General features: G+C 36.6%; 1 long non-coding RNA gene across 2 annotated transcripts; it reads left to right on the top strand.

Moving 5' to 3' along the window:
* The first annotated feature begins 9,321 nt into the window (after window positions 1-9,321).
* On the top strand, window positions 9,322-12,992 carry LOC114655126 (uncharacterized). 2 transcript variants are annotated; one of them, XR_007935420.1, is made up of 4 exons: window positions 9,322-9,605; window positions 10,814-10,962; window positions 11,678-11,847; window positions 12,275-12,992. It is a non-coding gene; the product is annotated as an uncharacterized LOC114655126 (long non-coding RNA). The 2 variants fall into 2 exon arrangements; XR_007935419.1 differs by having other exon boundaries at window positions 9,335-9,605; window positions 11,678-12,992.
* The last annotated feature ends 131,187 nt before the right edge of the window (window positions 12,993-144,179 follow it).

The following is a 144,179-nucleotide window of genomic DNA, read 5'->3' on the forward strand; positions in this document are numbered from 1 at the left end:
ATGAAATAATACAAATTAAAAATGAATTACTTTTCTTTTTGGTATTTGCTGTATACTTACTTTTATTTTGAATGGTAAAGGTTAAGAATATAGTTAATAAGGAAAACACAGTTTGTAACCAGAACATTCTTCATAACCAAAAAGTCATTTGTAAGGGGTGCAAGCAGAATTCCTAGTCAGGGTCACCCTAAGGTTAAAGCTAAGAAATCCTTGTTGGAAACACAGAAAACTCTTAAGGGGGAGAGAGATAAAAAAAAAAAAAGGCAAACAGAGCAGAAGCCCCTGGTTGACTCAAAAAAGCACTCAAAGTTTCCTGTCTTGTTCCTTAATCAAAGCAATGCATATCTTTGCTGTCCTAGGTTTCTCTTGTGTTCAAACTGTGTTGTGGATACTATACATTTCTAAACCTGCTTCACATCTTCAAGCTTTTGTATATTTTCTATGCTTGGGTGTGTTTGTCTTCCTCTGATCTCTAGGGTTTTTCCAGTTTATTTTTCTTTACCAGTTTTCCTTTAATACGCTATTCCTGTGAATCCCCTTGTGGTAAAGCTACCACATTGGAGGGACATCAAACTCACGAGAGGACCAGAACCTCTGGAAGAAATTCCCACAACAAAGCAAGAAAAAATGCCCACAGCCGAAGTACAGACATGGATTTTTTAATTGAAGTCTCTCAAGCATTTTCCATGGACAACATAAGAATTAGAGGAAATGAAAGGTTGTTCTAGCGGTTTATAAGAGCACAACACTGTCATAATTGCCTCCTGAAACCACTGAGGAGTATGAATGGTAATGTACCTCTGCTAGAATTCATGCTCCTACATTTTATATTGAAGTTTGTGGTGACCCAGAGAGAAAAATATTTTTTACACAGTTAAGAATATGCAGTAATACTATATGTAGAACAGAGTCAATATACTGTACTGTACATACATGCATCACCAGTAGAAAAAGGCCAGTAGACAATATGTTGCAGTGTTCCTGCTGATAGTGTAATCTCTTTCTGTCCTGTTCCTTTTCATGAATGGAATGAAGGTGCCCTATTTACTGTATATTGTATAATGATAATAAACTCCATTTAAGATAAAAACATATATGGCTTAAATGAATGGTTTGTCATAATTAATGTGTTAATAACTGAATATAACAAAAAAAAAATAAAAAAATGTGAAAAATAACTGAATACAATTGTAGCTGCTAAAACATATAAGGTGTCATCAGGCACGGGTAAGACGCGTGTCAAAAGAATTCTCAGAGTCCAAGAGTTTGTTTTTAAAGATGTTTAGTGAAAGGTAAAAGTAAATAGTCCACACAAGAATAAAAGAAAAAATTGTTACACACATAGAATAAAAGGCAAAAAAAAGGAAAAAATTAATCTTCTATAAACTTAGGTTTTCTTGAAAGACTTTAGTATTTTTATACTTAAAGGTTCTTAATTTCTTCTTTCCTACTTAAAGGTTCTTATTTTCTTCTTTCCTACTTAAAGGTTCTTATTTTCTTAAAGGCTCTTAAGCCGGTTGGCACATAGGCAAGTGCCTAGGCATGATAACGTGCGGTCACGGTTAAGAACCGTATGCCTCTACACCTTATACAAGGCAACTCACTGTAGAATAGTGTTTACTCCAAGCTATTAGAAATGGCAAGAACATACCAAAACGATTCTATTCACAGGGGTTATAGGAACCTTCCATAGATTATGCATTATCATCTAATAAACATTCATGAATCTTATAGAACAAGGAAAATGGCTCTTACAACAATAATATTGTCCATCTTGAGAGACAGGTCCTGTTTCTCTAAAATTATAAATGAATGTTGGTAATCCAAGAGTTTTATTCTCAACTCTTCTAAACCCAGCTCACTCAGTGGAATGCCTCCTAAAAACTACTAGCTTGAAAGGCTTTTGCAATATTTTTTAAAAACAAAATAAATGATATTAGAAATAATATAGTACATCCCCCATAGTTAATCCAATCGAATCCAAGCATTCTGTCTTAAACGAGTTAAATTCCTTCACTGGAACAGACCTACTCAAACTACGTAGAATAATTTCTCTACTGAAACCTTCCACCTGCACCCTTGACGCAATGCCAACAGACTTTTCAAAGAAGTCTCCAATGTCCTTATTGATAGTGTACTTAACATAGTGAAGTCATCATTATATACAGGTGTCTTCCCTGACTGTCTTAAGACTTCAGCTGTTAAACCCCTGCTCAAGAAAAATAATCTAAACTCCTGTGTTTTTGATAACTTTAGATCAATTTCTAACCTAAAGCAGCAATTAAGCAGCTATATGATTACTTACATTCAACATTCTATTCTTGATAAGTTTCAGTCAGGTTTTAGAACAAATGAGAGTACAGAAACTGCACTGATTAAAGTAGTAAAATGATTTGCAGGTTAATCCAGACAGAGGCAGCATCATCTGTTCTTGTTCTGTGAGACTTGAGTGCTGCATTTGACACCATAGACCACAGTATTGTGATAAATCGCCTTAGACATTGGGTGGTGCCTCTCTGGCAGTGTCTTAAATTGGTTTCAGTAACAGGTAGAAAATTCTTTGTTAGTTGGGGTGGTTGTATTTTGAAGAGTCATGATATTGTATATGGTTGTACCTCAAGGGACTATTCTGGGTCTGCTGCTTTTTTCAAACTACATGCTCCCATTAGGTCAGATTATCTCAAAGCACAAGGTGAGTTACCAGAGCTATGCACCTGTCACACAGCTTTATTCATCAATAGCGCCTAATGGCCCTAACGCTCTTGGCTCTCTGATCCAATGAGGGGAGATCTGCTTATAATTCCAAGAGCCAAACTTAAAAGATGTGGTGAGGCGGCCTTTTGCTATTATGCACCCAAAATCTAGAATACTTTACTGATAAAATTCAGCAGGCTAGTACTGTGGATCGTTTTAAGAAACTGCTAAAAACCCATTATTTTAATATGTATTTTTCATGGCTACATTTTAGTTGTATTCCTAATAGACTGTATGGACATAGAATTATCATATTCTACAGGGCTCCGCAATCTGTACTAATCTCTGTTATTCTCTGTTGTTTTTGACAGATTTGATGGCAGGCATCTCAGCTGTCCACAAGACCAACATCATCAACTACTGGGCTGAGCAGTCTTTTTAGCCTTGGAACTCTTGGAGATTTTCATTTTTTTCCCAAGCCTAAGTGGAGTTTATTTTGTTGTTTTCTGTCCTCCCGGCCATTAGATCTTACCTTTTGCCTTTGTTACTTATTCTTTAATATTATTGCCTAATCTTATTTGTTTATCATTTCATATAACTGTCTTTCTGTTGCCTTGTAAAGCACTTTGCGCTACGTTACCTGTATAAAAATGTGTTATATAAATAAATGTTGTTTTTGTTGTTAGTTTCAAGTAAAGAAATCATTATAGAATGAATTCAGGGTTATGCCTACATTTCCTAAAAGTTTTAGCTGAAAAAATGTTTTTGTCTTTTACTGTTTTACATATTTTAAGAACATATTTTACAATTAATTACAATCGGTATTTAACATATTGCATTATTTGTTTTTCTAGCTTTGTTTTTAAGTTATATTTTTCATTTTTTATCATATAGGTCCAACTTTGGTGTTCCTTATTTAAAACAAATCAATACACTGTATTTTCAGCTGCATTTTAGTCCATTATTTGACAATTAATTTTTTGAAGTTTTTCTTTTGTACTTCATAGTATTTATGTTCAGTTCATTGATGTTTGTATTACTTTGTTTTATTATTTTTTGTGATTATTATTTTGTTGCCTGTGTCCAGTCTGCATTTTAAAGAGTTTTATAATTCTTTACCTAATTTTTCATTATGCATGTTAGTAAATTTGTTTCATTGTTATGAGTGTTTTTCACTTGGTGGTGAATTTGTTTAGACAGATGTAGAGCCCAATGGACAGACCTGGACAACTCAAACATGTAGTAATGGGAATCATTAGAATATACCTCTGTATAGCCAAAGTGCTTTACATTAAAACATACAATAAACACAAAATAAATAGAATAAAATACAATAAAACACAATACAACCAGCTGTAAATTGAAACACATAAATAGCTAAGAGGAGGGAACCATCAGTTCAGTGAAGGTTGCGGAAAGCTAGAGAAAAGAAATGTGCCTTCAAACTAATTTTAAGCAGTTCAATTGAAGGTAAATCCTTAATGTAATAAGGTAAAGAATTCCACAGATGAAGTGCAGCAGCTGCAAAAGTCCTGTCCCCCTTAGTTTTGCACTTGGTATGATGGATGACAAAAACAATTAACTGATATATCTAAGCTCTCTGCATGGCTGGTGTATGACACGCAATTCAGACACATAGGCAGGAGCATACTCATGTAGTGATTTAAAAACCGACAGCAAAATTTTAAAATCAATTCTAAAGCTAACTGGCACCCAGTGAAACTGGCTACAATTGGAGATACAGAGGCAAACTTTTTTGCCCCAACCAAAAAACGAGCAGTAGCCTTCTGAACCAGCTGCAACCTGCTTATCAGCGATTTACTGATACCAAAATATAATAAGTTACAGTAATCAACCCAAGAAAAGATAAAAACATGAGTAGCTTTCTCAAGATCCCTAGGAAATAAAAAAGGGTTAACCTTGGCTAAAATATGAAGCTGGGAAGAGCAACTCTTGACTACAGAATTAATCGGTTTCTCGAAAGAGAGGTTACTGACAAAAATAACCCCAAGATTCCAAAGTTGAGGTTTGCATTAGTCCAAGAAAGAGCCAAGATGTTCAAAAACAATTTGAGCTTTGCTTCCAGGACCAACTATCAGCACTTCCATTTTATTTTGATTTAAATCGAGAAAAAAACCGATTCATTGCAGAATTGCATACAGGAATATACACCTACATGTCATCAGCAAAACAGTGAAAGAAACATTAAACTTCATAAAAATAGCTCCTATAGGATGAAGATATACAGTGATCCCTCGCTATATCGCGCTTCGCCTTTCGCGGCTTCACTCTATCGCGGATTTTATATGTAAGCATATTTAAATATATATCGCTGATTTTTTGCTGGTTCGCGGATTTCTGAGGACAATGGGTCTTTTAATTTCTGGTACATGCTTCCTCAGTTGGTTTGCCCAGTTGATTTCATACAAGGGACGCTATTGGCAGATGGCTGAGAAGCTACCCAACTTACTTTTGTTTCTCTCTCTCTCTCTCTCTTGCGCTGACTTTCTCTGATCCTGACGTAGGGGGTGTGAGCAGGGGGGCTGTTCGCACACCTAGACGATACGGACGCTCGTCTAAAAATGCTGAAAGAGTTGCTACCTTCTGTGTGCAGCTGCTTCGTGAAGCGACATGCTGTACGGTGCTTCACATACTTAAAAGCTCAAAGGGCACGTATTGATTTTTGACTGTTTGTTTTCCTCTGTCTCTGTCTCTCTCCCTCTCTCCCTGCTCCTGACGGAGGGGGGTGTGAGCTGCCGCCTTCAACAGCTTTGTACCGGCGGTGTTTCACATACTTAAAAGCAAAACAGCCCTATTGATTTGTTTGGTTTTCTCTCACTTTCTGACATTCAGTGCTCCTGACGCCCACTCCTTTGAAAAGGAAGGTATGTTTGCATCTTTTAATTGTGAGACAGAACTGTCATCTCTGTCTTGTCATGGAGCACAGTTTAAACTTTTGAAAAAGAGACAAATGTTTGTTTGCAGTGTTTGAATAACGTTCCTGTCTCTCTACAACCTCCTGTGTTTCTGCGCAAATCTGTGACCCAAGCATGACAATAAAAAAATAACCATATAAACATATGGTTTCTACTTTGCGGATTTTCTTATTTCGCGGGTGGCTCTGGAACGCAACCCCTGCGATGGAGGTGGGATTACTGTATATATAAAATAAAATAGAAACCAAAATTGATCCCTGAGGAACACCACATTTAACAGGAGCAGCAGGCGAAAAGAGGAACTGGAAGTTGCTGAAAAGTGTCCACAAGTAAGATATGACCTGAACCAGTTAAAAGCAGGCCCTTTAAGCTCCAATAGATGCTCAAGCTGTAACAGCAAGTTCTCATGATAAGTAGTGTCTAAACCGGCAGAAAGTCTAGGAGGACAAGGATTGCTGCCTCAACACCATGATAATGCCTAAATCCAAATTGGTAGATCTAAAATAAATTATTGGAGTTAAGATAATCGATCAATTGATCATAAATAATTCTTTCTAATATTTTAGGTGAAAATGGCAATTGTGGAATCGGGAGAAAATTAACTAACACTACAGGATCTAACTCTTTTTAAGACCTGGGGGGTATTTATTGTACGTAGATTAGTCGTTTAGCCGGATGTAATTGTTGACGATTTGGGCTGATCCTGGATCTGTCGGTTTTTTGAAACTCTTGCTGGAAGTGTTGTCATAGCAACACATCCTAATCCTCAAACCTGCTCGGAGCAGGTTTGTTCCACGTAAACAAGGATTAGTTTACACACGTAATCAGTAACGGTGCGTGGAAGTCATCCAGTCATGGCTTCGCCGTTCATGAATGAGCGACCAATTGATATTGGTGCGCAAATTATACGAAGAGAATTTCATATAGAGAGGGGTTTGAGCGATCAGCAAGGTCCTTTATTGCTCCTGGAGGAAATTCTTTTCGAAAGATACCGCTTTAGCCGAGGGGGAATATTGTACCTCAAAGATTTATTAGTACCTTATATTCGAAGTCAAACTAGGCGAAGTCTAGCTCTCACAACCACACAGACAGTATGCATTGCTTGAGGTTTTTTACAAGCGTCACTTTTTTATATACTGTAGGCGATGCGGAAAATCTAACTAAAAATGCAGTTTGCCAGGCAATTCGTAAAGTCTGTTTGGCTCTGAAATATTTCCTTCGGGTTTTCATAGTGTTTCCTAGACACCTGCGTGTGCAGACAATAAAAGAGGCGTTTCATGCCATTGCAGGTAGGTAATACACAGGCTAAACACCCACAGTTCCATGAAGAATCTCAATCAGCCTAACATTCTCATTACCAGGATTTCCAAATGTGATTGGGGCACATGGGACTGATCAGAGTGGAGTTTGATCAAACATTATTTGGAAAATGTACCTCTCCTCCTGATGAATAATCAGACACAGTGTCTTCATCAAATATTTGACCTTCGTCAATATCTCGTTGGTCAGACACAGGTTCAAGGGATATGACATTCCCTCCAACTGACCCAACAAAAAAGAGGGCTATATGGAACATAACTATGGCACACATGGAGGACAAATATATGCAATGACCATCCTTTACCTGAAATGAAGTGACCACTGCATCCTGCCACTGGTTCTGAGGAGGAGCTTCCCCCTGGAATGCCCTCAGAAACAGGGTGATGGGCATTTTGCTGGAGAGCCAACTCTTCTGCAGGGGTTAGGTCTGGACCGCGTGGACCTCCACCTGTTTTTTGCTTGTCTGCCTTCTTATTAGCTTTAAAATTAATGTTTTTTATATTATATATGACTATGTCAACAATTCTTTAAATAGTTATATACCAATATTTACCAGTTTGAAGTATTTTCTTGTACTTCACTTTAACCTGTTCCCATGTTCTCCTTGTGCTCACGTTTGATCTGGAATTATGACATATTAAATAATAATTAATCTGACACATAGGAAATGAAACGCTGCATTCAAGTAAGTACAATGCACACTACTTAGCGTTTAATTTGTCGGCCACTTTTTGCCAGCCGTCTTTTCTGGTCTGTGCTGCTTTTGCAGTGTTACCCCTTGAGCATATTAAATCTTGAAATTCTTCATGTCCTTCGAATAAAAGGTCTTGCGCCGCGTGTGTGAAAAATGAATGCGCCCGTTCTTTCGTCATTTTGCTGCAGCCTATCAAAGACTTGCTGATCATGTTTTCTAGACTCAATATATATGGGCTTTTCACTCAGCGCGGGCGCGTTCATTCATCTCGTGTGATTAGATCCAGCTAGACTAATCTAATACATGGCTGAGTTTGAAAAACCGACCTATCCCGGATGAGTGTCACCGGCATTAACTCATCCAAGATGAGGCAACTGATCTCGGATGATTTAAGCGACGTACGAAAAATACCCCCAAGGTTGCACAATCACATGTTTACAAAACGAGGGCACGACCCCCTCACTAATAGAATCATTTATATCATTCAACAATACTAGGCCCAGAACATCAAGTGCCTCCAGTAAAAGATGTGATGGAAAAACATCATAGGACAAAAAGTAGGTCTAAGCATGTCGATGGTACTGTTCAGCTGTGAAAGTGAAACAATATCAAAGGAATCCAAAACAATGCCATGATCAACAACAGGAAGTACATAGCCAGTTGGAACAATGCCAGAGCAGGTAGTATCAATGATGTGGACAAAGAATGAATGAAACTGCTCACATGAACTGAACAATACTATTTAACCCCTTTTCTGAATGGGGGTGAATACCTGCATTATTTGCCTTAAATAAGACCCTGGGTTTCCTAGAATGAGGGCATTAACAAATCAGAGAAGTAATAATGTTTATATATCTTAACTGCCTCCTGGAAGTTAAACAGAGAAATCCTAAAAATCTGTGCAAATACAGTCAATTGGTCTTTTTTTCGCTGACATTCAGCAATCCTACAGGCTTGGCTGAACTGTCAGATGTCCCCACACTCCATTAACCAAACAAAAGATAGATAGATACATAACTCCCTGCCAGCTCCAGCCAATCACAGATTAAGTCACTACCAGCGCCAGCCAATCACAGATCTCTTTGAATCAATGCCTGAGCTGGATAATCACAGATCACTTCAACTACCTTATGCAAATGAGGACCTTTTCTGAATTATATTTATGACACATTTTTTTCTGCTGTCTTTTCTTTATTTCCTTCTTCTTCATTCAACCACCTTTCCTAGCTTTCCAGTCTTTCTGTTGTTTTTTTTCACCATTAGTGCCACCGACCTGGACAAGTATCACTCATGAGAAGCATCTTTCCACGAGTTTCCCCCCCACCTAGTCTGATCACATCTACCCAACCTTGCCTCTCAGAGTTTATTGAGCTGCAGTTTTGTATATGGCCTTGTTCTTGTCAGTTTGATAGACTTCCTCATCTGAGGTTGTCTGTTGAATGTTAAACAGATGTTTGAGAAAAGTGGTCCAGAATGAGGGGATTCACCCCCTAGACTCAGGCCTGATCCTGGTAATCCCTCTCGCTACCTGATCTGCGTGCACATGTGCACAAATACAACCAAAGCCGCGTGCGTGCCGAACATTACTATTACGACCCTGCCCGATCTGCATTTTTCTACTTCGCGACACAAGTCCCCATCCGATTTGTCCCGCACACGCGCTCTCTGCTTAATTAAAATTCATTTCACGATGCTGCCCGATTTGTTCTGCGCATGTCAAATGTTTTACGACACACGTCACTCGTCAGGTTTGAATTGTACTTGCGAGTCATTTTTGTGTTGACGTTTATTTTCCGTCTGTAAGTGGACTTCTTACTGGAAAAGATGGCAACCTTTGAATTTTGTAACGTCTTGGAAGAATATTTGTCGCCTGAAAATTTTAACTCCATTCGAATGAAGAGGGAGCGAAATGAAATGCGACATATGTCTGTGAACTTTATAATTGATACGTATAGCTTTTTGTAAGTACATCGTATTGATGAAAAAGACAATAAGGATTTTCATTTTTAGCTTCAATACGACATTCGTAATCTTGTGGTTTAAATGTGAAAGCCGCAGCATTTTCCGTATTTGGGTTAATGTATGCATTTCATTTATTTCATAACACCCTATTAGCATTTGGTGGTGCGTTTCTTTTAACATTCGTTTGCATTTTTCATCTTAAAGAGTGAACAGCATGCTAATAATTAAGCAAAACAATGTAATCGAGGTGTTGAATTAGGAATAGAATTAGGAGAGCATGTCTGACACTCAACCAGTGTAAAGTGTGCCTTCCAAAGCCATCAGTACTTTTTATTATGTTGATATCAGATTACATCAATACAATAGTTTTTCCATAGTAAAGTTAACAAACATATAATGATGAAGGCTAAATTACATACAAGAGTAGCAACAGCTAAGTTATTACAAGAAAGCGAGATGCAGATAATAGCATTACACATTGTTAATGAAGCAGCTCAGAATCTTACACGTTTGAATTATTTTAGTGTGTTTTCCGTTTTTTAAAGCTATTTCTAGCATATTAATGTCCATACAGAAAGATGTAACAGAGGGTCTAACATTCTGAATTTTACACTTATGAATAGGAAATTTACAAAGTAAGGAAACCACAGTTACTGCATTTTTTAACATTTAGTCTTCAAAATTGTATACAGAAGAAAAAACAATACTTAAACAGTGAGATATTGGCTTGTCATTCAAGACAGTAATAGAAGTAAATCTTTATAAAACATTTTAGAATAGGAGCAGAAGTAAAAGAAATGTGAGAGGGGATGTGTCTTCATTTGTACATAAACTACATTTTGGCAATATATTAATGTCATGCTTGTGAATTAATTTGTTAGTTGGGTACTATTTATTCATAATTTTGAAATGGATTTATTTAACCTTATTTAATAGAAAAAATTCTATGGCAGAAAACAAGCAATTTTAAAATTTATATCCAAAGCCATCAGAGAAGTGTGGTGTGCATCTGATGTGGCACGATGACAGGCTTGGCACCTGCTGTTGTCATTAGCTTATTATTTAAGCTGTTGGTTTAGCAGGAATACACACACATACATTTAACTGAACATAATGGAGAAGGCTTGCTCCTTAGAAATAACATTTCTTATTGCTGCAGTTAGAAAAACAATGCCCCTTTTTTGTATTTTTTTTCTTGACCCTACAGGATGCCCGGTGGTAACCAGCCTTCCAAGTGGCTGAACAGATGCCAGTGTTCCCAAATTCTGAGACACAACTGGATGTCCTTTTCTTCTGCTTTTAAGATTTCCAATTCAAGATGATGTGCAGTTCATTTTAGATTTGCTGTTTCTACAGGTAAGACTACTGAGGCTTTCAGTTTCAGAAGTAATTTATGCACAATTCCTGCAAAGCCTCCCCATATTTATTACTTGATCTGTAATATTTTGCTGCCTTGAATACTGTACTGCATGTCTGCTCACTCTATCCAGTAACTAACACTGGCTTTTTAATTTTAGACAGGAAAGCCTCAGAGTGTGAATCCTCACAAACACAGAGACTGAGGAGCATCAGTACCAGCAGTCACTAAACAGGGATATAGTTCCGTTTTGCAAAATATAATTATTTTCTTAAGTTACCGTGCTTTGTTGTTGGATTTTGAAAGAACCAAGACTTAATTTAAAATAAAAAAAAACTAAGGCAGGAGAGAAAAACAAAGATGTTTTTATGTAAGTACCGACACCTGAGCACGTCACATTAGAAGTTCAGATATACAGAGATTGTAACACAATGTCTACTGTATCCGTAATGTAAAAGAAAAAAAAGGATGCTACATATAATGAAAATTAAGTTGGGGTTCTTTCAAAATCCAACAAAAAAACACAGTAACTATTATTATTAGTTGGACTTTACACTAAGCAGAACTTTATCTATTGTGATGGTTTACTTTGGTAATAATTGATGTACAGGTGAACCAAGGAAGGATGCAGAACAAGAAGTAAGAGTACACTTTATTAATGTTTGTACTCCAGGAGTGAACATCGTGTATCTACTATGTTTATGTTTTTAACAGTTACAGTGAAGTAGAAGAGTCTGGCTGTGTTATGGGGCAGCAGTTAAAGAAGAAGGAAGGAGAGATGTGTGCCCTGTTGAAGTAGTGGCTGGTCCTCCTGCCCGCACTTCTGGAATCCTCCATCTCAACCTCTGTTCTGATCTGCTGTGCCTTTGCCAAGTGATCACGAGGTATTGGACTATTTTGGGTTTTTTTTCTTCTGGAAACTGTCTCAGTCTCATTACACTGGCTGCCTGTCTCACATAGAATTGATTTCAAGGTTCTATTAAATATATAGAAGGCTTTGAGTATTTCAGATCCTGCCAGTATTTTGGAGTGTCTGCTCCCAACATTTCTTTTCTCAAACATTGCTTTGCTTTTTATTCCAAGATCAACCATAAAAACCGGCAGCTTTCTGTACTCATGTAACAAAATCTGCAATACTTTCCCAATAGAGAAGTGCCAGGCTACAAATGTTGATCATTTCAAAATTTCAAATTTGGCTTTTTCTTAATTACTTGCATTGGTTGTAATAGATTAGAAATGGTACTGTGTACAGTTTGTCAGATCTGCACTGGGCAGTAACTTCTGCTGTGTTTCTCTGTTGTCTTTCTCCAGTTTATTGCAGTGGTGCCCACCTGTGTCTCCACTGTCTGTTACATCAACTCAAACTGCCTGTGCTGCCGGAGAGAAGAAAAGTTCACAAGACGTCCTGAAATGGAATTGTGATCGGACTGAGACGGCCACAATTATGTATGCTGGGAAGCGCAGAGGGGGCTGTGTAGACTATGGCTTGGGACCCCCAGAGGTTTATTATCTCTGGCAACCTTGAAAGCTGCAAGTTTGTCTTTGTCCCCAGCCATTTGACCAGGCAATGTATTTATTACAAAGGACAAGGACCCATCCATTTGCTTCTTATTTACTTTTATAATGTCTTCAATTTTCTTTGTAACTGTATATTTTTGTGGCACAATTTGAGCTACACTTGTAAGCAAAGGTGATATAGAAATATTATTAGTGAACAAATGTTAAGGGACAGATCAGGAAAAATGCCAGTTTAAATAGAACACATTTTTATGGAATATTGCTGGATAATAACTCTGACTCTGAGTAGTATCTTGTTCATAAAGCTAAAGTAGCATTTTTCCTTTTTTGACAAATTTAATTATTCACTTTTATTGTGTTCAAAGCCTTGGCTAACATTTTTTTTAATACCAAGGTAAAAATCTGTAAATATGTTTGTGTTCCCTTTCCCTAATAGTTTTTAACACCTCCCCTTGTTGGCCATTTTCATTGTATTTGTGTTCTAGTTAAATGCGTTTATCATTTATACATCTTTATGATTATTGAATTTTCTACTTGTATACACTCGTATATACAAATATACACTGTATATTTGTGTGTGTGTAGTTTTTTTTTTTTTTGACAAACATTGTTCGATGATATTTCACTTGTTATTTTTAAACATACCATTTATTTATTCAATAAAAAATGTATGAAAAAGTCTACTGTATTTCCTTTTTTAAAGTTATAAAAATGAACTGGCTCTGCGTCAATATGGGTGAATAAAGCCATTCACAGGAGATGAATCTGCACACAAACTACAGTGTGTTATGTTGATTAAACGTGTAAGAAAGAATGTCAATGCCCTCTGTCCACATGGTGTTCATCATAAACTAAACTATTTCATGCTGTTTAAGTTCTGCTAAGTTACTGCAGAATATTTTATTTTACAGCTGTTAAATTCAGTTCAGTTTTATTGTCTTAATAGGTAAGTTTGGTTTCTCAAGGGGGTTTTATAGAGACACCCTGAAACAATATTAAAAACATCGCTAAGAACAAACTTATTACAAATATGAACTACAGCAGCAAGCACTTACTGTAAAAAAATTGAAGTGATAACAGCTCACTCACTTAACACTAGAATTACCAGAGCCTACGAAAAAACTCGTATATCCGGCCCACCTTAAATCGCTTCTTAAATCCATTCACACCTCTCCGCCAGCATCCTTTGTCCTCTAAATGTGCTGATAAAAGACAAGCTGCCAGCAGCCGGCTATTCCATCCCCCCACCGACTTAGAACGTGAGCGAAGTTTTCCCAGCTCACGCCTTGATTGATTATGTGGGAGTGAAGTGGAGTTTTACAGTGGAAATAAGAGATCATTATTCTAAAGTAATCTGTGTAAACACATTGTTGAAACAGAAACTTTGTCATATTTTAGTAATAAATGTTACAAAATGTAGTAGGCATAAACTATAGAATGTGTAAAGCCCGAGTTCCAAAGATCAAATAAACACTTTCACAAAAGCTTCAAGGACAATACAACAGCCTCCGTGGCATAGCGCATTAAGATTTGCCTCTTAGAGCACAACAGCTCTGCTGCCTCTCAGACCTGAGTTCGATTCCCCGCTAGGGATAAAATGTTGCTTTTTTTTTTTTCTTTTTAACCTCAAACGGACATAAAATTTATAAATTGGTATGCACTGTCAGTTAATGAGATCGTTATATTTTCATGTGGGATGCTCCTTTTAAAATATTTTTTTAACAATTGAGACTGCAATTAACAGGAACAACTGTCCTTATAACTGTTATTTTTAAGATCCATAACACACAGACAGACGAGCACTGCATAATAGGGAGACACACAGGCAGAGATATATAAATAAACAGGGAAGGCACATGTACTGAAAGAAGAAAAAAGAGCAACGTGCGTTGTTCCTGTAGCACTGAATGAGCTCACCCGCTCTAACATCACCCCTCCCCCCCGATCTTACTTAGAGAGTCAGAAGGGGGGGAGGGGTGATGTTAGAGCGGGTGAGCTCATTCAGTGCTCATTGTTGTGCTCTAAGAGGCAAATCTTAACGCGCTACACCACGGAGGCTGTTGTATTGTCCTTGAAGCTTTTGTGAAAGTGTTTATTTGATCTTTGGAACTCGGGCTTTACACATTCTATAGTTTATGCCTACTACATTTTGTAACATTTATTACTAAAATATGACAAAGTTTCTGTTTCAACAATGTGTTTACACAGATTACTTTAGAATAATGATCTCTTATTTCCACTGTAAAACTCCACTTCACTCCCACATAATCAATCAAGGCGTGAGCTGGGAAAACTTCGCTCACGTTCTAAGTCGGTGGGGGGATGGAATAGCCGGCTGCTGGCAGCTTGTCTTTTATCAGCACATTTAGAGGACAAAGGATGCTGGCGGAGAGGTGTGAACGGATTTAAGAAGCGATTTAAGGTGGGCCGGATATACGAGTTTTTTCGTAGGCTCTGGTAATTCTAGTGTTAAGTGTGTGGATGTAATATTAAACTTCTTTGTAAGATTAATAGCCATTGGAATAAATGAGGATTTGAACTGGTGGCTTTATACTCTTGATTTCTTCAGCATCTGACCTGATTACAACTGAGAACGAATTAAAGAATCTGAACAAGTGGACAGTCACAGTTAACTCTAAGGGGGGCAGTCAGCACAAAGCAATGCAACACAGTGTTAATTCTTTTTTGTTGAAAAGGGGCTATTTATTTCTATAAAACTGGTTGGCAACATTAGGTTTTGTAAACCTGATGCCTTAAGAAAAATGGCAATTTTATTAATAATAATTGATATCTAAAGATATTTTTAAACAAACACAATTTGTCCATAGGAGGAAATTGCAACAATAGAACAAAACGGAAAGGGGACTTCATATAATTTATTACGTGTACATACTTATATATACACACACACGTACACACACAGTACCTGCCATATAATACAAGGAATACACAACATGTGTTTCGCCCTAATTGGGGCTCATCAGGTGTGCACAGCTATGCTTCCCCTTACGGTGATCGAACCTTGGATGTCAATGTTATGCCACAAAAGCTGCTTCATTTATTTTGCAGGATGAATATTTTCATTATGGTAAACTAATGTGGAACTAAAATGAATATACCGTAATGTCAAGTTGTAAATTGGCATGCACAGTTCAGATCGAGCCGTGCCGTAAAGCGCATGCGGTGTGTGTCACTACCTGGTTCCTGTTGCCGGCCTGATCTGCGTGCGCGTGCGTGCGTATTGAAAGGCTACGTCATCACACACTTTACAGTGCTGCCCAATCTGTTTAACGCATGCGTGAACACTTTACGGCATGCTAGGCTTTCAATACGCCTGCGCGCGCAAGTCGGGTAGGCACGCAGATCGGGTAGCGACAATCCCCACGCCCCATTAACCACAGTAAAGATAGATAGATGCAGAAATCCCTGCCAGTGCCAGCCAATCACAGATCACTTTAAATCCTTGCCAGCTCCAGCCAATCGTAGATTAAGCCACTACCAGCGCCAGCCAATCACAGATCTCTTTGAATCAATGCCTGAGATGGCCAATCACAGATCACTTCAACTACCTTATACAAACGAGGACCAATTGTGAATTTTTATGACACATTTTTTTCTGCTGTCTTTTCTTTTGTTTCCTTCTTCTTCTTTTAACCACTTTTCCTGGCTTTCCAGTCTTCCTTCTGTTTTTTTTCACCATAAGTGCCACCGACCTGGATAAGTATCATTTGTGAGAAGCGTCTTTCCACGAGTTACCCCACCCTAGTCCGGTCACATCTATCCAACCTTGCTTCTTAGTGTTTATTGAGTTGCAGTGTGTATATGGCCTTGTTTCTGTCAGTTTGCTGTTTGATAGACTTTCTCATCTGAGATTGTCTGCTGAATGTTAAACAGATGTTTGGGAAAAGTGGTTTAGAATAAGGGGTTTCTGGAAAACATGGTTTTGAAATCAGATATAATAGAAGAATTTATAAGTGAAGAATAGCATGGAACACAGCATGTAGAAGCAACATCAAAAGTAATGTTCACATGCATCATAAGATAAAAATTATAATAGGAACATCACATATATCAATATTATTAACTGATCAAGAGAATGAATTGGTGCATTAATATGCTTGAAAAAACAAACTGTGTCTAATAATGATAAAATGTCATTAACCAAAGGTTTTGATTGACAGAAAACGTGTATGTTAAAATCAGCAACAATAATACTTTATTATAGGAGAGCATAATATTAGCCAAGACATCAGAGAATTTAGAAACAAATGTGTCATTAAATACAAGAGGCCTATAAACCACAACACACAACAAAAAAGAAGGGCTGTACATTTTGAAAAGTTGGTTTTTGAAGCTACTAAATCGGCCCCTTGTAAGTCTCAGACATAAAAACGAAGTTTTAAAAACATCGGCAAGCCCCCACAACACCCCCCCCCCCCCCATGACAGGACAGCAGAGAAACAGTTAAAAAATAAGTAACTTCGTGGTATGAAGTCAGTAAAACAACAACAGTAATAATTAACAATACAGGTCTCGATGATGAAAAAGAAGTCTAGTTTCTTTGAGGTAATAAAGCCTTGCAGGATAACAGTTTTATTAGACACTGACCTCATATTTAGGAGAGCAACCTTGGTAAACATAGAAAAGCTTGCTGTGGGGTGAGCTTGGGTGAGGCTGTGAAGATTAGCACCTTGAAATGGGGAAATTAAATCCAGTTTCCAGTGCCCGAAGGTCAAGGGATGTGGCCTGTAGAGGAGAAGATGGTGCTTATTATGGTGCCTATTGTGCTTCTTTTATTTTAACATTTTTAAAAGGGGTGTGTAAACTACTTAATATTTTCCTAAACATGAATTGTAAATTTACATTAAATATCTCCTACTAAAAACTTTGATTTGTTTTGTTTCAATGGTGATTTAACACTATCCATTGATATCCCCTGTTACTCCTTTTATATGTTGCTGTACAGAAGATACTTTAAACTGTGTTGGTGCTAGGCCTTTTGTGCCTAATCTGAATGAAGCTGAACAGTTGCATGATGGGGAAGTTGCTTGAAGCAGGAATCTAGAGTTTTTAATTTTTTTCTTATCTGTGAATCTCAAAATATTAACCTTGAGCTTTTGATAATGATGTCTGAAACATTTTCTGTGTTTTTTGAGAACCTGATAAAAGTTAACACACCTTGTTAATGGAGAAGGTAACCAGTATACCAAGTGTTTGTGTATTTGCTCATTTTTGGGCAAGAAAGAATGGGAGCTGATGCTTTATTATTTTTTAAAGAGGACACTTTTACAGGGAGCCCCTTTACACCTGCTTTTAAAAACTTCCAAAGTGTTCTTTCCCTCTCTCACTATATCTTCATTGTTCTTGAGAACATATAATCTGCAAGTATATCTATAAGTAAAGAAGCCATCTAAGAATGGAACGATCATGAGCATGTTGTTACTGCTACTTGTAGAGAAGGAATAATATCTTGCATTTTCTGCATGCACTAACGCTTATCTAGCATAAGATATTCATTTTAAATCAGTACTACTACTTTGTTTCCTTTACTCTCCTTAGCCAACTGAAAATCTTTCAGTTTCATCATTAGCCGACAACTTCAGGCTGAGACAAAAAAAAATATTGGTAATACAGAGATGTAACAGTACAGACATAACAAAGCAAAAGTTATGTCTTCATAGTAGAATTTAATAAGAATTTAAGGAAATGATGCATGAACAAATATTTAGAAAGGTTTTATTTATATGTTCAGGCATACAATTCCCTCTGGTCAGTGAAAACAGGGTCATGGTAAGTAAGTGAAGAGAAATGGATATATTTAACTGGAGTTCCTTTTCAAACTGTGAAATGTCAGTATTATACTTGGAGTGAATGAAGACTTAACACACCATGTTGTATGATTTATTGTATTGCTATTTGCATGCTGTTAATGCTTTTGGAGCAAAAAATAACATTTTTAACTAAAAGCTTAAAAGCCTTGACATTCTTTATGTAACTGCCATCCTTTAAGGATATAAGAAGGTGCTGTTGTAAAGCCCTCTGTTGGTGGCAAACTGAGTTGGAGTAAAGAATGAAAGTAAAGACAGCCTCAGGTAGTGACACAGCCTGCTGACAAAGGTCCCTAGGGTTAAAAAAACATGGGGTACATCATGGAACGTGGTAAGAGGGTACAGGTAACAGATACATAGCTGGTTTTGACATTTCTTCCAATCCCCCTTGGGAAAAGAACCCAAGATGTTAGTTGGCACTGTTTTTTTATTTTATCTGTAAAATTGAAATAGACAAAAAATGTAGAAATTAAATAAAAGAAAGGTCACAAAATTCCTTCACAATATATAGACTTGTTTAAGCAATTTTCATGAGTGCTGTTAAAGTTAGCAATTTGAATATTTAAGATTCAATTAACAATTTTTGAAGAAGTTAATAACATAAGAGTATAGTATAAACCATATGTGACTAATGTCTAAATCAAGTAAATGTAATATTTTTACTGGATTTTTGTAATGTAATTATAAACACTACCAAAACAGACACTGCTATATTTAATTTTGACCACAATGTTATGATTTATGTTTACAAGTTAAAGCAGCCAGAGCATGAACACGCCAGCAGTTGAAAACCACTTTATCTAAACAAGATGAAGTTATATAATTACACCTCCAGCAATACAGATTGAGTCTTAAATGATTATTTTTCATTTTTGTTTTTTATGTATAATTGCCCTGCAAGCTTTTTATCCAGCTGTATACGAGTGATGAAACTGTTATTACAAACTAGTGTCAAAAATTCCTATTATGGAAAAAAAAGATACTTACAATAAAATTAATTTGTTGATACAACACAGCAATTGTACAATTTTTTAAAAAATTTCTGTAAGTCTTAAATTATTTTTTTAAACAATTTAAAAAGAGAGCAATCTTTTAAAAGTGATCAATGAAAAAACAGGTATGGAATTGAATTAATTGGTAGAATTAAATCTATTTTTGTGATAATGTTCACTCATGTATATCAGTTAAACAGAAAAGTATAACAATAAATGAATGCTCCAATATATAAAAAAACTTGCTTTTGCCACCCAAACACCCCCAATTAGCACAAAAGTGAACATTCAGAGACCACATAGAATGTACAAAACGAAAGCATAGTATGTTCATCAGGTAGCACAGAAATTCCAGCTTAGACACTGTCTGTGTATAGTCTGAATGAACTCCCCGAGTCTGTATTGAAATGTTTTATGGGTTCTCCATTTTCTCCCTGCATTTGCAAAGTGTGCATGCTAGACATAACCCTAACTAAACATGAGTGAGTGTGTCCTGTTATTGACTGGCTCTCCATCCATGCTTACTTTCTGGCCTTGAACTGGATTAATGAATGGATGAAAAATTGTCATTTTAATGACTGCAATGTGTAAGAGACTGATTAGACAAAAATTTAAGAGAAGATTTAATGTTCTTTAAGAGGAGGAGGTATTTGATCTGCGCATTTCAGTTTAAAGAAACATGTATCTACTACATACTAAGTTTCTGGACTAGGAAACAGTGAGCAGATCTGACTGAACTCAAAAATGTAGTTAGAGGGCTCATCTGAAGTACAGCTCATTTTAACCAAATTATTTTGTACTCATGTTGTGTTTTGAACTTTCAGATAAAGGCAGCGCTTGTGCAACCTTGGATGGAGTATTAAGCAATAGCCTGTCAAAGAAATAAGCCAAAACAAAATAAAATAAACATTTCTTTGATTTATAATTGAAAATGCCACCTTTGAGGAATGGAGAGGTGTGCCTGTACTACAGGAGCATCTCTTGTGTCTGAACCTGACAATGGCAACCCCCTTAATAGTAAGATTTCCAGACTCTCCCAGTTTTCTTGAATTTATGTTAATGTCATTTTACCAAATTTGGCTACATGAAAAGTAGAGAATCTTGAACATTCTTCCTGCACTAATTCTCATCTAGAATACTATACTCAATTTAAATCAATATTACTGCTTTGTTTCCTTTATATTCTTCATAGCTGTCTGAAAATCTTTTAGTTTCACCTTAGCAGACAACTTCGGTCAGAAATTTGTAAACTCACAGATCTATCTGTACAAGCAAAACAAAGCAAAATAAAATGTCTACATAGCAGAATTTAATAAGCATGTAAGAAAATGATGTTTGAGCAGATATTTACAATTTTTATTTATATGTTCGGACACGCAATTCTCTCTTATCTGTGAATCCAGGGTCATAGCAAATAAGTGAATTTAACTGTCATGTTACAGATACAGTAGTTAAAATAATGGGACAAAGAATAAAAAATATAAGGTATATTAATGACTGACCGAATAATCTGAAATAATCTGTAAACATTATCAGAAGTAACCTGAGTTCACATGGCAGGTGTTGTTATTTTTGGGTTTTTAAATGTGCCAAATCTATTTTTGCATATGTAAGGAAATACTTGGGCAGGATAGTGGTTATGGATCTCAGTAGAAGGCATTTTCAAAGTAGTACAAGTCTTAAGGGTACAGTGAACTGGTAGAACCTAGGGGGCACTTAAATGAGATGGCTCCTAGACTTTAGTATGGAAGAGCAAGAGTTACAGTAACAGCACGATAACACCAGGATATAAATAGACATTTTGCTTGGATTTGTTTTTAGTTAATGAATGGAAATGCCTACTGACTGATTAAATGGAAACAAAAACCGGTATAGGCAAGCAATGTAGAGCACCATTGTTTTCTTTGTAATTAGCGGGTTTGTTAATTCATCCCTTGTGTTTTTGTCTATTAAACGTTATTTTTAAAATATCTGAACCCATTTTACTTTTTTTATAGGTCAAAGTGCCCTCTAAAAGGTTCTGTGTTGCAATATCAAGTTATTTTATGCTAACGATAAAAATAATTCACTCTTAGTAATTAGTGCTTAATGAAATCAAGGTCCGGTTCACATTTCCAAAGACTGACGTGTATCAATTGATGATAAGGTTTCTGTTGCTGGCAAATGGACTGAATTTAATACCTGCAAACCAGTGCTCCAGATTATTCAGATGCAAAAAGGAAGCTAGGTAGGGTTTCTGCCAGGAAGAAATGAAAAACACTGAGTTCAGCCAAAGGCTCCAATTGCATTCATTTCAAGGATTTGTTTTCATTAAACATTTTAATCCAAACAACCATTAAGCAAGACTGAGTGTTGTGTACCTTTCCTTTAATAACATTAACTCATCTATATAATCATCCTAAAATGTTACAAATTTTAACAAAATCTTTTATGTTTCACTAGCATTACAAACAATTAAATCAGGGTAAATGTAAAATACATGCAAACAATGTCTTCTCTTCACCTATAATTTTCATATTTTGTTGTTATTTAGCATTCCATGGAAGGATTTGCAGTAGATGTGTAGTGAAGTATATATTTTTTCAGTTTAAATTCAAGGTGAATCAAAAATTGCATGATTTTCTAAATGAAAATGATGCATTATATTAAAGGCAGAGCATGAAGATATTTTAAAAGTAGCATTTTTCTTAGTTATTTAAAAACAGAACAGGCAGAATAAGAATGATAGCTTCTGAAATGACAATTTGTTGTACATTTTATCCAAATACAAATTATCTGGGGCATTTCACTATAGGATATTTCACAAAGCAATATGAGTACAGTGTGTTTTTAATACACAAAGGCACAGGCACAGAAGAGGGGAACACAAAGAAAATAAGTAAAGAATGAAAATTCTTTTGGCTTTCAAGCCTATTGTTTGACTTACTGTCCAGGCAGGTGTTACGTCAGAATGTGGATTATACTAGAAGTGCTTGATGTGTGATGTCAAAAACATCTGGAAATGTGCGTTTACTAATAGCCTTTTTCTTTTCACCCTTGGCCTGGATGAAGATGCCTGCTTCTGCACTGCAAGCTAGTGAAAAACTGAAGCCACCAGAAGTCACTGTTTAATTCCAGACCGGTTCCTAAAGAGCATGGAACTCCACAAATTTATAATGGATGAAAAGCTTGAGGGTAAAGGCATCACAGGATGAGGATGAGTTTTCTTTCCTTTTATTTTTGCTGGCATTAAATAGGGTACTGGCTGTTCCCTAACGCTTTATTCTCTTCCTCTTATTCTTTCTTACATTATAACAAATAGCTAGATATTTCTGTAATAAGCTGCAAAGAAAAGTTAAGTTACTTCAGCATCAACATAAAGTAGTGCAGGACAGTAATAAAATTGTAACCTATTATTATTATTATTTTTTTTTTTTACTTGATGTACTTTGTTAATCCGTAAGAGGAAATTGTCTTATCACATTGACAACATTGTGCACAAGACTGGAAACAGCCTTGAACAGAGTTCCAATCTGTTGAAGAGGCCACTCTTATACACACTAAAATTTACAGAGGGATCCAATTGGGCCTTACAAAAATAATATTGTAATAATATAAGAAATAGTGTATCTGTGCCAGTGTGTCTATTATAATTTCCCACAATGAATACAGGTAAAAAATAGTCCCAGTAGCGTCTTGGTACACCATGGTGGTAGAAGTCAGTATCTAAATATGCTCCAGGACAACACATTGGGGAAGCATAAGCTTGTCTTCATTGATTTCAGAGACAGATGTATATTGCAGTTGGCATATGACATCTCCCAAGCTGATGTTACTTCTTAGTAGACCACTGTATGGGTCATAATCCATTGATTCATCTACTTTCCATACTTACTTATATCAGTGACATAGTGAATAAAAGCTAAATCCATCAGAAACCGGTGCAAGGCAGGAATCACCCTTTGTATGGCTGACAATTTACAGCAGGGAACACTTGTGCTCAAAATTATAGGTTGAGTTTAGCCAGCACATGTTTGAGATGTTGTCAGAAAACTCACATAATCAACAAAAAAATACTTCTATAACCTTAACAAGAGTGCGCAAATTGCTCTATTAAAGTTCCTTGCACATATTCACGTATTCTTAGAATCTCCTCTGGCTCCGGATCTCTATTTTGCTATGTGGCCAGATCCCTCTCTAGGATTGTTTCTTTCCCTATTCTTCTGTGCCCTCAGGTTCTCCTCTTCGTAAGACCATTCTTCTCTTTCCTCAACTTCTCTTTCTATCTCCCAGCAAAAGCTTTTAATGACTGCTAAGTTTCTTTTACTCTCTTGCGGGAAATGTATTACTCTTGTCTCTCTTGCACTCTGGAAGTCTTCATTTTACAATCATACTCTACTTGAACTTTCTGGATTTTTGATCAATCAGCTCTATCATCTTAAACTGGCTTCATGCTGCTCATTTAGTCAGGAAAGAGTCAGAGGTTGCTTCATAGAGCAGTTTCTTTTTCCTTTTATTTCGGTTTTTTTAGGTGTGTTCACATTTGATGCATGAAGCACCTATTGCGAAAGCCCATATCTGTCTGTCTGTCTGTTCGTTTGCCTACATGAAACAACTCAGCTGCCCTGTAGACCAATGTTGTTGAGATGTGGTTTAGTTATTATTCAAAGAAATGTGTTCAATTTTCGAACAAATCACCCTGTACAAAGTTTCAAAATATTAGTTTCCCATCGAAAAGCATTGGTGAATTTGCAGACTCATCCACCTTAAAATGGAAAAACGCTCTGTGCAACTTCAACTAGGAATTAGTTTACTGTTTCAATTATACAATGAGAGAAGTTGCTTGACCTTGTATATTTTGTATATTTCAGTCTTTTACTCATCTGACACTTGGAAACCCAATGCAGGTCAGTTAGACACCGGGCAAAGTGCACACACAAACATCTAACACAGCGGCACGCCTCTCCTGCTGCTTTACTAACAGAGTACAAAAAAGTCACTTCACTGGAAATAAATGGAAGTGAAAGCAATTATGTAAGCGCATATAACACTGAAATGATGGAACAATATTTTCTGCAGATTATTATTGTAAAGAACCAACATTATCAACATGCAGCTAAATAGCGTTTGAGCTAATTTATAACACAAGGGTGTGGCTGCCATAACAAGCATAAACATAGGATGGGTTTAAACATGGACAGTGGCGTTGGGAGGTTGGAAGCTTCAGTGGTTTAAGTCCCTGGTCTCTGGCGCCCATCCCCTGATCTTTCAGTCCCAGATATACACGACCAAATGTAGCAAGTTCCGGATCTTCTTGCCCTTTATTTATTATTAGTATAACTGTTACACAATAAATCAGTTCCTTTTCAAGTTCTTATTTATTTATATAAAAGCTACTACTCTATTTGGTTATACTTTCAGAAATGTTGTTTAAGAAAATTGAACAACAATTAGTCACAGACTCTCCACAACTAAGACAAATCAATCGATTCCCAATGCTTGAATTGGACTCTGCTGTGTATGAAAGCTATTGAGCCACCAAAAGTGTATTTTTGCTCTCTTTTTACCTCCATTGTATAATGCCATTAAAAAGCCTGTATTTATTGTAGTCTACTAATGCATGCAATTGCACTATATTATTGCTATTACTTTTGAATATGACTCATTGTTACAAAATTATTTCCTAAACAAAAATGACAGAAATGACTCTTGGATGAAGTTAATAAAAAATGTGAAATGCTCCAACTTTCATATCAGTTACAGTTAGGTCCATAAATATTTGGACAGAGACAACTTTTTTCTAATTTTGGTTCTGTACATTACCACAATGAATTTTAAATGAAACAACTCAGATGCAGTTGAAGTGCAAACTTTCAGCTTTAATTCAGTGGGGTGAACAAAATGATTGCATAAAAATGTGAGGCAACTAAAGCATTTTTTAACACAATCCCTTCATTTCAGGGGCTCAAAAGTAATTGGACAAATTAAATAACTGGAAATAAAATGGCCATTTCTAATACTTGGTTGAAAACCCTTTGCTGGCAATGACGGCCTGAAGTCTTGAACTCGTGGACATCACCAGATGCTGGGTTTCCTCCTTTTTAATGCTCTGCTAGGCCTTTACTGCAGCGGCTTTCAGTTGCTGTTTGTTTGTGGGCCTTTCTGTCTGACGTTTAGTCTTCAACAAGTGAAATGCATGCTCAATTGGGTTAAGATCAGGTGACTGACTTGGCCATTCAAGAATTTTCCACTTCTTTGCTTTAATAAACTCCTGGGTTGCTTTGGCTGTATGTTTTGGGTCATTGTCCATCTGTATCACGAAACGCCGCCCAATCAATTTGACTGCATTTAGCTGGATTTGAGCAGACAGTATGTCTCTGAACACCTTAGAATTCATTCGGCTGCTTCTGTCCTGTGTCACATCATCAATAAACACTAGTGTCCCAGTGCCACTGGCAGCCGTGCACGCCCAAGCCATCACACTGCCTCCACTGTGTTTTACAGATGATGTGGTATGCTTTGGATAATGAGATGTTCCCCCCTTCTCCATTCTTTTTTCTTGCCATCATTCTGGTAGAGGTTGATCTTGGTTTCATCTGTCCAAAGAATGTTTTTCCAGAACTGTGCTGGCTTTTTAGATGTTCTTTAGCAAAGTCCAATTCAGCCTTTCTTTTCTTGAGGCTTATGAGTGGATTGCACCTTGCAGTGCACCCTCTGTATTTACTTTCATGCAGTGTTCTCTTTATGGTAGACTTGGATATCGATACGCCTACCCCCTGGAGAGTGTTGTTCACTTGGTTGGCTGTTGTGAAGGGGTTTCTCTTCACCATGGAAATGATTCTGCAATCATCCACCACTGTTGTCTTCCGTGGACATCCAGGTCTTTTTGCGTTGCTGAGTTCACCAGTGCTTGCTTTCTTTCTCAGGATGTACCAAACTGTAGATTTTGCCACTCGTGATATTGTAGCAATTTCTCAGGTGGGTTTTTTTCTGTTTTCACAGCTTAAGGATGGCTTCTTTCACCTGCATGGAGAGCTCCTTTGACCGCATGTTGTCTGTTCACAGCAAAATCTTCCACATGCAATCACCACACCTTAAATGAACTCCAGGCCTTTTATCTGCTTAACGACATAATGACATAACGACGGACTTGCCCACACCTGCCCATGAAATAGCCTTTGAGTCAATTGTCCAATTACTTTTGAGCCCCTGATATGAAGGGATTGTGTTAAAAAAAATGCTTTAGTTGCCTCACATTTTTATGCAATCGTTTTGTTCACCCCACTGAATTAAAGCTGAAAGTCTGCACTTCAGCTGCATCTGAGTTGTTTCATTTAAAATTCATTGTGGTAATGTACAGAACCAAAATTAGAAAAAAGTTGTCTCTGTCCAAATATTTATGGACCTAACTGTAACTTAGTCACTGAACACACCTGAATGTTGCACCATGTGCACATTGTCTACCTTATTTTTCCTTTGCCATGTGCTCTAATGGGTGGGGTGTGTATGTGCTGGTTTACCATCAACTTTTCTTTTTTTATTTAATACAGTTAGTATTCTCAGGTGAGATGGGTGGGTAAATGGGCATCGGCATGGGTGTGTTTTTGGTTTTGTTCGTTCATTACAAGATCAGTTATTGTTAGATTCCTTTTATTGTACCTTTTCATATTTTCTGTTCAAATTTGATCACAGACAGTGGCTAGGCTGAAATTCAAATTTGGTTTCATGGAGATACAAGTCAAGAGCATTAACTGCTGCAATGCAGTGATGTTGATGACTCATAACCATTTATTTTATTTTTTATTGTCCCAGAATCTGTCACAAATGTATCTTAGGTTGCCAACACAGGAATCTCTAGGGATAGTTTCTGTCAGACAGGCGTTGTTCATATTATCAATCCAACTTAGCCAAACCTTAAATGGACAGGACAAAAGCAAGTTAAGAATTTGTAGTAGAAGTCAAGAAGCTGGAGAAATTGTGAAAAGCTTTTGTGCAATTTAAGCAGTTAATAATGAGATTTTTGAAATTGTTACTTGTAACAGCAACTTTTAAAAAAAGCCTAATTTGTCTATTATTGCTCACATCTGTTCCATTTGCTTAACAGCCAAAAAACACATCTTTGAACTAAGAAAATAAAATCAAAAGCAGATTTATAGGGCTCATCAGTGTATTGAGCAGTGCTGGTGTCTCATGGATCCAGCATTCTCTGTTTGAATTCTGAGTTTACCCATTCTATCATGTATGCATAGGTTTTTCTGTCATTATCTAGTTTTCCACCCATTGTACCTGAAGAAAAAAATCATGCAGACAATGACTGGGTGCGGGACTCAAATACAGCAGTGAGGCAGTATTGTTAACCAGTGTGAACCAATGCTGCCCCTCAAATCAATTAGACAACACACCATCATGTACGTGTTGCTCTTCGGCATGTCATAGCTTGACACTTCTGCCTCAGTTTCAACAAATGTCATGGTCTGGTTCTGACCTTAGGATGGAAATTGACGTTGATGCTGTCCATAATAATGGCATGCATTATTCAAATGTATAGGTGTTACTGTTAAATGCCTTAAGTATGATATCTTGGGGTCTGTGTCTTCTTTAATTGAAAGAGATATTTTATTTTTGTTCTATGCAGGCTCCAGACAGAATTGTCCAAGAGAGAGAAAAATACAGATTCAGCATAGAGCTTTACTTATTCTTCCCTTGTATGCCCTGTTATTATGAAATAGAAAGGTGCATTTTGAAAATCCTGAGATAAGATCAAATATCACATGTCAAGAGTCTTCAGAGTCTACTTTAATAATTCTAATTCTAGCAAGTAGTACTCAGAATTAGTATAATTTACATGCACAAAATTTACTTTTTACAACTAAGACTTTATTAGAGACTTTTGTAGCCTGTAATTGTATGCTGAGGGCATTATCTGTGCACACAAATGATAGGCAATCTGTAAATGACTAAAAAGAGTAGCAATTTCCTACAGCTGAATATGTCTTGGCATTGTAACCCCTCACTTTCATTATGAGTAATGTCCAAGATTATTGGTAATGTCTGTATTATCTAGAAAAAATATACTATTATCAATAAAATGGGAGTAATCATGGTCATGCAGCAGATATTGTTTAATATCAATGGAGCCGAGTATACATCAAAAATAAAAGGAGACTTTTCTCATTAAACTTGAATATGAAAATTGTAAAAACAATAAAAAATATTTGATTATGAGTAGACATGCTATTTATATAAATACCTTTCAGAGAAGAGGTAAAATATTTCAGTATAATTGCTTACATTTTGTTAAATCTTTCTCCTTTTGAAATGTTAAATCATCAAATATTTAAGGTTAAAAGAAAGGGGCATAAAAGTGTTGAAAAATATCTCTGACGCAGTGGTTAGCACCGCTGTCTCATAGTTCCAACAAATTCAGCAGTGTTTAGTGCTTGTGACAAATTTATGACAAATGTCTGTGTTAGTTGCTCCCCTAATTTTTCAGGTTTCTTCTCATTTCCCAATGTCTCCCGAATTATATGTTAAATTCGTTAAATTTAAACTACACCTCTAAAGACCAAATGTGTGTTTGCCCTGCCATCCATCACCTGATGCCCTACACAGGGTTGGTTCCTGTCTTGTAAGTTGTGCTGCTGGGAGAGGTTCAGCTCCTCATAACCCTAAAATTGGAATAAGCAGACTGAATAAATTGAAGGATATACGTTTCTGTCAGTGTAATAGAATGAAGTAGTAAACTGCAGACAAACCACAATGTACTCATGGTGTATAAAATACTGAGATTTTCTTTACCACTGAGATTTTTCTTAATTTTATCTCAGATTATATGTTTCGAAACTTTTTACATGGTTTATTATTGGTGTTTTAAACTGTCAGTATTTTTTATATTAACTTTTTTTACTATTATGTTGACTGTATAGGAGGATGACCAGAAAGTGCTAGAGGTAATAGAAACATCACTGTCATTTAACACTATCCATCCATCCATCCATTTTCCAACCCGCTGAATCCGAACATAGGGTCACGGGGGTCTGCTGGAGCCAATCCCAGCCAACACAGGGCACAAGGCAGGAACCAATCCTGGGCAGGGTGCCAACGCACCGCAGTCATTTAACACTATTCATAGTGAAATAAATTGTGATGGACAAATTGGAGGGCTTTTCTGTCTAGAAAAATAAATGACAAAATACAGAAACCATATAATATTACTCAATCATTAAATTTTGTAAGATGTCATTTTAAAATAATGAATCATGAACTCGAATAAAAAAAGCTCAGTGAAGCTCACATTTCAGCTCACTGAAGTCACATACAGTCTTTCTGCAGAGACCCATTTAAATAATAAAGCTCAACCTATGTTAGAATATGTGGGTTGGCCTGGTTTTTCACTCTGTGGTAGAGAAAAGCCAAGAAAAATGACACCTTATATTGGCTAACTAAAAAGATTACAATATGCAAGCTTTCGAGGCAACTCAGGCCCCTTCTTCAGGCAAGATGTAATCATGCCAGAGGTAAGATGTAACCACTCTATGGTAAGAATTCATGAGAAGAGAGAAGTTTGATGCATAAAGCAATTCCTTTTGTATCTGTGAAGGCAATATGTGATTCTAAAGGATGCTTTATCATAGTGATGGGGAAAACTGAAGAAAACAATTTGGGTAAGATATTGGTGCTTAAGTGGGGATCTAATGACTTTATAATCAGTGCTCTCTCTTTAATTCTAACCTTAGCTCTCAGGAACCTATGCTGCTTTACACAAGTCTTCCCTAAATCCAAGTACGAATCTAAAATCTGTGTTTAGATAATTGCACATTTTATCAAGAATCACAACCACTCTTACCCATTAAGGTTTCTACACTTATATTTGAGACAATGCTTTTTTTTTACTTCCTAATATACAAAGTATAGTGAAAGTATAGGAATTGTGAAAAAATTTGACCTCGAAATATTGTTGAATCTTGAATTTTAGACTTTCCTGGGTCAGAAAATACCATATACAGAGAAAGTATAGAAATCGTGAAAAAACTTTGACTTCAATATTTTGATGAATCTTGACGTTTTAGACCTTCCTGAGTCCGAAAATACCATTTTTAAAATTATGTCTGTCTGTGTGTCTGAGTGTAAACACGATAACTCGAAAACACTTTGACCTTGGTCAATGAGATTTTGTACACCTGCTTTATATCAAAAATAAGGAATCCTATCAACTTTTGGGCCACCTCTGGTAACTGGAAATGGTACTTTAACAGAATAATTTTGCAAATGTTCAAGTAAACTATGGTTTTAATTAAAAATAGATGATTCAAATTTTGTATAGACATTTATAATGATAAAAACAGATATGAAATTTGAGAACAATTACTCAACCGGAAGTAGTATTTTATTTAAACAACATGTAAATATAAATGTGTACACTACACTATATTAAAACTATATTCAATATTACACATATTCTTTTGATAACTTTTATTAATTTTAATGTTTATATCATCAGTTTAACAATAACATGTAATCATTGAACATGCCATGTAAATATAAAGATGTAATCGAAACAATAAATGTGTTCCTGGCAATACATTTAAATTTATATATTTTTTTTATTTCCGCTGCCATTATCATAATTAAATGTAGCTAAATGCAGTTTTACCTATAGCAATTTATTGCAACAAATATTATATAATACTAACACTTTTTCTATGTTTTTAGGTGACTATAACTCTTTTACTTTGCATGTAATCTAGGTAATGCATATGTAATCATGAAAAAAATCCACCACCATTTTCAACCTCCCTAAGTGCAAAAATATTATTTTAAAATAAAGTTTGATTATAAATATGAGATAAATGATTGTGTATCAATATTATCAATTAGTTACGATGAGAAACAAAGAGATTTGATTTTTGAGAAATATTGCACAACTGGAAGTGGTTCTGATGACCTTTTCCTCTATCTCAGTATACAAGAAAGTTAAGGGGAGCACATTCCTGATTTTTTTTTTTTCTAATAATTTGCTGCTCCTGTCCTACATAATATGGCTAAATGTATGGGAACAACCCTCCAAATTATGAGTACAAGTGTTTAAGTCATGACCATTTTTAGCAGGTATGGAAAATCAAGCATATAGCCATACAATCTCCATTGACAAACATTGAAGAGCCTGGTAATTTTACACATGACACTGTCATCAGATGCCACCTTTGCCACAGGTCAATATATGAAATCTCTCCTGGTCAACTGTAAGTGTTATTATCATGAAGTGGAAGCATCTAGAAGCAACAACATCTTAGCCAGATAGTGGTAGACAATGCAAACTCACTGAGTGGGGCATCTGAATGCTGATGCCCATAGTGTGCATAAATCACCTATCCTCTTTTAAATCACTCACAACAGAGTTTCAAGCTGCCTTTGGAGAAATATCAGCACAAGAATTGTGTGTCAGAACCTTCATGAAATTACTTTCTTGGACAAACTGCTAAATACAAGCGTAAGATCACTTTGTGAAATGCCAGGCATTGGCTGGAGTGGTGTAAAGCCCACCACTATTAGATGTGGCAGTGGAAATTAGTTCTCTGAAATGATGATTCATGCTTCACTGCTGAGCAGTCTGATGGATAAATCAGAGATTGGCAGATGCAAGTAGATCATTACCTTCCAGAATACATGGTGCCTATTGCAAAGTTGGTGGTGGAGAGATGATGGTCTTTGACTGTTTTTCAGGGTATGTGCAAGGCCCCTTGGTCCCAGTGAATGGTACACTTAATGCTACAACATACAAAGACATTTTAGACAATCATGCGCTTCCAAATTTGTGGAAACAATTTGGTAAAGGCATTTTTCTGTCCCATCATGATTGCACATCTGTGCACAAAGCCAAATCCATAAAGACATGGTTTGATGCGTTTGGTGGAGAGGAACTCAAATGGCCTGCAAAGAGCCTCAGCACTATTGAACACCTATAGGATGAATTTGAATGCTGATTTTCAGCCAGGCCTTCTCATCCAACATCAGTACCTGACCTCACAAATGCTCTTTTGGCAGAATGAGCACAAATTCTCGCAGACACATTCCAAAATATTGTGGAAAGATACAAAAAAAGCCACATTTGCACCTGGGGAGGAAACTACATTTTATGATGAAGGCAATTATGTAAGCGGAAATGTGTCCACCGTGGATTGCCAGGTTTTCTATAAAAACATATCAGTTAGTGGAAATAATTTAATAGAAAGTAATTCAATATTCCTGGGGCAAGCTGCAAACATTGACTTTGTTGAATATTCCTGGGGCAGATCCAAATATCCAGAAAGACTTAAACAATGCATGTGTCGTAGTAATTTAACAAATTTAGCATGAGATTGTTATGATAGTGACAATGTGAGGAGCTAATATCTTCTCAAAAGTAGGTATAATGTTGTCCATCTCAGTTCTCATATTTGCACTGTGGTAACAAGTTAGTGGCCAACCACTAACCCATAACATTTGGCTCACCACTCTTCTCAGAAGCAGTTTCTTATCAGCCTGAGCTAAAGAGGATTCCTGGCCTTGGCTGAGCAGATAAGTGTTTCCTCGTGATGTCATCTGAGCTCTCTCTTTCACTCTGCCCCCAACTTACCCCATGGCTTCATCACCTCCAAAGTGGGCCATATAAAAATGAATGAGGTAAACCTAAATAAACATCATCTCCAAACAGTTTGCTGTAACACAGTATTCTGAGTAAATAGTTACAACAAGACACACATACTGTAAGTATAAGTATACTGTCAAGAGATGGGGTAATCTAATAGATGAGCAAAATTCATTTTAAGGGCATTACAAATAGCACAGATAATAGAAAGCCTATCTCTTCTAAGCTTTTACATCTAGTGACAAGCAGCCTTGACTAAATTGATTCCTGCATCATGATTAGGCAGCAAGGTCAGACAGTAGTTCACACTATTGATTGACAGCTCCAGTGCATTGCCTTCAAATCTGGCTCAGGCATCATCTTTGTGGAGTCTACCCATTATCCCTACATCTGTGTAAATGTTCTCTGAGGTCTTTTTAGTATCTGGCCATAGTTTTAAAAAGTTGTAATTTTTTTATATAATGTGGTTTATTGATTTTTAGGGAAAGCATTACAATAAGTACACATTAGTAAGATATATAGTACTGCATCTTATACAGAACAAACTAGATATCTTCCATACCTGTCCAGTGAGAGCAGAGAGAACATAACTCAATATTAGGTTATCACTCAAAGGAAAGACACCTCAGTAGACCATCATTTTATATTAAGTGCATGAGGGGCCTTGTGAGTAATTGGCATACGTCAGCTTGTGGTAGAAATCAACATCTTACTTAAAAGAAAGAATCTTATCCTCTAATAATACAAGTCTAATAAAACCTTTTAATTAGTAATCAGGCAGCAGATAAGACTGTCAATCTGCATCATTTATTATTTTTCAGCTAACATTTGAACAGGGAGCATTCTTTCACAGCATGATTATGATGGTCCAATATTAAAGGCATAGGTCTATTTTATAAGCAACTGAATTTATGACAGGTTCTGAGGCTAGGGATTTGCACTGGCAATCGGAAGTTTGCCAGTTCGAATCCCGTAAACGCCAAAAGTGGGTATGACATTAATCTGCATCCAGCCCTGCATATAGGTCCTCCAACCTGCAGGGAAAAACCTGGGGGTTGGTGGTAGTATTGGCACTCCAGCCACCATAAAAAAAACCTCATGTTCCATCTGAACTAGTGTGGTGCTGAGGTGTCACCTGTTGCATGGCTGCGGTCGGGTCCTAATCTGGAATTCTGAGTTGGTTTGTCATGTGGTGGGTGCGGCAATGCACTGTATCAGCGCGTGCTCCAAACCTCTGAATTACATAATAGTGTCAATCAATGCACATATTTGGTTCGTTGGTTTACACCCAAATGATCTATATAAAACACAAGTCTATTTTACAATACACCTGTTATTCTTATACCCTTTGGCTTGCGTCTCCACCCTTGAAATTTCTGTGTATATAACAACTGTCCAATTTTGTTGAATGCAGGTCATGTGATCTCTTAGTCATCTTTCAGTACATTTTGCATATTACATTTTGTCTCAGTTGTTCACTTGACCTTTATCTGGTTTTGTGATATGCCCGAACAGGTCTCTGACATTTATTAACCCTTTATGCTATTTCTTTAAGATGAATGCTATGTTACCCTAAAATTATTCTTCCACAAGTTATACTATGCTTTTGAATAAAGACTATGAACTTCTGCAAATATTTATTTTCCTAGAGATTCTTTTAAATGTGTGAGTTTTTGCTTTCCTTTCATCTGTTGCCAACTTGTTCCATTAAAGCTAATGTTTAGAATTTACGCATCTCAGTATTACTAATAATTTAAATAGATGTCTAGTTTTGTACACAATATGGTTGTGAAGTTTGCGGATGATACAACTGTGGTGGGTCTCATATCAGACAATGATGAGACTCACTACAGAGAGGAGATACAACACCTAGCACTATGGTGCTCAGCCAACAACCTCATCTTGAACACCAGCAAGATCAAAGAGGTCATAGTGGTCTATAGGAGGTCCAGAAGAAGAGAACATGCTCCTATATTCATACATGAGGAGGCTGTAATGTGTGTGGACAATATCAAGTTTTTGGGTATCCACATCACATCGGATCTGACCTGGTCTTTGAACACATCTTACCTGGTAAAGAAGGCCCAACAAAGACTCTTCTTCCTCAGGAAGATGAGACGTGCTGGATTCTCCTCTCGGCTGCTCACAAACTTCTACAGATCCGCTATAGAAAGCATTCTCTGTCACAGTATGACAGTGTGGTATGGCAGCTGCACAACACAGGACAGGAAGGACTTGGCACAGGTGGTGAGAACAGCACAGGGGATCGTGGGAAGTCTTCTCCTAGACCTGGACTCTGTATATGCTGGAAGGGTACAGAAGAGAGCCAAATGTATAGCTGCGGATCTCACCCATCTGGGAAATGGACTGTTTGTACCACTGCCTTTGGGAAAGCGTTACAGAAACATAAAAACACGTACCAGCAGACTGACAGACAGCTTTTTCCCCAGAGCGGTGAAGTCCATCTGCCCCTGCTGATACACACACATACATCTACCCCTAACCTGCCCCCCCGTAGACATGCATATGCACTTTCCCTCCTAATCAAACACACACACTTGTATTCCTCCCTTGCAGACCCAAGCACACAGATCACTGGTCTCTGCAGGCGTACTACCTCAGGAAAAGTCTGGACTTCATGATGTTTTCTTGCTGCTGTCTTTTATACTTATTATGTTTATTTTATTATTTATAGTGTATTGTGTATTTAAGTATTCTGCCTTGAAGCCGAGTCCTACCAAAAAAAAATTTCATTATGTGTATGCATAATGACAATAAAGAATTCTATCTATCTAACATTACAGATCAATAGAAGACTTTGTGCTTAATTGAAATAAGCATTTCACAACATTCATCAGAGTTCTTCAATGTAACATCATATAGGAAAAGCATCTCCGGTGTGCAGAATGACAAAAGGTTGGGGGAGTGGGGTTTCATATTGTTTATAATGGTGTGAAGATTACTTAAAACACCAAACCACTGCTGTATTTACCTTTTTTGGGTTTAACTATATTTTTGCATTAAAGATTTGCAATAATTGTGCAATATCATGTTTATAGTTTTTACAAGTGAAATTACATGCAAGAGACTTGTTTCTTGCATTAAAATATATCCTTGTTTGCTTTTTAAAGGCAAATGTGATAGCACATGTCAAATAGGCACTATATAAAATAAAGACTGATTACCTTCTAGTAGCTCAATGCTTAGTCAATGTTTTACTCAAAATCAGACATTTTACTAAAGAAGCTGCCAGAAGATAAGTGAGCCTGCCAGTCACTTGAATTGCCTGATTAGTCTGAAGGAAATTTGAATGACTTAGACATACAATGTTTTTTTTTTTTGTGAAACAGCAGAAGATCAAGAAAAAAATTACATAAATAAATACAAACGATGTGCAGGGATGGCTGAACTCACCCTTTTCTTATAGGAGCTCAGCAACATGGGATATTGGGTTTGCAGTTAGGATGCCTTCTAAGCACATCCTGTAGGTGTTGTGCTAGAGGAGGAGGTGATCCATGGTAGGCATAAGACATGCTGAAGGATTATATCTCCCACATCGCCAAGGAGCACCTTGGAACTTCTCAGGAAGAGCTGGAACTCAGCATGTTTTCACTGTAGTCCTCACCAAGGTAAGTTAGTGAAAGTGAAAGGCTAGATTAAAACTATTATAAAAAATAAGGTAATATTTATCTGTTCATTGTGTTTGTTTTCTCTTTTACATATCAACAGATAGATTTAGGTGGGAAGATAAGATGATAGCAGACATGTTTAACATAATTATGTTGATGACTGTGCATTTCAGGGGATATAATAAAGCCTGCATTTTTTAATGCAGCAGATGTGCTCCTTCTAAAGGGACCCTCCATACAAATACTGTGTAAAACTTGTATAAACCCGAGCTTCAAAGCTCTAGTCTTCTAAAACAAAGAGATACTAACAATGAATTAGTACATTTTAGAGATGAGATCTGCACTTTTACAGATGGGATTAAAAATCTCTCTAAATTCACTAGAGAACACAAAGGATACTTAATGAACATCAGTGTGTAAAAAATTAGTAACTTTTTCAATTGAATCTTTAGTGAATAAAATTTCAACAGGCCCTAATTAGTGGAAAACATGCAAGCCACTTCAAGATTAAAAGTATACATTTTTCAAAAACAGCTGAAGATTTTGTTTTCTTTAGAAGCATCCTTGAGGATGTCTACTTTTGATTCTGTCTTTAGTTTGACATTGCTGAATCTATGAATAGATAACATATACTGTATAGAAAACATCAATTTTCACAGCCATACTACCATAGACATTTAAGTTTCAATTTATTTAAATGATCACTTATAAATGTACATCATTAAGTGAATAAGTAATATGTCACAAAGTGACCAGTACTATATGTCACAATTTCATTATTTTTTTTTCCAATTTACTACTATTTCTGGAGGCAAATAAATCAAACTGAGCTAATGTGGCTTATCAAACAATAACATCCATCCATCCATCCATTTTCCAACCTGCTGAATCCGAACACAGGGTCACGGGGGTCTGCTGGAGCCAATCCCAGCCAACACAGGGCACAAGGCAGGAACCAATCCCGGGCAGGGCGCCAACCCACCGCAGGACACACACAAACACACCTTTTTAAAAACCCAACTTGCGCTTATAAGCAAGAATAAAAAACCTTAATGTTAAAACTGAAAAATAGAAATACCTTGCATGGAGTCTCTGTAATCCTTTAACCCTTCTTTAAAGGGAAAGTTCTTCTTTTGTTTTGGTTGTTTAGAAAACAGATGCAAATTTAAAAGGAATAAGTAGCCAAAGTATTTGAAAAGTAGGTCATCTTTTCTCGTACACTTTCAGGAAAAGATTGATCTTACATTCTAGGTCAATAAACACTCTTTATGCATACAGGAATTAGGCGTACTGTTTGAACGTTACAACACCAACATTACAAAGGTCATTTAGACAAAGAAGCTTGCCAGTCCTTCTCCTAGAGTCTCCAAAATAACATCAATTCTATATTTGAAAGTCCCTAAAGTCCGACAGTCCACCACGCCAACACTTTCCCTGTGTTATTGATGAAGAATTTCAAGCATATCACCTATTAATCTCCATCTGCATAAATTTAAAATGACTCCTGCAGTCTTTCCTCATAGCTCATACCTCTCAGTCCCAGAATCAGCTCAGTCATTCCTCTTTTTTATAATATGGAGGCCAAAACTGTACACAGTATTCTAGATGAGGCCCTGCTAGTGCGTTAAAATGCTTAAGCATAATCTCCCTTGACTTGTACTCTGGGCATGATGCTATATAAGCTAATATCCCATTAGCATTTTTGATCACTTCTGTACACTGTCTGGATGCAGATAATAATGAGATCACTATGTCTCCCAAGTCCTAATGAAGTGCACTTTTAAGTTTCAGACCTTCCATTGTTAAATCAAATCTAACATTTTTACTTCTTACATGTAATACCTTACATATCGTTACATTAACCTTCATCTGCTACATATCTAACAAAGCCTGGGTTTCCTGGGTCACTCTTTAATACAGTAATTTAACTGATTCTACATGATTTGATCTTCTTCCTGGTTTAACATCATTTTACCCAATTGATGCTTATCAAGGAAGTGCATGGCATTTATTAAGTTGAACCCAAATCTAATCTTAAGCACTTTCTAAGAGGTCATTTGTGATGTGTGGATTGCCCGCATTCTCCTTGAACCTGGGACAACAATACCCCTGAATCCAAGATGGACTGGGCAATGAGGACACATAACAAGAGGTTGGTTTATCAAAGTGCTCGTTTTTATTTCCCAAAAAATAATGTTAAAAAAGTGTTCAAAAGTGCTGTGTAACTTTCTTTATCAAATAAATAAATAATCTCAATAATAAAAGTAAATAGTCCCATAAATAAGTTGAAAGCCATTGGTTAAAAATAAGGTCAGAATCTGTCCATTAAAAACCCCAAAGGGACTCTGTGCTTCCCTCTAAAACTAAACATCTCTTCTGCTTACCTCTTTTCAGTCACCTCAGCAATGGAGACATTCCCAGACAGGCGTAGTCAACCCTTTAAATAAGGCTCATGCTCCTACCACCATCCCATAATGTTCAGCGAGGATCCTGATGCCTTCCCTCACCAGCATCCCTGGGCCTTCAGTGAGAACCTACTCAGAACAGTTCATCACTCCTGCTCCTTAAGCACTTAGCAGGAGCAACCCAGCCCCATGAGAGCTGTCTTCTAGCTCCACTCAAGGCCACTTCCCAACCGCCTGTCTCCTCACAGCAGCATCATCTCTGCCACGATCCTGACTCTCTTTTCCTTTCTTTCTTTTAACCACCAAATTCTTGTCATTCTCTTTCATCTTTTCTTTTCTTGTACTGTTCCGTTTCACTTAGGCTGCTTTTATGCTTCAGTGGGCATAGGTGCCACGGAGCGATTGGCTGATTACATTTTCATTTTTATTTTCATTTCCTTTTTTGCAGAAAATCCCTCCCACAAACAACACACATCTGCATCTGAATGCAGACTCCACTTTATCCCCCATGAACACCCTAGGGCCACTTGTCCACGCTACTACATGCACCTACACCCTTCCAGAGCCCGAGAGCACTGTTTTTAAAATTGAAAAACTGGCAAGTTTATTATTTCTGAATTTTATCTTCTATTTTTGCCAGTTGTAAAGCATTATAAAACACCTGCTCATACATCAACTTCAGAGCCAAGAATGTTCCAGAGTTCTGATTTATATCTTTAGGTTGCTCACATATTGGGAAATTTCACATCTATATAATTTCTGCAAAAAATAGAATTTATTTTTGTTAAAGACCTCTGACTGTTAACTCTCCTTGTGTGACTACTTTGCACCCACCATGGTGTGTTTTTTTTTCATAGCTTGTTTCACAAAAGTTTTAACTGTATCTTGTTAGGGAATCCAGCACTCAAGCTTTAAGTCAGTCAGTCAGTCAGTCATTACCCAACCCGCTATATCCTAACACAGGGTCACTGGAGCCAATCCCAACCAACACAGGGTTCAAGGCAGGAATAAATCCCCGGACAGGGCACCAGCCCACCACAGGGCACGCACACACACCGGGGACAATTTAGGATCGCCAATGCACCTAACCTGCATGTCTTTGGATGGAAGCCGGAGCACCCGGAGGAAACACACACAGAAACAGGGAGAACATGCAAACTCCACGCAGGGAGGACCCGGGAAGCGAACCCAGGTCTCCTTACTGTGACGCAGCAATGCGACCAATGGGCCACCGTGCCGCCCAGCTTTAAGTCCACCTGGTGACATTTTTAAATAGAACAGAATATATATTAATGAGGACCTGCTACAGTAAGAACAGGAGAGAAACAAGGACACAAAATAATAGTCAAAGTGAAAAACTAAATTACAGTCTGAAGCCACAGTGTGGCTCAGGAAAAGTGCCCATGTGGAAAATTAAAATAGAAGTATTAGAAGCCAGAAGGACCAAATGAGTTGCCTTCTTTACAGCAAGTTAATTGAGCTTGTTATCAGCAACAACACATTTCTTAGTATTCATGCCTCAAATCTTCAAGTGACTGTGTAGAGTTTGCACATTCTCTAATGTTTTCATGAAAGTTGTACAAGGTTCTCTGGCTTGTCCCTTATACCCTAAATATGTGCAAGGCACAGTGTGACCCAACAGAATTCAGAGGACACATTTTGTTACACAATTATTCTGTTTATTAACTCCACTCGGGCTTCAGCAAACTGTGAATCACGAACATTGTATTTTTTTCCTTAGGCTGCAAGCCGTCATCTGTGGGGTCTGTTTGGGAAATTATGCCACATACAGTACTTGTAAACTCGTCAGTTGAGTTTATTTCTAACCTTAGCACAACACTAGGAGGGTTGATGAATACTAGATGCACCATTTCTTCATTTTAATTTTACATCCCAGGTACTGTATCTGCATTTTCAAACCATTTTAGCTTAAAGTTTGTGTCATGTCAAACAGATGCTGTAAACAAAGAAGTGAAAAGATATGTACTTTTACCTTATAAAAGATGTGTTTAAAATCAGTAATAACATGAATTATTTCCAACTTAATTTTGTTGTCTTCAAATTACAGAAGGAACATTTTCTCTTAGTAAAACCTGTGCCACTTTGAAATGAATGTATTCACTATATTTCACATTTTCTCTGGTACTGCATAAACTTCCAATGAAAACTGCTGGGTAAGACACTCTTTTTAATTTATACATAATGCATCAATTAACAGCACATATTAATGTATGTGGCAATTGTAAAAATGCTGTATAACTTTGATATTAAAAATAATCTCCACCAAAAGTCAGTGGTGGGTTAATATTACTTGATAAAATTTATTAACTTTAGTCACATTGCACACTTTCATGTCATGCACGCAAGTAACAAGTACATAAATGGGCAGTAGGGAATAAATGTGTGCAAATTCCCTAAAAAATAATTATTTTAAATTAACTCATAAAACTGGACCACAGTAATATTAAATAAATGACAGTTTTAGCAGAGGTAATATTGGATGGGGCTTGTTCAGTTTTGTTTTTATCTGAACCCAGGTCTTTATATGGCAAAATTATAAACTGTTTTTCTATAACCTATCCAGTACATTACAGCTCAGGAATATACTTCAATGTTTTTTTTGACAGTAAGTATTAATATATTTGTAAGCGTCTCAACAAAAGTAAACAAAGCATTTGACTAAAAGAAAAAAGACTTTCCATTGGCATATTTTCCCTTGAAAATCAGGATGCCCTTTACAAAGCTCATCTATCTGTGAAGGAGAGTTTTAATGAAAAAACTAATTTTAGACCATCAGAAGAGGGGCTCCTAATAATACTATCATAGCTCAATGATGTTTGTTCTTCAAATATATTGTTAAATTTTTGGTATTCAAAACACTTTGCTTTCCCACGTATTGTTCAGTTGTTGGTATTCAAAACACAGCAATTGTTCTCTTGATATCAGTACATAAAAGCAAACACAATATTAAAAAACTGTAATTTGTTAAAACAAATTTAACTAGTACATCCTATAGTACTGAGAAATGTTTAAACATGACTGCGATAATTAATACCATGAAGCATAACATTTTACAAAAGTATATAAGCTATTTGGTTTTCTTTTAGAACAAGCTATGCATCTTAACTATAAGTAATCATATGTTTCAAACATGAAAAATATAACCTTTCTAATAAAGGCATTGATTTTGAAGGAGTCTTTACATCTGCATTTTGCTTATTATGTTTCTCATTTATTTTTTATACATCTTATTTTTTGTGGTCTTGTTTTTTGTATGCTTTGTATATATTATGTTATAATATGTGTCATCCAGAAAATCCTAAAGGCAAGAAAGCTTCAAATTGATACTTGTTTGCCCCACCAACCTGATGGGGAATGGATGTAATTTCATTCTGCATATTCTCCAACAGGCACATATTAGAAAAAAAAAAAACACATTTACATTTACAGTATATAATGTATATACTTCACAGTTTATGGTAATATCACTAGTTTCTCCTGATTATAAAATAAATACGGTGTCCTGGGGCCTCATACATAACGCCGTGCGTAGAATTCACACTATAACATGGCGTATGGACAAAAGCGTAAATGTGCACAAAAAAATCCAGATGCATTAATCGGTGTGTTCGCCAGCTTCCACATTCTTCCGCAACATAAATCCCAGTCAGTGCGAAAAGTAAATCACAAGTAAAGTAAAGTTCACAAAGTCTCACAGTGCCCGAAATAAAAAAGAAGTTGTCAGAGTGTCATATGAACGCTTATTAGTGTACAGATAAACAAAAAAAAGTAGGGACACAGTGGGAAAAAAGCTTTAAATGTCAACTTTAATCTCGAAATTTCCACTTTAATCACGTAGTTTATTTTGTCATTAAAGTAGAACATCATAAACTTCATCTTAAAATCGTTTAATTTACTAGTTTCTTATATACCATTGTAACTAAAGTAGCACGTTAAATGCTTTGTTATGTATATGTTCTTCTATGTGCTCTATGTGTGTGAATCACTATGTGCTTCTTAAACGGGCTTTCTCTTCCTACAACAGAACACAGAATCCATTACATTCGTGACATTACAGCTCTCTGAATAATTTAAGTACTGAGATGTATACTTGATATAATTTTCATGATGATAGGAATTAAAGCATGTATTAAACAAGGGGACACAGTGATAGTGACGACCTGCGCCCTGTCCACAGATTGTCCCTGCCTCCTGCAAGATGCTTGCTGCGCTGTGCGCGACCTTCGATGAAATAATTTTTGCAGCAGTACTGTCTCTTTCAAACATACTAACCTCCAATTCCTGTCCTTCCTTTTCTTTTTCCAAGTACCCAATCGCCACACAATCAGCTCTGTAATAGACGTTAAGCCATCTATAAGCTTAGAATGCTGATTCTTCAAAACTTTTAAGGAACATTGAAATATCTTCATAGTACATGTTTAATTATTCTATCCGTCAATCCATCCAGTGTCGCGCCCGTCCCAGCTAGAATACAGCGTGAGGCAGGAACAATCACTGAACGAGGCGTCAGCTCCTTGGTAATGCTGCGACACCGTGTCCTCACATGTTTCATTATTAACAATATGGATGATTTATATGATGTTAACATTTTATCTGTATAATGTGATAAACATATTTTGCTGAATTTCATCTTAAAATAAAATCGTCATTATATGTAAATACACGCTAAAGTGGCTCAGGTTGTGCAAGATTATAACTGTATCGCAAGTTTACAGTGAGATAATTGTACTTATAAATTGTACAAACAGTTCTACAAGGAGCACTTGATGGACTGATTGAGTGCGTTTATACTGTAGTTCTTGGGATGAAACTGTTTCTGAACCATGAGGTCTGTACTGGAAAGGCTCTGAAGCATTTGCCGTATGGGAGCAGTTCAAATAGGCAACATGGCTGAGGCAGCGTGTGCTAGATGCTCTCTTTCCAATCAGCTGCTGTAGAGCTGTGATTCCACACTCAGATACAGTGATATAAATACTCCGAGTGGTGCACTAAGAGTAATATGGATAAAGATGACCTGCTGTGGCAACCCCTAACGGGAGCAGCTGAAAGAAGAAGAAAAGGAAGGTGCAGTGAAAGTAACAACGCTAAAGCAGCTATGGTATTTGGAATAGTTTGGCCACATCGCGGACCATTATATTGTTACAGGTAAATTACAATCAGATGCCTTAAACTAATAAACAATATGCGGTTAATTTCAGTGTATATGATAAAGCCATGTCAAGGATGTGGGTCTAAAAAAGAAAGGGAAACTACTCTGGAACAAGAGCACTACTTTGATGCTGGGTGCCACTAGTTTGCAAAACCGAGCGGAGAACTTGCCAACGCCAAGCATTTAGCTGGCATGAAAATGTTCATGGCTTTACCTCAAGTTTAGTTTTTATACATCGCCATCTGAGCGTGGAAAAAGGCATACACAACATTTTTGTGAGTACGCACCATTTATATGAGGCCCCTGGAGAGGATGTAGATAGATAAAAAATAATAAATCTTGGGAACGAGTTACAATTTGTGCACATTTTTTAATTAAACAATATCTTGATTTAGTTAATTTGTGCACTCATTTTAATTAAAATGTTTCCTCTGCTTATGTAAATCGTATGTACATTACAATTTAAACATTACCATGATTTAGTGAATGTGTGAGCCTGCACTCCACATAGCCTTACAGCGTTTGTTATTGTATACTAAAATATGACAAAAGAAATGTCGATAGCCCTGTAAGAAAAGGTAATTCAGTACCGATTCATATGGAATGTGTTCCTTTTTTTTGTTCAACATAAGGACAAAAAAGATGTCAAAAGCACCAAAGCACAAAGATCACCATAGACATCTTTTTGAACACTTACTCTGAAATAGGTAAGATGATTGAAGTGAAATGATGCTTTGGGAAACTCACTCTTAATCCAAAACACTTTCCAGGATGTAAGGGTATTACGAAAACAATAACTTTACTTATGGACTGCATTGTATATTGTGGCATAGGGTACAACATATATAAATAGGCTGTAAAATGAATATTGCAGGTTATCAGAAAACTACAGGGAAATACTTTAGAGATATAATCTTTGGACTTTTCTACATGATAAAGATCTAATGAACATGGCCAAGGTGACCCTTTAGTTTCTGAAGTGTAGAAAAAAGAACGTCCCAGAATGACTCCATACACTTTGTGTACATTCAGCGATAGCCATGAAGTCTTCTGGCACCTTGCAACTGATTGGCAATAAAGTAAACCACTTCTTCGATGTTGCTATAGCGTAGTCAGTAGAGCCCATTAGCCCTGAAAATCCTTTGCAGCTTAAACTTGCTTAGAGTGATGCCCTGTAAGGCAAGAGTCACTACAATGCTATCATAACTAATTCCCAAATCAAAAAATAGCCTTATCACAGTGCTTATATCCATTAGGCTGTCAGTATACAACAACAAGTGCAGTAGGGCTATGCACAGCGCAGTCACACACATTAACTTAATCGTGAGAGTGTTTTAATTAAATTGTGTGCACCAATTACATAAATCAAAAGAGTATTTTGATTAATTTACTGTTTTTTGTTACTGCCCATGTCCTCTCTGGGGCTCTTTAAATAAGTCGTTTACATATGAAAACTATTTTTTCTAAATTAAGCAATTGTGAGCTAATACTGAATACTTTTTGAATTTACGGTTATAAATTTATAATGTTATATTTGTATGCTTTTTTTGACATTGTTTCAGTTGTCATCACTTTGGGAATTTAATTTAATCGTAGTGGCCATGTTGTTAACTGTTGTTAGTCACATGACAAGGAAGTCATGTGATGTCATTAAGCTGCCAATATACGAGGATGACACAGTATTTAATTTGTCTAAAGTTTTGGGTAAAATTCACATGTTTTCTCTACAAGTCTACAAATCTTTGGTTAACAATAAATGAACATATATTAAAAAGATCATTAGATAACCAAAACTTCTGGTTTGCTTTTTAACCTCAGTTTTTGTCTTGTGTTTTGGTTTTTTGAAAGTTGCCTCTGATTTTAACTTCCTTGTATTTTGACCTTTTGCCTGTTGTTTGACTATTTATCTTTTCTTTTTAATGTTTCCAATCTTTTGTCTCTTTATTTTACTTAACACTAGAATTACCAGAACCAACGAAAAAACTCATAAATCCGGCCTACCTTAAATCCCTTTGCATCTCTCCATCAGTGTCTTTTGTCTTCTAAATGTGTCGATAAGCTCAAGCAGCAAGCAGCCATTACCCCCACCACCTCAGAACGGGCAAGAAGTTCTCCCAGTTCTTGTCTTGATTGATTATCTGGGAGTGAGCTACCCAGAATTGTAAGTGGAAATAATTCAATGTGTTTTTTTTGTGCCTACAACAATCTGTGTAAACACATCGTTAAAACAGAAACGTTTTTCATGTTTCAGTAATAAATAACAAAATGTAGACATGAACTGTATAATGTATGAAGGCTAATGGCCAAATATCAAATAAACACTTTCCGTGGTGCTGTGGTTAGAACTGCCGACTTGTAATCCAGTGGTCGTGAGTTCAAAACCAGATCCCCAGAAAATTTACCGTTTTGAGTAGTGAGCTGCTCTTATCTATACTAATAAAAGGCAAAGCCTTCACTGACTCACAGACTGACTGACTCACTCATCACTAATTCTCCAACTTCCCGTGTAGGTAGAAGGCTGAAATTTGGCAGGCTCATTCCTTACAGCTTACTTACAAAAGTTAGGCAGGTTTTATTTCGAAATTCTAAGCGCAATGGTCATAACTGGAACCTGTTTTTTGTCCATATACTCTAATGGAAGAGGCGGAGTCACGTATCACATCATCACGTATTACGGCTCCTACGTAATCACGTGAACTGAACACGAGGAAGAGATTTATAGCACGCGTCAAACGCGAGAACGAAGGTAAATGACGTTAATTGTTGAGTGTCTTTTAATACTGTGTAAGCATACATATTAACACATGTGCAATTAAACATGTGCATTTACAGGGTGATTTTTCAGGCTTAAAAGCTCGCCTTTTATTAAAAAGGTAAATGCAAACTCTTTTCATTCTGAAGGGCACAAACCATGTTAGATTTCAGCCGTTAAACGCGCAAAAATGTCGGTACACCAGATAAATAAGCGCAACATATTATCAGTTGTATTGTATGCTTACAATACATATAGAAATGTGTTAATCGTTAACTAACATTATGGGATGGTGTTTTTCGACTCGCGCCTTGATTTAAACGATTGCATGTCTTGGTGGGTTTGCGTAGCTTATTGTCAATATCTTTACACCTCTTTTTAAGACTTATTGACTGAAACAGGCTTTCACGAAAAAAGTTAGGGCTTTGCTACAGGATACACCCTCCACAAGTTAAGGAAGTAAAAATAAAAGGTATATATTTCTGTTTTATTTAAACCTTTTAAGTTCGTATGCATAGCCCATTTGGCTGTTTTAGTTTTTTTTTTTTTTTTTCTTTCTTCAGTAATATTTAATCTCCTTAAAGAAAAACAACATATGTATTTTACTTTTTTTGTATCTCTTTAGTAATATTTTAGTGTAAAAGGATAACCAGTATTTAAAACTTTTATGTTACTTTATAAAGTTATTTTACACAATGTTGAAAAATTAATAAGAAAGCTACATATTTTGGCAGCTGCTGCTTTAATTTTCAATGAAATGAAAAAAGCTCTCCAAGAGAAAACCTCAATGAAGAAGAAACAGTTTGCACTATCTAAAAAGGAGAAACCCTCATTTATAAAGGTTTGCTGCAGATGACTTAACTGAAAATAAATGAATAGTTCCTATGTGTATAATACATATTTATCAATTTGACTTATGCCTTTATTCCAGCAACTTGCAACATCTGAGGTACAATTTGTTACATTACTTTTGTTTTTTGCAGCACAGGCAGGTGAAGTGACTTCCTCAGGGTCACACAGTGGTGTCAGTACCAGGATTTGAACTGACAAGCTCCGGGTTTGCTGAAATATTACTGAAGAAAGAAAAAAAACGAAAACGGGCAAATGGGGCTATGCATACAAATGTCCATCCATCCATTATCCAACCAGCTATATCCTAAATACAGGAGCCAATCCCTGCCAACACAGGGCACAAGGCAGGAAACAAACCCCGGGCAAGGTGCCAGCCCACCGCAGGGTGCACACCCACACACCACGGACAATTTAGAATCGCCAATGCACCTAACCTGCATGTCTTTGGACTGTGGGAGGAAACCGGAGTACCCGGAGGAAACCCAGACAGACACGGGAAGAACATTCAAACTCCACGCAGGGAAGTGAACCCGGGTCTCCTAACTGGCACCTTTCACTGCGCCACCATATCGCCCGCATACAAACTTAAAAGGTTTAAATAAAACAGAAATATATACCTTTATTTTTACTTCCTTAACTTGTGGAGGTTGTATCCTGTAGCAAAGCCCTAACTTTTTTCATGAAAGCCCCTTTCAGTCAATAAGCCTTAAAAACAGGTGTAAAGCTAAACTTGCAGCACTGCTATTCAATTACACTTGCCTAACGCCTCTCCTAAGGGGAAATACTGTGGGATCTGGGCATCCGTCAAAGCACCAATCACAGGCCCGATTAGAAAGCGGGAAGCTGTGATTTGTCGTCTCCCTCCCATGTAACAATCACAGCCCGTGTTACAACGCACTATGTATGTATGTGTATATATGTGTATGTGTGTGTGTATATGTATGTGTGTATATGTATGTGTATATATATGTTGATATGTGTGTATATATATATATATATATATATATATATATATATATATATATATATGTATGTGTGGATGTGTATATGTATATATATGTATATGTAGATATGTGTATATGTATATGTATATATATGTTTACATAGCCTCTTTAACACACTACTTCTCCGCTGCGAAGCACGGGTATTTTGCTAGTTGTTAATATTATACAATAAAAACGTACATTTCATTTGTGTCTGTAACAGCCAGTGTAAATTTATAGTACTAATATATATATATATATATATATATATATATATATATATATATATATATATATATATATATATATATATATATAGTAAAGTTGACTTTTTTTTCTCACTTTTATTCTCTCAGTCACAATCACGATACAACACCCACCCCCCTGCCCCAGATCTGACGTGGTTACTTTTTATCTGAAACTGGGAATAACTTTAGATGTGAGTTGTGTTTTGAGACAATGGAACTGGAAATTCTCTGATCTGGATGGATAAAAGCTGACACACAGACGCTGGTGAATCTGCCTTCTTCGTATCTCACCGTCACTTGAATTTTTTTTAATTCGGTTTTATTGAGTGTTCCTGCTCACGGTGAATTAGTATGCACCTTATGGTCCATGATGTCAAAACCGGACTGACAAAAAAACAGAGACATAGGTATATATGATATTTGGAATTACTCATTTTATGACTTGTATAGTACATTTTGGAAAATATTGTGGCACTGATGCAACATTATTCATATTCATTTGCATGCCTTCTTGCGCTTGTAATCAGTGACCATGTTTTTTTTCTTCGATCTTGCCAGTGTCCACTTTTGGGTGCACAGTACTGTTTCTTTTGTACTCCAGGACATGCAGAGGAAAGAACAGTACAGAGAGGTCAGTTCTGCGCTATACGCAAACATCAGAATCAAATGTTAACAGTTCACACACACCCAAGGACATTCTACATTTCTACATTTACAACATGTGTACCTGTTGCAATGTACGCACTTCTCTCTGTACCGTGGTTGCTATTATACTGAAGAGGCTGGGGGGAGCAGTGATCTTTAGAACAGAAGCTTGTCGATGTTGCATCCTCTTTTCCTTTATCCATCGCCTTTTCTTGTAAGATGCGATGACTATGTTCCTCTGCAATGTGAGCCATGAACACTCTTCTTTTCTCAGTGGCCCCCGTGCATGCTTTACACAGTACATGTGCGTTGATTGCTGCCAAGTCAAGCATGTTATAGTACAAGCAGCCGGCCACCTGCGTGCTCCTGCCGCATTGAATAAGCTCACGCCTTCTGGTGCACAATGTCAGCGGAGCACTGGAAAATAAGAAAGAGACAAATATATGTGACATTTTGAAGAAATCATTTTATGACCTGAATAGTACCACTAACCACTTTCCACCATTTTGATATGTAGAAGCTGAACCACAACTCCTGGGGCCACCAACATCAGCAGAAACAGGTTTTTCAGCATAAATTCAGATCTGAAGACCAAAAGATGAATTTATCCGTTCAATAGTTTATTATTTCGGTCATGTTCTGACCATGTTCAACTAATAAAGTTCTTTTGTTCATGTTCCACTAACAATATCAAAAGAAAAAAATCATTAATTTCAAACTATGAGGAGGGTAAGTGTTATTTTATTGTTTTGCATGTTCTAGTGCTTTATCTGCTCAAGTAAGCTGTGGACCTCCACAAGACATGTTGTAATGAGGGTATAGCATGCTGGATTTTCTTATCACATTTAATTGAGCAGACAACGCATGAAGCAGCTTACATCGACAATTTTCAGACATTTTTTTCAACTTTGATAACTGCTGTTTCTTTGTTTTTTTTGGTTTCCTCACAGGTGATTCCACTCCATGTGCAACTGTGTCTTAACCACCTGATGAAGTACCTAGCTCTATGAATTCAGTACTGTTAGATGGTAAACTTGATTCTGCTTATTTGGTAATTATAACAAAAATAAAATCCTACACATTATTTTAAGCAAATCAAATGTGATTTTGCATCTACACAGATCCAGTTGTAAAGCAATCAGTACCCATTCCTCCAAAGCTGCTGTGTGTTGATCAGGAACCAGCTGCAACTCCGCTTGAAGTGTTGTCAACATGTAGGTCACCAGTTCGCTATAATTTACAAAGTTCTCATATTCTGCTTGTCTATTGTTGTAATTTATTTGTTTCTTCCCTGTAATGTACTTCACTTGTTTTCTACTCTGTACTGCAAGGACAATACATTCTACAACTGCCACTGTGTCTAGGACTCCATTAAGGCACAAGTCCAAAACAACTGGTAAGTATGCACTCTAAATAAATCAGGCTTTGAAATGTTACCATTTCCTATAAACATCCATAGTCAATCTACATGCACTTAAAACCTTCTATTGAATTTCTTCTCAGTATCTTTAGTGCCTCAACAGTCTTCACCTCTCCTGCAAACAACAGGACTAGCAGCATCACAACAGGCAATATCCAGGGCTCAGAGTACGTGCCATGGTGCAGAAGTCTTGTAAAGACCCAAACACTATGCTCCATCCAACAACAAGGGTCCATATTGACAGATACATGAAGTATCTGGCCAAAATGAAGAACGTTAGATCTTCTTTGAACATGAGCCAGGAGAAATTAATAGAGACACAAAGATTGTGGCACAGTTTGACTGAGGGTAGTCATACTGCCTATGTGCCAGTTGTGACTATGTCCCCTGTCATTGTTCACTCCCCTTCACCTTCTCCTGCCGTTCCACTGTCACAGGATTCAATTGAGAGAATTGTGCATGAAATCATAGAGAAACAACAACAGCAGTAGTAGCACCAACAGGTCCAAATACACAAGAAAAGGACAAAATCTTGTCTTTCATGTGGTCAGCCAAAATCAAGATACGAAAATGATGGCTCTTCAGTTAATTTCTTTTACCATCAAGGCCCTATCCGTTATTTCTATTGTTCTATAAAAGTTTTTAAAATATATGGGTCAGAGGGACTGACAGATCCGAAAATGCAATTTAAAGATTTTGCAGAAACTGAGTTCTTTCGGCGTGATATTTCAGTTTTTCTTTTTTAATAAATCTGCAACAATTTCAAAAATTCTTTTTTTTGTCTGTCAATATGGGGTGCTGTGTGTACATTAATGAGGAAAAAAATTAATTTAAATGATTTTAGCAAATGGCTGCAATATAACAAAGAGTGAAAAATTGAAGGGGGTCTGAATACTTTCCGTACCCACTGTATGTTTTTTTCTGTTGTTGAAATATTTGATTTAACTTTTTGTGTGAGACATTTTTTCATTATTAAAGTAAAAACCATTGCTATGGTACAAAAATGTGTCCTGTGTGTCTCAGGGTGAGATTTCACCCCAGTCTAAGCACCTTACACATTAAACAATAAGTAAAAAAAATTGCATTGTTGTTGTCTGGAAATTAAAATTCACAATGCACAGCTGGACCCTGCATCAAGTATTAAATTTATATGTCTTATTCTGGCTGCACGGTGGCGCAGTGGGTAGTGCTGCTGCCTCACAGTTGGGAGACCTGGGGACCTGGGTTCGCTTCCTGGATCCTCCCTGCGTGGAGTTTGCATGTTCTCCCCGTGTCTGCGTGGGTTTACTCCGGGCGCTCCGGTTTCCTCCCACAGTCCAAAGACATGCAGGTTAGGTGGATTGGTGATTCTAAATTGGCCCTAGTGTGTGCTTGGTGTGTGTGTGTCCTGCGGTGGGTTGGCACCCTGCCCAGGATTGGTTCCTGCCCTGTGTTGGCTGGGATTGGCTCCAGCAGACCCCCGTGACCCTGTGTTCGGATTCAGCAGGTTGGAAAATGGATGGATGGATGGATGTCTTATTCTTATTTAATCCAAAGTATTTTGAAGAAAGAGCACACACATACAACAGGCATTCACCTTGCTTGAATGTGTTGTCATATTAGCACATCCAAATCCTCAAACCAGCTCAGAGCAGGTTTGTTCTATGTAAACAAGGATTAGCTCACACACGTAATCAATTGATATTGGTGCGCAAATTATAAGAAGAGAATTTCATACAGAGAGGGTTTTGCGCGATCGGCAAGATCCTTTATTGCTCCCGGAGGAAATTCTTTTCGAAAGATACCGCTTTAGCCGAGGGGGAATATTGTATCTCAAAGATTTATTAGCACCTTATATTCAAAGTCAAATTAGGCGAAGTCAGGCTCTCACAACCACACAGACAGTATGCATTGTTTTGAGGTTTTTTGCAAGCGGCACTTTTTTATATATTGTAGGCGATGCGGAAAATCTATCTAAAAGTGCAGTTTGCCAGGCAATTCGTAAAGTCTGTTTGGCCCTGAAATATTTCCTTCGGGTTTTCATAGTATTTCCTGGACACCTGTGTGTGCAAACAATAAAAGAGGTGTTTCATGCCATTGCAGGTGGGCAACACACAGGCTAAAACACCCACAGTTCCATGAAGAAACTCACAATCAGCCTAACATTCTCATTCCCCAGGATTTCCAAATGTGATTGGGGCACTGGATTGTATGCAGATCCGAATAATCAGACACAGTGTCTTTATCAAATATTTGACCTTCGTCAATATCTTGTTGGTCAGACACAAGTTCTAGGGATATGACATTCCCTGCAACTGACCCAACAAAAAAGAGGGCTATATGGAACATACCTATGGCACACATCGATGACAAATATATGCAATGACCATCCTTTACCTGAAATGAAGTGACCACTGCATCCTGCCACTGGTTCTGAGGAGGAGCTTTGCCCTGGAATGCCCTCAGAAACAGGGCGATGGGCATTTTGCTGGATAGCCAACTCTTCTGCAGGGGTTAGGTCTGGACCGCGTGGACCTCCACCTGTTTTTTGCTTGTCTGCCTTCTTATTAGCTTTAGAATTAATGCTTTTTATATTATATATGATTCTTTATGTCAACAATTCTTTAAATAGTTATATACCAATATTTACCAGTTTGAAGTACTGTATATTCTTGTACTTCACTTTAACCTGTCCCCATGTTCTCCTTGTGCTCACATTTGATCTGGAATTATGACATTTTAAATATGAATTTACCATATTTTTTGCTCCATAAGACGCACCTGACCATTAGACGCACCTAGGTTTAGAGGAGGAAAACAAGAAAAAAAATATTCTGAACCAAATGGTGTACTAATATGTTTAATAAAATATAGCAGAATAATATTTCAACCATGTAAATTCAACAGCGGTATTAAGAAACATCATCACTGTCATTAACAAATAAGGAGAGACTTTAAGGTTCAAGCACTCTTCTAGTTTTATGGAAACCCCAAGAACTCCTCATCGCTAGTGTCTCACTTTGCAGGAGCACGTACCTATCATCACGCAGCATAACCTGTCCAAAGCCACCAGGGGACAAAGCACATTTGGACCAATGCTCCCTGAAGTTATATCGCCAGTCTAGTCCCATCTATATTTGTAATGCCACAAAGCCCTTCATCTCGTGTTTTGTTGTGGGTTTCCAGTTTGAAAAATGAGAATGCGGTGCAAGCACAGCCCTCGATTCAAAAAATTGCTCTGCATACCTGTTTGTCTCGTCTGACAGTAGCTGAAAGGCAGCTTCAGGAAAGAACAGCATGAAGTAGTCCAGCGGCTGGTAATCTGTCGAGTCCAACAGCAAGCCATACTGTCTTGTGAAGTCCAGTAGCCAGTTTGGCTCCCACGAATCAATGTCTAGGTATTCCTCCTACACGAACCTTGCCTTAGGTGCATGGCTGCACGAATGCACTCAGCTGGGGTGGCATCGGCTGGTGTCCCGATCAGCTGATGCCAGTTCCTCACTCTCTTGTTCGATCTCCTGATCACTCTCAACAAAATCAAATTCTGAAAAATTAGAGTCCGACTCGGTGATAATGCGCAAAACATCGTCTGCTGAGTATTTTGTTTTCTGCACTCGCTTCGCTCCCTTGTGAGATGTCGATGCCATCTTGCCTTTGTTTACATTTGTTTACATTTCGCAACTCACGCACACACAAGGATTAGATGCCGAGTCAATGAGTCTAACATTCCTCCAAGCACAGAGGGAATGCCTGTAACGTAACAGTGAGTTTTGTCACCCTCTACCCCTGGATGTCGACTTTTGTCAGGTAATACACATCATGGTCTGTGATGCAATATTCGCTCCATAAGATGCACAGACATTTCCAACCTTCTTTTGGGGAAAAAAAAGTGTGTCTCATGGTGCGAAAAATACGGTACATGCATATTTAATATATTAAATGTGAATTTCCCCTTGTGATTAATGAAGTATCTATCTATCTATCTATCTATCTATCTATCTATCTATCTATCTATCTATCTATCTATCTATCTATCTATCTATCTATCTATCTATCTATCTATCTAATTAATGTGACACATAGGAAATGAAACGCTGCATTCAGTAAGTACAATGCACACTACTTAGCGTTTAATTTGTCGGCCACTTTTTGCCAGCCGTCTTTTCTGGTTTGGGCTGCTTTTGCAGTGTTACCTTTTGTGCATATTAAATCTTGAAATTCTTCATGTCCTTCGAATAAAAGGTCTTGCTCCGCTTGTGTGAAAAAAAATGTGCCCGTTGTTTCGTCATTTTGTTACAGCCTATCAAAGACTTGCTGATCATGTTTTCTAGACTCAATATATATGGGCTTTTCACTCAGCGCGGGCGTGTGCATTCATCTCGGATGATTAGATCCAGCTCGACTAATCTACTACACGGTTGCGTTTGAAAAACCGACTTATCCCGGATGAGTTTCACTGGCATTAACTCATCCAAGATGAGGCATCTGATCTCAGATGATTTAAGCGACGTACGGAAAATACCCCCCAGGTCTCTGAGGTGCAGCAGGAATGCTGCGCTCTGATTGGCTGAGCAGTCTGTGTCAACAATCTGCGACTGGCCCCGGTTTATAAATTAGCAGATCTTACCACTACAGCACAAAAGCTGTCATATTGATATTTGGCCATCAGCCTTGACACATTATACAGTTCATGTCTACATTTCCTTATTTATTACTAAAACATGAAAAACGTTTCTGTTTTAACAATGTGTTTACATAGATTGTTGTAGACACAAAACACACATCAAATTATTTCTCCTTACAATTCTGGGTAGTTCACTCCCAGCTAATCAATCAAAGCAGGAACTGGGAGAACTTCTTTTCTTGCCTGTTCTAAGGCGGTGGTGGGGATGGTATAACAGGCTGCTTGCTAATTGGGCTTAGTTTTTTGTTGGCTCTGTTAATTCTAGTGTTAAGAACAGTATGCTGCCTTACTAGTTTTAACCTCATAACAGAACAGTCGATTCTTTTTCTAACCAAAGTTTAAGAAATGTGATCACCATACTCGTAGCCCACATACATTTCTAAATTCTCTGAAAAAATTGTATCTTCACAAAATAACTCTCACTACAAAAAAAAAAGTGTCATTATACAGTATATTTAAAATGAAAACAGGACATTTTTAATAGCTAAATGACTTAATTATCTACTTTATGAACAGGAAAAGCTAAGTATCAAATATGCTAAACAATCTCAAAATTTTGTTTGAAAATTTATACCGTTTTATGTTTCCAAACAAGTCTTGTAAATGAGAACAAAACCACACTCAAAAGAGAATCACATCATGGTTACAAAAAAAGAACCAAGTATTAAATCTTTCTTTCCTTCTTTATTTCATTCTCATTGTGACAACAAATATTCCCCAACACTAAATATTCCTTTTCTGTATTAGCACTATTTTTTCTTTCTTTCTTACCTTTGATGTTGGGTTTTTATTGTTCTTTATTCTTCAAGCACTAACTGTTGCTTTCTTCTTTCCTTCCTCTAAGTCTTAGCTTTTTGTTGTTTTTCCTACATCTTTTTAATTTGCTGTTCTTCCCATTTGTGTAGGCTTTAACTTGTTGATAAATAGGCACATATACACTCCACTTTCTTTACATTCACTATGGTGCTTGCTGCATAATAATTCTATTATCCACAGCATTCCCGATAACATCTTTGGTGTACAGTGCCAAAGATTAAAAACAAAACATGAACAATACCAAATGACAGACCCTTATATTTTGTCTTAAAAGAAATCTAATAATCTGTATATCTTGAGGTCAAAATGCAAAACTAAAACAACCCTAAAAAGCACAAGATTAATTCTGTTGTTGGATGTTCACAAACTGATTTGTAGGAGCAGGATGTAATTTATAAGATTCATAGGTTCAAGCCATAATTATTTTCTGAAGGCAATGGAAAAGAATAAAAACATTCTGATTTCTTGGAGATCTCTCTGTGATATAAGCTGCATTTTTTCTACTAATACTATACACAGTAAACTTTTTAATGCTGCATTCATTTTTTGGATCTTGTTATTTTTTTTACTTGTATGTTGGGGAGTTGGCATCCTTCCCAACTGGTTTTTGCACAATGTGGTAACCTGCAAAGATTGGGGCACTACCTTGTTACAGAATACATGCACATACATGTACAACAACAGGATAACTTGGTAATTTGCCAGTTCATGTTATGGATGTGTTTTGAAGCCCCCCAAAACACAAGAAACACATCAAAACTCTACAAAAGCAGTGTAACAGGTTAGGATTTAAACCCAGGACTCTGACACCGTGAGGCAGCAGGTTAACCTCTATGCCAGTTTGCTGTGATTTATTCTTAGAGAGCTCAAGAATAATAATGACATTCTTTTCAAAGCTTACAAACCACCATGGAAAATTTACTTACAGTAAAAAAGATAAAATAGCAAAGGTCAACATTTGACAATATCTGTTATACAAGTAAGTCATTTTTCAGATCCAGAATCTCTAAATTATTTAAGTGCACATTTACACTAATGAGTTATTTCTGCTTCATCAGAAATTAATGAACATTGCATTTAACTTGATATTAACCTTTGCCACTTAGCAATATCACTGATCCTTAAGGTAAAATGAAAAACCTTTGTGCATTTATCCACTCAACAGGATTGTGACAAAATCTTAGCAAGAGTACCCAGAACTACACGTCATCTTCCTGAGCTGTGAAATGGTTTGACAAAGTCTATTTGAAGCCACTCAGTGCTCATTCCTCAGTCAGACACTGGAGCTGCTTTTTCCTTAGTGAGTTGCTAGAACGTCTCTGTTAGAGTTGGAGACTTTCCTGCTATCATTGCATGGAAGGCCCATTTTTAACCTAACTTCTAACATTGTTGATAATTTTAATAAAGGATTCCTACTGACAAGTCCTGTCAATTTAAACATCCGCTTCTTATAGTAACTCTTTAAGATTAAAATGTCTTTCTGTAAAGCAAAGGAGTAGAAACTTAAGTACCTTTTCACAGTGCATGTTTACACGGGCCAAAGCCTATACTGGCAAGTATATTTATATGTACACACATACAGTATATTGTACTTCTGCTGTTAGTGATTCATTCATTCATTACATTTATATAGCGCTTTTCTCAGTACTCAAAGCGCTATCCACACAGGGAGGAACCGGGAAGCGAACCCACAATCTTCCACAGTCTCCTTACTGCAAAGCAGCAGCACTACCACTGCACCACCTGTGAGGTTGCAGGTACAGTATGAAGTTAGCATGTTTACAACATTATGGGCAACCCTTTATTAACATAATAGGTAAAATGTGTTGTTGACAGTGCATAGCAAGAGCTGCTTACTGACTTCATAAATCTTAACAATACTTGTACTATTCACCTTAAATATTTATGCATATGTTCAGTGTGATAATGATTTCTTGAATTATGTAAACAGTGAACAACTCAGTGTGTTACAGCATAAGAATAGCTTGTGGCAAAAGGAGTTTATTAAATAAAAATGGGGCCACTCAGGCTTTAGACCACTCAGACAAATTAGTGCTTGCATGTGAGTGCATGATTGGTTCTGGTTTCCTCATTGGCTCTAAAGAAAGAAAGGAAAAAAAAGAACAAGTTTCTAGAAGGAAATAAGCAGGTGTGTGAGCCAGTACAGTAGCGATAAGGCATATGCTCAGTGGCCCTGCAAAGGAGTGAGAGGAAAGGCACTTCAGGGGTAGATTGATACCCAGTGTACAATAGCTAGGACACCTAGAGATATTGTAGATGTCGAAGAGGGCATTCTGGAAGACAGAGGTCCAGCTGTTCCAGTTGATGCTAAAGGATGGTGGTCGGGGTGAGAGCCAGAGAGAGGGACCACAGCTGTCGGCATCTCAGCCCAGCTGCAAGACTGGATGGGTGAGCTGGGGAGATGTGAAAGAAATACTTGATAGGCTAGAAGAATGTGATTTTTTTTCATGTGATTATTTATCTTTCTCAGACTTGAAGGAAGTACATTTTTTCAGTTAATAGTAATATTATTATACCTATGGTTCTTGAACATTGTTATATCACTGTTCAGGAATGGTGAAAGACTGGAATATTTAAAGTTGATCTTACCATAACTAAAAAAAACCTCACATCGCTGCACTCGGGTCCCAATTCAGGTGGTTTGTCGTGTGGTGGGTGCAGCAATGCGCTATCAGTGCATGCTACCAACCAGCCAGCTACCACAACTTTGCAGGCAAGATACATTTAATTTTACTAACTGCAGATAGGTGTAACAGGTGTCTGGTCACACTTATAGGTAATCTAACTTAGACACCATTAAAATATCCGACTACACCACCCAGTTTTATTAAGAGACTGGGAACTCCTGAAATTTACCAATAATAGCACACAGGTTTCTTTAAATTGGGCGGTGAGTAAACACACAATGAAAGACACAACAGTAATTTTAGAAAAAAAAGCAACAGTAAGTTCTATTACAAAAGACAATATAAGGTACATTAAAAAGATAAACGAACATAACAAAAACTAAACATATCAGGAATCAATTTCCTTTTTTTTAAAAAAGGAAAATACACAGTCCACCCTCTAAAAAGTCTGTTAAAAACAAGAATTGGAGGATACAACCTTTAGTGGTGCAGAGTCCAGTTTGTGCACTGTGTTACCCCAACACTTAATTGTTCAACTGTCCATGGATGCACTCTGTTCCCCGGACACTTGTTCCCCTACAGAAGTTGTGTCAAATTGTTGAATCCCTGTCAGCGTCTCTTCGTTGTTCCTTTTTCTTCCACTCTGGGCTCCTTGTGTTGCTGGGACCTAGGCACGCCTCATTTCTCGTCTGTCAGCTTTGCTTGGTCCTCTCATGCGGCTTCCCTCTTTCGCTGGACCCACAACTGGCGTCTCCTTGTGGAGCTGTCTCTTCCTCCCTGGAAGTAAATGTTGCCGTCCTTGTGCCTCACGTCGTGCCAGCCAGGTACCCTCGTCTGCCTACAAGCGCCTGTGCTCTGTCCGAATGTCTTGGCAGCGTTTTCTGTGGACTATCCACTTTGCCTTCTGCTGCCAGGAGTTTTTATCTACTTCAGTCCCTGCCATTATCAGTTCTGGACAATCAGATTAAACAATGGTACATCTGCATTTCCTGGGTTTAGCAATTAATGAGAACACAAGTTAAAAAAAGGAATTGTTACCAATCATGAATAAGTACAGATATGCTGATTAGAAACCAATATTTCCAAGTCAGGTAAATACAGACATCCTCCAAGGCCAGACTTCAAAGCGACGACTCCTTTGCAAGACAGCAAATACCTCCACAAACAACGCTGACACAATCAGTAACTGGATTATCCAGGATCCTCCAAGAAAGCAGCAGTTCTTTTATCACACGTGGTATTGTTTGTAATCTAAACCAGCCATAAACTTCAAAGTGGTGACTCCTTTGCAATACAGCAAATACTTACATCCTGCAGACAGCCTTTTAACTTCTCACCCCCCAGTCCCAACAATGGGTGCCTAATGGAACCACCCAGTGCACACAAAAAAAACGTCCCCCTCTGACATAGGTCTTACTTGTATTTCATTTAAAATGGTGCAAAATCAAGGTTTCTTATTGTCTGGAACTTATGAATTGTTTTGCTGATTTCATTAATTTTTAATTATGTTATTATTAACTTTCATTGTTACTCTGGTAACTCCATTTTGTTCTGTTTACTTGTTGCCACCATTTTGTGACAATTTTGCATATTGTTTACAGTTCCTATGCTTCTTGGAGGACATATAACATGAAAATCACATTATGATTTTGTCATTTTTTTAATCACCTGTCAAAGATGGCAGCATTCAGTGCTGAAAATCCACATATCACTCAATTTGTTTCTCATGTTTTTATGGATTTAGAGTTGAAGGATTTCTAATTATATAAGGTAAGGATTTTTGCAACTCTACTTTTGATTATGTTTTTTGTGCTTTGGGTTTGATTATCTGGTATATAGTCATTCTGTTACAACTGACATTTGTCAATACAAAGAACAAAAACAAAAAACAAAAGAAAGACTGGGGCAGTGGGGTGACCACATTTAATGTCTAAAATGAAGAGATTAACAAAATAGAAATTTGAAAATGTATATGTCAACAATGATGTAGTGATGGTTCCTCAGTTTCTTGATAGCTTCTTCAAGAAGGTCCATTCCATTTGGTAGCTACTGTAGGTCATGATAATGATGATGATGGTGGTGAGGACTTCCTGTGTCATGTTTCCACATTTATATTAATAAAATAATTAATAAAAATATTCTAATAATAATGGGTTGAATAAAAGTTTAGGAAAATGTATACAATTTCTTAATTAAATACAAGAAAATGATCACAAAATGATTTGTAAATAAATAACAGAAACTTTAAATTTAAGATGATTGATAATATCCCAGGGCCTGAATTTGACCTTCAGTGCATGGTTCTAGGTGATTCAGTGGGCTCTTCTCAGATAGAAAGATGAGATTGTTTTTGAAAATACGCACATTTGTATTTTCCCAGAATTCTCACCTGCCACAGCTGCATTCTACATCATTAAACAGGAGAGGGGGGCTTAAAGGACAAAGAGAAAGAGAGCAATGCTATTTCTATTTAATCCATTATACCCCAATAACCATTAGTGACAATAACTGATCTAATCTATGTCAGAGCTATCACATGTACAATGTATTACCTAAGACTACAAAATGTCAAAAAAATTCAGAAGAAATATTTCCATAACCGAATAGTGAACTTTGTGAGCTGGAATGTTAACAGTCTCAATCATGAATTAAAGAGAAAGAAAGTACTCTTCTGCATAACTATTCTAAAAGCCAAGACAGCCTTTTTACAGGAGACTCACTTATTAACACTAGAAGTACCAAAGTCTATGAAAAAATTCGTAACTCCGTCCCACCTTAAATCTCTTCGCACCTCTCCGTCTGCGTCTTTTGTCTTGTAAATGTGTCGATAAACAGCGAGCAGCCTGCTATCAGATCCCCCCCACCACCGCACAGTTTTCTCAGCTCAAGTCTGTTTATCTGTGTGTCAGTTGCTCAGAGTTATACAGAGTGAGAAGTCAAGCAAAAATGTTCTGGGCATATGCACCGTCCAGATCTAAACACTAGCGTGGAGAGTCGCTTGCGTACTGAAGAGTCTATAGCTGCAGGTGGAAGCTGCCGTCGCACGTTTGCCGTCACTGTACTTTTTATATAAAAGCCAGATCGAATGTTATTTACCTACTTACCTTAAAAAATTTGCAAATCTAAATTTGATATGGCAATATAAAAAAAATTCACATGAAGATAAATAATACAAAAATAAAAGTTTCATTCAAGAAAATAAACTTCACATACACATTAAAATGCTACTTATAGTCCTCATATGGTCCTATTATTTCGAACTAGCTGAAATACTCAGTGTTGCCGGGGAGGAAAATAAAGTGTTTTTTTTAATTGTTTGAGAAAAATATAATTTAAAAAACCCACAACTTTAAAAATAGGATCTGCGCTGGTATCCCGAAGGTTGCCGGTTCGAATCCCCATCACTGCCAAGAGAGATTCTACTCTGCTGGGCCCTTGAGCAAGACCCTTAACCTGTAATTGCTCCAGGGGCGCTGTACAATGGCTGACCCTGCGCTCTGACCCCAAGGGGTATGTGAAAACTAACAAATTCCTAATACAAGAAAATGCAAAATAAAGAACAAAAAATAAATAAAAATAAATAAATAAAAATAAATTCACAAACAATGAAGACTCACTAATGTGCTTGTCTTGCGGTCTTGTATGTCTGCTATCATCTAGTTGGCACTCGTAACCAGCCAACTCTATTTAATTTCAAAAGCAACAGGGGTGCGGTGGTGCCGCTCAAACATAAAGAATGCTGCCAGTCACCTCCAGTTCGCCCTCTGGTGGTCGTTCCGAGTGTCAACTGGATGATAATATGCATACAAGATCACCCCCCCCCCCCCCACCCAGAAGGGGGTGGGTTAGGGTTGATTTCACCCTACCGTATTTTTAGTCAACCAATGAGAAATGTGTACCAAGTTTCATGAAAATCGCTCCAACCGTTCGGAAGTGATGCTGGAGCATACATACAGTACATACATACACGCATTGACTTTTATATATATAGATAATAAAGACACAAAAGCCTTCCACTGTGCTAATAGATTATCAATAAACTTTGAATAAAGCAAAAAAAAAAATCACAGAATTTAACAAACATTTAATTAACACTACAGTTAATTTTGAATCTTTCACATACAGTCTAGTAGGTCAAGTAAGTATTTCCTGCAATAAAATGGAATGGTCAAAATCTGTGATAATGTCCATTAAAGGTGTGTCACAAGGACAAAATACTGAAAATGCAAGTGAGTTAAGCCACTATCATTTATAATTGTCTACGATTTTGGATTATTTTTAGGTTATTTTATAGTGGTATGTGCATTTTGTATAGTGTGTGTTTTCTAAGGTACTTCCCATTACTGCTTATATATAAATAATTTTAAATTAAATTAACTAAAACATTGTCATATAGTACGTGTAGTATCAGTAACACCAATAAAACATCACACCTGAGCTTTCCTTATACTTTAAACAGTGCTTTATATAATCATTATCAGAATCAGTAGTATTTTTGGCATGACAATTCTGGTGGAACCATACTACAATTTTCCTAATGTGTGCAAATTTATCTGTTTATATGAATTTAGCCAATTAATATCTGTCCCTCTTTTGCCAATGACTAAGAAAATATGTAAGTTTACACACCATTCACTTTACAAAAAATCTATCAAAAATGAGATGCTTAGTGTTTCACTATTTGCATCAGGTCCTTGTGATACCCTCTGACATTGTCATAATCTAATTAAAAAAGCAGTATTCAGCTCAGTTTATTTTTTGTATAGAACTCTTTACTGCAAGCAAATTTCAAACTTTACAAATTACTCATTATGTAATGAATACAATGATTTGTTTAGACTCACAGGAAAACAAAATGGTTTGAAACTAATTAATATAAATTGAGCCCAACAATATTGATCCATTAATCAATTATTAAACTATGGTCAGTTAAAACAGAAGAGAGGAAAAAAAAACTCTAGTTTGCAGCATTCCTGGAGAAAATAATCCTCTGCAGGGTCGGTGGTCAGTTAGACAGAAACAGAGTCGAGAGTTCTACAGACCTAGGTCAAGTAGTTGCCCACCTCATCCTTAGCATTCTACCATGCAGTCTGTGCTGGGCTCACTAAGCTGACAACAGAATCTTTCCATCTGTTCGTTACAATGATCCTAGTATCTCAGATGTTTTTCCATGGGCAGGACAACAGCTTGGTTGTAGAATTGTGACACCAAGTCCCTCAGCAGGATACAGAGAAAAGAAACAGAACAGGTAAGGAGGGCTAGGGAGTGCTTTAATTACATGTATTTTTGTAAAAATTACTAACAAACAGATGTAATATACACAGCTAAATAACAGATCTAATCAGGATATACTGAACCAAAGTAGTGAATCTTCAGCTTGGATTTATAAGCTACAACCAAAGGGGAATCTTTTTTATAGCATGGAGATTTTTCCACAAACTTTGGGGTACTGTAACTAAAAGCTGGTGCCCCCACTTTTACTAATACTTGGAGTCTTTAGAAGGCCAGCATCTCGAGATCATTATGTGTGCTCAGGTTTATATGTAATGATATGTTCAGATTGGTAAATTGGGCATTGGCCGTTTAAGGCTTTATCTGTAAGAAGGAGGATTTTGAAATTAGCCTTAAACTCAGCTGGAACTCATTGTAAGACTGTAATCTATGCAGTCATACTTTCATGTTCATGTAATGATGCATGCAGCAGCATTTTGAATTAACTGAAAGCTGCACAGAGAATGATTTGAACAGCCTGTGGATAATGCATTGCTGTAATTAATGCTACTAGAAATAAATGCATTCATTAATTGCTCAGGATCCTCCATATTTAGAAGCGATCTCAATTAACCAATGTTTCAAGACAGAAAAAAATAGTTTTAGATACTGTTGTAACATGTATCGTAAAGGACATACTGGCAAAGATAATGCCTAAGTTGCATGTTGATTCAGTCAAACTAATGGGTAAACCAACCATTAGTTAAAAAAGTGATAGAATATAGATTTAAACGTTAAGTAAACTCATAGTAGCCTCATAGCCAACCACTTTTTAGGAAAATCAATCAACTATAAAGTGCCTAAACTTATACAGCAACACCTCAAGTATAGAAATCAACAGCAATGAGGTGTAAAAGGACAAACCATAATAGCACCTATACAATACTTTGACTATACGTACATATTGCACGACTCGAACATCACACTGCCTGTCTTGTAGTAAAACTAACCACCAGGTGGGGTTATGCTTAGGGTTAGCACTGATTGGCTCAGGCGAAAGTGACATAATGGTTCCTCTGGATTGTACTCTTCAATTCTAGAGCAAATAGAAATTGAATTTATGGCAGTGTTACACCAAAATCAATCTTAGTAGGATGAGGTGACCAAAATCCTGAGTGACACACATCAAGCTTGCTTGTTTGGTAGTGTATAAAAGTATAAAAGTTTTATTCAACTTCACATGGCATATATGTGCCCCTATCGTAGTATTGGGAAGGTTCTTTTTAGGAATGTTGCTAAATTTGGTATATAATATGCCAGATATAGTGTAATATGGACATTTAGGCTAGTTTATACATAAATCATTTTATAAATTTCAAAAACAGCAGTAAATGTGCCACCATTGGCCCCTGTTTGGGGTATTCATTAAACTAAATAAAAAAAATTTATGCTAAACCTTAGAATGCTTTAACATACACACACAATGTGTCTGGTACTTAGAAACCGAATCTTCTGCTTTTTTCTTCTACTGTCTAATTTGGTGGGGCAAATAACATCAAGTCTGAATTAAATGCATTGTATATTTAATTAATTTATTATTCCTTTATTGTAGTGAATTTTATAAAATCTGTCACAAATTATGATAAAAAAATCAAGAAAAATATCCTTGTACAATTACACTATATTCTATTCTTAAGCCAATTATGCACCTTTTTGTATTATATTCCTAGAAGTCAGTATTTTTGTATACCCCTGAAAATCACCCACACTTTACCCTATAAACTAAATTTTGAAAGTCAAAACACATAATACTGTGTTCTTCAATGTAATCAAATCTTCTGCTGCTCTCTTATAAAACTACTGCACAACTCTTGATTTTCTGCTAACACACCAGTACTGGATAGCTGGTTCTCTATCTTGTTTTTTTATAATTGCTTTCATTAATTTGAATGTGATGTGCAATTATGCAACATATTCATCTAAGTATTAAAACTTTGGTTTCAGCAAAATAAGATCAGATTCAAATATGTAGTAAATTACTGGAAGCACACAATCAATTTTACTCAGTTAATTCTATTATGAAACAATTTACATTTATCATTAACTAGATCTCTTAGTTACTGCATATTTTATATTTCTTAGGAAAGCTACAGTATTTTGTACTATTAATACAATATAAATGTATTTAAATGGTCATTAATCTGTAAAGGAACATTAAGTAAATACTGCAGATTAATGGCAATTTGATATGCTTATTTTTTTTAACATTTTATGATTTTAACCCATTTCTTTTGCCGATAGAAAGAGAATGTTTGACTTTTTTCTGTTCAATTAAATTACATTGTATTAACTCGGCTTTAAAAAAGACATATTCTTTTGATAAAAGAGATGTTTTATTCAAATATTTAGTTATATTTCTGTGCAGAACTACTTACAGTGTATCATAGAAAAAAAAACATGTGTCATTATCACCTTTTAATAGTAACTATTACTACATATAAATTTAAAATAAAATTAACTTCAGTTTGGGTATATCATCCAATAACATCCGTTTCCAATATGTTACGACATTAACTGAAAGAAGGTTCTCTGATCTAATGAGATGAAAATTTGAACCAGTATATTTAAACTAAACAAAATCAATTCATAGTATTCTAAGATGGAGAGGACAGAACATAGATTACTCCTTTATTACTATTCATAACAAATATGTGTTTTGTCTTTACAATGTGTCTTTTTCAAGAGCTTGATTTATTTGTATTTTATTCTGGAGTAGGTGCTTGAAGATAGATTTATATTTAACCTAGTTCCTGCCATTTTAATTTAGAAAACTGTTAAACTGTTTTAGATTGGTTTTCTTCAAAGAATTTAGAAAAGCTAAATTGACATCTTAATAATGTATATGTCTGTAATTAAAATGTTATCTACAGTGCCTGTAGAAAGTGTTTACCACCCATGGTGGTTTTCACATATTATTATATACAACATTTAATGACTGTGAAAATAATATGCCCTTTTTCACATTGATCAACAGCAAAATATTCTTTAATGTCAAAATGAAAACAGATATCTAAAAAGTGGTCTACGTTAATAACAAATATAAAATACAAAGTAGATGATTGCATACATATAATGCATAGTATAATATGACATACCTAAATAATCCCTTTTTGCAGCAAGTTGGTGTTAGTAGTTATATAATTAGTACATTGGAGATCACTTGTCTGTAGTCAAGGGGTTTCATTTGACTGCTCCGATTTTGGAAAGTCCAGCTTGAGGTGAGTCGTCAGCATTGTGGTCTAACATTCACAATCAAGACAAACGAACACTCCAGGCAACTCTGTGAAAAGGTTATTGAAAAGCACATGTCATGAAAGGGGTACAAAAAATATCCAAGTACTGATTATCCTGTTTAATCAGTCATTAAGAAATGGAAAGAGTAAGGCTCAGTTGGAAATCTGCCTACAGAAGGTCATCCACAAAAACTGAACTGAAAAAATGAGCGTGTAATAACTTTTTTCAAAATTTTTCTGTTTTTTTCTTTTTTAATTTTTCACTGAACGTTTTTAAAACAAACTTTATCACACTGTGCAATTTCTTTTGTTGTGTGTTTGCTGGATCCTACCTTGCCAACTCAGCAGCTGCTCATTTTTGGCCACTTAAGATTTTCAATCAAGAATTACATACCTTAACACAGATGATGCAGAATGAATGTGTCTTCATGAAATCATCCTTGTTTTAATTCATTAAATCCAAGTATTTGAAAAGGAAAAATTGCCAGTGCATTATAGGCTAATTATAATTGTTTTGTACTGGGACAAGCTAAGATAATTATATTACAGTGAATTATAAAGCCCTCAAAAATAGATTTCAAAACAACAAGATGTCCAATTGGTGTACAAGATCATTTCAAGTAATAATAAAACACGGACATAAACACAAGTAAGTACAAATGTGATAATTAACAAATAAACATATAGCTGTAAATTGTAATTTAGATTTGGTAAGTAGCACAGTTGAATCTGGATCAGTACAATAGGTACATAATTGTTTCTTGGAGAACAAAATACACACAGGTAGATCTGATTTACTGTAAATTATTAAACTTATAACGACACAGTGTGTGCAGTATTACTCATTACTTATGATTTTCAGTTTGTTTTTTATTTAATACAATGGTACTGTTGTATTTGAATGAAAAATAATGATTAACTCTGAATTTTATTTCCCTTGTTCTTTCAGTAAATGAAATTCCATTCTAGTATAATGTTAATTAGCCTGGGGTCTCTTGTTAGTTATTAAATGGCTGGGATGTTGAACATTTCTTTGGGATACCCTCAATGTTTGCAGGTTGAGTAAACCAATCCTTAATCAAAAGCTAATTCCTAACTCTAAATTAACTGTCCACTTTCTTTCTGTAGAATTTTGCCATTAATTATCTGCTGATCAACTAATGTGTAATACTTACTCCAGAAATCCACTGTAATGCATTTTTATTATACATTTTCTTCATGCATTACAAATAGATGTCAACTTGCTTTTTAATATTATTTCAGTGTCATTTGCTTTATAATTATCTTTAGAATAACTAATGAAATGAGAGTTCTTATGTGCATTTTTGCAGAAACAGCAAATCAGTACATTAGCTAACTCATAACTCCATGATAATTATAAATGAAATGATACTGTAGTAATAGTAAAATGTCATTACAAATTAACATCCATTTGTTACAGATGAATATTATAAATATTAAATGTTGTCATTGTGAATTGCTTAAATATTAGGAATTAAATGACCAATTACTTACTCTTGAAATGCAGACACTAATGTTAATGTGTTGCCACTTAGTCTGGGAATTTATAATTTTCCTCCAGGATGACATTTAGAGAATGTATATTATTACTGTGACTTTTAGTGAACAAGGGTTCATTCTCTCTTCAATTTTTTGGCATTTACTAAATGTACATGAAACTTGGTGCAGTGCAAATGGGGAAGGATTACTTTCTTCTTAATAGGAATAATTTTACGATGAAAACTTGCACCATGGTGGCACTGGATGGAGTACTATCCAGGGGGGGCCGAAAAGGAAAAGGGGAATCCACTGTCTTAACATACCAGAGTGGTAAAGTAGGGACTGTCGAGTGGTAGTAGTAACAAAGATTATTAGAAAGAGAAACAAAAGCCTAGAACAACACATCAGAGACCTGGGAAACTACTGGCTCATGGATGTAGGGACAACTGGAACCAATACACTCTGGTTTGATTTGGTGGCCCAATAACTTTAAAGTGATACTGGGGTCAGGTCTAGAAGTAAGTCTAGCGTGGGTTTAAAGAACACCCCTGACACTTTGTTAGTATAATGTGGAGATGAGCTTGACAACAGCTTACTGGTAGTGAAGAAGAAATAAAGACAAAAGTTGAAAGATGAGAAAAAGCAGTGCTTATGTGTTACCTCTGAAAGCAGAGAGCTCCCCATTAGATAGTCATAAGTGTAATGGGCAATCGTTTTTTTTTTTTTTTTTTAGAAATGCCCAATGGGGCTGCAGACTTTACTTTGGTATCTTAGCTCATACAGTTATCCTTCCACTATTTTGCACTTTTGGTCCAGGAATATAAACTTTCTAAATATATTGTGGAATCCTATGCATCATTCAAGACTTTGAGAGAAGCCTAGTGTTATTCTTCCAATTACAACCTCTTCAATTGGCCCTGCTTTTTAAACCTGTTAAGTATGCTCAGTTTATCTGTTTAATGTCAAGGATGGCTACAGAATTCATGCAGCAGCACCACAAACACAAGAAAATATTAGTGAAGACAAAAAAAGTCACAGCCTGAAAAAAGACAAAAGGCCAGAATGTCATGGTAAACAAAACCAAATAAACTAGGCTAAATTAATTTATGTGTACAGGATATCCATCCATCCATCCATTTTCCAACCCGCTGAATCCAAACACAGGGTCACGGGGGTCTGCTGGAGCCAATCCCAGCCAACACAGGGCACAAGGCTGGAACCAATCCCGGGCAGGGTGCCAACCCACCGCGGTGTACAGGATATATTCATAGTTATTTTGTTAGTTTCCATCCATGTCTCAGATTTACAGTAGATATTTCTACCACAACTGTACAGTTTTTAGATATGAGTCCTTCTATTAGCCTCTTCAGGACTTCAAACCTTTCTTTAATAGTCCAACGGACTCACACATGTGCATTATGTACAGCTCCTTCCATCCCTGGCATGGTAAAAACTCTCTCCCTCTTTCACAGCTCCATAGACTTTGCTGCCTCAGCAAGGATGAGTTTGATTTTTGCAATGAAGAACTCAGAATGAGTTTCTTCATTGATAGAAGATGCCATTCCCAAGTTGTGGACAGTGCCCTCAATCAAGCCAAGAGTAGACCTTATAACATCCACTCTAAAAGGAAATCCCAGTAATAAAACCAGCATCTCACTGGTCCTCCTTTCCACCCTAACACTCTTTCTCAGGCCATTAAACAAGATTTCCCTCCTTTGCATATTGATCCTTCCATAGAGGCCTTTTTCCTAACCCTTCCTTCTCCTTCTGTTGACTACCTGTAAATATTTCTCGTCCAAAGCTCACTTGACAGAGTGGAGCCACATTCACCACCAGGCAATCTGAGCTGTAACAGGTGCAAATATGTCACCAACAATACCAATGTATCTGGCTCTTCTGATAAACTCAATATTAAACAATGGGCCTCCTCCCAGTCTAAAAATGTAATTTACTGCATTTCTTGTAGGAAGTGCCGAGCCATCTACATAGGTGAAACAGGGAGATGGATAACAGACTGTTTCAGAGAGTGCATTCAAGCCACTAAAATTGAAGACCGTACAAATCCTAATGTAGAAAACTTCAGAGGTCTTGATCAAAGCTACAATGACCTCTATGTTAGAAGAAGTATAGTTCATTCTCACATTTGGATCACACGTTTCCACCTGTCTTAATGACAGACTAACTTTTTAATCTCTCCCTTCATCTTGCCTTCATCTACTCTCACCTTTTCCCCTTTCCTTCTGCCCTGGGTGTTATTCACTTCTTCCCCTTCTATATGTTACCTGCTTTTTCCTTTTCAGTTGTACAGTTGATGAAGGCTATATAGTCAAATCATTGTGTCTTTTACCTTCTTTTCTTTTCAATGTGGAAATGACCTGATCACATATTTATCCAGAGGTTTAGCAAGAAGTCTTAGGTCATGTATCCCAGAACAACTGTATTAAGAGCTGTATAAATATATTTAGAAATGTTACTTGCATCCTACAAATTGTTCATAGGCAACTGTATCTGTAGATACGCAGTTCAAGAAATCTGACTCTACCTTTGAGCTATATGCTGATCAGAGAAGTGGCTTTGAACTCCACTAATGGTAATACTGCATTTACGCAGTTTACATAGTCAAAATTCCTTAAAATAAACAGAAAGTCCCTTTCAAGATATGGGGACACAGTGACAGCAAGTGATTTTAAGAAATCACAAAACTGGCAGGAAACTATTGAAATGTCTTGAAATAATGAGATACCTTTAAATGCATCGCAAATGCTTTGAAATAAATCTATTGATTCATATTTACTGTACAATTTCAAATATGTTTAATTAATTTCCTAGTATTTTAAAATATATATCAATGGTAATTTGATTCGAAATAGGTAATAGAAATGAAATATTTCAGTATTTGAAGATGTCTTGGATTATATATTGTCCTCAATATACAGCAATCCCCAGAGATATGTAAAATACAACACATGTATATTTGCGTTCATGTGAAAGGTTCAAAGATTGTAACTATAATGCCCCAAAAATTTAAATGTTATACGTAGTGCAGCTTGTCTTTTAAAATACCCTCAGTCTCTCTCATATAATAACAGACTTTTATACTCCTATTTAAATGCTGTTATCCTCTAGAACAGGGGTCCCCCAGTGGCTGTAGGTTTTCATTCTAACCCTTTTCTTAATTAGTGACCTGTTTTTGCTGCTAATTAACTTTTTTTGAATTACTTTTATTTGACTTGCTCTTGAAGACTCAGACACCTTAATGGTTTCTTTTTTTACTCAATTACCAGCCAAACAATAATGAGATACAAAATGAACCAAAACATGACCAGCAAAACCTGAGCAACATTGTTGATCATACAATGTCTGAAAATAAAGAAAGGTGAATGGCACAGGAATACTGATCTGCTCAGGTCCACTAAACATTTTAACAGTGCTCTTAGAAAAGAGAAAATCAACAATTTCAGAAGTGTTTGTTATTGCACAATAAGAGCAGCAACGAGCCATGAAATTAAAGAACAGATTTAATTAACAACAAGAATCAGCGCCTAATTAAGCAACTGGTTGGAATGAAATTGGTTGGAGTTTCAGGCCCAGACTTTGTTTGTCTTCTGTTGACCACTAACTTCACATTTAATTTCTATTTGAGTGCCATTTAAGGAAAAAAATGAAGTAATTCAGAGGAATGATAAAGAAATTCAGGGGAAATAAATCTTAAAAAAGCAAGTCAATTAAAATTAATTAAAAAAAAGTTAATTAGCAGCAAAAACAGTACACTGATTAAGAAAAGGATTAGAATGAAAACCTGCAGCCACTGGGGCCCTCTAGGACCGGAGTCGGAGACCCCTGAGATAGAGAGTCAGTAAGCTTATTTTCCTTGGGGTCCACTAACCTGAATTAAAGCTCTCTCACTTTTTTTATCACTCCTATCTTTTCATTGATTTAACATTTAGATGCAGTGTTCTTGTGCCAAGTGGGGTAGTGCTTATACCTTTACAGGGTGATAAGGAGCCCAAGTAGTTGAACAGACAAAACAAGTCGTTTTTCTTTTAAGTTTACCTGTTAAGTCCAGAAGTGTAACTGATTGCTCTTCTCAGGACAACATTGAGTGTTATGTCTCTTTTTGGTGTGTTGACCAATATATTACACAAGTACTCCATATGTTCTCATGCTAGAGCATTGTACAATTTCAAAATAATACTTGTGCATTTTTAATTGCTACTGTAGGGGAAGACAGGGTAAGTTGTCTCAAGTTTTACTTAGTCAGCTGTGGATGGGTCAAATATAAAGTTATTGCCAAGCAAAGGCCTGCATTGATTAGGTAAATTACCATTAAACAGATACAAAATAACAAGCATTATCAACAGAGATACTTAGTATATAATAAACTAATTTAAACCGGGACACTTGAGATGTGACAACATACCCCAGGATGGGGTATGTTGTCTCACAAGCAGGGGCATGTTGTCATGAATAATTTAAGCTGTCATCAAGTAGGCCTTTAGAACATACCAACTACTACAGACTAACTCAGTTGCAATAGCATCATGTTCCTGTAACAAAACACAATTTTACAGTCATAGGCTGCTCACTGTTACAGGTCTAGTCCAGGCCTATGTCAGCGCAATAGTTGCACAGCAATCCATAATGAAACTTAAACTGCTTGCTGCTTCTGGCAGTTCCACCAACGCGAATGGGGGCAGGCAACTTCATGATGATATCAGTGGCGTCATGCTCCCATATTTCATTCTTTTCCGGGAAGATGAAAATGAAGTCTTGTTTTGATGGAATTCGACGCACGTGACATGTGACAACATGCCCCAATAGAGGTCAGTACATTTCAGTTTTCAGCAGCACCAACGAAGTTAACGTAAACAACTAGCACATTGCACAATAAATTCAGGATTCAAAGATCTTCAAATCAGTGCTTGAAAAAGTTATCTGTGTTGAAATACTCTCCGGAAATGTGAAACTCTGATACACGAAAAGATGCTTTTTCTTTGACACAAATACGAGTTTTAATCCGTGATGTAACTAACAATCTCACTGTTTACCCGACTGTCTGCTACTCGTCACTGTATTGTTTACACACTATCCAGTGATGTCAGCACACCATAGATATAATAACTTTTTCTAGACGACCCTTGAGACAACATACCCCTGAGACAATCTGCCCCGTCTTCCCCTACTTTACCTTGCAAATTTGAAGTCTTTGTTAATTAAGTTTAAAATGCAAAGATGGCAGTTTATGACTCCTAACAAGTCACAGTTTGACACTGTTGCAGACCGGATCACTTGCCAGTGTGAAGCCTAACAAATCCAGGGACATGGAATTAATATCCAGTATAGTGTCTGATTGAGTGTTTTCCATTTGCGCTGCTTCACCGAGTGCATATGAGTTTGATCAAGTTACTCTGTTAATATATTACAGCAATGTAGATGCTTATAAAGTTAATTGCTAATTTTAGATTGGTACAGTAAAAGGGAGTGTATGTGTTAAGTGGATATGTGATGTGCAGTGACATAGCAGTCTTACAGCGCAAGATGTATAATGCATATGTCTGGAGACAGCCATGAGCATGTTCGGTTTCAAAGTTAGTGGGAACAATTAGATGATCCACTGAATGTTACATTTCTAAACAAATCCATCACGTCATGAAGGTGGAGCTCAAAGTAGGAGAGGTGATTCTAAAGAGCAAAGGTACTCTTGTTGGCTTGGTCCAACCGAGAGGAAGCCAATAGTTACAATGGGTAAACGGTCTGTGGCGGGTTTGATAATGGATGGATAGATGGATCTATAAATTGTGAAATCAGAAACAGTGTACTGAACTCCTTTTAAGTGTGTCAATAGTACAAATGTCAAAGGAGATGCAGATTTCAAGTTATGAAAACACCAGTTAATGTGCCTAATGACGCTGGCACCTCTCCAGCAGAACCAAAGATGATGCTTTTTTTTTTTTTTGATATACTGCATTTATCCCAAAGGGGATAATTGTCTTTTTGCATGACCTTTGGAAGTCAGAGCTTAGGACCAGCCATTGTATCGCAATGTTGGAGCAATTTTCAGGTTAAGAGACTTGCTCAATGGCCCAACAGAGTAGGATCCCTTCTGGCAGCAACACGATTTGAACTAGTAACCTTCCAGATACCAGTGCAAATCCTTAACCTCAGAGCCACCACTCTGCCTACATACATAATTAAGTAAAGTAAGTTAACATTACTGTCTAATTGAAAATGCCAAATTTGCCATACCAGAATAAAATCACAGTGTTTTAAAACATATTGCTTGTCACAATATATAAAAATAGTCATTAATCATTGACAATGGCAATTTGAACTATTTACTCTCTCTTGAATGTTTTGTTCGGTTTCTTTTTCTCACTTCCTGTCTTTCTATAGTTATTTTATGCATTTTCCTAATATATCATGAGAAATGGGACACTCCAACCTCAAACATTTGAAGTGCATGGATTGGAGGAATTGGGGGCAAGTTTTTATGAAGCATCCCTGTGGGCGTAGACTTTTCAGTGGTGGATTTCGCATGCTACTATAACAAAAGTGTTTTAATGACATATTCTCAGAGAATCACAGCTGCCCCCTCAAGACAATTGTGCATAGCATCCAAGCCAAGACCTACCTTATACCCGAAATTAAAAAATAGAAATGGCTGACTCTCTGTTATTTTCTCTCTGTTTACAACATGAGGGGAGTATACTTTGTGAATTTACCAAAATATATGCAAAATACAGTAACATGCAGCATCTGAAAATTATAAACTTTAAAAGCTCAAAGCTCCATTTTTAAATTGAACTCACAATATACCAAAGTCTTTTTTTTCAAAATCCTGAATGCATATGCCAAATTTTATGAACTTATGAGCAGTGCTTTGGCTGTTGTTTATATTGGCTTTTAACATTATCAACTTTAAAATAGTTGGCATTCACAAAGCCTAATCAGCTCTTAAAGCCAATGAGTGAAAGTTTTCCACTAAATTTCATAAGATCCAATTTATTCTTTAGGTAAAATGTCCACAAAATTGTATTTTTACCACAGACAGACAAATGAACCAACGCAAACATAGAAACACACATCATTGCACAAATGCACAAACCATGCTCTACGGATATCCAAAGATGATTTTCCATTGAAAACCGAAACTTTCATGAAAACAATACAAATATGGAGAATGTGAAAAATGAATTGGTAAAATGAATTAATGTGAATATTTTATCTTTGCTCTTGTTATTTTCTAACCTTTTTAGAACTTTATTCTATCAAGTCAATGCAGTGCCACACACAAAGGTGCCAATAGCTCCCCGGTACCTAGCCAACAAAAAGAATATTCCCATTAATCTTTTTTTTTCTGTACAACTGATATAAAAAGTATGTAATGAACAATACTATACAAAACTGTTGAGAATAATAATAAATAGCGTTTTCCATTCAGCTGTTGTTTTTCTTTCTGACTTGTGATTACTTAATATATCATGCAGGTTTCTGCTGAGAGGAACAGAATCCATGTTGCTTTTACTTTTTAATAAGAATTAATTTATATTGATGAAAACACAGGATTAGCAGAACAATTTACAAAATGCAGGTACTTAACACTGCTAACATTTTCATGCTGGATCATCATAGTGTCATGCAACTCATAAACTCACTCATGCCTGCTTCATTCCCAGCTTTCTAATGTCAGGGGGCTAGTATTGCTTTTCATCCCTGCACTGTGATGACAGCTCTAAACTGTGTCAAACAAGTTCCCTCCTAAGATCTGTGCTGAGATACATAAATTTCTTATCCTAATAAAATGCAACATTAAAACATAACTACTGCAACTTATTAAGTGATCATCTTTCATTTCACTTGATATTGTAGCTGATATCAAGTTTACCCTTAGTGCCTGCTGTGCTTTGAAATTTATGTGACTGCACTTGAAAGACTATTACAGTATGCTGGCCTGCAGAATCATTCAGTTGATTGTATTTTAATTTAGCCAATAAAAACAGGAGAAAATGGTAAAATTAAAATAATTTTTGTACATCTACTATTGTGATTAAAATCTATACTTTCCTAATAAGCATTTATTTGGGATATAATGAGTATTTAAATATAGAATGCAGGTGTTTGTATTTATTAGTAAACCAGATTTGCATAATCTTGGGATGGAACAAAAACTAGACAGGATATTAGTTACATTAACAAATTGATTAGTAGCATGAATAGCATGGACGTTTGCTAAGGTCATGTCTCTGTGGCAGTGAAGCCCAGACAGAATACTGACTTGTGGTAAAGTAAAGTATGGTTGTAGCTGCATTTGTCGAGAGTTTTCAAAGTAGCTCCAAATACAGCTACTGGAAAGGTTTGTGCATTAAGAATGATATGTATATAAAACATTCCACAGTCCAAGTGTTTTCATTTTAAATGTTTTAGGGAAATTCAAAGCAAACAGTTCAAACAAGAAAGGAAAACATGACAATGTACACAAAAAAGGAAACACTTCATGTCTAAGATGTTTCTGTTTAAGGGTTAATAATATTAGTTGCATTTCTTTAGAAAGCTGGGAATGAAGCAGGCATGAGTGAGTGTATGAGTTGTATGGTTTAGGTTTCTATACGTTATCATATACTCCATGACATACAGGGTGTCCCTAAAGTCTGGACACATAGGCAAAATGCATATTTTCAATAAAAAATATGAACATTTTATTTAATTGAAATATTGATTAATAACTTCTTCAATGTGATTTCCACCATTTGTGATGCAAAGTTTGATGCGCTTTGCAAGATTCACATGAATCCGATGCATTAACTCTGCCTGTTTCTTTAAACTTTCTAACCTCCTTCACCACGGTGGAAAAGCCAGTTGAGGCATTAAAATCAGCTGCTCTCTTTCGATATAAACATCCTTCATGTCCACTAAGAAGTACCAGTTCAGTTCTTTCTTTTATCGACAAACTTATGATATTTAATCTGTGGGGCAAAAAAAATATTGTTAGTTATCCATCCATCCATCCATTTTCCAACCCGCTGAATCCTAACTACAGGGTCACAGGGGTCTGCTGGAGCCAATCCCAGTCAACACAGGGCGCAAGGCAGGAACCAATCCCAGGCAGGGTGCCAACCCACCGCAGATAGTTAGTTATAAATAGTGCTATTTCCAGACTTTAGGGACACCCTGTACATCAAGACATACAGTCACAAAATTATATCCCTCTATATCTTTCATTCTAATCTATCTAACACTATATGTTTTTATCTAAATGTCTTTCTAACAATCTGATATAATTCTACTGTCATACTAGAAATGTAGCAGAGTATTAAGTATACTCCATTAACAACTTAAATTACAGGGGATAAACCACAATCTTCCATTATCAATTTAGCTATGCTAAACCTATATTGTATTGAAATTAAGCAGTTATGCAAATGTAATGTTAATAAATTTCTGAGATTGTCTTTTACAATAGTATAGCACAGTTTTGATTTGACTTTTGATTATGACATGTCAAAGTTTGTAATCCATCAATTCTCATCATGCCTGTTACATTTTTTTGCCACTTTAGGAACATCACTGCTGTGTATGTGATACGGTGAAAAACCACAAAGGCAAACAATGTCTGGAATTGAACATGAACCTAAATCCAGAACATCCAGTCGCTCACATCGTGTCACTGTGGTTGACTAACATGCCGTTAAATGTTTCACAATATAAAATTTTTCCACACACAAATAAAATTGGTTAAGAAGAAAATTAGATTGAGTATACATAAAATATGAAGGCAACCCCTATGCTGAATAATATCATAAAAGTCACAGTAAGCTATTTGTTTGTTGCAATCACTACATGTTTGTGTTTTCCACCATCTGATACTGCAGTGCATAGTGGGTAAACTAGTCCAGAGATGAGATGTTACTGGTCCACAGACTGGGTGTGGCAGGCAAAGTTATGAGTGAATTAACTTTTCATTCTCTATGAAATACCTGTATTTCACTAATAACAATGACTATGATGAAGCCAATCAACTAGCACCAAATCTGTATAAACCATGGGATGTGTATCAGGTGACCATCAAAAATATGCAGAAAGTGTATGCTCCCTATCATGATAAAAGTCTCATGGGTTACAAAGGAAAACTGTCATAGATTTAGTACATTGCTTCCAAACGGGCACAATCTGGTGTCAAGTTCTACATGAATTGCAAAGCAAGCTTTGGGTACATCTGGAACTTCATACTTTAAACAGGTAGAGGGACCAAGCGGGGTGGTAAGTACATTCAATACAGCACCACTACATCATCTGTGCTGTTACTGGCAGACCCTTTGCTTGACCAAGGTTACAGTATAATGACGGATATATCTCACCTGAATTTCTTGAGATTTTACTTTAAAGGAAAGCTGATGCAAACAACATTGTAAGACAGAACCGCCGTGATATGCCTATTGACTCTGGTAGTGGGAATGTGTCAACCAGCGTGCAGTGGTTGTGCAGCAAATAGGCAAAATGATTGTGATGAAGACAAAAAAAAGATCTGCCTCCTAAGCACTATTTACAATGCAGCGACTGTCAATGTTTCTGTCAGGGAGAATGTGGAATGTTGTGCTGTGTTAGGCAACAATAACACAATGGGCAGTGTCATTTTTATTGGTTAGGCACTGACATTCTATTCTCTCATGCACAAGGAACAGAAAAAATATTACAAAAAATCTTTTGACATCTGCTTGAACAGTGCCTATGTGTATTGGTGACTGTTTAAGAACATACCATATTACACGAAGCACGTATAGTAAATCTGCATCAGTTAAGCAGTGGACACTAGACCTACCTATCCTATTAGAATTATGTTGACGTTTGGAAATTCACATTTTTTGTCGTTGAAAAAAAATTCAATGCTTTTTTGTTAATTTTTCCAAAGGTAAATAAAATGCAAAGGAGGCTTCTTTTATCTATACTATTTTTACTAGAAGAGAAAGCTTTTTATAGAATGAATTGGTGCATTCTAGGGCAAGCCCAGAGAATAATGGGGTTTGGGGAAATCTTCATCAACATAATTAAAACCATCTATTTATTTCCATCTTCTGTTTTGTTTGATAAGTTGGAAATTCTCTCTCTTTTATATTTTCAAGCAAGCTAGACAGGGTTTTCCCTCTCATCCCCCTTTTTTAACACAGGGTGATGTGCATGGTTTGGAAGCTGGAAGATGATGTGATGCCATGGCCTATTACAAGCAGGAATCTGTTTTTTTTATACTTATTGCTTAGTAAGCTTTGAATTCCAGAGAACTAGTGTTAATTTTAAGTGAAAGCGATGCTGTAAAATTTACTGTGTTGTGAGAAACTGCAAAGAAATGGCAACACGTCCTGTTAACAGAGATGAAAACTAATACTTCAGCTATTCTATTTGTCTGCTCATTTTGGGTAAGAGGACAGGGGAGCTAGTGCAGTTTTTTATTTAAATAAAGACACTTTTTAGAGCTGCCACCTTCACTCTCTTCTGGGAATGGAATCATCTTCTTGTTACTGCTATTTAGACTGATTGAAGCCTTGTCCCAGGTTGTTTGACTCTGCTTATCCCTTTATATTTGCTAATATTGGTTATGATGCAAATAAATTCATTTTTTCTGAAAAGAGAGTGCAGGCAGGGTGGAATGGGTAGAGAAGAGTGTCAGGAGTAATTTGTGACAGATGGATATCAGCAAGAGTGAAAGGGAAGGTCTACAGGACGGTAGTGAGACCAGCTATGTTATATGGATTGGCACTGACCAGAAAGCAGGAGACAGAGCTGGAGGTGGCAGACTGAAAGATGCAAAGATTTGCACTGGGTGTGACGAGGATGGATAGGATTAGAAATGAGTACATTAGAGGGTCAGCTCAAGTTGGACAGTTGGGAGACAAAGTCAGAGAGGCGAGATTGCGTTGGTTTGGACATGTGCAGAGGAGAGATGCTGGGTATATTGGGAGAAGGATGCTAAGGATAGAGCTGCCAGGCAAGAGGAAAAGAGGAAGGCCCAAGAGAAGGTTTATGGATGTGGTGAGAGAGGACATGCAGGTGATGGGTGTAACAGAGCAAGATGCAGAGGACAGAAAGATATGGAGAAGATCATCCGCTGTGGCGACCCATAACGGGAGCAGCCGAAAGAAGAAGAAGAATAATAAGATAACAAAAATTTTCATGTTTTCTTGCGTATATCTGGTGAACATGTTTGATAAAAATTGAATTGCAAACAATAAATCTTGAGATTGTAAGAAACTTAAAGTCAAATATAAATGGGAAATTTCAGTGATAAAATACAAATGTAGTTATGATCTATTGTAATGAAAGAATTACAAATACAAGTCTCTAGACTTGAAGGTCATCTCAGAAATGTACTGCTTTATCAAACCCCATCTCTCCTTATACATACCACTTTAAGAAGGTACTGTACTTGTATATACAGAACAGGAAATCATAACTTTAACTTCTAATATAAAACCTGCTACATGTTTTTTAGTCCCTGTCAAAACAAGACTAATGAAAAGCTCAATCAATTCTCTTAACTATATCAATATGTCTTTATTGCCTGGAATTGTTCTTAATGGAGTAAATTGTTGACTGTAAGACCATTACTGAAAAAAATCAGATCTAGACCAAAATAAGCTTAGTAATGATTTCCCATCATATTTAATTGCTTGTAAAAATAGTATCCCAACATCTTCAGTGTCATTTGGCATTTGCATCGGTCACTGTAGAGAAACAGCATTAACTAATTTTGTTATTGACTTCCTAGTATCTCCAGATGGAGGAAACACAATAGTTATGTTGTTAGATTTAAGAACAACTTTTAACACTATTGACCACATTCTCCCGTTACACAGGTTTAAAATTTATTGTGTGCTCTCTAGCACTATATAGTACTTGCAACTTTACTTATTTTCTTGATTTTCAGTATTTCTAGAAATGTAATGATAGCATTGCATCATCAGTTTTTGAAGTCAGACATGGTGTCTCTCAGGATTAAGTTCTTGGACGGTTACTCTTCACATACATTGTACCTCTGCAAAATTAGAAGACATCACACTCACTGGAGTCATGTGATATTTAGCTGTAGTTTTCCTCCAAGCCAAACTATACTGATCCTATTATATACATAGCTAATTCAGTGAAGCAGTTCAAAGATTGAATGAGCAATACCTACTTGCCTTTAAATACAAAAAAAGCAGAGCTGTGATTACTTGGTAAAAATGATACAGACAACAACAACTATTACTTTTTAACTCCAAAGTAGCTTTACTGATTCGGCTACATAACTTTACCACACTGTCCAAAACCTTCCTTCTCCATTTAGAAAATGTCACTATTTTCACATTTTTTTAAACATATATTCATATTTATAAATAAGGAATTGAGAAAGGCATGTTCTCAGGGATTTATTTCTGTGGACAGAGTGTTTGTAAATGTTAATAACTTTTTGTAAGAGAATGGAATAATCGTGAAACATTACTGATTTCAAGATTTGATTGACATTTTTTCCAGGGGTGCAAGGGGGAGTGAATTGGATGTAACACCTGCTGTATACACTCTGTCCATCTCTCCTGTTGGCAGCCCTGGCAGTAGCACAGCAATTTTAAATGTGAGGTGCACCTGTTTTTGAACTGCAGTGCAGGTTTTATCGGAGGACAATAGTTGTCGGCTGTTTTTCATTATTTAGCAGTGCGCCGACACACATTGCTTAATGGGGGTTTCCAATCCCCTGTGACACATCATGTAGTGGGAATTGGGGTGACCAGCCTAAACTCTAGGTGTCTAGTATGTGGGACCGAGCATGACCAGGATGATGGTGTAAGACAGGGAGACACGGACACAAAAAGGGTTGGGTTTTTTTTTTTTTTAAATAAAGTGGTTTTACAGGTGCTGGTCATAAAATTAGAATATCATGACAAAGTTGATTTATTTCAGTAATTCCATTCAAAAAGTGAAACTTGTATATTAGATTCATTCATTACACACAGACTGATGTATTTCAAATGTTTATTTCTTTTAATGTTGATGATTATAACTGACAGCTAATGAAAGTCCCAAATTCATTATCTCGGAAAATTAGAATATCAATTAAGACCAATTCAAAAAAAGGATTTTTAGAACTGTTGGCCAACTGAAAGGTATGAACATGAAAAGTATGAGCATGTACAGCACTCAATATTTAGTTGGGGCTCCTTTGGCCTGGATTACTGCAGCAATGCGTTGTGGCATGGAGTCGATCAGTCTGTGGCACTGCTCAGGTGTTATGAGAGCTCATGTTGCTCTGATAGTGGCCTTCAGCTCTTCTGTATTGTTGGGTCTGGCGTATTGCATCTTCCTCTTCACATTACCCCATAGATTTTCTATGGGGTTAAGGTCAGGCGAGTTTGCTGGCCAATCAAGAACAGGGATACCATGGTCCTTAAACCAGGTACTGGTAGCTTTGGCACTGTGTGCAGGTGCCAGGTCCTGTTGGAAAATGAACTTTGCATCTCCATAAAGTTCGTCAGCAGCAGGAAGCATAAAGTGCTCTAAAACTTCTTGGTAGACAGCCGCGTTGACCTTGGACCTCAGAAAACACAATGGACCAACACCAGCAGATGACATGGCGCCCCAAACCATCACTGACTGTGGAAACTTTACACTGGACCTCACGCAACATGGATTCTGTGCCTCTCCTCTCTTCCTCCAGACTCTGGGACCTTGATTTCCAAAGGAAATGCAAAATTTACTTTCATCAGAGAACATAACTTTGGACCACTCAGCAGCAGTCCAAAGGCGAGACGCTTTTGATGCTGCCTCTTGTTCAAAAGTGGCTTGACACAAGGAATGCGACAGCTGTAACCCATGTCTTGCATACGTCTGTGCGTGGTGGTTCTTGAAGCACTGACTCCAGCTGCAGTCCACTCTTTGTGAATCTCCCCCACATTTTTGAATGGGTTTTGTTTCACAATCCTCTCCAGGGTGCGGTTATCCCTATTGCTTGTACACTTTTTTCTACCACATCTTGTCCTTCCCTTCGCCTCTCTATTAATGTGCTTGGACACAGAGCTCTGTGAATAGCCAGCCTCTTTAGCAATGACCTTTTGTGTCTTGCCCTTCTTGTGCATGGTGTCAATGGTCGTCTTTTGGACAACTGTCAAGTCAGCAGTCTTCCCCATGATTGTGTAGCCTACAGAACTAGACTGAGAGACCATTTAAAGGCTTAAAGGTTTTGAGTTAATTAGCTGATTAGTGTGGCACCAGGTGTCTTCAATATTGAACCTTTTCACAATATTCTAATTTTCCGAGATACTGAATTTGGGACTTTCATTAGTTGTCAGTTATAATCATCAACATTAAAAGAAATAAACATTTGAAATACATCAGTCTGTGTGTAATGAATGAATCTATTATACAAGTTTCACTTTTTGAATGGAATTACTGAAATAAATCAACTTTGTCATGATATTCTAATTTTATGACCAGCACCGGTATTTACAGGTGCACTTAAAGAAAACAAAAATAATGTCCTGCGGAATTTATATATATTGATACACAGTCCAATACCGCAAAGGACACACAAAAACAGTAATTAAATGGAGCCCAGAAATGACTATATACAGTATTTACAGTGCTGCCTGAAAGTCCCAAATGAAAAGTAAAATACACACAAACTAGTGAAACCCATATATATACACAAAAGCAAAATGTGAAGCTGTCTTCCTCCACAGTGATCCAAGTCAGAAAGCTGTTCCTCCAAACAGTGTATAATACAGGATTCACCCAAAAAATATTCAAAATACAGAAAAAAGTGTGTATACAAAAATAAACAGTGCACCAATAACCACAATTCAGTAAATACCTCCACCAAAGTTAATCCAGAGATATTTATATATACAAGAAAAAAATATTTACAATAATCATGGCACAAGCAGTAGTGCTTGGAAAATTCAAATAGCTGTTCTACCAAGTACCTTTCTCTAGCAAGATCTAAGAGACCCCCTCTAGAGGCCGTAATTCCCTTTTGAATTCGGCACCCCCGTGCCGACCAATTAAACTGTTCTACATCATCCCTCAATGGGTACGCGATGACGTGAACGCGTCTGCAAAAAGTGCCGTCTCCTGCCCTGCAAAAATGCTATAAAAGTTCAAGCAGCCGGTGCCAGCTTTTGAGACGCAAACTGTGCTTCTCCCAAAAGTGAAAGTAAGCATTTTTAATTTTTTTTTCCTCCTTATCCTGAGCTACAGTCCAGACAACTGCAAACACGGGATCCCTTTTCTAAACGGCGGTAAACTAATATTAAGGTGCTTCACACTTTCGTTTGCACATATAGGGTTATGAGGTCGCGGGGGGCACACGCAGGAGTGGAGGACCGACAATGCCATCCCGGACGGTCAATGGCAGGGCCGTTTCTCCAGTCTACACGAGACCCACCATGATGCTCCCCAAAAGGCGCTCATATCGTCAGCGAAGACGTCTCTCTACACTACAGAAAAAGAAAAAAGCAAGTTTCCTTTCTTTATACTTTTTTTTCCTTTTACTTCCAAACCAAAGCCTCTTTCTTAACACTGCAGAGAACACAAAACTAATTGTATTTAATTACTGGTAATGCCAGTAAGGCACATTTCCACATCCCCATTCTCCTTGAATATTGTTCGTGTGTCATTTCCTCACGCTGCTTGATGCTTCATGGGATACCCCAACCTCCAGATCATCAATTGAGTGTATAAGCTTCACAGGGGACACATTTACAAGATTAATGAGATTTATAAAGGTAAACTGCTTACTTTATATTTTAATATTATGCACTGAGTTAAAAGCTTATGTTTTTGAATTCAATTTGGGTTGGGAGGTCCCTTGGCTTAGATATTCACAACTTTGACATAATCTGTTATAACGGACCATGGAGATTTACTTTCTCCAGAAATTAATTAGAGGTCCTGCTTTCCTCTTCTCCATCACCTACTGGCCATATATTAATAATATTGGCAATGAACATCACAAAGGCATGATTTGTTTATGTTAAACAGGGAGATCAATTCTGTTTTACTGTGTGTTTAATCTAGTTTGTATGTTTATGTATAGAAATGTTGTGTGCTTAATTGTAGAAATTTTAACCATCACAGTTGTAAATATGTTGCTAAGAATGTGAACATTTGTCTGAGCTTGCGTAGACCAATTTAAAAGCTTTGTATGTGTCAGAGACAATATTTCTGTCTGTTCCCTTTGCATGCCAGTTATCACCAACTACGAAGAGCAGTGACCTCAGCCTGGCCCATCTACCTGTTACTAGTATAAAAAGACTTCCCCTATATCAGGACTTCTCTCCAAACTACATAGCTACACGTGTGAGATTTCCGTGCAATAGGCATCACAGGTTGAGCTATAGTTCACCATCACTCTAATTCAAGAACCAGACAATAAATGGAAGATGCTCTAAGTCTATCTACATTTCCTTTGTGTTCTTCTTCTCTCAGTGAAGAGCACTATACAAAAATAAACTGAATTAAATGAATTTTCATAAACTACAGTTGCAACAGAATAGAGTCACGTGACGCTAAGCTAATATAAAAGTCTTTTTTAAATATGGAGGCTACTCTGCGGAACTTCTTTGTAATAGCCAAACCATTTAAGTTAATATTAACAGTAGATACACATAAATTGTTGCTTAATTTGAGTAGAATGTACTGAGCATAGAAAACTTCATCAAGAAAACATGGACGCAAGACCCTAGTTTCTTTTTGAAGCCAGAATATGAGTGGACAAAAGGACCAGACCAAATGAATGACTGTCCCAGAAGATGATCTAGAAATTAAATCTATGTAGTTAAGTTGACAAGTGCAAAAAAGATCACTGAGCCTGTATTTAGAGTCTATATAGTAACTTGTTCTACTGCATGCATAAACAATAAGGATCTGGAAATGTAAGAACCAAACCTCTTAAGTTAATGTGAATGGTAAATTCACATTTGTTTTTGCTTATTTTGAACAAAAGGTGGCTTTCATATAGATAATGGAAGATTTTGTTTTACTCTATAAGCTAAAAAGTTAATGGAATGTTCCTAATGTTTAGCTCTGGCATGACAATAGAATGATCTCAGATCATCATAGTTAGATAGCCGAATAGAAACACGAACTGTTAGACAGAAAGGTTTAAGGGTATATAGTTTTATGACCATTATGTTAGCACTATGTGCATACACCCCATATAGAAACTTTTAGAAGTGTAACCAAGATAATTAAGCCCTAAACAGAACATCATAGATAGGAAGTTTTCTTTTTTTCTTTTTTGTGTATATTATCAACTTTATTCTTTATTGTTTGTGTTTGAATTTCACTAAAGCTTTTAAAACAAGGACACTTGGACTGTGAAGTTGTTTTTTTTGTACAATAGTCATGCTAATTGCGCAAACCTTTCTGGCAGGTGCATTTTGAACAATTTTGAACTATTTGGAAACCCTCAACAAAAGCAGCTACAGATTACAGACAATAGGAGAGAGAAATAGAGCAAATGTTTTTTAGTAGCTCTTGCCAAATAATATCTACTGTATGTACAAGAGATGGAATGAATGTTCGGCAATAGCAACCCAGAAGGGGCTGCAGTGAAGCAAAAAGTCTGCTACCCGCAATACTGAAGATGCTTCATTTGCTAGCTGGACAAGGGCTTGGTGTTTGTTTGGCCTGGTAAAATTCTGCTTGTGTGAATTGTGTGTTCCTCAGTTTGTTTCCTTGGTTCTTTCTTCTTCTTTTATTTTCACTCTGTAACTGAATGTGCAGTGATCACGTTAAAAAGTAATATGTCTATTTAAAGGGTGTTATTTTATTTCACAGTTATGAAAGGAATATATTGTTTAAAATTAGCATGGGCCAACATAATAGATTAAATGAAGCATTTTCTGTTTTGTATGTGAGTCTTATTCTTTCTCTAATTTGGGGTAGCAGGGGGTAGAGAAAAGGTTTTGTATGTAATACTGCCAAACCATTATTTTGTGATTGAAGTATATAACAAAGAACATAATTGACTGAAATCATAGGAATGTATAAAGTTACACAGTTTCTGCTCAAACTTGATGCCGTCTGAAAATTAGTACTTGAACACAATGAGTAAAAAAATGCATCCAGTTGCACTGGAGGCCCTGATTTCTATTATCAGAATAAAAAAAAAACATCTATATATTTGATAAGCTGTAAAGTTGAGAGTTATTAAGAATTAAAAATAAAGAAAAATGCTAACAAAATGGTGGATGCTTCTTTGTAATATGGTTGGATCCCTATAGATTTTACTATAAATATTTTAAAGACATCTCTTTCACTTTTATGGCATTCAATAGATGCGCAGACACTTCTCTGAGACCACAGATTTGAAAGCAATCGGAGCGTAACAACAAGTTTATTTATGAAAGCAGCAGACAGTATCTCCACTATAAATCAGATCACAGTTGCCTTAAAAATGCATTCTGAAGAGCCACATTTCCAGGATAAATATTTCTCAGTATCAATTCAAAATGAATAATTGCTTAAGACACATGCTTGCAAGCAGGAGTTCCTTTCTGAAGCATAAATTATTTAATTTTAGTAATGAGAAAGTTTTGAACCTGGATGAATTCTAACAAAAATACACAATCTAATCATTCTGACCTATTAATGTACCTCTTTCAGAGGTGCAGAAGCATTTAAAGACGCGAACATATTTCAACATCTACAATATTGCCAAGATTTAAACTTATTGAACATGGTGTGTTTATTAGAAAAATAAAATACACACAAGGGAAAGATACATCTGGGAGAGAGCAAAGTAAGAAAATGTACACACTGCATAATATTAAATGTTATTTAGCTGTTTTGAAAGCTGGAGCAGCAAATTTTCTACTGACTTCATCAAAGAGTCATCATTCTTTTTTTGTTTTTTAAATATTTTGTTTTTTAATTTTTTTTGTGTTGTTTATTAAATACTTTTGCAACAGTGAGACATTTAAAATAACAGCAGTAGTAGAATGTAATTATATGTGTTAGCAGGCTATATAAACTACATGTTTTTCACAGCACTTTTATCAGTATTTTGTAGTTGAAAATGGATCCCAGATAGGCTAGTGGAGACATGAAATAGATTTCAATTACAGTGTCAAAGAAATAATGAATCATAATCTGCTGATAATGCCTCTGTGAAGAAGATGTTTTTGGTATAACAGAAATCCTGAGTACACATTGATTCTCTGCATATTTAACATATTACCAAGTCACTGCTAGGGAGCTCAGTTCCTTTTTCATTTATTTCTACATAAGTTAAGTTGCTTGCAATTTTTACTTTTATGGTCACAGCGTTACATATCTTACTTGTTACAATTTCAAGTAGCAAGAAAAGTAAGTTGTTGAAGCAGAAGTTCACTCAACCATAACCCGTTATGGCGTGCATGACTGTGCTGGCATTTCAAAGTTTTGCCATCAGGAGCGGCTGTTGGTTGAGAACCAGACAAAAATCTACAACATATGCAAGATAAAGTAACCACTCTCAAGATAAATTTGAAATAGTGAACTATTCTGTAACTGAATTCACTCAGTATATTTCTCAGTTTTAATGCTGAGGAGTATGAAAAGTCGGCAATAGTTTTCAATGAAGGTTTGAAAATTTTTAAAAATCTGCACAGTACTCTCCTTTTGGGATATCATAACGGAAACTGAACATTCTTGACAAGTTTCCTTAAAAAATAACTTTGCCTAATATAAACAAAATCTGTCCACTGCAAGTCAGGTTGCTTCAAGTTTGCTGACATATAGACAGACAGACCAACAGACATAATGACAACAGTATTTTCTTTTTGCATTATGCACAAAGACTTCTATAAGGTTTATGCTAAATAAAAAATCTATAACCTGCAACTCACCCACTTTTATCACTTTATAAGTGCCTGGAAGCACTCGCTTTCTCAACACAAGTTTCTGTCTCTCATAATTTTGTCCTCTCTTGAGGAAACAGAGAGCATTTCTACAATATATAAAACCATTCTACAGTCCCTGCCTTTCAAAGATCCAGGAGGACATTGGGAAAAGGATCTCTCACTCAACATCTCAGAAAAGGAGTGGAAGGTAGCAATGCGGGGAATTCACTCAAGTTCTATATGTGCAAAGCATACAATTATTCAACTCAAAATTATATATTGAGCATATCTGTCTTGTTGAAAATTGTCCAAAATGTTTCCAGGGCAAGATCCAACCTGCCAACTTTGCAATCAAGTTCCAGCCTCACTGGGCCACAGTTTTGGGCCTGCACCAAATTAACATCATTCTTTACCAAAATCTTTAAATGTGTTTCAGACAGCCATGGTGTCACAATCCCTCCTAATCCACTAACAGCTGTGTTTGGTGTTCTTCCAGATGGGTTTAAAGTAGAGAAGGACAAACAAACTTCAATTGCCTTTACTACACTATTGGCACATAGACTTATCTTGCTCAACTGGAACAATCCTAACTCTCCTATTCTAAATCAGTGGGTTACTGATGTTTTATATTATTTGAAACTTGAAAAAATCTAATTCTCACTTAGAGGATCTATGCAGAACTTTTTCAAAACCTGGCTGGATCTAATCAATAACATTTTAGAATAAGCTTTTAAAGCACTGAGGAAGCAGATTCTCTCCCCTTTTTTCCTTTTTTTCTCCTTTTATCTTTATTCACTTATTAATTAATCTTTTTACTTATTTTTACTAGATTTAAGTTTTACTCTACTGGCTTTTCCCAGGTGTGGGGGTTGATTTGTTTTCGATCTTACTTTTGTAAAAATTGAATTTGTATGGAATGTTGTGTGATTTCAATAAAATCAATAAGATAAAATAATAATAATAAAAATTTTGTCCTCTCTTTCTCCTGCCAGTCAATCTTCACCTAATCTCTTTTTTTTAGACCTTACACTATAAAGGCATTTTCACACTCATAGTCCATTTGCTTTATTCTGAATCAGGAACATTTTGTTACTTTGTTTCAATTTCCAGTTAGATTGCTTTTTATACTGTAAACTTTCAAGCAAACTAAACATATCAATAAATATCCTGTGGGCTTCTTTCATTGGGCAGAAACATTTCTTCCCCTGCAAAAAAATATGACAAGTATTTTAGCACCGCTGCATTTTCCATAATAACTGTATTAACTGGAAGACTAATTGAAACTTATGCACTACTAAGTTTATATGTTGAAGGACATAGTCGAGTTTCAAATAGTTGAGTGTACACCAGACAAGTTCTGCTGAAGGTATTCACTGATGTGCATCAGTCTTATGGCAGTAAACATATCTCGTAATTTTCTTTTAACTGAATGATGTTGCATATTTGCTCTCCAATAGCCACAATATGAACAAAACTTCAATTTACTTTATCTTAAACCACATGTCAATTGCCTTAACTCTTGCACATATTTGTTATTAATGTTTATTTTTTGAATGCTTGATTAACGTTGACTAAAATGTCAGTGTTAATGTGAACATTGAGAGTATGCCCCACCTGTGTGCATGGTGTTATGAAGGTGTAAGATTATCACTTTTGATTGGTTGTCTAACAGGGCACTGGCATTCATTTATTGTCTCTGCATGTGTTCTGAATGGTCCAATCACAAATAAATGTACCCCAATTTTGTTTTTTTAAATAAAACATGGTCAATTGCTGTTTAGTCATGCATGTGAGGCACTGAAACTGAATCATGTGCAGCTCTGATTGAGTGAGTAATAGCCAAGTTGTTTTATGCTAATTGTGTTATATTTGTAATGGTGTACATATTAATTCATTTTTTTTTACCTTTTTATTGTTTTTAATGTTCCATGTGAATTCTAGACTAATTATGCTATGAATGAAATTCCCCAGTCACCAATAGCAGACGCTTAACCTGACTATGACAGCACACAAAATGTCACATATAAAGCACAGTGTTTCATGTAGTTAAATCAGTCTTCATGTGAACCGCTTCAGGGTTTTCTTGGAATCACACTGAAACTACCCTTTCCAAAGGTCAGTAATGCGGGGTGTTGGTTCGCTGCACCCCAAATATTTTAAAAACTCTTCTTAAATGAATTAGGTAATGATAAATAATAATGAAATAAATTCATTTGCCCCTGTGACCCTGTGTTAGGATATAGCGGGTTGGAGAATGACTGACTGACTAAAATTATTTGCACAACATGCCTGGTGTCAGCACATGTCAACATATATTAAAAATTATTTCTGACTTGTTTCATTTCTGTTTGAATACCTATATTTCCTGGGTGAAGAATGTTGGCCAAATGAGAATGTATGTAAGTCCTTGGTCTTTTGACAAGCAGGTGCCCTTAGGATGCTCTTTAATTGGTTGCTTTCAGATTTTTCCAGGGATGCAGCTGTCTGCACCCCAGACACTCCCACATTTATTGGCAGCGGATTAGTATTGTTATAGGTTTTTTAATCTAATGTGATTGGACAATCATCGACAAACTATTTTATGTTCACGTCAGTGGTTCACAGTTCACACCCACCATTAACATATCTACAGATGAGAGAGCGTGACTTTACGGAGATGGCAACTTCAAGTGGAAGTTCCTTAATGAAACACCCCTTCATAAATCATTCTATTGAAGAATAAAAAGGAGATAAAAGAGCTTGGACAAGACTGGCCTGACTTAAGAATTCAGCAGCAGGTAAGTGACCGAGGACAAGTTTACACATGGACTTTTTCCCACACAAGCTCTGCAGGTGGTCGAGACCTGTCTGAGGAGGATAGGTCTACCTGGAGAAACTGGCACAAAAGCATCTCTGTGTTCACCATGTTAGAGTATTTCGGACGTTGTCTCCGGACTGTTAGTATCCATCTGCCCTGGGTCACCAGTAAGTCTCACAGAGTTTGTAGATAGTGCGCATAAGAGTTGCCTCTGAGACAGAGAGAGGCGGACAAAGGGGCAAACATGCATAGGACTGGGCAGACTGGTAGCAAGTGTAGAATAAAATTAGGGTGGGAATGACTCTGTGGGTGTAGTAAATGATAAACTGGAATGCAAGACGAGAAAAATCAGAGGGCTAGTGATTGTATGATGTGGATTTATGGAATACAGTGGAAATGGCGAAGGACTGGGCACTCTATTAGCAGACTCAGAATAAGATTTGGTTTGAACTTATGCTATTGATGTGTTAAGTCCACGTTATTGGAAGATTACGGAGGCGGGGCTGTGGACATTATAGTATGGGTCTGGTGCAGGATAGGCCAAGATGTGCATTGACACTATGATGAGGATTACGAGAGCTTGTAGAAGGACCAGATAGAGAGATATGAAAGGCACTATTTAATAAATATGTGAAAGACACTATATAATAGATAAGTGCTGCTTCAGTTTTAACCCCCAGCTGCCACTGGTCTCGGTTTTAGTCCATAACAGGCTGCTATTGGTGTGTTCACATCTATCTAACTGAACTGGACTTTCAGGAAAATTAAAAAAAACTGGGTAAAACAGACTAGATGTGAAAATACCTTAAGATACATTTTTTGTAATACTTTGTAATAAATAGTTGCATGTGCTTCATAGACTAAGTAAGGTCTATATGTTATATATTTTGATACACCATTGGATTCAGAAGATTGTTTGAATACAAGAGCTGAACTGGAGAATTTCCCTCACAATTTTTTGGATCTTTTATTGAATTTATTAAAAGCATATAACATTCCATACAATCAAGTCAAACTTAACAAAACTAAATTCAATTCAACCCCCACCCATGAGAAAGAGAGGAAGACCAATAGCCAAAGTAAAACTGTAGAGATTAGTAAAGAGAGAAAGGAGTCTTTTCCCCCAATATAAATGCTCATTCTAAAATGTTATTGATTAGTTCTTGCCAGGTTTCAAAAATGTTTTGAATAGAACCTCTAAGTGAGAATTTGATTTTTTCCAATTTCAAATAATATATAACATCAGTTACCCACTGAATTAAAAGAGGTACGTTAGGATTCTTCCAGTTGAACAAGATAAGTCTACGTGCCAATAGTGGAGTAAAGGCGATCACAGTTTGTTTGTCCTTCTTCACTTTATGCACCTGTGGGGGTACACCAAACACAACTAGGAGGGTTTTTGACACCAAGGCTGTCTGATAGGCATTTAAAAAATTTTGTCCAGAATGATGTTAATTTGGTACACACCCAAAATACATGTGGCAGAGTGAAGCTAGAGTTCAATTGCAACATTTGCAGGTTGGATCTTGCCCTGGAAACATTCTGGACAATTTTAAATGAGATAGATGTGCTCGATAAAAGATTTTAAGTTGAGTAATTTAATGTTTTGCACATATGGAGCTAGAATAAATTCTGTGCATGGCTGCCTTCCACTCCTTTTCTGAAATGTTGAGTGAGAGATCCGCACAACTCTCTTTGACATCTCTGGCATGGGGTATCACCACCAGCATCAGGGATTGATCTTCTTTGGGTACAAGAATAAAGAAATAAAGCTTCCTGTGTCCTTGTACTTATGAGTTCTGAGTAACTTCGAAAAAGCTGGAGCCATCAATTTCCTTAAATATGTCACTGTCCCCTTGTTATTTAAGTCAGATATTGTGTGCTGCTTTGCAGTATTTGGGCTGAAGAATAGTACTTTCATGCAATTCCTATTTGATGTTGTCTTTTGATTTAAACTGTTCCCTGCTTCTCCATCTAGAGACTTTGTGCTGTTCCCTATCACCAAAGATGTCTTATGGCCTCTTCTCAACACTCTGTAGCCTCTCTAAGCAGTGCCCATAGAATTCTGGATCACTTGTCTTTTAGTGCCGAGGGGAATCTATATAACCTGCCTTTTACCACCTGGGTGGTGGTTTTGCCTTTGCCACACTTTACAGCTACACTCTAAGTGAAGAATAAAGTATAACAGAATGCTTACATACATTTCCAATACATACTGTATGTGATTTCCGTTTTTATTGTTCTCTTTGTAGCTGTTTTTCCTTTTCTTACTTTCTTCTCATATGTCCTTACTCCAATTTCTATTCCCTTTGACAGCTACTTCAGACTGCAATTGACAGCAATCTGTAGAAGCACTATCGGGCTGTTTTCACACCTATTAAGGTACTCCCATTAGTATTGGGAACAGATTCCCTATGTATCCTAAGCAGTTTCCTGCTGTTTCAATCTTCACTTAGGAAACCAATAGTTTTCACATTAGACCCTGAAGACGTATGTGTAGTGTAGCATTAGTGCTGCAGAGATGCAATGTCGTGGACTGAATGAATGACTTGAATGCTGTGAACTGAGTTTTAAATTGCCCACCTGTTCAGAGCAGGACAGAATATTTTAAAGTTGTTTCTGTTTAGACCTGCAGCAGATACACTGAAGAATGAAAGCTCTGAAATTATACATGTTGCTAGGACTTAATGATACTACATTTTCCTTTCTTAACTTTTCAATTTTTTTTTAAATCTGAAATGTCCAAAGACACTGAGATTTTTCACACATTAAAAAGAATTCTACGTCTGTTTTTTACTTTATCTGTAACATTCTTGTCAAAGTTTCTTTGGCTTTCCTGAAAAAAATGTAAAATTTAGCTGACTAAGGGCCAGCAGCTTGGAAACGTGGCGGAAGCTAATGTTAAGGAGAGCTGCAGAGTCCGTCATTCCACCTCGTACATACTTATAACATCACCGTCAGTGAACAAAGTAAAAAGGTAGACTAAGCAGGAACATTTACTTAATTAATTTATTAACAATTCACTATACAGTAGCTTGGCTGATTCAGTAGTAGCATCTGGACTTGAGTTAACCCACAGTTAAGGAAAACAGTGCAGAATAGCAAAAGGAGCAGTATTTTCCGCAAACATTGTTAAAAAAATACTCACTTTTTAATGAACACCCATCTAGCCACCACTTTGGAAACTACCATAATAAATGGTTCATTTCACTGGGAAAAATCATTGATTATGAGTTATTTTTGGTGGCCAAAGACCACTAGTCTTGAACATTAGAGCTAATAAGACCTGGGTGTAGGCCTAAGGGTTTCAGTCTCTACATATCTTCATGGTTATTTCTCTAGGTATTCCAGTGGTCCCTGTGACATGCCAATGATAGAGATGCTAAGTTAATTGGCAACTCCAAATAAGTCAGTGCAGGCGTGTGAATGAGTGTGTCCCATGGTAGACTGACACCTGATCCCTGCTTTGCCCAGAATAGACTTTTGGCTCTCTGCATCCCTGAAATTAGATTAACCAGACATTTTAATGAATACATTGAAGAATGCTTGCAAAATAAAAAGAGACAGTTGCATAGAAAATGCTTGGACACTCCTGGCCAAGTTACATATTTTGTTGTCATCTAAAGTAAAAAGTACTAAAATATTATTGACAGCAAACAAGCTAACACAATGACATTTATATAAAAACAATAATTTCATGAATTAAAAATGTAAAAAAAAAGTAAATAAGTTGCACGTGTTGCAAAAATATGGGCATCTTTTTATCTGTATTGTCTCAGAACTCGTTAGGTCATTAATCAGGCCTGGCATAGCTTGTTAGATGTTAGTTTGGTCAAGAATTATTGTTGGGAATTATCAGATGATGATAATTTCAGAGACTAATAAATTCTTCAAACTCTTCAAACATTGTGCAGCCCTCAACAATGATGCAACTGACTGAAGATCTGAAAATTAAACTAACTGATGCCCACAAAGCATGGTAAGGCTAATAAATGGTATCAGACCACTTCCAGATGCAATTTCTTACAGTCTGAAATGTCATTAAAAAGCAGTTAAGGGGAACCATGGAGCTCAAGACAAGATCTGAATGACCAAGAAAACTGACAGATAGAACAGCTTCTTATGATGTTCAGGAAGGCAAAGCAAAACCCCCATATGACTGCTAAGGACCTGTCAGCAGGTTTAGCTGAGAAAGGAGGGGTGGTGCCCTGCTCTACTGTGCAGCATTTCTTACATGGTTATGACTTTCCTAGAACAGCCATCAACAATAAACATTACCAGCAATTTTATAACAAAAAAACTGTATTTTAAATATGCAAAACAACATCTCCATAAGACAGAGACATTTTGCAACCAAGAGCTATGGAGAGATGAATTAAAAATCAAACTCTTTAGACACAACCAAAAAGGTTTGTTTGTAGAGAAATAAAAGAAAAACAGCATTTGAAGATAAGAAGACCTTGACAGCTGTTAAGTATGGGGGTGGATCTATTATGCTTTGAGGTTGTGTGGCAGTTATTGGCGCAGGAACAATGTGTGAGTGCTGGGAAGAATGACTTTCATTAAGTATCAACAAACCCTCAAGAAAAATATCAGACAATCAGAAAGCTGAAGCTGAAAAAAGAATGGCTTCTATATAGGGAAAATAGTCCAAAAACACACTTTGAAATCTACTATGAAGTACTTTGAGAAACGTAAGGCAGATGCTGGCCCTCACACTCCCAAGGGTTGAACACCATTTAAAATTTTGCACACGCTCAAAAATATCTCATAGGTGGAAGTGATCTGCAAACAAAAATGAGGAAAAATATCCAAAACAAGACTGCAAGACACATAGCTGGTTATGAAAAGCATTTACAAGTTGTGATATTTGCCAAAGGGCCTGTTACTAAGTTCTGATTTAGAAAGGTTTTTAAACTTTTGCAAATGTCACAGTTACCTTTTTATTTGACCATTTTTATTTCACAAAATAAATCCTAACTGTACATTAACAATTTCATATTTTTTTTTAGTTTCTTTGCTGTCAGAGTTGTATTTATTATTATTTACTTGAAAATATGCATCTTGTCCAGGGGTGTCCCAACACTTTTGCATGTAACTGTATTGTTTTCAGTTGTAAAATTCTAATAAATTAATCAACAAAGCTTAAAATACTTAAAATAGTCTGGCTGACCAGAAAGTAAGTTTGTGTTGTGTCAGTTTCCATTCAGTACACTCTTAAACAGCATTCTTTACCTAAGATATGCTAAGAGAACCTTAAAATTTACAAATACAATGCAGCATGCGCCTTACAGTGATATGGCTGCTGTACAGTGTTCTGCACTATTTACATAACATTCAAGCAAAAAAGTTTCACTTTATACTTACTAAACCATTTGATTTGTGATTACTGTTGTACTTTGGTTTACAGTCATTAAAACATACTGTATATTTAAAATGTAAGTTTTTTTCAGCATTCACTTTTAGTGGGAGAAAGATTATTGAAAACGTATACTAAAGTTGAAAATAAAGTAATTCCTGGACCACATTTAAAGTAATTGTATATTAATTACATTTTTTTCCCATTAAAGTAAATGTTTTTAAATTTGCATTTACAAAAACATTAATTAGATCTAGGATGTATAGTGAAGAATGTGCAAAATATATAAATCATAACAGTTCAACTTTAGTTATCACAAGAAACAAAAAACAAAGAACATGTACAGTATATGTCAATTACATTTATTTGGTCGTAAAGCACAGAGTTGCTCTTGAAAGTGAAGGCTGCAAATTGCAAAAAACATGGGAGCTCAACAATGGAAAAAGATTGGAGATTCACACAGATGAAGACACTGGCAAGCTTATTAACTGTAGCCAGAAAGTTGCTGCCTTTGTGCCTACAATCTTTGTGTATTTACTTTGTTTAGATAAATTTGACATTTTCTGTTTTGCTGCATTTTCTTTTTACTTTTGAATTGATACCTGCCAGTTAAAACATACTTCCTGATATGGGTAGTATATTTCCACATTACATTTAGAGCTCAGATCACCGAAAGAACAGATTCCAGTTTTCAAACATCCAAATGTAAGAAAAAGCCCACAAAATTCTCATAATAACAAATACATATTAATCAATTATGTGCAATAAACCAAAGTTCTCAGCTGTAAATAAAATAAATTGTCACTGTATACAGCATGTGACTGTGGCAGTGATAATTCAGAAGCTATAGCAAATATTGATTTAAATGTTTGTGACAATATTCAAGAGAAGTTTAACAAAGTGAGCATATCTAAATTAGCAAGTGTTATCTACAAATTGGCAAATTAGAATGGTAAGAGAGATATTACCTATGTTTCGTAAAGGAGTTTGTTAGGTCGTGATGAGTTTAAATAGGCATATTCAAAGATTTACATCCATATTGCTTATAGAAATACTGGTAAATATACATATATAGGCAAAGCCAGGTACAATATTTCTGCTATAATTCATAAACAAAAATAGTATGATATCTTGTCATTTTTTTAATTTCCTAAAATATCTGCAGTGCATTGGAAATATATTTAGCAAAATTATTCAAAAAATGTGCAATATTTCTATCCAGTCTGTATTTTATTGCAAACACACACTCAATAAGTAAAGACAAGTTAGCTTTTTTAAACTAAACAAACTCAAATTAATTAAAATATGCTGGTCTCACTATTTCTTCAAGGTTATCGTGAAATAATCATCATCTTTAAATGAAAATAAAAATCTTATTTTCTAAAATTGTACAGTACTAGGGTGTTGTACCGTGTTAGCCATTATGAATGTAGAGAAAAGCCAAGCAAAATGACATCTTTTATTGGCTAACTAAAAAGATTACAATATGCAAGCTTTCGAGGCAACTCAGGCCCCTTCTTCAGGTAAGATGTAATCAAGGAGGAAGCCAATAAAAGATGTCATTTTGCTTGGCTTTTCTCTAAAATTGTACAAATAACCTTATACAATATAAAAATATAGATTTGTTATAAAATTCAATCTTATTTTATAAAAATCTAATTTAGGAATTTGTACATTGTCCGTTTTTTTAAATAAAGGTGTTAAATCTTCAAGAAAAGTTACTACTAATTTATACAGTAAATAACTGGTAAATAGCAAAGAGACCCTTCATTAATCTAAACAAAAACTCTTTGAAAGTTACAAGGTTGTCACATATTGTTAATTTAAAAATGAGAGCATCATTATATGTCTCTGAAATTGAAATCCCATTTACTTTATAACTGCACAAGATTACTGAGTAAAATTCCATAATTTTGTTGCCAGGGTGACTGTGATACCTGAAAAGTTGCTACCCAGAACATTTTTATTCTCCAGGGACATGTCATACAAAAAGACTTTCCACTCAACTGCAAAAGGCTGCTTTCACAAATAAACTCAGATTTGCAATAAGTACATATAAAGCTTGTGGAACTGTTTTATGGAAACTGTCACGCATGCATGCCACAGGGGCACCCTCCAGGCTCACCTAAGGCATGTGGTACCACCCTGGGGTAAGAAGGGGCACTGTGGCAAATAGTCTTGTCTCCTTCTTACCCCATAGCCTTGAGAAACCGCCCCTTGAGGGCAACAAAGCCAAGGAAGCCCCGCCCCTTCTGATCCGCCCAGTGTAAAAGGAAGATGTTCCTGAAGGTGCCATCTCATTTTAGTTCAGACCACGATAGCGAGTCAAAGTGAAATATGAAGAGAGCACTAACTAAAGGGAATTGCCCAATGTAGAGTGTGCCTGTATGTGCATAATTTAAATTATTTACTTAATTTTTTGGTTGGAATTACACAGGGTTTTGCTTGGTTGCCACCCTAAGCTTTTGCACTCATCTTTTGCCCCACTACAACAGTTATATGTCAATAAAAATAATTTGTAAAGCATATTTCATGTCTGAATGAAAAAAAAATTATTAAAAAACATGGTTTTGAATTATTTTTTTACTTTAATTTTATGAATACACATGGCTACTGATCTGTAAATAAATTTAGCTGTTTGCCATTTACAGACCTGAGTTTGTTCACCCCGCATTAAATTATGAGATATTCGTAGGCTTCCAGTAGAAAACAGAATTTATGGTGGAAACACGGTTCACTCTGCCTACATCAGTATAGGGCTCTTCATACTGTATCAGTTGATCACAAAGTTCAGCTTCCACAGCAAGATTACCAAATATGTAACACTGCAGCTAACAAGATGGCTTTACGTTAACTCTTCCATTTCTCGATGTTTGATTTCAACACATTGAAAATATTACCACTGCTTAAACCACTGCAAAAATATATCTAAAGGGCTTCAAAACAGAATCTTCAATAGAGATTAATACAGAAATAAAAAGTGTGTTTAATGAATATAAATTAAACACTTATAAACTTACATGTACTCTCATATCAGTAAGCATTAATAAAATTTGCCTGTGCACATGTCAGCATAAATAAGTGAAATACAGTATTTAGTTATGAAATAAGGGAACTTAACATATTCGTTTAGCATTACCTTTGTTCTGATGATGCCAGATTGTTGAAATTTTACTGTAATTTTGATCCATTAAAATTTTAAAAAGCTTATAAATTGTGAACATGATATCTGAAGTGATGAGAAAAACATTCCAGTTTGTTTACAGTTTCACGGAATTGACACAAATTCTTTTTGCAGGCAGTTTTGCAATTGCAGAACATGAAACTCGGCTTTCAGGAGGTTTTAAAGTTTTTTTAGGGGCGGAAAAACAAGGAATATTGTTTCCTAAAGCCTTGCTCATGCCTCCATGTTTGTCTGTGCTATTCTTTGAAGCTGTGTGATGCACGTAATTGCCTTCACACCAGTAATATTAATTCTATTTGTGCCTGTCATTAACAGTAAAATCTCACTACCCATGAAATCACTAACCAACTAGCAGCACATCAATACCCAGAAACTGCCTTTTATCGTTTCTTGATTCCTGAAGAAGGGATTGATGATATGCACTCTCAGAGCATTAAGGAGCTTCAAGTTTGTTTTCTGTCTCTATTGCTTCTTTTAAGATTGAAATCACAAAGATTTTGGGATTGTACTACAAGAACACGTTGGTGGCTCAACAAAATGTCTACACATGACACAAAAACAGTCTGGTTATTTTTTTTTTCCACGAGAGGGATTTTTTAAAAAGCTAAATAGCAGGCAGATGCAGAAACAATTAGTGCATGTAAACTCTTCCGTACAGGAACTAAACACCCTCCTTCTGGTTTGAATAGCACACATTTTTTGCTAAACAAAATGCAGAATTGCACTGCAAATCCTTTTTATTTCCAAGGTTTAACTTTGAGAAATATAGATAGATAGAGCAACCATCTTTAAAACGTAAAACACAATGACAGTTCACTCCACTTTCCAAAGAGATCCAAGCCGGGACCACAAGAGAAACAGCCACGAAAAGGTTGAAACCTTTACATGCCTCGGTGTATGTTCTGATCACTGTTCAGAATAAGACTAGAAATTCAGCAAACAGGACACACCTAGGAAGGATGTCGTATGGGCCACAGAGTCAGCCCAACCAACCAAAGATGATCAAAGTGGAGAGAATGAACTCCTACTAGACAATGATAAAAGGGGATTTTGCAAGAGATGGACCAATCACAAGAGAGAGAATTCTACTTGAGAGATGTTTCCAGGAAAATTATTCTTGCAAAAGATGACCTCTACTCTATTAAATGGAGAGATCATATAACTGATTTGAGTCAAGTATCAGACCATAAGAGCAGAAGGCAGTCTGGAAAGGCCACACTGTACACAACCATGCTAAAGGACGGTAAGGTGCACAAGCAGGAGAGACCTTACTTAAAAGCAACAGGTTTGCCTTGTTAATTAAAATAGTTAACAGGTCATTAAGTTTCAGAAAATATATTTTATTCTAGCAAAAGATGACCACTGTGAATTAGGAAGGTGAAATATAATTCATAGATTTGTTTTTGAGAGAAAGGGAGTGAGAAAACTAAGCTAGGTTAGAATTATGATTTGTGTTTGTTTATATTCTTGTGTCTGTCTATACCTGCATATATCAAATTTCTAGTGTCTTTACATTATGAGTATAGTATATTATTTTCTTTTTTACGGTGTACATGTCTGGGATTATTTGTTGAAAGAAAACTATGTTAATTTCTTAACCACAAACAGAGTACGTGAAGGGAGATTTCTGTCTAAAACTCATATCTCTTTAAAAGTCCAGAATTTTACATTTTTGAATGTGAGAGAGGGATATCCCACAAGGTTAGCGTTCTCCTACCTCCTAACATTACATTGAGGTAGTCTTTGGGAAATTCTTTTACATACCTAGTAAGACATACTATGTACTTGCTTAAAGTAATTTGAATTTTAATGTGAATTTCCCCTTGGGATTAATAAAGTATCTATCTATCTATCTATCTATCTATCTATCTATCTATCTATCTATCTATCTATCTATCTATCTATCTATCTATCTATCTATCTATCTATCTATCTATCTATCTATCTAAAGAATAAAATTCTTAATTCTCAATTTATTGCCCATTGTCTACACATGTATTTTATATATTGCCAATAAAAACAGCTTTATTTTGTAGAATGCTGTCTTGGAAAAAGTAAAGAAGTAAATTTTTTATTAAATTATAAATATAAGTTAAAGTATATACAATGTATATTTAAAATTCTGTAAAATACAGATGTCTAAATAATTTGCTTAGGTACTGTAACAAAAGTACTTGAAATGTTTTACAGTAAGCCTCTTTTCTTTATAGACAAAGGCTGAAGCATTCAACTTTAAAATCTTAGGCCAGTGCACAAGACTACACTGCTTCGAGTAGGAGACCATCTTACACTTAAAAGACTACAGTTGCTTGATTTTGTTGCCTTAAAGATGTCAGATTGCATGAATAGGAATTGCAAGGAATGATAGATCACATGAGTCACTCATTAATTTATTATCAAATTCTTCACATTTCTAAAGTATTGGAAGCTAATTGCATTTTGTCAGCCGGCTAAGTTGCTATATAAATGATTGCAAGTACAGAGGGTTCAGCTCAATGTAGTATTGTCATTTTTCTTTTTTTATATTATGTAGTACGATAAACATGAGAAAATGAACAGACAAGCCTCTGTCCTGTTTGTGCGGCCCAAAACGCTAACTTTCATCTTTATTTGTACGTCAATTGTATGCATTGTACTTCAGGCTGAATGGTCATTGGTTGTCAACTCTTGCACACACAGGAACAAGTCAGTATGACTTAAGAAAAAAAAATATGTTGCAGAGCACTGTAATTGAATTGCTGGGAAAGTCACACTATATGAAAGAAATGTCATGTGCAAGTGTCATGAGTGTTTACAACTCTCTAAGATTGTGTAAATGAAGTCTTTGACTAAAAATCTTTAGAAAAGTTGTTTAGTGTGATGCTTGTCTAAGACTGCTTGTCTAGTCCCTGCTTCTGACTCCTGTGTGATCCTGAACACATCCTCAGGATGAGACAGAAAACCAAGGTCCTGACTCTCTGTGGTCATAAAAGATCCCTGGGTATCCTTCGTAAAGACCAGGGTGTATTCTGAAGTCCAGGCTCAATTGCCCTCCATTGCCTTGTCATTCTGGCCCTCAGTCATCATCTTTCTCTAATTGACCACCTAAAAGTGTGTGTGGTGAGAGTACTGGTGCAAAAATGGCTGCTGGGTGGTTGAACTGGCTCTCTATTCACTATGTAAAAACAATTTGAGTAATGAGAAATGTGCTATATAATTATAAAGAATTATTGTTATTATTATTAGCTGTCCACCAACTATAAAAAAATATTGTATATCAGTATTTCTCAGCCACTAGAGGGTTGAGGGCTGCTGCCAGTTATGTGTTGCTGTTGTTATGCTGTTGTACAACAGTTATGCTGTTGTTTATAATGGCAGTGGATTGCGAAGGGTCACGGTGTGTCATGAGTGGGTTGCGCAGTGGGCCGTAACCATTGCATTCAATACCTCTGCCCCCATCCTGACAATAATGCTTCATTCAAGTGGGTCACAACACCAAAAAGCATGAGAAACACTGCTCCGTATCATAACATTTACACTATATCTCTTTACTTGGAATGATTTGCACAATAGAGAGATTGTTTGTTTTTTTAATATTCAGAAAATATCCTTTATTATTTGTACTTCTTTTTATTTTTTCATTATTGCTGATTTTTCAGTTATTTATAAAACTTTATATATATATATTAACATGGTTGAGGGCTGATAACTTTTTTTTAGTTATTACACAACTCTGAATATTATATTACATTTTAATATTTACTTGGCACATTGTAATTATAAGTCTTGACATCATATCTGATATTGATATATTTGGATTACACATTTGGTTTATTTCTGCTTTTTACCAATTTAGTTTCCTTAGTTTTCCTTTATTCTCTTAAATTTCTTGCTTATCCAATATTGTTTTCAGTATTGTTTACAGTAGTAAGCAGGATATTGTATTTCTTGGCAGTTTCTTTATCCTGTTTTATAATATTTCTATTCCATTAGCCAAGACAGAACGTGTTCAAACTTTTATTTTGCCATAGACTAATCCAGGGTGTTAATTATATTTTTTTCACAAACAAACACAAAACTGATATTTGTTAGATTTCACCCAAATCCTTTACATGGAAATTTGCTGCTACTTGTTATGATGAATGATCAGACTTTCAGGTAGAAAATGCAGCTAGATCTTGGCAAATATTTCAGTAGTAAGACCCACCTCACACATTTACGGCGAAAACAAAATTAAGAGTTTGCTTATTTCTGTTTTTCAGTTGAGTTACTTCCTATTATTGTCTCTCCTTTGTGTTAAACTGAGACTTTATTTTTATTACTATAGGCCATTTTCTGAAGTACTTACTTAGCACCATTATGGTACATGGCTAATTACATATGCTTTTATTGTCAATGGAGTTAGTGTAGGGCTGTGTCAGTGAGCATCTGCAAAGAAAAAGAGGTAAAATTTATTTCTGCGCTGAAAAAGGATAGGAGGTTAATAATGCAATATTTTGGCTGTATAGCCTTTATCAGGTGTGCAACAGAAAAGGAAAGAGCAGGAAACATTGATAGGAGGGAACAAAGCCAGGGCAGATGAAAGGAGAAAAGGTAAGAGTAGATGAGAAAAATTGGAGAAATTAGAGAAGATGAAGGGATAGATTAAAAAAATTAGTCAGTCTATATGAAAAAAGTATTCCATTTATTTTATGTCCCTGTATTATTAGTATACAACTCTGCTTAAAGAAGCAGCTGGAATGGACTATATAACATTTCTATGTTTAATATCTTCTTTAAGGTATCCTATTAAATTTTAATCTATTCATCCATTTTCTGTTCCTGCAGAGTATGTAGAAGCTGAAGCCTGGCTCAGAAGCAATGACAATGTGTACCCAGTCTTGGATGTCTGCACCAGTCAATCACATGGCACAGTCACTAGCCAATTTAAACCTGGCAAGCAGGCTTTGATCCTTTAAAGTGAAAGATTCAGCTTTTTACTTATGAGAAGTAAGTCTGCTATCATATTTATTTTTGTTAGCGTTTTTTGAGAAGGAGACTAAAGTTACAAGCAACTTTCAAGATATGGTATCAAAAATGTCTTTATCCATAATTTACCTAGCATAATACATAGCTCAAAATCTTACTTGTTAATTTATTTTTGAGGCCAGCTTGTTGCAGATATTGTGCTATACTGATATGTCCACAGTATTTTATTTTATATATTATTACATATATACACTTAATACACATAATTAATAACATTGTCTCATCTGCTCAGTTTCATTCCAGGCTGTTAGATGGCTGGAGTTTGGCACAATCAGGGGTGTAAAGCAGGAAATGACTGTAGACAGGCCAGCATATCAATTTAGAGGCCACTTACAAACACAACAACCTGCATACAGTGCTAGTACAGAATTACCAATAATCCCAAAACACATCTTTGGGATGTGGGAGGAAAACCAGAGAATGTGCAAATTGTACACAGATAACAGCTGGGAATTCAACAGCAGCACTAACCACAATGACAGTGTCTTGTCCATATATTTAATGCTTAAGGGAATTCAGATCAATTTATTCATGTAAAGTTCACTTTAGATAGACAGATAGATAGATAGATAGATAGATAGATAGATAGATAGATAGATAGATAGATAGATAGATAGATAGATAGATAGATAGATAGATAGATAGATAGATAGATAGATAGATGTGAGTGGTTTCTATCAGTAACAGGTTTGTAGGTGGTAGTATGATGAGGCCAGAATTGTCAAGTTGTGCCACAGGTTGACATCTGAAGGGATTAACATTTGAATTGAGGAGATCCATCTTGTTGCATCCATAGATGGAACAGCAGATAGAAATATGTTTGCTGAAGTCAACAGCATTCTTGTTACTAAAGTTACTAAATATTAACAAAAATTATGTAACTTATCTCCCTAGGGCCTAGGCAGTAATATGGATGAATTCAGTCAGCATTTCAATGTCTGGATCATACATTTTATTTTTAATTATAATGTGCTTACTTTTTACCATTGCTCATTCACACATCTCACCAGTATACCCTCCTTCTTTTTTCTTTCGGTATGATTGTATTAGGCGAAACCCATCCAGCATTAAAATAGTGTCTGAAATCGGAAGTTTAAGACAGTTCTCTGTAGTACCTGACCTTGCCGTGACTCATGAGATGTGACAGTTCATCCAGCTTATTTAAAATCAATCAAATGTTCCTCATTATATGGAGAATGGCCAGTCCTGAAGCATAATGTTGGATAGCAGAAAAACATAACAAAATATATTCAAGGAGATATAGATATATACTTTAATTTCTTGTCATAGTTTCTTACAGTGCCTATAAAAAGCAATTATCTGTGTAAAACAAAAAATAATTGATTGCATAAGTATTCACCACTTCTAGTCCCTGTTTAGTAGTTGCATCTTTGCCAACCTTGATAACCTTGAGTCTGTGTGGACATGTCTCCCAGCTTTGTTCATCTGGACACTGTAATTTTTTCCCCATTCATTTTAGCACAATTCTTCAGGCTCTGTCAGGTTACATGGGGATTGTAAATGAACAGTGTTTTTCAAGTCCAGACACAAATTCTCAATTGGATTCAGATCTAGACTCTGAGTCAGCCACTCAAATAATATTGTTAATATTGTTGTTTTTAGGCCATTCCTGATTATTTTTAGCTTTATGTTTGGGGTTGTTGTCCTGTTATAAAACAAATTTTCCAAGGAGGAGTTTTCTTGCAGACTGCATAAGGTATTTCTCTATGATTTACTTGTATTTCACTGCATTCATTTTACTTTCTACCCTCACAAACTTTCTATGGTCTTCTGAAGAGAAGCATCCCCACAACATGATGTTGTCACCAAAAATGTTTCATGTTGGGGATGGTGTTTTGTTATAAATGTAGAGTGCTCAAACATGGCATTTACTCTGATAGCCAAAAAACCTAAATTTTGATCTAATCAGAACATAAAATCTTCTTCCAGCTGATATCAAAGTCTCCAATGTGCCTTCTGGAAACTCTAGCCAAAATGTAATGTTCAACAGTAGCTGTCTCTTTGCCACTTATTCATAAAGCTGTGACTGGTGAAGAAAGTTGTTTTATGCACAGTCTCCCTAATCTCAGTCATTGTAGATTGCATGTTCACTCAGTTTTATCTGTACTCCAAATAACTTAATTATTTTCTTGCATCCATCCTCTGACACATGCTCTTCAATCACTGTTTCACGGAGATACAGTACTTTTAAGCATCTTTTGTTTCCATGGTATAGGTTAGGCCATGATACTGACTCACCACAAGTTGCTCCTCCCAGATGTGATAGCATTAAGACTACAGTCAACTAAAACACTTTGACTACAGACAGGCAGTCTCTGTTTAACTAGTTATGTTGCTTCAAAATCTACTGGCTCCACCACTGATGATTCAGATCACCTTGCAGAGATCTGTTTTCACTTTCACATTAAGGAGTCTTTTTCTGCTGATCAAATCAAAAAAGAAAAATGAAGTCCGCTGTAATTGAATGTTGTATAACAGTAAATATGAGGACTTCCAAGATGTGGATTCTTTTTATAGGCACTGAAAGGTATTGAAGGCATTTTTTATTGCCCAAAGTCAGAAACATTTTGAAATGGATCGCGGGGAAGACAAACAATAACAATTAAAGCAGAACACCACAAAGATCCCGTGGAGAGTCCATGAATGATGATGCTATGTCAGTACAGTATGTCCAAGATACACCAAGAAAATGAGATTGTTAACAATTGCCAAACAAAACAACTAGTAATAGTCAGCATGTCAGTAAAAACAGGGGTGGTATATTAATATATGACAAAATTAGGCAATTTAGGAAAATAACAGTTGAAAACTTAATGTAGGTATATTTAATTTCTGTACAGTATATGAAAGGGAAGAGGTACATGTATGGCTATAGTTGTATTTAGGAACACATGCCATACATGACAGTTTTCACCCTTAATATGTGGTTAAGAGAGCAAAGGGTATTGATACCAAGACAAAATATGTCATGATGTACAGAGCTTCACAAAGATTTGTGAACTCTAATTAAAATTTTACAACTATTTAAAGCTGGAATTCATTGACTTTCTAGTTTTGAAGAGAAATTTAAAATTAAACTGAACTTTTTAACTTGCTTCATATAATGTAAAAGCATGTTAGAAAATGATATTTACAGATGTTATTGCTTGGGGCTAAGGTCAGAGATCTTTGCAGGCCAAAACATCCAAGAAGACACAAAGAGTACGCTGCTGTAGGCAAGAAATTTAGTAAGAGTAGGAAGGTGAACACCGTAAAGGGTTTGAATTACCTGCACATTCAACATGACAAATTGTTTTCTTGCCCTTAGAGATTCTACTGTAACATTGTAACTGTGATTGCTGATCGATTCCTAGACATATGTTGTTTTAAAGTCTGCATGAGGTATACATACACGATATATACTACATCAAAACTAAGACAGGTAAGCTGTTAGATAAAAGAGTGTAAAAGGTTTGTTTATCCAAGACCACAAGTGTGACATGGGCTGATGTCCAGCTCTTCTATTAGTCAGGTTTGGAGAGCTGAGAAATAAAGGCCTGTTTCTATTTGGGAACATTAGGATGCACACAATGGATGCACATACTGGTCTGTTTTCTAGTTCAAGCTTTCTATGTGCAGCACTGTGCAATAGCAGTCATGGATATTCGCGCTCCATCCTGTTGAAACCAGGCATCCACCACATCCATTTCTTCCAGTTGGGGCCGCAAAAAGTTCTCTAGCATTTCAATGTAACATGCTGAAGTCACCGTGACAGTTGCTCCCCCTCCTCAAAAAAGTAAGGGCCTACAATGCCAAATTCTGCAACGGTGCACCAAACAATAACATGCTTACTGTGAAGGGATCTCTGATGAAGTTCATGAGGGTTGGTTTCAGCCCAGTAGCGAAAGCTTTGCTTATTTACACAACCATTCAAATGTAAATGTGCCTCGTCGTTGCACACAACTATGGTATCAGGATGAACAGTTTGCAGAATGTTCCTGCACAACTTTCTACGGCTCTCTTGCACTACCATCATTTTGTATGGATGGAAATTAAGGTCCTCATGTAAAATCCTCCTCAAAGACGTGTTGGAAATGCTTAAGGCAGAAGCAAGTTTGCATGCTGAACGTCTAGGAGATTGCAAAATCGATGTCCTTTCAGGTGTTGTACAGTCTGAGGACAGCCTGGAGATTTTCTTTTCAAATGTTGTACCTGTCTGTCTAAATTTAGCCACCCACTGAAGAACTGTTTTCTGATTTGGGACATCACCGTTAGGAGGAATGCTGAAGTGTGTTCAGAAGACGTGTTGGATGATGGATTTAGCTTCGAGAGCTAAAGCATGGTGCACACCGGACCAAGGCATTTAGCGACTAAAAACTACAAGGGATCACCTATCAAAGGACTCCCACCCCAACCCACTCGGCTGCCTCTACCTCGCACAATGACCTTGAGAAATGTGGTACTTCATTTTGGTATACATTGTATTTTACATATAATAATTGTAGTACTAGGGTGTTGTACCGTGTTAGCCATTATGAATGTAGAGAAAAGCCAAGCAAAATGACTCAGGCCCCTTCCTCATTGATTACATCTTACCTGAAGAAGGGGCCTGAGTTGCCTCGAAAGCTTGCATATTGTAATCTTTTTAGTTAGCCAATAAAAGGTGTCATTTTGCTTCGCTTTTCTCTACATATAATAATTTAAACTCAGTCAAAACATCCATCCATTTTCCAACCTGCTGAATCCGAACACAGGGTCACGGGGGTCTGCTTGAGCCAATCCCAGGGCGCAAGGCAGGAACCAGTCTCGGGCAGGGTGCCAACCCACCGCAGAACACACACACACACACCAGGGCCAATTAAGAATCGCCAATCCACCTAACCTGCATGCCTTTGGACTGTGGGAGGAAACCGGAGCACCCGGAGGAAACCCACGCAGGCACGAGGAGAACATGCAAACTCCACGCACGGAGGACCTGGGAAGCGAACCCAGGTCTCCTTACTGCGAGGCAGCAGCGCTACCACTGTGCCACCTGTTGCCCCTCAGTCAAAACAAAGTTATCCAAATTTACTGATTTATGATGTAATGTTAACCTTTTACCTTTGTCAAATGTTTACAGTTTTTCACAATTGCTAACACACAAAAATGACATGCATAGCACAACTATTCAAACTGACACACAGAGAGCAAAACCTCTTCTCAAGTCTCTAAAACTCTAAACACATTTCCTGCTTTACACACATTTTGCAATTCAAAATAGCACTTTCTAAATGCACTGAACACGGTTCTCTGCATAAGACACAACAATCTGACATAAAGTCACATGTTTGCCATTACAACACACTGCCATTCAAAAGGACAGAACATGAGCTAATTGGCCAATATATGTGCCACCTGGCCAAGCACCTCAATGGTTAATTGTTACCACTCCAATCAGGAAGTAAGCACTATAAAAGGACCACAGGTGAGCACCTTTTTTTCAAGAACAATGGAAGACATTGCAGAGAGAGGAAGAGGAAGAGGGAGGGTGAGGATGAGAGGGGGAGGAAGAGTGAGAAGTAGGGGTAGAGCTGGTATAGGAGGTCATGGGCAAAGAAGACAGCAACTGTCAAATGAAATCAGAGCAACCTTAGTTGATCATGTCATCAACCATGGGCTGACAATGCAAGAGGCTGGACGTAGAGTGCAGCCCAACTTGAGCCGTTTTACTGTCGCCTCTGTCATCCGGACATTTAGACTGGAGCACAGGTATGCAACCAAAATGTCTTTCACACTGTGTAGTACACCCCATGTCATAGTGTATCAGTTGGGTGACACCTGTGTACTTCATGAATGGCTAATGTCATACACTAACTGTACAAGTTTCCTGTCCAATATGCTCTACTGTGGGGGAATCTTTAGGCTGCATTGTCCAAGCCCTATATTTTTGTTTTTTGTTTTTGTAAAGGACTGAGAGATGCAACCATGGTGGAGGAAGGGGCGAAATGTTCACAGGGGTACAGGAAGCTGCCATTGTAAACTTGGTCTTGGAGAATAATGAAATCAGATTAAGAGAAATTCAAAGCAACATCATCCAAGACAACACCATATTCACCAACATTCAACGAGTCAGTCTGTCCACATTGGCTCGCATTCTCAAGCGAAACCAAATCAGCCTGAAACAATTGTATAAGGTGCCTTTTGAGAGAAACTCTCAAAGAAACAAAGAGCTCAGACGAGTATATGTGGATGTAAGTACAATATTGACTGCAGCACATTACACGCAACATTGTTTCCCAGTGTACTGGATAACACCATATTGACTGAGTACTGGAAATGGATGCTCATGCAATCCCACATGAGTTCATCTTCATAGATGAGGCTGGTTTCAACCTAGCAAAGACCAGAAGAAGGGGAAGAAACGTCATTGGCCACAGAGCCATTATAGATGTTCCTGGCCAACGTGGTGGGAACATCACAATGTGCGCTGCCATCTCCAATATGCATGGTGTCCTCCACCGTCATGCCAACCTTGGACCATACAACACAGGCCATATTCTAACATTTCTGGACAGACTCCATAACATTCTCATTCCACCAGAGCGTATGAATGATGCAGACCATGCAAGAACCCGGTATGTTGTAGTATGGGACAACGTGAGCTTTCATCATGCAGCCCCAGTCCAAAATTGGTTTGCTGACCACCCACTGTTTCTCGTGCAATACCTCCCACCATTCTCACCATTTCTGAACCCCATAGAAGAGTTCTTTTTGGCATGGCGATGGAAGGTATACGAACGGCAGCCCTATGTGCGCATGCCTCTTGTGCAGGCTTTGGAAGAGGCATGTGATGAAATTGATGTGGGTGCGATTCAGGGATGGATAAGGCACTCAAGGCACTTCTTCCCTCGATGTCTGGCAAGGGAAGAAATTGCCTGTGATGTGGACGAGGCATTGTGGCCAGACCCAGCTGAGAGGCAAGATGCTGCCTAATTATTTTTCTTGCCTCTTTTTTTTCTATATATTTCTTCAGCACATTTTCTTTTTCAGTTTACTGTTTTTTCTGAGCATATTTTTGTTCACTCCAATGTAAATATATCTGCTGTGCATATGTTGCACTGACTTGTTTGGTGAAAAATAAAAAAATAAATGCATGTGTGTGTATCTGCAAATATTTCTGTGCATGTGAACACTCTAATTTTCTACAATTTGGACTATTTTAGTATTGTGGCAGAGCATACTAAAGATGAGAGTGCTTTTCATTTTGCCCAACAGTGTGTAGTTGGTTAGACAAAAATCTGGTGATATAACTGACATGTGTGCCATTTAGTGCAGTAGTTTGATTATGATCATTATATATGTAGTTTTGGTGGCAGTGTTTCATTTTGCAGGATATGTGAGGTGTTTTGCTCTTTGGGTGAGGTGTTTTGTGAATTGTGCTAAATGATTTGCAACAATGAGCCTTGTTGTCAAAATTGTGCTTTAGCAATTGTAAAAAACTGTAAAATAAATCATAAAACCTGGAAAATCCAAAATGCCTCTTTTTGGTTAAATATTATTTAGAGTATTTAATATGCTTGTTTTGCTCTTAAAGATTTGTATAAATAAATTGCTGGGTTTTTTGAAGCAAATAAAGTGACAAATCAACAAATACTTTTCTCAGAAAAATCAGACCAGAAATTCACATGACTGCGGAAGACTGGCGCCCTACCTGGGGTTTGTTTCCTGCCTTGCGCCCTGTGTTGGCTGGGATTGGCTCCAGCAGACCCCCGTGACCCTGTAGCTAGGATACAGTGGGTTGGATAATGGATGGATTGATGGAAGTTCACATGAATGCACTGAAATGAGAAGGTGAAACATAAAAACTTGCAACTCCAAATACAGTGGAACCTCGAGATACGATAACCTCTGTATACGAGAAATTCAAAATACGAAGAAAGTATGAGAGAAAAATTCAGATCTAAATACGAGCATCGGCTCGCGTAACGAGCCACGAGCCAGGCTGTGGGTATAGCTCGCGGCTTAGCCAGGGGGCGTGGTAGCAGTTGCGAGCCGCAGGGCGATCTGCGGTGTCTGCGTTTCTCACCTAAGTGCACAGGTGGGAAACTGCCCACATCCATGATTGTTCCTGTGGATGATGGGCTGCAGCTGCCATGTCCTCCCCGCATATATAGAGAAGCACGAGCCGGTTAAGAGGGAGAAGAAGTAAAAGAAAAGAGAGGAGAGAGAATGGAGGTTGCAGGAGGAGGCAGGAATCCGCAGCAGTAGGAAGTCGGTGCGGCAGAGCGAGCGAGCGAGTACAGGCTCGCGTGTAGCTGAACATGCGAGCCAAACAGCTGAAGCAGGACGGTGTAGAGAAGGTCAGCTGCATTAAGAGTGTCTCGCCTGTTGCAGAGCCCGCAGGTGAGACGCTAACAGAGAAGAAGCACCGGGGATTGTCATCTGTTTTTTAAAGACGGCATCCTTTTGACGTTTTAACCTCGTGTTAAAGGATTGTTATTCTTGTGTATTTTAAACCTCCACTTCACAGCTGTTTTAAGGATTATTTATTTAAAGATTTATTGAATGCTCTACTGCACTTTGGACACCTGTTTTGATTCTTTTAATAATCAGTTATATTATTTACCAGTGTTATTTATTAAAGGTAGACTACAGTATACAGCATATAATTTATCAGTGTTATTTGTTAGGAAAATTGATTTTTATGTTAATATATTTGGGGTGCGGAACGGATCAACTGGATTTCCATTATTTTCAATGGGGAAGTTTGTTCTAGATACGAGAAATTCGCTATACAAGCTCAGTGCTGGAACGAATTAAACTCGTATCTAGAGGTTCCACTGTAGTCTGAGAGCGTGTGAATGCAGAAAAAGACCAAGGATGTGGCTGTGGATTTTAGGTGCGTAACTCGTCCCACTCCCTCAATAACCACAAAATGGGAGACGGTGGACATGGTGGAGCAACACAAATATGAAGGGACAATCATTGATAATAGGTTCCCCTTTAATCCCAACACAGATTAAAATTTATAAGAAGGTGCAAAAATGGCTATTCTTTCTTAGGAAACGCATCCATTTTAAAGTGAAGAAAACTCATAATGACACTTTATAATCCACTTATTGAATCTATTGTTACTTTTGCTTTTATATGTTGGTTTGGAAACCTCACTATTAAAAAAATAAACTCTTAACAGCAATCTTAACAATATTGTATAAATTAAAAGTAAAACTATTGTTTTGCAGCAGACCTTTGTCACTGAGCTGCATTGCTAACAGGTTAGAAAGAAGGTTAACTGGATTCTGTCAGACAGTAGTCGTCACCTTTTTTATACATTTCACTTGTTACCATCAGACTTCAGATTTAGGTTCCCAAGGCTAAAGAGCAACAGATTTCAAAACTAATATTCCCTGAGTTATAAGCATTTTGAATTCTTTTACTTGTAGGGATGCTGCTGAATTTTGCATTATTATTTTGTGTACTGTTATAGGTAATTATTTTCTGTACTAATCTTGAGTGTGTGTACTTATGATAACACCAGCTTTCAGTTATTGCGTCTTGGCTTATTTTCTTGTATCTCCGTAGCAATGCCTTATGTTTGTACTTTCCTTCTGCAAAGAAATTTCCCTCTTTAATAATGAAGTCTATCTAACCTAATATATAATGTATTTTAAGCATGCAACAGAAAACGGAGAAGATTAAAACAAAATTCTAGTCTCAAAGTCAAAAACTCCTATGTCAGCTGGCAGTCTAGTTACACTACAAACTTTTTGCAATTTCCCAAGATGCATCACTGATGATTCTGGCAGAATATGACAGAAACTGTGTTCATTTAGTAATGACAAATTCAATCTAATGCCCTTTTTAAAGATCAGGAGAGATAGTTAAATGACAACGGCAGGCATTCCCAGTTCTGCTACAAAAGAAGGAGAATAGAAAAGGCTTGGTACCAGTCATTCAGAATATAATAACAATTATTAAGCAGCAAAGTGAACAGCAGCAGCTCTAACAAGTATGCTATGCTAAAATAGCAAGGCTTCAGCCTTCGTTTAAAAACTGACACAGAAGGGGCCTCTTTAACATTTACAAATAGTTCTAGAGTTTGGGGTAGTGGTAAATCTAAAAGCTTTGCCTCCTAGAGTTTTTTTATTTATATTACGAATATTAAGCAGACCAGCATCTTGTGATTATAGGGGACATTCTAGAGTGTAGGTGTTAAATTGTAAAAGCCATTTGTGACTTTGTATGTTAAAAGGAGGTTTTTAAAATTGACTCTAAGCTTAAATGTGATGTCCTGTCACTAAGTATTAATATTTTCATATGAGCATTTATTTTTATTTTTAATGCTTTGTTGTTTAATCATCATTACTATTTTTTGTAATTTCATCGATACTATTTTGGGAATTGTATTTTTTTTACGGGCTTGCATATATTGCTTACAGTTAAGGTGTGGTAGTTGGCAGTGTGATATGCATTACCTGTGTCTGTTTGTCATACAGTGCCCTAAGTTCTGCATTATAGTTTTGATGAAAAAGTCCCAAAGAAAAGCAATAAAAACATGCCTTCTTTAGTGTTAGGTCTGGTTGAACATTAGAGATTGAAAGGATCTTTGCATTATAGTTTTGTCAACTTTGCTTCTAGTTCTTACTTACGGAGCTTTGGCATCTATATTTCTTATTTTTCCCTAATTTTCTGACTTCTGCCTGTCTTTGACAGTATACCTACTTTCTCTATAAAACATATTTATCTCCAAGTATTTCAACTAAGTCAAATACCTCTCAGACGTGAAGCTAGAAATTGCAAAATGGGGAGCATGGATACAATTGGCCCTAATTCTAGATGACAGAAAAGTTAATCTCTCTCTATCATTAAAAGCACATTTTAAATATGGTGAATCATTGCTTATCTGTTGGTATGAATAAGCAAGAACATTTTTTTAAATTTTTCACTTAAGCTGGCACTTAAGTCTTCAATCTGCCTCAAGAATGATTTAAGATATGAAGAGGTAGGGGAAATGACAGCGAATGTGGTAGGGATGAGAGCTGTGCCTGTACGTATGCGCTGCATGGCCGCCCTGCTGGCTGCTGCCGAGAGTTGATTCTGTAATAAAATATAATAAAAATAAATAGAGGAATAACCTTGGAGGTCAATCATCACCCCGAAAGCGAATAGTAGATGTCACATAGTAGATATGTACCAAATTTCAGGTCAATGGGTCAAACGGCTTGCAAGCTACAGGTGATTTAAAATCCTGGACAGACAAACGGACAGCCATGGTAACGTATTATATAAGATACCATGTAAAAACATAACTATCAGGATACAGTAGTTCAGCATAAACACAGATCAAGGTCTACTTTTGAAATCTCAGAATTAGCCCTATAGCACACTGGCAGCGACAAGAGCTGAAGTCAGAAAATATTCAAGCTTACCATTGTATGGCATCAACAGTTTACAAGATGAGTTGGAGGCTTGCTGTTGAATATAAAAATGATCTCATCATATTAATTCACCTGCGGTGGGTTGGCACCCTGCCCAGGATTGTTTCCTGCCTTGTGCCCTGTGTTGGCTGGGATTGGCTCCAGCAGACCCCCGTGACCCTGTGTTCGGATTCAGCGGGTTGGAAAATGGATGGATGGATATTAATTCACATAGTTTACATTCAAACAACAGCAGTCAATAAATGATTTAAATGAACTGTAAACATTTTAGATCATAGACAACTGTTCACTCTATTTGTAGTGGAGAATGGTCTCTCTTTTTTGTAATGAAAAAACACAAAGTTTTGCAGGAGAGACACTACATAACATTCTATTTTCAGATCTCATTTTTCCATTAGCTTCTTAGTTAGCTTTAGTACTTCACCATAGTCATTTTGTGTGTTGGCCCAAAACTGCCTGAATTTTTCTTTTCAATTAATGTAATACAGCCTTTGACAGATGCAGAAGGTGACTTCAGTCCTTTGGTTGCAAAAGCACTCTCAAAAAATAAAATTCCAAATATTACTAACAGAAACAAAAATGTCTGTGTCTGAATCTGCTAAAGAAGGGATTGGGCATCTACTGTCCACTTTTTTCAGAGAATTTTGCAAGTCTCCAATATCACATTGTTCTTGATCTCCATAAATATCTAAAGAGTTCAGATTTTCAAAAAAGTATTACTTTGACTGCACAGAACCAAATTTAATTGCTGAGAGCTGCAATCTATCAGTGTATAGGGAAAAGTAGACTTTATGATCACCTGCACCCAACCTTTACTCCACTACATTATTGAAGCTTTATCAATACTAAATGCTGTGAAAGAAATGTACTGAAAAATCCAGATTCAGTGGCTCTAACACTCAAGAATTTTCTCTGTAATTTGCTGTCATGTCATGTGTACCCACAAATCAAAAATCTCTTTCTTTAATAAATCCATATGAACAGTTCTGGGGAGAACAATGCTGTATGTAGCATTTCCTTATTAGGCCTTAGCACTATGCCTACAAGGAAAGAGCTAAAGTAAACTCTACAAAATAGCCTTCCAGGGCTTTCTTTGCTTTTCTAGCCAATCAGCAGGTTCTAGCAGGTTCAAATCAAAAAAACAAAATGATTTAGGGAGCTCAGACAGTAACAATGCAGATATCAACCATTGTTCAAAGTGAAACGCACAGTGGAATGTTAAAGAGTGACAGAAAATATAAAGAGGAAGAATGTTGGAAAGGAGTATACACAGTAATATTTATTAAAATATTTAAAAAGCCTTTGATAAAACATGCAAATAGGCTATAAGAAAGAAATATGTGATAAAAGTTAAAAATTGAGACTGACAATTGCAATTTCACAATGGCGCTTACAACAGAAAATAATACAGTCTTGCTCCTGCTATTGAAAAACAAGGGACAATTGTCAGACATATGTTTCAGAAAAGAACAGGTTTTTAACTGAGCTGGCGGGCACTAAAGGTTAATAGATCAGCAGGGCCAGATGGGTTGCTATATTATGTCTTTCAGGAAGCTACAGAATTTTTATGTGCTCCTGTAGTACAAATATATAATAGATCAATAAAAACAAGTCTCAAGTGATTGAAAAAGAGTGAGAAGAGGAGAAAGTGGATTCAGGTAATTATAAACCAGCAAGTATGGTATCCATATTGAATAAGACATTGGGATGTCTGGTCAGGATTGATTATATATACGTAATGGACAAGAACATTATTGATGGCAGTGGCATGGCTTTAGAAAAAGTCACTCATTGATTGATTTCTTTAAGAAGATAATGGATACAGTGAATTGAAGGAACAGACAGTATTACGAGGATTTTCACAAGGTTTTCAGAGCACAAGGCTTCTGAATAAATAATAGTGAAAATTATTTTATGATGTTCACTTAAAAAGAGCTGAAAGCAGTAATTGATTTGGCTTGTTGTTAGAATATGTAGAATTTTTTTAAGGAAATGTGAAGAAGCTAATGAAGAGAGAACTCACAAGTAAATTCATAGGTTCCTGTGTTAGGTTTCTATAGATCCTCACATTTTTTGGAAATATTGCTCATATTTATTTGACAAATCACATCTGTGAAGGATTAACAGTTTAATTCAGACTAGATAACTGATCCTATTAGACTTCTTTTGAAGGCTACACTGATGGATTATAATGCATCACCTGTGTAATGGTTTATATTTTAGTCTGTACTGTATTACTTTTTAGACTTAAACACCTTAATGACAATTGCGTTGTTAAAAAGCATACACCACTTGCTTTTCCAGGAATGGCTATTTACTTGTTAACATATTTCATTGAAGATTGTTTCTTAAATAGCATAGCCTTCTCAATGTCTGGTAATCCAACTGAGGAACCAACCCTGGACACAGTGCCAGCCTACACACATACCCACAACATCAACATGGAATTATCCATCAACATAAAATGTTTATCATTGGGAATGTGGACTGAACACAAATGTACCCTCAGCAAAGCACATCCAGACACGAGAAGAACATGGAAAACGCTAAGGTATTTAAGATAAATGTATAAACTCTACACAGAAAACCAACAGATGTATGTCGTCCTGTCATAGATTATGGGCTTGCCAAGTGTTGCCTGCAATTAGATTTCAAATGCCTCACTGCTATGTGTGATCCAGCAATGGCAAGATGGTAACTTTATAGTACTAAAGTTCAACAATAGCAGTTTTCAAAATTAAAAAGATGCACATTCTAAAATTATTATCGTGGCACTGTGTAGTTTTTATTTTTGTTCATTGCTGTCTAATACCAAACAGTTGAGAGTGCTAGTTGAGCAGTTTAAGCCCAGTTTTGGATATCCACAAGTCAACACTGTTGGTATCTGCAATGCAGCACTTAAGTTCTTTATACCAGGCATCTAAGACTTGAACTGTCATACTGATTATTCACCAGCTCAATATCTCTGTGTGAGTTACAAAGATAACTCAGGTTTGGGTTATAACATATAATTAAGTTAGCGCTGATACAAATGAAGTATTTATGCAAATGATTATACTCTTAATTTATGCTAACCTGTAATCATAAAAAAAAGCTACTCCAAAATTTAAATGTTGTATTACATCATTCTTTTCTTGTTATCGATCGTTTATAGCACTACAGCTGGCACCTTTAATGTTTTTTATGGGACTGATATTCAGTCCTTCTGGCTGTTTCCATCACTTTGTTATCTATATATATAAAATCCCTATGTGCGTCCAGGTGTCTGTGTGTGGGTGTCTTCTGGTGAAGTGCGCATGCGCGGGGCACGGTGCGATGCGCGATATTACTATCAGAGAAGGTTAGAGGCGTTTTACGGAAATACAAACCAGTATTACTGCGAGAGGAATTTAAAGGTACACAATACAGTGACGCATATTACAGCCACATACAAGCCAGTATTACTGTCAGAGGAGATTAAAGGCATATTACAGATGCGCACGTCTGTATTACCGCCAGAGAAAATGAAAGGTATATTACGGACGTACAAGCCAGCGGACGTACAAGACGGTATCCTTCAATAAGGGCGCGCACAAAAAGGCGAGCCTCAAAAGGGCGACCTCAATTGGGCGCAGCGAATAAAGGCGCGCGTAAATAAAGATCTGCACCTTTGTTGCTCTTCACATATTCTAGAGCCATTTGAACTAAATTATCTACGAACGCCTTTATTCGCTGCACTCAATTGAGGTCGCCCTTTTGAAGCTCACCTTTTTGTGCGCGCCCTTATTGAATAGAGCCGTACAAGACAGTATTACTGTCACAGAAAATTAAAGACACACAATACACGGCGGCAGCCCACGAAGAACGGTCAGCTCAGCAAGTAAACATCAACAAAAGAAAGGCTGAAAGAAAGAAAAATACGACCAACAAAAAGAATGAGGTCAAAGTCCTTTGCCATTTAATATAGACTGTACCTACTAATGTTTATGCACTACTGTTCTAGCGCCCGTTATTGTAACAGGCTAACTGACTAGTATATTTAATAATTGTTTACTATTAACGCCTGGTTGAATGTGATAGTAATCTAGGTGCGATGTGATCTGATGGTGTCATTGCATGGTACATGCTTGTTATAAAATTTGGTAAGACTTTTAATATATATTAATTGACTTAAATTGATTGAATTAGATCAGCTGATTTATATAAGCTTAATTGGCTAAGAGATAGCAATCTTCCAATGGGTAGTATATTAGGTTTGTTATGATGTGACACAGAAAATGCCAATAGAATCATAACATAACACTGTTCACAAACAAAACATTTATTGAATTTATTAAACAAAAATAAATTAAATCAAAAATAATTAAAAATATAAAATTCAAGAAAAATACAAAATTAAAAATGTGTAATTAAAAAAGAACATATTCCTAAATCCAGAAGAATGATTGTAAGAAAACAAATAATCAAGGAAGAAACTAAAAAGCTGAAGTCCAAAATCCAAAGAAGAAAATCCAAGAAAATTAATTAAAACAGTAACAAGGTCAAAAGCAAAGATACGCAAAAGAACAGTAGGGATGAAAAACAAAATTCACAACATTAGGGTAAGTGTGCTGCCATCTTTAATGATGGCAGAGCAAAGATATCAAGGGTCAGTCACATATCATGTGACTTGCAATGGGGGATCACTTTTACAAAATATACGGCAGCTCATGCATGTCTGTCCTTTAAAGTGGTGGTGTCCAAGGAAGAAAAGACCCATATAATGGAGGGAATCTTCATCATAAGTTAAAAAAACAAAACATGAAACACATGCAAAGATTGGAATCCATGTACCAAATTGAGAATTTATAACAATATATACACAAGGTTGTATGAGATGCAATATACCTCAAGGAAGATTTTTAATTGTATTTGTTTTTAGGACGATCAGTATTTACTGTTCTGTTCCATGATTTAAAAAGTGCAGGGCAACTGTACAGTTTTGAAAGGATCAGGTAGTGAATTGTAAACCAAAGACATGCCTAATCAGAACCATTACATCAGACACCCAAATGACTAAACCCAAATGTAGATCAAGAATCAAAGTTAGGTAGAAATAGTGAAGGTCAAAGTCAAGATGGTATTAGTAGGTACCAAACGTCTGTCAGCATTTATCGGCAAAGAGTTGCATTGATGATGTCATGCTGTGTGACCTCTGGGACATGCCCTTGAAACAAGGCCACAAAATGGCAGTGGCCACAAACAACAAATGGCATTGTGGATTTTTTCAAAACCTAGTATGAATAAAAATGAATAACCTTTAAATTGAAATATATAAAACAAACAATAATTTTGTAAGATTCCCAGAACTACAGAAAATGTTAAATCTAAAAAATGTATATACAACAGAAAGAATTAAGCAAACACTAACCTACCACAACAATTACTGTACATTGTTAAGTTCCCTAAACTAAGTAACTATGGGAACATTATAACTAATGCCTTCATATGTTATAATCCATGAATCTATTAAAAATGTTAAGAATTGTTTGAAATTTTGTTTAACATGTTGTAAGATGGTTTGCATCCTGGGTGCGCCCTGGGTGTAGTTTGCATGTTCTCATGATGTCCACACAGTTTGGGTGAACTGGCAATGATAAGTTGGCCATAGTGTGCGTGTCAGTGTGTTCACCTGGTGATGGACAGGCGCCCTGTCCAGGGATTGCTGTCTCCTTGCGCCTTCCTACGATAGGCTTCAGCTTCCCCATGACCCTCCTCAGGATAAAGTGGGTTTAGAAAATGGATGGATCAATGGATGTTAAAAGAGTTATTGTTTCAAGGCTGTTTGACTGCTTGGCCCAGCTGAAGGGATTCTGAAAAGTTTCACTCTGACAGATATTGCTCAATATTGGATATTTTTACTTCAGTTCTATTTTTTACATCTGGCCTTAATGTTTAGTACAACATAGAATGTTTTACAATATTTAAATATTCTACAGTTGTTCACCCCAAAATATAATGAGATGCTATTGCATCCCAAATTTTTAAGTTTTAAGATAATTGCATTGTTTATAAAAATGTATTCTCCTTTTTACATGAAATCATTCTGTTCTTCTTATAATTGGTTGTTTATATTTTTGAAGTAGTTATTTTTAATAAGATGTTTTTTTTGTGTGAATAAAAAGTGCATAACCCAAACTATAAATATCTGACATTAGTTCATACAGGTGTTGCTTTGTTAAAAGTTGCTACAATGTAAAAATAATTATAACTAAACTGCCCATTTTAGAAAACTCTATAGAGATTTAGATATTCCGTGATAAACAAAAGTGAAGTAAAGTGAAGAGCTGAGTATTGGAAGACAAAGTTAACTTTACATATATATTCAGGTTGTAACATGTTTACAGTGAAGGCGTTTTGGACTGGATAATGTTGAGCAAGAACTGAATTTAGTTTAAACATTATTATCACTGAACTGTTAAAATTTGAATTTTATCTTTGTTCATCCATTTAATATTAGCTCCCTCCAGAGTATTAATTACTTCTCCAAATTTGTTTTTGCTTTATTTAAATCAGTAGTATACCGACACATTAAAATGATCAGATACCTCAATCATTAACATTCATAGGGCAACCTCTATTACACTCAAACACACAAAATCCTTAAACCATTCAGATAAAGATAGATGCATGCTAGATGTTTATGTGGATATTTATTAAAATATAATAAAAAAAACTTTCATAAACAGTAGTGTACCACAAGAATTTTAACATTTGTGTTTCTAACAAAGAGCTGAAAAAATACAAACTTTGACTCATAAGAAGTTTATTGGTTTTGCTTGCTTGCTAGAGTCACTGGACAAGGAACTGGGTTTGGATCAATGGAAAGCCCATCACTAGAATTCAGACATTTAACTCAGTTCAGTTTATTTTTTATTACACTCTTCACTGAATGGAAGCATAAAGCTTTGAATCGAGCAAGGATCCTTTGGCAGCTCATGCCAATCGTTAAAAAGCTGCTGATATGATGTCACAGATTTGAAATATTCAAGTCACCTTCTTCACTTTGTCTACTCAGACAGGGAACTTACGGTACTGTCATGAAACCAATATGTATGAAGTAAAGAGCAATTCTTGCTTGCACGTATTACACTACATTTTTTTACTAAAATTATTTTAGCAGAAGTTTTGTGTATATTTAGTGGGAAGATTAATTTGCATTGATTTCTTTAGGTTTCCTCCCACAATCCCAGAAAAGTGTAAGTGACATTAACAGGCATGTCCAAGTTGCCCAATGTAAGTGTGAGTGTGGAGTGTTTGTAAGTGGGCCCAACGATGACGGGCATCCTGTTCAGGACTTTCTACTGGCTTGCACTCAGCTTTGTTCACTGAAACCATGAATAGACTGAGAGGGTTTGAGAATTAAATTTTACGTTACCAGTTTGTAGTCCTTGGTCCCACTGCAGAAGAAAAAACAGAATAATTGATCAAAATTTAAACAACTGATTATGCAGAAAGTGGTTAGTGCTGCTGTCTCATGGACCTGGAGTTCTTGATTTGAATGCTAGTCCAGGTACTGCCTGTGTCAGGTTTGCATGTCTCCCTTGTGTCTGCATGTTTTTTTTTCTCTGGGTTGTTTGGTTTTCCGTCTCCCAAAGATACATATGTTAGGATAATTGACCACTGCTGGTCCTTGTCTTATGCACAGTGCTTCTCAGACGGAAAGTAGCTCTTCATGACACTAAACTTGATAAGTGGGTTGGAAAATTGATGGATACTTGAATATGATTTTATTTAACAATTACTGTAGTTTGTCACTCATGCCCAGCTCTGATATAACTGCTTTGACACAAACTTGATTATAGTGTTTTATGTGAAGATTATTGCATCCAAGTATACATTATCTCCTATTTAATAATCAATTCTTATTATTTTACAGATTAAAACCGAAACAATTACCCTGGTTTCCAGATGGAAAAAATAGTTTCCAGGTCTGCAAAAATGTCTGTAATGCAACCCTTCATGCAACCTCTCAATAATTTACCTAATATTACTGGAACATTCATTACAGCTACCATCTTCTTTACATAAATATGTAAAGAAGTTCATATGCATGGGAGACAGCCTAAAGGCTGTGGTGATGATAATTAAACCCAAAACCTGGGGTCGTGGCTATGGTCTAATGCCCTCTCTCTTGCTCCCTCTGTAGAACGGAAGACTGACAGCCACTGCACAGCTGATGTCACTTCCATAGTCTTCCCTCCTGGACCTATAATCTGGGAGCCAGCCATTTTGTTCTCAGTTCTTTTCTGAACTGGCGTCTGGGAAGACGTCTGCGCAAATTATTGTATGCCACATTTTTGTGCATTCTTTCCAATTATAAGGGGTCACCATGGTGGTGCCCCAAACCTTTCACTTTATTGTGGTTTCCTTTTTACTCTCTCTCTCTCTGTATGTGTGAAGAAAAACACATTAATCCCCCAATTAAAGTTTACAGTATTTGGCACAGGGAAAGGTTAAGAGAAACTAAACCCATACAAGCAGAAAGTAAAGCAGATGTGTGTATGTGATGTTTTCTAGTTCAGACTATTTTTTTTGGTTGGTTTCTTATGGAAGATTGTGACTAAAGCAATAAAGTGACTATTTGGAAGCAGCTAACTAATATTATATTGAGAAAGGGCTATGAATGCATGGAATTACATAATGACAAAATATGTGAATCTTGATGTTTAAATATATATATATATATATATATTGAGCTAAACTGCCATTCTAGAGAAGAAGCAGTTACCTAGTTTTAATAATTAGACCTGAATCAAATGTTATTGGTATTATTTCCTCTTGCTAGGATCATATGGTAAACATTTGTTATTAAAATGTTCTTCTTGAGGCAAGGCAGTTTAGTCAGCCATGATAATTGATCTGTCTTAGATGACAGTGTAAATGCCCTATTGAGTCATGCTCTATCTGTCCATCTATCTATGTCCTCATACTCATACAGTGTTCACTAGCAAATTGCATTTAATGTTGATAACTGGACATTCTAATATGAATTATGTACTCTCCTCCAAGTCTGTCACAACTGATTATTATCATTTTATGCATTCTCCTTTCTTAAATATCTTAATCTCCAGTGGATGACAGTTTGCTTTTTACTCTCTTGGGACAGGGTATGGACATGTGTCTATATACAACGTGTGAAAAGAGCACAGGGTATGAAAAAAGCACTATATTGCATGTTGCCATGTGCATTTTTATGACAAATTTTGAAGCCATCTTGTTGGGTTTGTCTTCTAAACTGAGAACTCTTATTGGGTCCTGTTAATATTTTGATCTAATCCGTGCTCTGCTTCCAGCAGTCTCAAAGAGCATGCTAGAGTCCTTGGAGAGAAAAGTATCCTACCTTAGGTAATACATTTCATCATGAGTAAAAATAGTTTTGTGTGTCACTTTGTTAAAATATCTAAATAAGTATTTTATCCATGTTTGAGGAAAGGTTGCAGATTGTGAAAAGTGGGTTTGGCTGCCTGGCACGAGGTCACACAAAGCATGGGATCAATGGGGGGGGGGTCTGCTTTGTTACAACTGAGACAGCTCTACGTACTCCTTTGTGATCCAAACACTCAAATGATAATATCTCACTGGAATTGTACAGTAAGTAAAAATCACATAAGTGTGGACATGTGCATTGTTACTGCTAGTTGTATAATCATACCTGAAAAACCCACTTATGTTCATTTATTAGAGAAAGCATCCGCAAACCCATCAAGTGTCTTATATTTCTAATATTCTTTTCTCTGTATGTTGGCAATTATCCATTTCTACTGAAAACAGGAGGGCAGCTTTGTGTTCTTCTGGCATGTGAAATTGTAAAGCTAACCTCCAATCTGACTTAACCACCAGACAACACAAAATATCCTTGTGGTCAGTAGGCACTCTGTACCTGTAATCCCTGATTTTGAAATTTGAAGGACCCAATTCTTTGGCAACATTTCCTCACTGATGCCACATTCTGCAGATTTCACTTGTCATGGCTTGAACTGGATAAGCAGCTTAGAAGAAGGATGCATGGAGAGATCGAGACAATGCTCTGTCTGTTTTTCCTATGACTGGTGAGTTTGTAGCACAATTTGTAAGGCAGGGTGTTTAATATTCATACATAAAAGTAAATTAGATTTTTTTATGATAGAGAATATGTGTTCTTCACTAAGAATGAAAAGTGCATCATTAAAACTAAGATTATATAAGATATTGTTTAATGAATTTCTATCATAATAGTCATAAATGTGCAATATATAGAATTTATAAATATTACATTGAGAAATAATCTGCTCACCTTTTGATGTGGTAAATCTGGATGATAATTTAGTGGCTCTGTAATTAGCTGGGATATTTCATTTCAGTTTTATGTAATTTCACAAGTCAAATGAATACATTTCTTCTATTTTTGAGATCAGAAAAGAAAATTAAATCTAAGTGTGTGATCTTTTTGGAAGAGCTCTCTAATGATTTTTTTATTTCAACGTCACCTGTAAATTAAAATAAAGAAATAAATAAATAACAAGAAAATCAATTGAATGGTTTGAAAGAAAGCTCATAAACATAAAGCAATAAAATGAAATGTTCACTCAGACCTTGACTGCCCTGAAGGCCTAATATCTGGTGTCAAATTGAATGACCAAATTAAAGGAAGCACATACAATTGCTGAATTTTGATTATCCATGCTGCAGTGGACATCTGTAAAATATGTAAATAATTGGCAATAAGAAAATAAATTGTTTTTAGATGGAACTGCTTCAAGACAAATTATTGAAATAGCACTTAATATAGAGATACTGAACACTGTTCCTGTGTACTCGCCTATGTGATGAATAGGCAGACTATATTTTTCTTAACAATAACACTGACTAGAGTTTGATTGTGTTACACTCTGAAACCACACAACAGGGCCACTGGACATACATGACCAGACATTGATTATGGAGCATGAATTCCGCAAGAATACTTTAAGTATTAAATAAGTAAACAAATGCTACACAGAACTTTGTGCTTTTCACAAAAATCTGTCTGTAAAAACTGACTGCAAACTTAGCCATCCCACCCTTTTTTATGTATGTTGTTTCCAGGTCAGGGTCAGTTTTGAGTTCATATATAATCTGTATATTCTGTATATTAATTTTTTTTCTGGTAGAAATTCTAAATTGTATGAAAAATGTAAATATATCATGTTTAGTGATGAATTAAGTCCAGTCTTGGGAGAGCTCCGTCTTGATTCTAAGCATATTGCAATGCTGTGCCTGACTTTCTTGATGAATTAACTCCTTGAAACCTCTTTAATCATTTTTCTATTTTGGTAGGTAGGTATGTCCAGCACTTCCTTATCAATCAGATACTACATATGACAGTTGTGGTCTCTCGAGGGTGCTATTCAGACAAACTCAAAATTTGCCTCTGAGGCAAAAGTAAGCAAAACAAAAAGCCCATTTCTCTACATGAGAGATATGTCCAGCACCTCTGTATTAGTCAGATACTACATACGTTCTATGAACTACTTTACTACTGCTTGGTGGCCATTATTCACATTGCATCTTACATCATGCTTTAACATGTGTATTCATGTAAAGCTCTGTATGAGCGAATGCATTATACAGTATATGTGCATGAACTTAAGTGAAAGACAGTGCAAAGAAATTAATTTGCATTGAATCAACATGCCTGCAGTTCACAGCAGTTAGCTAGTTGTCAGTAGTAGTCACATCACAACAATACATTCTGAAAGAAGTGATTTTTTTCCAAAATAATAACTCCACTACTTGGAATTAGCTTGCTCCTCTGCAATATATGACTCCAGAATCAGCACAATTTATGTTTGCTGGGTCCTTGACTAGTGTATAAGTATTTTAATGAATAAAAGGGGACCAATCGGTATATCTAGCTGAGTTGATTATCTAACAAGGTAGGTAACTTATGCCAGTTCTTAAATGATTTTACAGTGATCCCTCGCTATATCGCGCTTCGCCTTTCGCGGCTTCACTCTTATCGCGGATTTTATATGTAAGCATATTTAAATATATATCGCAGATTTTTTGCTGGTTCGCGGATTTCTGCGGACAATAGGTCTTTTAATTTCTGGTACATGCTTCCTCAGTTGGTTTGCCCAGTTGATTTCATACAAGGGATGCTATTGGCAGATGGCTGAGAAGCTACCCAACTTACTTTTCTTTCTCTCTCTCTTGCGCTGACTTTCTCTGATCCAGACGTAGGGGGTGTGAGCAGGGGGGCTGTTCGCACACCTAGACGATACAGACGCTCGTCTAAAAATGCTGAAAGATTATCTTCACGTTGCTACCTTCTGTGTGCAGCTTTTAAGTATGCTGCACGTTGCTTCGCATACTTAAAAGCTCAAAGTGCACGTATTGATTTCTGACTTTGTCTCTCTCTCTCTCTCTCTCTCTCTCTCTCTCTCTCTCTCTCCCTGCTCCTGACGGAGGGGGTGTGAGCTGCCGCCTTCAACAGCTTTGTATCGGCGATGCTTCGCATACTTAAGAGCCAAACAGCCCTATTAATTTGTTTGCTTTACTCTCTGTTTCCTTTGAAGAGGAAGATATGTTTGCATTCTTTTAATTGTGAGACAGAACTGTCATCTCTGTCTTGTCATGGAGCACAGTTTAAACTTTTGAAAAAGAGACAAATGTTTGTTTGCAGTGTTTGAATAACGTTCCTGTCTCTCTACAACCTCCTGTGTTTCTGCGCAAATCTGTGACCCAAGCATGACAATATAAAAATAACCATATAAACATATGGTTTCTACTTCGCGGATTTTCTTATTTCGCGGGTGGCTCTGGAACGCAACCCCCGCGATGGAGGAGGGATTACTGTATATTTAAATATAATACTGTATATGATAGATCATTTGTTTAGGAAAAAAAACAAAATAGCCACACAAGCAGATCCAAGAAGAATACAACATAACATCCATCCACCCATCACTAACAAAACTTTCAAAATGGACAACACTTAAGTAAGAATGCTGTCCATTGATTTTGATCCGGCATTTATCAGTTATCCCCCTGAATCTGTTCACAAAGCTTAAGGCTCTAAACACTACATTTCATAATTGGACCCTAAACTTTCTGACTGGTAGGTTTTCATTGATACTAATTTTTCAAAGCTGATACTGAGTACTTTCTTGCCAATGTAGGCCAATAGTAAATACCAACATGAGTCCTTTTATTAAAATGAAAAAAAAGCTATTTTTATTAATAGGAATATGAAAAGGAAACAATTTAATACTATACTGTATATATATATATATATATATATATATATATATATATATATATATATATATATATAGTGTAAATATTTCTGCTTAAAAAATTTAACACCTCATATATCTCTGGACCTGAATTTTTGATTTGATGGAGAATTAATTCCCTCTCATGTAACAGCAAATGTGGGAGATTTGAATAATATGTGATTAACATAGATTACTTAATTTATCATTGCAGTGCACATACTAAATGTATTCATAATTGAAAAATAACTAATGCTTAATCAAGACTTTAAAAACATAAATGTCACATGAACCAGTAAACACTGACATTATTCATAATAATTTCATGTATAACATGTCTTTAAATTTCCAACAACTCTTTAAAAATGCATTTGTACAAAGAGTACAAACCAGTTTTATCAACAAGTCTGTTAGGAAATGTATGTTTGCATTTGTATATTCAGGAAACATTAGATGATTGATAACATTTGGTGAAAAGTAACTTTTAATAAAAAAATGGTGGCTGAATTTCAATACATTACTTCAGAATTTCCATAAACACTGTCTTTGTGGTTTTGTTTCCAAGGCATGACATTTGGCATTGCTTATAGTATGTCTGTGGACTCAACCAGAATTAACCAAGTTACAGGCCTGGCTTTAACTTTGTTAAGATGAACATCCATCTTTTAACTTACAATTTGCAAATTCCATTTCAGTTGCTCATAAATTATTCAAATTTGTACTGTATGCACATTTCTTTCTTTCATCACATTTTTATTGATCTTCTGATGGACTTTCCATTGTCTTCAAAACTCCAACCAGATTGACAAATGTAGCCTTGGCACATTCATTTTTATCAATAAAGTAGACCACTTCTGTTTATGTTTATTTAGGAAGAAAACATAATAACAAAGGATACTTCAATTATAGCGGGCAAAATGATTTGTTCTGAAGACAATCCATGAAAAATGAAACTCAGGTCCCACCCTACAAGACTGCCACTTGTAAAGTGATTCAAGTTAGAATAAAACAGTAAATAAAATAAAAAGATTAAGCACAGGCCCAGAATGCTTACTTTACAAATAAATTCCTAAATTCTTGCCAAATTCTGAAAACAAAAATCTTAACAGATCCTAGTAAGGAGATTTTGATTTTTTTCCCCCAATTTGACATAATAAAGAGTTATAGAGCCCACTTTTAGAAGCTTTGTTAAACATACATGTATCTGAGACTGAGCTACAACTATCACATTAAAGTTATCATTAACCAGCCTGCTAAGTGCTTCCATTTTGAAGTACTTTAGCATCATGAGCCAGCAGAGGTTTTGCTACACAGTAAAAAATATAAACAAGTGAAATATTGCCCGGTGATATAATAATTTTCCCTTTCATTTCTGTTTTTTTTGGTAGAAAAAGGCATATAAAAATGAAAAGAACTATGTTGTAGTGTGCTGCTGCCTCAAAGCTCATGAGTCCTGTGCCCATATTTATCAAGCATCTCAGAATAACTCCTAGGAATTGCATTGAAATTCTGACTAAGATAAGAATTTATTCTACCTCAAAGTAGGACACTCACTCCCAGTGAGGAGTAAGACTTTTCATCAAAAGTAGTAGATGAATGAATGAAAAAAAAATAAGGTAAGGTATTGCACTAAGCTGCTCATAATTGTTGTCACTTTGCAACTACATCAAGAATAACTTTGTAGTGTGCACCAAGATGGAAAGGCCAACACACAAACCGAATGAGAGCAAAGCCCCATAACAAACGTGTTTTATTCAACAATGAATGATCCATAGCTATACTTTAAAAAGAATCACCTTTCCACTTTTATGGTCATGGGAAACACCTCATACTGTAACAGTTACCGAAACTTGTCATGACTATTCCAACTCTGTTATTGAAGTCGCGTTCACTCTTCCAGTGTTCCTGATCATTTTTCAGAATATTGTGCCATGCCTCTTCTCCTTGAGTTTCTGTTTATCCAATGCTTCAATAGTCTCCACCTGCGTTCTTGAACCATCCCAGGTTTGTTAAGAGTAATGCAAATGTTCCATGGGTTCGTGGAATGCAGAGTTCAGCATACCTGTGTGACATGTCTCTGTCCATCCAGCTATCTTCAGGGTAATATGCTGACTATTATAATACAGTTTACATCTGTGACCACCTCTGTGTTGAAAAGTCATAGTGCTTGTGATTCACATATGCATGCTCGTCTAAACTTCATGCGTTATGTGTGTCCTGTCAATCACACCAACAACTCCAGAAAAAAACAGCAATTTGCATGAATTAAGTTTGCTTTAATATTACCTAAAGTGGGGTGGTGGAAAATGTATAAATCTGCATATTGACTCATGCATTGTAAGGGGGTTTAAAGTTTGGATTAAAATTTGAGAAATTGTTGAGTATGACATACCCAAATCATCACTATTGCTAAACTGCATTTTTTTTCTGACCAAAAAATGTAATGTTTCCAATACTTTCATTTCATCTGACAGTGCAAGGCTTCTCCTCATAAATGGAGCGATTATGTGACATTCAAGATTTGTTATTCCATCTCTGTCAAAACAATATCTTTTTACAAGTTCATTGCAAGTTCAAAGCATTTCCAAAACATTTCACCTTTCCTGGAAGGTCCATTCATATCTCCACATGAACACCATCTTCTGGCAGCTCACAAGTTCTACTAAACCAGTTAGGACTGTTTTCCTACTCTTAGATACTCCTGTTAAATATAGGCATTGGTTTCATTTCCCAATTCAGGTACCTCCTGTGTGGAATGTACACATTCTTCCTGGATCTGTTTGGGCTTTTCTCCGGGTATTTCATTTTTTCTCCTTTTTACTAAAGAAAATGTTTATTAAATCATGTGCTCAGCAATAGGCTGTTACTGTATCCATTGCTGACTCCTACCTTGTGTCCAGTTCTATTAAAATTGGTGCAGGCTCTCTGTGACATTAAACTGGAGTAAGTGTGTCAGAAAATTAATTAACAGGTAAAAGTTAGATTACCTTTAACATTTTCAAATGGATTCACAGTCTTTTAAAATGTACAGGCCTTGCAGTTAAACTTGAAATTTTGATTACTAAATATATAGTAAAACCTGAATAATCAAAACCATTGTTAAATTTTTTTATAATAATGCATTGATGGAGTATCCAAAAAGTAGAATTAAGGTAGTAATCATTACTAAAAAGGGTTTATAATAAAGGAATATTTAATGGGTACAATTAACAGAACAAGATGTAGAGGAGTGCAAGATATGAAAGAAGATGATCCGCTGTGGCAACCCCTAACAGGAGTATTTTTGGCCATAAAACAGAAGACCAGTGATGAGCATCAGAAGAGGAGAGTTTCAAAGTGAGGAAACTAGCAAATGTATGAAATAACCTTTCTTTTAGAACACAAATACAATGCAGATTAAATGCTTTAATGCACATAGCGAGCATCCCCATGATGCTAGTGAGGTAGGTGCATCGATACCACCCACTGGGGAAACATGGTCACTAGCAGCCTCTGTTCTTTCACCCACAGACCAGTGGACAAGTCACATGATGACCAGTTGACGCGTCTTCCGGTTTAGTTGAGGAGATCCCACATTTTCTGCTCCAAAGATAATTTTAAACAACAGTGTCACGTGAAGTTAACGTTCTTTACTGGAACCCCTTCAGAAGAGAAAGGAGAGAAAGCCCTTTCAACCCTGTCTGCCTAAGAAAGGCTCTGAGGGAAGATAACATCTGATATACATTTTTTATTTGGATTTTTTTCATTACCTTCCTTTATTTCCCCAACATTAAAAGCATTCTCGGTGGGTCCCCAACCCTCTATCTGTCTTCCTGTTGTCAGTTATTTACAACTTATTTAATATCTACCCATTTTATATTACGGCTTCTATAGAGTATAGAAAGAGTCAAAGACACCTACAGCGTGACCTTTCAATGTTGCCCAATAACTGCTCAAAATAACTAGATATTTCCGCTTTTGTCTTTCCTTTGCTCTCACTTCATTTGTTTTCCTTCTTGTTACTAAATGTCCAATAACTTGCCCTCATGTAACAGGTCCAGGTAAATCTAGTTATTACTTCTTACTTAACTTGTGTGCAAGCCCTGTGATACTACCATCCTGGCTTTGGGCCCTGCACAACTGGGATAGGCTCTGAAGTAGATGAAGCAGATTTAGTAACATATTTTGTGTGTAAAAGCATTATTTACATTCATGCAATGATGGCTCAATGGCTATTACCTCTTGGTAATTTCCAAAAGAATTGTAACTGTGACTACTACTTCCAATGCTTCCTGATTAAATCACGTTTACGTCTATGACACCATTACTATTCTCCTTTAAATTATCTATATCTCCCTGAATGTATATAATAATAATAATAATAATAATAATTAATTCTTTACATTTATATGGCGCTTTTCTCACTACTCAAAGCGCTCTCCACACAGGGAGGACCCGGGAAGCAAACCCACAGTCTCTTTACTGAAAAGCAGCAGCACTACCACTGTGCCACCTGTGAGGACAATATGATGTGTCATCAATTTTAAAATTGACATGACACATTATTATAATGTCATTAACCATTGATTACATTTTAATAATTGCAAGCTTCTTTCTGGCTGCATTTCCTAGTAAAATGGACTTTACTTTGCAAACCACACTTTTAGCCATACTGACCTTTCTCTATTGTTCTTGTCATCACTTGCGAGTAATCTTCCTAAGTAACTAAACTCATATTCTTGCTGTATTGTCTTTCCATTGATATTGAACTTCCAGTATGGAATTATCTCATTATCTGAAATTATATAAAAAATGTATTTCTAGTATTTATTTTTTTCATGCACTTCGCATTAGCACTTTGCCTAATAAAATGAGTATTTTGTTCAGAATTGGCAATACCTACTGTGTCATCTGCATAACAGATCTTATTTAAATTCATTCCATCACTACTAATTAACATCATATCTTCTACAATTTTTTATTGTCTTCTGCATATAATTTATTGCACCCTAGTGAGCATTGTTGCTACTATCTTTATCTTAAACCAATAATCTGTTTCACCTTCCAAGTTTACTGCTACGGTCTGCTTTCAATAAAAATTCTGTAGCATATTCAAGTCTTTGCCATCTACTGTAGTACATTCTTGGATAGGACCTCAAACAGATTCACATGTTTTGCATTGCCAAAAGCTTTTTAGTAATCAATGAAACATATATGTGTATCATTTTCAACTTGTAGTCCTGTATCACTAAGCATTCTCATAACAAAAATTGCATTTCTTATTTCTCTTACAACTATGACTCTATTGTTTTTATGTTATGCTTCCCTAATTTTCTACCTTGCCCTGAGCATTATCACTCCCAGTAACATTTTCATTACTTGGCTCATCAAGCTGATTGTCCTGTATGTTTCACATTCTAAAGCTCTGGGCTTCTTCAGTATTTTTATAAAAGCATAGATGGCACTCTTGGAATCTGTCCAGTTTCAAAAATTTCATTTGCTAACTCTATAATTCTGTGCATGCCATAATCATTCAGTACATCTGTCATTTCTATTGCTAAACCATATGGTCCTACTAGTTTACCTCCTTTTGCTTTCCTTATAGCTACTGCAATTTCATCTCACATAATTTTGGGCCTTCTGTTTATATACTGTATGAATAATCAGTTCATTGGACTGTTGGTATTGTAATACACATTTCAACTCCCATGCACTCATTTCCTTCTCACCCATTAGTCTTGTTCCATGTTTTCAGTGCCTAAACATGCCAAAGACAATTGTACATTTCCATTTTAGTCAGTTTTGTAACTCTTATGAGCAGCTGCTGATTGTCTTTATGTATACACTGTAACATTTGTCTGTAATTTCAATGTGGAAATTTCTTTTCTTCCTTATTACATTTACAATTTATTTATTTATTTATATTCCTACTGATCTTTAGTCACTGTTGACCTTTACTTGTTCATTAGATGTAATTCAGTATATAACGCTTCTTTTAATTCAGTTTGCCATTCTTGTATGGCAAGCCAAATTAATATTTAGAGACATCTTAAATAAATTCCAAGCAACATTTTTTAAAGACATGAACATATTTCAAGATATCTGCATATATTTTTCAGATATCTACAGTAGAATTCTAGATAGCTCAAATACGTTTTCAGATATCTCAAAATAGCTTCCAGGAAAAACACTATAGTTTTCACTACTCAGAAGCTGTTTGGCATTTTACTTTAATTTCAGAAAACAAAATAGCTAAAACTTTATCATGTTTATTTCCACCTTAATTTATTATTTTTATTTTACACTAGCTGTCCCCTGCGGCTCCGCCAACGTAGTAGTGAAACAGGACAGTAAGGAGGGCCCTGCCTGGCTCCCCACTCCTGACGTCACACTTCCCCCTCCCCTCGGCCCGCAGCTTTTGTCTCGGATTAGCTTGAATATATCACTCATGAAAGTGAACTATGATTCTTAGAGCGATGAGAGAAGTCGCAAAATTAACTGGAGTGTTCAAGCAAATTATAGAAAAAAACCCAATATAAATCTGTTAAGTAATTCTCTCGTTTGCTAGCTAAGCAGAGGTAAGGTACGCCCCGAGGCTGGCACGCAAGTGAGGAGTGTCCTGCCCCCTGTCCCTCGGCCCGCTGTGTGTCTCTTGGATTTGCGCAAATAAATCAGTATGCAAGCGAATTATGATACATATCACAATGAGAGAAACTGCAAAATCAACTGGAATGTTCAAGCAAATTATAGAAAAACACCCAATCTAAATCCGTTAAGTAGTTCTCTTGTGAAAAACGGACAGACATGCAGACAGACATACAGATGTTGGATTTTAAATATATAGAGATATACAGTAGTATCTGATATGCAGAAAAGGATCCCCCTTAGCCTTCTAAACTTGTGAATCACATTCCTAAGTATTCACAGATCATATTCTGATTTCTAATATGTCCTTATTGTCTTTAATGTAGCATAAACTTTGTCACACCCAAATGAGTAGGGGGCAGCCAACAGGCTCGGCAGAGTGTGGATAACCGGAGGAGGGGACTACTAGACAGTGCATTGACACTTTTCTCTCTTTTTCAGCAGGAAAAATGAAGATGCAAAGCCTGACAAAACATAAACGGACGACTTACCAACAACACACTTCTGCATCACTCTACAGTCCCTCGGGATGAGTTCATTTCACTTCCAACGCTGACATCACCTTCATCACACCCTGCCTCCATCACCCTCATTTCCCCTGCGACTGTACCTAATAATAATAATAATTCTTTGCATTTATATAGTGCTTTTCTCACAACTCAAAGCACTCAGCAATTGCAGGTTAAGGGCCTTGCTTAAGGGCCCAACGGAGAAGAGGCCCTTTTGGCATTTACGGGATTCAAACCAGCAACCTTCTGATTGCCAGTGCAGATCCCTAGCCTCAGAGCCACCACGCCGCCGACTTCTTCCGGTTCCATTCCATAAAACCTCCCTCTGGCAAATTTTTCTCTGTCTGATGTGTACTTTGTATGCATACGACTGGTACCTCAGTGCTACTGCTTGGCCTGAGCTGTACACTATACGGAGACGGTTTCCCCAACCCTTAATCAGTTCTCTGTGTCTTTTTATATTTCACACCTTGTAATTGTCAAAAATCACCTGCTATCCTTGAATGTCTCAAGTGGGTAAATTCTTTGTTTACATATTCCAGACATTCCCTTAACACATTTCACATTCTCTCTAATGTTGTCTGTTTGATTTTTAAGCAATTGCAATGGTTTGTCTTTTCTTTTTCCTGAAGGTTTTTGTATGGTTTGCTTCTTAACCTTTGCCTCATGAAGCTGGTTCCATGGCAATTACATTTTTAATTCATAGCTGGCACAAGCAGGATGTTATGGTGTGTCCATATATCAGTAGGCCTGTACACTACCACCCTAGGGTTTAAACTCATCCAAGATACATTGCAAAGGCACTCTGTTATAATGATATATCAGGAGGAAGCACCCCAACAGTCCTGCTACTAGCTTTGGTATACCACAGTGGGAGGCTCAGAGGTTATGTGGTGACCTGGTCAACCTGAGCAAAGTATACCACATCATAAATTGTTCAAAGCACTTTATTCTTTCACTTTAGACACATATTGTCAATCAACTTGATAACTGTTATACTGTATATACACTGCTGTTCAAAACATTTAGAACATCTCAGTTTTTCAGTTTTTATTGAAGTACACGCAGTTTAATGTCTTTAATGTTTCATGAAATCAAGGCAGAGAACAAATAAACAATGGCAAATAAAAAAAAATAAGTCAAGGAATCAATTAAGTGTAGAAAATTTTATTCAAATTTTTGATTCATCAAAGTAGCTACCTTTTGCTGATATAACACCCAAACTATGTTTTGATTCACAATGCCAGTCACTCTGAGGAAGTCACCAACTCTCTCTACAGTAAAACAACCCCAGACCATCACACTTCTTCCTCCATGTTTGAAAGTTGATGTTACATACTAAGGAACCATTCGTTCACCAACTAGACGGCATGCAAAGACCCTGCGTGATGAACCAAAAATTCTGATTCATTGGTCTATAAGACTTTCTTCCAGTCTGCAGTAGTCCACAGCCAGTATTTCAAGGCCCTATTTTGTATGTTAAGGAATGGCTTTCTTATTACCACTTGCCCTGACAAACCTGCAGCTCAAAGTTTCCTCTTCACAATAGAAACTGAGGCTTGCCTTTTTTGACCACTGTTAAAAGGCACCTATAACAAAAGCTGTTGAGCCTCAGACACATGTCTTCTGATTAGGTCGTGACTTTGAGTCTGTCCAGATCTCCTCCTATCAGATTTTCTTCCAGCTTCCACTGCACTCACTGACACTTTGATTTTTTTTTTGCAATTTCTCTAAATAAAAGGTATACACTTTTAAGGGTAATAATGTTCTGTCTAATTTCAATAATTAGTTGCCCTTTTCTTGCCATTATCACTGGATTTTACAACATTCTGCAGTGTATTATTGTCTAACTAGTACTTCAGAGGGTGTAGTAACACAGTCTGTTCCAATTCTGCTTTAAGACAGACAAAGGGTTTTTAAGTAATCAACAGAAGTTGGGACACCTGTGCAACTGTTCGCTTGCTATGATACAGTACATCTTCTGGTGCAAGCTAGTGCTCATCATCAGCGATGTTACCTGTGGTCACTGGGTGTTTTGGGTTACTTCAAACATCAGACACCCTCACTCAGGCGACCCAGCTGAGGCTGATCAAGTCTCAGCTTGTGCCATAGCAGCCTTCTCCCACGGATCTGCTCTCTTGAGTCAAAGCCACCTTAAGGTTTTCTGTGCTGCCTCAGTGCTATTATAGATGGTCTTCCTCCTCCTCCTATTGCCTAGTACAGTATAAGCCCTGCAGAGAGATTGTCCTGCAAAGCCTCTACATCCTACCTCCATAGGCAACCACCTTGCTTTCCAGCCTTGCTTGCTGCAGTCACTGACTAAGCTCTTGTACCTCTCTCTCGTTTGCTCAAAGGCCTCCTCCATTTGGTCTTCCCATGGCGCGGTGAGTTCCAGCATAACTTACACTGTAGTTTTTGACACCAGAGCAACATGTGGTCTAAGGGTAGTCTTGGTGATGTGCTCAGGAAACTTGGGCTGCCTGCCCATGTCTGCTGGCAGCTGCCAGTTACAATACAATACAATTTATTTTTGTATGGCCCAAAATCACAGAAGGAGTGCCACAATGGGCTTTAACAGGCCCTGCCTCTTGACAGCCCCCCAGCCTTGTCTCTCTAAGAAGACAAGGAAAAACTCCCCAAAAAAAAAACCTTGTAGGGAAAAAGGAAGAAATCTTGGGAAAGGCAGTTCAAAGAGAGACCCCTTTCCAGGGAGGTTGGGCATGCAGTGGGTGTCAAAAGAAGGGGGTCAATACAATACAATACAATACACAGAACAGAGCAAATCCTCAATACAGTATAAAAATAAAAATTTTAGAAGTACAGAGCAGAATTTATAGTAGATATCACATAAGAAGATTTGGATATTTTTAGAGTCCTGGAGACCTCATCCATCAAGCTGCCTCCCCCATTTGGCCATTCCATGGCTGAAACAATGCTGGGCCAGCCAATCCGATGAAAGGACCCCTCCTTCCCACGATTCCTGTGATCCTCCATCAGGGACGACTTTACCTTAGGCAGGCAAAACAACTTGACAGGTGGGCCGTGGCACCAAAGTGCCACATTTGAGTACCGAGAAGAGAAACAGAATAGGTGAGGGTTAGTATCCAATTTTAACTATCATGTTACTTATGTTTTAATGCTAATGACTAACAACAGAGATGCAGTCTGTTCAGTTAATCAGCAGCTCTAGTCAGGATATGCTAAACTGAAGTAGTGAGTCTTCAGCCGGGATTTAAAAGCTGAGACCGAAGGGGCATCTTTATAGTAGCAGGCAGACCATTCCACAGTTTAGGGGCCCTGTAACTAAAAGCTCGACCTCCCATTGTTATTTTATTAATCCTTGGAATCATAAGCAGATCGGCATCTTGAGATCTTAATGTGCGCTCTGGTTTGTACAGTAAGTCATGATAAGTTCCAACAAGTAAGCCAGACCTTGGCCATTTAATGCTTTATATGTTAAAAGGAGGGTTTTGAAATCTGCCCTAAACTTAACTGGGAGCCAGTGTAAGGGTTTAAGAACTGGAGTTATGTGTTCGTATAGCAGTTCTGTGTGGTGTAGAAAAGCCCTGAGCTAGCCTTAGATGTTCCTCTTGTTTTCTCTCCAGCTCTAACAAAGCTGATGGTCTGCTTTAGGGGCTTTATCCTCTGGCAGCTGGTGATGGTCCTACCAATGCTTTCCGCAATTGTATTAAGCGCCTGGGCCTCATATATAACGCAGTGCGTAGAACTCACACTATAACATGGCGTACGGACAAAAGCGGAAATGTTCAAACGCACAAAAAAATCAAGATGCATAAATCTGTGTGAATGCAAACTTCCACGCTCTTTTGATACATAAATCCCGGTTAACGTGAAAAGTAACACACGTGCACGTGCCTGCTGTCCCACCCCAACTCCTCCCAGAATTACACCTCTTTGAATTTGCAAATCAATATAAATAGCTCTTAAGCTCAGCCTTCTGTGAAAAGACAATGGCCAAAGCATGGGGGAAAATAGAAGAATTTCAGCGAATACCAAGTGAAGGCAAGGAAAAACTTTACGATTTGATGGTTTAAACAGTGATATAATCAACAAAAGGAAGTTGATCGAGTGACATAGAGTGTCGGAGAAACTCGAAAGTTCAAGTTCACAAAGTCGCACAGTGCCTGAAATAAAAATGAAGCGGTCAGATATCAAAGTCGCCGTGAAAAGGTGAGTCGTAGCCCACCATTTGAGTGTCATATGACATCTTATTAGGGTACAGAGAAAAGAAAATAGGCACACAGTGGGGAAAAAAACACAAAATGTCAACTTTAATCTTGAAATTTCCATTTTAATCACGTAGTTTATTTTGTCATTAAAGTAGAACATCATAAACTTCATCTTAAAATCATTTAATTTACTAGTTTCTCAAATCCCATCGTAACTAAAGTAGTACGTTAAATGCTTTGTTTTGTATTTGATCTTCTGCGTGCTCTATGTGCACTACCTGCTTCTTAAATGGGCTTTCCCTTCCTCCGACAGGACACAGAATCCATTACATTCATAATATTACAATTCTCTGAATAATTAAAATACTGAGATGTATACGTGATATCATTTTCATGATGATAGGAGTTAAAGCATGTTATTTAACATGGGGACACGGTGGCGCAGTGATAGTGACGAGCAGGTGCCTCGTCCACAGATTGTTCCTGCCCGCAGCAAGATGCTTGCTGCACCGTGCGCAACTTTCGATGAAATAATTTATTGCAGCAGTACTGTGTCTTTCAGACGTACTAACCTCCAATTTCTGTCCTTCCTTTTCTTTCTCCAAGTAACCAATCGCCACACAATCAGCTCTGTAATAGATGTTAAGCCATCTGTAAGCTTAGAACGCCGATTCTTCAAAACTTTTAAGGAACATTGAAATATCTTCGTAGTACATGTTTAATTATTCTATCCATCTGTCTTTCCGCAGTGTCGTGCCAGCCCCAGCAAGAATACAGGAATAATCGGGGTGCCAGCTCGTCGCTAGTGCTGCGACACTGTGTCCTCACATGTTTAATTATTAACAATATAGATTATTTGAATGACGTTAACATTTTATCTGTATAATGTAATAAACATATTTTGCTGCATTTCATCTTAAAAATAATATTGTCATCATATGTAAATACGCGCTTTATAAAGTGGCTATATATATATATATATATAACTATATCGCAAGTTTATAGTGAGGTAATTGTACTTGTAAGTACAAACAGTTCTACAAGGAGCACTTGATGGACTGATTGAGTGTGTTTAGAGTTCTTGGGATGAAACTGTTTCTGAACTGCGAGGTCTGTACAGGAAAGGCTCTGAAGCGTTTGTCGGATGAGAGCAGTTCAAATATGCAGCATGGCTGAGGCAGCATGTGCTTGATGCTGTATACCGACAATTCTCCTTCCGATCAGCTGCTCTGAGTAGTGCAGTGAGAGTAATATGGAAAAAGATGATCCACTGTGCAACAGGAGCAGCTGAAAGTAGAAGAAGGTGCAGTGAGAGTAACAATGCTAAAGCAGCTATGGTATTTGGAATAGTTTGGCCATTCCGTGGACCATTATATTGTTACAAGTTAATTACAATCAGATGCCTTAAACTAATTAACAATATGCGGTTAATTTCAGTGTATTTATAAAGCCACTTCAGGGATGTGGATCTGAAAAGGAAAGGGAATCCACACTGGAACAGTAGCACTGCTTTGATGCTGGGTGCCGCCAGTTTGCAAAACCGAGCGGAGAACTTGCGTACGCCAGGGTTTGAGCTACCGTGAAAATGTACGTGGCTTTATGGCAAGTTTAGGTTTTACACATCACAATTTGAGCGTGGAAACAGGCTTACGCAACATTTTTGTGCGTATGCACCGTTTATACATGAGGCCCCTGGTCTTCTAGAACCTTTGGGCAACAACTCAAGATATGCTTTAAGGTCCCCTTTCTCCCACACAAGGAGAACACCGGTGTATCGACCAAGCCCCAGCAGTTCCATTTGGATGGGCTGAGAAGGGCATCATAGACAGCCTGGACCAAAAGTCTGAT

This window comes from Erpetoichthys calabaricus, chromosome 7 (assembly GCF_900747795.2).
Source record: "Erpetoichthys calabaricus chromosome 7, fErpCal1.3, whole genome shotgun sequence".
NCBI classification, from domain to species: domain Eukaryota; kingdom Metazoa; phylum Chordata; class Cladistia; order Polypteriformes; family Polypteridae; genus Erpetoichthys; species Erpetoichthys calabaricus.